Here is a 133,228-nt window from a genome sequence, read left to right on the forward strand (position 1 = left end):
CACACCCCTGATGTCACCATTGTTTTGCACAAGGCTTTTTTGTAGAAAAGGCCCAGCAGGAACTCGTTTCCCAATTAGGCCACACTTCCTGAGACCAAGCCAACCAGAACTGCATTCCTGTGTGTTCCTGTTCAAAAAAAGCCCCGGCTGTGCCACCAGCTTTCACCATCTGCTGCTCCTAATTTCTGTGGCTGCTAAAGATTTACCAAGAAAATCAAACCAAAGTACTAAATTCACATTGTAAAGAAAAGAAACAGAACATACATACTTCTGAAAAAAGAAATCATGTGCTAAACTAAAAGAGAAGTGCAGGGCGTCTCATAATTTTCCGTTTCCGTGCATGGTTGCAAACGACCCCCTGTGGATCTGAAACATCTCCGTACTATATTTATAGCTTATGCTGAAGTAACAATCTCTTGGGCCTAAATTCAGCACATGCCATAAATTAAAATGACTGAGTTTCACTGCAGGAATTGTTCATTATTACATGCATGTTCCAATACCAGTTTTGTCATTATGCGCTTGGGTGCAACCATCTACAGAGTGTAGACTTTTACAAGTTTGTACACAAATTCAGGATGGTAGCCAATTTTAAAACAGAATGGTTGAGGGGTTTGTCTATAAAACAATTACCATTGGTAAAACAAAGAGTGAGGAGAATCTCAGGCTTGTACCAAACGGGATTTCTCTTTTTAAAAAATATTATTAAAACTATTTCAACAAAAATATTTTTGTTCGTAACCACTGAGGAGCCCTGACTTGAATAGTCCAGGCTAGCCCAATCTCAGATCTCAAAAGCTAAGCAGGATAGGTCCTGGCTAGTATTTGGGTGGGAGGGAGACAAGCAAGGAAGTCCGGGGTCCTGACACAAAGGCAGGCAATGGCAAACCACCTCTGTTTGCTGCTTGCCTTGAAAACCCTATAGAAACAGATGAAGATATATAGGATTTGCTTTTAAAACCCTATATAGAAAACAGTGATTCAGACAAAAAATAACAACCCGACATCAAATCACAAGGGCATCTATTCCAGTCTCTAACGGCTACTTTGATTCAGCTTTAGCTGTCAAAGGCACTGCTATAGCCAGAAAAGAAAGAGAGAGAAGAGAAGAGAAGAGAATTGCTGCTTTACATATGAGATTAAAGTAGGAGTCGAGTGGCACCTTTAAGACCGACAGAGTTTTATTCAGAATGTAAGCTGTCGTATGCATGCATACTTCTTCAGACAAGGGGATAGGATACTGAAGAAGTATGCATGCATATGAAAGCTTACATTCTGAATAAAACTTTGTTGGTCTTAAAGGTGCCACTTGACTCCCACTTTGTTCTACTGCTTCAGACCAACACAGCTGCCCACTTGGATCTATCTACATATGAGATTGTTAGAGGTGAAGTGTGTAAACCTGGAATACGCAGATTCTCTCATTTGAACACACAAAACTTCCTGACACTGATGGATTCCTTATCCCTGACCTTGATAGCAAAGACGAGCCCGATCTCATCAGCTCTTGGAACCTAAGCAGAGTCGGTCTTGGCTAGTATTTAGATGGAGACCTCCAAGGAAAACCAGGGTTGTGGCACAGAGGCAGACAATGGCAAACGACTCTGAAACATCTCTTGCCTTGAAAACCCCACAGGGTCGCCATAAGTCAGCTGCGGGAGATCTCCAGTTGCTACCTGGAGCTTGGCCATCCTACCTTACCTGTATTCCAGTTATTACAGTTCCCCTCCAGGTGATTATATTGGTGAAGGTAGTTTGACCACCTGGCATGGTATGCTACAGAGGCAATGTCAGGATAGAACGGAAGAAGTGTGCTTTTAGCACACGAAAGCTTACGTTCTGAATAAAACTTTGTTGGTCTTAAAGGTGCCACTTGACTCCTGCTTTGTTCAACTGCTCCAGACCAACACAGCTGCCCACTTGGATCTATCAGGATAGAACAGAGTGCAATGACGATGTTAGCCTTCTTTTAGGTGCTATTGGACTCCTTATTTCATTAACAATGTAATCATTTCCTGGGTGTTTTTGGTATCTGCTACTGCAGCAGGTGAGACTTACTTGATCTTCTGATCTGCAAAAACAGGAAGCTGTATAAGACAACCCCCCACCCCACCCCGAGTCCCTGTGTGGAAAGTCGCTAATTAAAAGGTGGCCCCCGCCATTCCCTTCTTCTTGTCACGACACTTTGTATTGTTTATGTAACTTCGGTGGCAAGAAGGAGGAGGGAAACACTCCTCCAAACCATTTGAATAATGAGGAAGAAAATGTAAGGTTTTTATCTCTGTCAAGTGAGGCCTATGCTTTATCTCCTGCAGTCTGTGACTGGAATCACCGTCTCCTTCTGGCTGGTTTTACAGTCTGATTAGTCTATAACTTCCTGTAGTAAACTACAATCAAGAGCCAGACCATTAAAGGGAGGGGGGGAACATAGAGTCAAGGACAGACTTTAAACTACACCCCTCCAGATTGTTTCAGACTGTATGCATGTTTGGATGTGTAAATTGTGACTTTTTAAACCATAATGGTGTTACATTAGCTTTAGATGGAAGTATCTTTTGGCGAGAAATGTGCCAGATCCACAAGAGACATTGTGCAAGATCCTCCATGTGCAAGATCCATAAGAGGCTTTTGGCTAGGGTCGCCAGGTTTCCCCTGGCAACTGGCATGAGATGGGAAGCCTGGCAAAACTTCAGACCTGCTTGAATGCATGTCCTTCCACGAACTCTTGAGTCAGCCTCTTTTTTGTTCTTCCAAAATTATTGTTCCCAATTATATGTATGATCACAACATCACGCTAATTCCAAAACTGATAATGAATCTGTACAATTTATTTTCAGCTCCTATTTTAACCTGTAAGTAAAAAAAATAATGAAAGTGTTGTATTAGGTATTAAAAGGGATTGATGACAGAACATGGATCAGATGTATCTCTCCACCTCAAAACAAAATGCAAATGGAAGAGAAATGACCCAAGTCTGAGGACAATATATAACTTGCTGTAACTTGTATCATTACCAAATAAAAATGTTTGCAAAGTTTTTAAGCAACAGTCAGAAATTATAGTTGATAGAAATAAAAACTTCCAAGGCAGTGGTACTCACTCTGCGTGGTTCCACACACTAAATAATGCCGTTTCAATCCACTTCAGAAAGTGTTTGAAAGTGGATTTTGCCATTTCACACAGCAAAATCCAATTGAAAAGTGCCTTGAAAGCTGATTGAAAGTGCCTTATTTAGTATGTATGACTTCCCCCTTTGTGTCTTCAGAGCTCTTTCACATGCTACCCCCAGCTCTTCTTCTAACTTTTATTTCTAGGGGTTGGCATAATGCAACAGATTAGTGGAATCAAGCTTTGTTGCACTGAAAAACTTATGTATTTATTTAGTCTGTTAGAATTATATATTTATTATTAATAGTTATGTTTAATGCTATCGGATACATGTGTCTGGTGGGGTGGTGCACGGGGCATACAGTAGCCCTGTGGCTCTTCTGGTTGATGGCGCTTGCAAATGTGGCTTTCTGCAAGTCATGGAGTGAGTATCGCTGTGAAGAGATGCTGGAGAATTAACAATGTCATACACCCTCTGCTGGAATTTCTTGCTACATCCTGCAAGAACTGGGCAAACTTTGGAGATTTTGGTGAGCTCTGAAAGATGACAAAAGCTGCAAGATTTATTCTTTCTACTTGATGCATGAGAAAAGTTTCTGTGTAAGTAAAGTTTCATAGCAGACACTTTCTAGGAAAGTGAAACTGAAGGCTGGCGTACAGAATCTGATTCAGATCCACTAATCATCCTACAGTTCAATTAAAGTTAAGCAAGACAGCATCCTATTGATTTCAAGGGGAAAATGAAACATGTGTTTCAACAGCACCACCAAAATCACGTAAGCGCTTGATGGTGGCTGCAGCCTGTCTCATGTGTATGGTTACATTATGTAGAACAAGCTACCTCTAATTGATTACCTTGTATGACCCACCCCTCAGCAGCTGTGTAGGAATTCTGTAATTGCAAACTGAGCATCTGCTCAAGCTGAGGCATTTGGCCCTTAGTTAGCAAGGTGCTGTGCCATGCTCCAGAACTAAATATGGATACTACTTGAGCCAGCTGTTATGAGTGTTATTTCCTAAATGTCTTCCTTCTCATGACAAAGCCGAGTTTCCCAAAATGGACCAGCACATTTTCCCCATTGTAATGTTTTGCATCATTATTCAAAGAAAAGCAAAACAAGAATGAATACATTTGCCACCTTAACCTGATAGTAAATTAATGAAAATCTAAAATATTAATTTAATGAAAATTAGGCGTCAGCTTCTGTTGGGAGGGGGGAAACACTTCAATCGTTGGTATGAAATACCATTCTCGTGAGACTGATCTTGTTCAGGTGTTTGTTCTAACATGTTTTTTTAAAAACATTGATATAAGTTCTTAGCCACCTGCTGGCAGGGCTCTTTAGAATGCTGTTTGTAGAGATAAAGGTAGTTGTGTATGTAACACACAATTGGCAATATCTCTCAGGAATCCAGAGGAATTACCTGTGTTAGTCTGTTGTTGCAAAATAGTAAAGGGCTCAGAAGCACCTTTAAGACTAACTAATTTTATTGTAGCATAAGTTTTCAAGGAACACAGTTCTCTTCATCAGATGCATGGAGGGTAGGTATGTAGAAACTGGCCAGAGGTATATAGGCGGTAAGGAAAGGGGGGAGTGGATACAGGAAGTGAGTGCCATGTAAATGCAAAGGAGTTGCAAAAGTCATGGGAAGAGGTAGAATGCGCAGTCCAGGCTTCCTTCTGTTGATGAATCTGAATACCATTCCATTCAAATTTATCAAAAGAAGGAAGCCTGGATTGTGCATTCTTAAAGGTGCTACTGGACTCTTTACTGTCTCTCAGGAATGTAACTGGGGAGTTAATGTTTTTTAGAGATATTTCTTGCAAGACATGGAGAGAGAAGGACCACCAAATAGCTGCAGTTAAAGGCCATTTAAAGGGCTCTCAGGGTGCGGTCACACGTACCATTAAAAGCGTGTGTGTAGCGCTCAAATCTGAACTGCTGAATATTGATTCGATGCAGGGCAGTTCAGACGAGCATCCAAGAATGCGATTCATTCTGTTGTGCACGATCAGACATCCAATACTATCATGCTCATTTCTTGGAGCATGCGTAATCAAATGGTGATTTCTGGGAGGGGAGGGGGTCTATTGAACATGCGCCCAACTGTTTGGAGCTGGGAAATCAAAACTTTCTTCAGAGGCAGGGGGGAAGGGCGAAAGTTTCCAGAATTAACGTTGCCGATCCAAACCACGGAACTGCCAGGAATTATTTTCCTAGAAATTGGCAGTGACAATGATATCTTGAAATCCTCCACATTGAAAAAAAAGAATTTTTTTCTGTTCTGAATAGTGGGATAACATTCCCCCCCCCCCTCCGATCCTGTGTTGATTGGAGAAGCAGAAGCATCACCTCAGATTCCCGGATGATCTGGCAATGCGCATGTCTGCTGGGGCTTTTTAAAAAAAAAAAAAAAAGGTGAGAGGCAGTATCGCACGTGAGCTGTCCAAACAACAAAAAGCCAATCTTGTGCCGCTGTTTTGAAAAAGGGCTGGACTTTATGTGCTGTCAAATTAACGCGGCACTGATCCGCAGCAAGTCAGAATGACCCCGAATGACGCTCGATTGCCAGATGTGCATGTCTGAACGAACACATTTAATCCATCAGCCAGACGGAGCTGTGTCGTCACTAATGGTACGTGTGACCGTACCCTCAGTCCCTTTAAATGCCTTCAGAGTGAACCCACAGCTTGGAGGAGGCATTTAAAGGGACTGCGAGCCCTTTAAATGCCTTAGGAGTTCATTCACTGTGGAGTCTCATGACTTGGAGAAGGCATTTAAAGGGACCATGGTCTCTTTAAGTGCCTTTCCCCTCTCCATTGGAAACAATGGGGCCCCCGGTCCAATCTTTTTAAACTGGGGGGGGTGTGTGAGGAGAGGCACTATGCTGAAAATTTGGTGCCTGTACCTCAAAAAACAACACCCCTCCTAAGAGCCCCAGATACCCCTGGATTGATTCTCCATTATAGCCTATGAGGACCATTGACTATAATGGTCCCTATAGGGTATAATGGAGCCAGAAAACCTGACAATCCTTAATATTTCCTGAATCCAAATACTATACCAGTATTGGGATTTGAGAATATTGGAAAATATCAATTTTTCTTTGGTTCAGTATACCTGAACCTGAAAGATACCAATTTTTTTGCACATCTCTACACATCTCTACACACATCTCTATACACGTTTCCTATACACAGTTCTTCAGTGACAATAGAAGCCTACAAGTTGCAGAATTCTCTTGTCAATGCAGATGTTAGACTTAATAAGTCTGTGCTCTGTCTTTTGCCTGCCCCTTCCTTATGTTGTCTCGCTTCCTTTATTTGCTTCCTGACCAACCTTCCCATCATACCTTTCCTCTCACAGCATTCAGGGCTCCTTGTCTTAGCTACTGCAAAGTTTCTTCACAATCACCTTTCTTCTTGACTCAGCTCCCTGCCACTTTTGTCCTTTCTTTTTATTCCTATTTCATTTTGTTTCTACTCAAGCCTTTTTTTAATAGAAGAAGCCCAGCATGAACTCATTTGCATATTAGACCACACCCCCTGATGCTAGGCCAGCCAGAACAGGGTTCCTGTGTGTTCCTGCTCAAAAAAAGCCCTGTTTCTACTGATGTAATTCTGTATTCTGCATTTTCTAACATGTCACAATGTTTTGATCAGATGACAACTCCATTACAAATTTCTGCAATTCATCGTTCTATTACTCTGCTTATTAGATGTATCAGCCTATTGACTGCATTGGTTCACATTAGATACTGCCCTTCACTCAGCTGGGAAGGGTTATCTTCCCTAAGTTCTTATGGGTACTTGAATGCAAACTGGGGGAAACTCTTCCTCCTTCATTAAGGAAACATTCACAATCTTTAGAGAATATTAACACTCTTATGACATAGGCTCTGGCTTGAGCCCATTCACACAGGTCAGAGAGCAGTTTCATGACAGGATGGTACCAGAACAACTATAGAAACTATACTACTTGTGTATATCAAGTGCTTAAAGTTAACTACTTGAGACTCAGGAAGATTTCCAACTTTTTTTTTGCTACACAACAGCGGAAGAGTGGGTTTTTATACCTGCTTTTCTCTACCTTAAGGAATCTCAAAGAGGTTTACAATCACCTTCTCTTCCTTTCCTCACAACAGTCACCTTGTGAGGGATGGAGGGAGGGAGTTCTGAGAGAAATGTGACTGGCCCAGGGTACCAGTAGGTTTTATGTGGAGGAGTGGGGAATCAAACTTGGTTCTCCAGATCAGAATCCACCGCCCTTGACCACTACACCATGCTGGCAGCCATTTGGAATTCAGATTGGGGTTACAGGGCGGGAGGTTAACACTCCCCCCCACCCATGCTGGTTTGGCAGTCTCATATGAGTCTTGAGCCTCTACTTGCCCAGTCAAAGGAAGACCAATTTCCCACTCACCTTATGTTGTTCTCACGTTCCTCTTCTCATCAGGGCTTCCTTCCGATTTCACACTATCTGCCCCGGGGCTGCAGCTAGTATCAGCTTTTTTGTGCGGCAAACAGAAACTGGCTTTTAGAAGTTTCTGTTTGCCGCACAAAAAAGCCGACACTAGCTGCAGCCCCGGGGCAGATAGTGTGAAATCAGAAGGAAGCCCCGCTGAGAAGGGGAACGTGAGAGCAGCATAAGGTGTGTGGGAAATCGGCTGAAATGTATGGGCTGCCTTAGGCTGACTCCATGTTTTCCCCAATGGAGCAAACAACAGCTTAAATAGATTGTTTGAAACCATGAAAAGAGTTCCAATTCAAACTGGGAAACCCACAGCTTCTGTTTATCAATTTTAAAATGCATTGCATTTCCATCTGTGGATCTTCCACTGTCTTACTAGTTTGACCCATATTGACCCCTGCAGAAGTAACACCTACAACAAAGCTACAGTGGACAATATTAAAATCTCTCTCTTTTTCCGGTAAAAGATTTGGGGGAAAGCCCTATTGCTTGCATTGCTTTAGTGAAAATTAAGATGGAATCATTAAATCTGTGAACTTCAATGGAAAAGTAAAACCTTCATGACTGACATCCTAGAAGAGGAGTATCACTCTGAATGTTTGTTCATATGGAATGGGTTAGTCACACAAATACAGAGTGAAGATAGTGTTTCAGATAATGTCCCCAAGTCTCTACAATGAAAGTGACTTGATTTTTCTTCTTTTTTGCCTCGCTCCTAAATTCTTAACCGCATTTAGACTTTTACGTGAATGTAGGATGGACCCTCAGTTTCTTTCCCCATCATGAACATCATGCATTTCCTGCATCTCCTGCTTTTTAAGGCACTTTGTATGTAGCCAATAATTCTCTTGCCTTGTTTTGCTGGCCATCTTCAAGCGAAGCCCTCTTTGACCCTGAAACCAAAGCCACTTGAGGGACCAATGAGTGACATGAGACTTGGTGATCAAGTCAACACCCTACTTTCAAAAAGAAAACATACCTTTTAAAAGCTGTTGCTTACAACTGACCCTTGACCTCTTGTTGTCTTTTATGTGTCCCTTATGGACACAAAGAACAGTCCAGTCTATCTAAGTCTAGCAATCTGCGTAAAAAGAGAGAATTTAATATTGTGATTGAGTTGTCATGTTTATTCCACATCCCAGAGGACTAGAAGTTTATTTTCAGTGAATACTTTGATTCTAGCCACAGTCATGTAAAGGGGGGGGGGCGAATATGTCCTTTTTGTGTCTATCAAAAGTCTGTAAGTCAGTTAAGGACCAACAAAATTATGCTGTTTTGGAAGGCCTGTTGTACATTGGCTAAAATAAAATAATTTGATGTTTTTTTGTGTACCTCTTTTCTATTCTGGAAGGAACATGTCTGATAAACTGTGAATTTTGTAAATGAATATATCTCTTTGTGCAGGGCCAGCTCTGCCACTCAGCAACCTAGGCAACTGCATACGGCACCAGCCTTCTGAGGATGCCAAACTGGGTGCCCCCCATATGACTCATTATCAGTACAGGGGAGGGTGCCAGAAATTAACCTTGCCTAGTGTGTCAGACAGCCTAGGGCCAGCCCCAGAGCCAGCACGTCCATTAGGCAACATTTGGCAGCTGCCTCAGGTGCTGGCATTTCGGGGGCACGTTGTTTCTGCTTCCTGAGGGGTTAGAGAAATCTTCTGGCCCCTCAGCAAGCAAAAACAACATGGGACTTAACTTTCAGTTGCCCGGGACTGAAAGTGCCGCCTTGTTTCTGCTTGCTGAGGGATTGGAGAGATATTCTAGCCCCTTAGCAAGCAGAAACAACGCGCCGGGCGCCTGAGACTGAAAGTGCCATCTCGTTTCTGCTTGCTGAGGGGTTGGAAAAATCTTCCAGCCCCTTAGCAAGCAGAAACAACACATGGGGCACTAGAGAGCACGGTATTTTAAAGGTGGGCGGCCACCTCTGGGTTGAAAGGCGCCAAGCGATGCCTTTCCATGAAGGCACTGCTCGACCGCTTTCAACCCGAAAGTGGCCAGTCGCCTTTTAAAAGCTACACTCTTTGGAGGCTTCCAAGGAAGCCTCCCAAGAGTGCAGTGCAGGGGGAAAGCGGCGGCGCAGCAGCACTCTCATGCACCACCCGCCACTCTCTAGTCCCCCTTACGATGATGTCATTGTGGCACACGCTATGTGCAAGCAAAAAAAAACCAAAAGGGAGCTGGAGGGGGGGTGCGGCGTGGGGTCTGCCTCTAACGGCAGATCCCTTAGCGCCAGCCCTGTCTTTGTGGGAACTCAAGTGACAAAGACCTGCAGTTCATTCAATCCTATAACTTTCTCATTGTACAAAATAATTTTCAGTGCTGTCCAAGTCTACCTAAAATAAGGAAGAGGTATGGGGAGGAGGAATCCTCACAGGACACAGTGAAATCAGTGGATTAAGGGCCAAGCTACACAACCTGCTCAACACATACTTGGTCACGGGTCAGGTGTACATTGGGGAACTCGCCTTAACCAGGGCTTGTTTGCTCAGCACTATGAGAGGGAAAGCTGCAAGGAAGGGGGAAGGAACTTCCAGTTTCCTAGGGCACATGCCAGTCAGATGTAGTGATGGCCACAGGAATAGACAGCTTTAAAAGAGGATTAGATAGATCTACAAAGGATAAGTTTATCAGCAGCTCTAGCCACGATGACTAAAGGGAACCTCCATGTTCAGCGGAAGTCAGCCTTTGAATCTCAGTGCCAGGAGGCAACATCAGGGAAAAGGCTAAGCCTCTATGCCTTGTTGTTGGCCCTGCAGCAGTACAACTTGTTGACCACTGTGTGAAACAGGATGTTGGACAAGATGGACCACTGCTCTGATCCAGCAGGGCCCTTCTTATGTCTTTATGTGAAGCCAGAGAAAAGGGGTAAAAAGCTCTGTCCGTTCTACCAGAAGGTCCTTTTCCAGTCTTGCAGCACTCCAGCACAGTGCCAAACAAATGAAGAGTTTTTCAGGTGAGTTCCCCTGATATACATCTGACCGCAAGATCTGTAATGTGCTTACGACCAGGCACATTTCGGGTGTATTGAATAGTTAACTTATGTTCATAGATAGACTGGAGTAAACCTGCATAGGATTGACCTGTGAAGTTATTCCTAGCAGGAATCTGAAAGCTTGTACTAAAATAATCATATGAACACAGATTTTTAAAAATGAATGGAAAACTAGAAATCAAGCCAGTCATTGCAGCACAATATCTGACACTCCTCCTGTACCGTTTTCGGACCTTGTTTTCCTCATAGCCCAGGGGTGGCCAAACTTGCTTAATGTAAGACCTATATAAAATAAACATCAGATGTTTGAGAGCCACAAGACAGGAAGGAAGGAACATATATGGGTGGGAGGAGGGAGATAGAGGTAGAAAGAAAGCAACTTTAAATGCATTCTCCAAGCCTCTGGTAGGCTTGGCTCAGGGAAATGATTTAAAGAAGCAAATGCCTTTTCCAAGCTGACTGACAGGGCAGTGGGGGCTTTGAGAGCCACACAATATGTGTGAAAGAGCCACAGTTCGGCCACCGCTGCACTAGCCCCATAACCATTGGATATTGTGATTCTGCCTGCAAGATCTGGAAGGGAAAAGGTAAAGAGAATTTTCTCACTTGGGTACAGTTGGCAGTTGAGCCTACCCTCTCATCCATTAGATGTTGAGCCTCTTAAGAACATAAGAACATAAGAGAAGCCATGTTGGATCAGACCAATGGCCCATCCAGTCCAACACTCTGTGTCACACAGTGGCCAACAAAAAAAAATTATATATACACACACATACATATACACACTGTGGCTAATAGCCACTGATGGACCTCTGCTCCATATTTTTATCCAATCGTCTCTTGAAGCTGGCTATGCTTGTAGCCACCGCCACCTCCTGTGGCAGTGAATTCCACATGTTAATCACCCTTTGGGTGAAGAAGTACCTCCTTTTATCCATTCTAACCCTACTGCTCAGCAATTTCATTGAATGCCCACGAGTTCTTGTATTGTGAGAAAGGGAGAAAAGTACTTCTTTCTCTACTTTCTCCATCCCATGCATTATCTTGAAAACCTCTATCATGTCACCCTGCAGTCGACGTTTCTCCAAGCTAAAGAGCCCCAAGCGTTTTAACCTTTCTTCATAGGGAAAGTGTTCCAACCCTTTAATCATTCTAGTTGCCCTTTTCTGCACTTTTCCCAATGCTATAATATCCTTCTTGAGGTGCGGTGACCAGAATTGTACACAGTATTCCAAATGAGACCGCACCATCGATTTATACAGGGGCATTATGGTACTGGCTGATTTGTTTTCAATTCCCTTCCTAATAATTCCAAGCATGGCGTTGGCCTTTTTTATTGCAATCGCACACTGTCTTGACATTTTCAGTAAGTTATCTACCACAACCCCAAGATCTCTCTTGGTCAGTCTCTGCCAGTTCACACCCCATCAACTTGTATTTGTAGCTGGGATTCTTGGCCCCAATGTGCATTACTTTGCACTTGGCCACATTGAACCTCATCTGCCATTGACGCCCACTCACCCAGCCTCAACAGATCCTTTTGGAGTGCCTCACAATCCTCTCTGGTTCTCACCACCCTGAACAATTTAGTGTCATCTGCAAACTTGGCCCCTTCACTGCTCACTCCCAACTCCAAATCATTTATCTAGGACCTCTCTTCTCTCTCTTACATGGGCTTGGAGCTGCAGTGAGTTAGCCTTTCTGAAGTTAATCTGTTCTCAATAAATTACATGTGCCTACATGAATATGCCATGTAAGTAAAATTTATTTCTCTTGTTACCATTGAAGTCAGATTATCTTTGTAACCAGTTTGAACAGCATTTCCCCTTAACTGGGAAATATGGGGATATTGTGAAAAAGCTTCTGTGCTTCCAAGACACATTTTTTTGGAAGCACTGCAATGAAAAAAAAAAGGTTTCAATTACACTTTTTGCTAGGGAATTTTACTTGATTTCATGATAGCATAGAATTTGTTTTAAAGTACAAGATCACATTATTGAATATATAGGTTAGATTCCCACCCTTTGTCAGATATGAATCGCAGGGTCTCCTTAATCCTGCCATGTAGGAACCTGGTGCGTAAAGAGAATGGGCTTCAGCCCTCCTCCTGTACCATTTTCGGACCTGAATGCTTCTCAAGGGGCATTACTTAACCCACTGGATGTTCATTATAGAAGTAACAAAGCACACCCACCTTGTCCACCCAAGTTGTCACAGCGAGATCAATGGGAAGTCTTCAGGTGAGGGAGATGAGCAGGAACTGGCTGTCTCTGAGCCCTGCAGATAGCATTGTCCTGTCAGTTTTCACTCCCACCAGCAACAAAGCCAGATAAATGGCTTCCTGCCATATGGTGCAAACTCCATTCCAACGACTCCACATGTTTAAGCTGGCCTTCCATTATGCAAAAACTCACTATTCTGACTACAGATATAATTTTTAAAAACTATAAGTATATAGACAGCTTTCTACATTAAAAAAAGTTCTCTACCTTGCAAGATGCAAGCCTATAAAACAGATACAGTCTGTAGACAGATTTTATTTACGTCAAAAACCAACATCTTAAACAAAAGGGATAATCCGCGGTGGAAATGGAATACCTCCTGCCTCTAAAATACCCAACTATGTATTTTTCAAGTTTTCTAACCATTTTTATCAGTCTTGTTTCCTGAGATTTCTCCAATGAGATAATTTTATTCTCACAATAATCCCATGAGATGGGCTAGATTAAGATAGTTCATGCAGCAAGCTAAACCTGAATAGAGGTTAGGCTAAGTCCAGTATTTTAACCCAACAATTGCATTGACTCTGCAAGATAACTCAACAGAACCCTCTAACATGGACACAAGAATGTCTTGGAGGAATCAAGAGACTGGAAAATGGTTTCACTGATTACTATCTAACATGTCATATTTAAAATATTAGACCTAAACTATGTTCTCCATACCATAGCCAAAGTAGGACCAGTTGGTGCAACTCTCTACTAAGAGCAATGATTCACATTTTTAAAAAAATTATTCACATTTTTTCAAAAAAATAAACTTTAAAAATTTGGGGTGACAGCTTCCATTTGACCATCGTTTTCAGAACCTGTATATGTTAGTGTGTGTTTCAAATCAGTGGTGATGGTACCCACTCAAATGGCCCTGTTCCAAGCATTACCCATTGGCATTACCCAGGGCTTTTTTGATAGAAAAAGCCCAGCAGGAACTTATTTGCATATTAGTCCACACTCTCTGACACCAAGCCAGCTGGACCCGTGTTCCTGCTCAAAAAGAAAGCCCTGGCATTACCCATTTGTCTGACCTGATCTGTCCACACAAGACTTTCTGTGGCTTCAAGATCACTATCAGTTTTGTCATTAAGTGATCTGGGGGGAGGGGGGATCCCTTTTGAGAGATTATGACTGAGCACAGCAGGAATTTTACAGGGATAAAGGGATATATTAAGGGACAACTTGTTTGATTAAGGGATGTTATTGTATTTTATTTATTGATTTAATTTGTATCCCGCCCTCCCCGCCAAAGCAGGCTCAGGGCAGCTCACAACATAAAACCTCACAGAATTAAAACAATACATATTATAAAATAGTACATTCTACAAAAATATATATTTAGAAATTGTAGACCTATAAAAGTTTCTAGACTTAAAAAAAATGTTCTTATTCAGCTGCTTATATATTTCTGACACTAACAATCAAAACATACATTAAAAGCCTGGATTTTGTGATAGGGATCTAAACCATTCTGTGAGCTGGTTGCCTATTCATTTCTTTGAAACTCCTGCTGCTCTATTCTTGCTAAAGCAACCCATGACTTTGTAGCTGGATCAAACATCCCTTTTATAAGAGCTGCATGAAAGGGCCTAAGTGGTTGGCTAGAGATTGAGGAGGTTTGGGGTTAACATAGCATAACATAAGGATGTAACATATGACAAACCTTGCTGGATCAGACCAATGGTCCATGTAGTCCAGCATCCTGTCTCACAGTGGCCAACCAGTTTTTCTGGACAGACAACAACAGGGCATAGAGCAGGGTTGGCCAAACTGTGGCTCAGGAGCCACATGTGGCTCTTCCACACATATTGTGTGGCTCTTAGAGCCTCCATCAGCTGGCTTGGAGAAAGCATTTCTTTTAAACCACTTCGCCAAGCCAGCTGGCGGCTTGAAGAATGCATTTAAAATTGCTTTCTTTCCACCTCTCTCTCCATCTATTTTCCTTCCTTCCTTCTTTCCATCTTGCAGCTCTCGCACATCTGACATTCGTGTCTTGTGGCTCTCAAACATCTGACATTTATTCTATGTGGCTCTTACATTAAGCAAGTTTGGCCACCCTTGGCATAGAGGCTAAAAACTTCCCCTGGTGTTGCTCCCTGGCTCTGGGGTTCAGAGCTTTAGTGCCTCTGAGTGTGGAGATTCCCCTCCATCATCATGGCTAGTAGCAATTGATACTTATCCTCCATGGATCTGTCTAATCCCCTTTTAAAACTGTTTGTTCCTGTGGCCATCACTACATCCCTTGGTAGAGAATTTGACATTTTGATCATTTTCTGTGTAAAGCATATTTCTTTTTGTTCATCCTCAATCTACTGCCCATCAACTTCATTAGACGCCCTCAAGTTATAGTATTTGGGGAGAGGAGGAACATTTTCTCTTTGTCAACTCTCTCCATACTATGCATAATTTTATAAACCTCTATCATGCCTCACTTAGTCATCTCTTTCTTACACTGAAAAGTCCCAGCCTCTTCAGCCTTTCCTCCTAGGGAAAGGTGTTCCAACTTCCTAAACTTCTTGGTCACCCTCCTCTGTACTTTTTCCAGCTCTGTGATGTCTTTTTTGAGATATGGTGACCACAACTGTACACTGTATTCCAAATGAGGCCGCACCATACACCTATAAAAGGGCATTACACTATGGGACATTATTTTCAGCCCCTTTTCTAATCATCTGTAACATAGTGTTGGGAACTTTCATCCCAATGTGTATCACTTTACACGTACTAACTTTGAAATTCATTGGCCACATTGTCGTCCATTCACCTAGTTTGTCGAGATCCTCTTGGAGCTCTTCACAATCAGCCTTGGTTTTCACCATCTTGAATAATTTTGTGTCATCTGTGAACTTGGCCATTTCACTACTCAACACTAGTTCAGGGACATTTATGAATAAATTAAATAGTACCAGCCCCAATATGAATCCTTGTGGGACCCCTGGGTGTATCAGGCCACTGTTGTCTACATGCTTGTTCACTTCTCAAAGAACTCCAAAAGGCTGGTGAAGCAGGACTTCCCTTTTCAGAAGCCATGCTGACTTTCCCTCAGCAGGTTTTGTTCCTCTATGTGCCTAATAATTCTATTTTTGATTGCAGTTTCTGCTCATTTGTCTGGAACAAACGTTAGGCTGACTGTCCTGTAATTTCCTGGCTCTCCTCTGGGTTTTATGGAGCCACCTTATAATTAGAAGATAAGAAGAGCTCTGCTGGAACAGATAAACCAGTTGCCCTGGAGGGCCAGTTGAAAGGGTATTGAGTTTGATGTTGCCTCCTAGCCAGGGGTATTCAGAAGACTCCTGCCTCTGAATATAGGGGTTCCCTTAAGTCACCCTGATTAGTAGCCATTGATGTTCCTGAATCTGACTAATCCCCTAATGAATGAGACCATTTGATCCTTCCAGAATAATCTGCTCTGAGTGACAGAAACTCTCTGGGGTCTCAAACAAAAGTCACTTCAACCACAGGGGTAGTGAAACAATTTTAGTGAGCTGAAAGTGGAGAAATATCCTGGCTGACAGTGAGGGAACAAGTTTGCTTTCCCACATAGCACTAAAGAACAAATGAGGCAAACACATTAAGAACCTTGTGCTGTGAGGGGATATTTGGGGTTCTCAGCTGTTTTAGAGTTTACCATTCAGAACTGTAGAATGGTCTGCTCTCAGACTGGAGACATATTTTATTGTTGCTTTTGGGGAGCAGGTAAAAAAAGATTCCATTTGAAATATTAGAACCTGATCTGACAACTGAACCCAAATCCTAATAACTTCTTTAGTATTTCCCCTTCCTACACAGCCATTAATCTTCTTCTTAGCCTGGCATGAATGGGTGGGAAAGGCCTTTTTACTTGGCCAGGTCCCTTGGTCTGTTTCATTCACCCTCTCAAGCATTGTACACACACCATGGGAAGAGGTTCCCAGATAAGAACATACATAAGAACATAAGAGAAGCCATGTTGGATCAGGACAATGGCCCATCCAGTCCAACACTCTGGGCGTTTTCCCACAGAGCTTACCTCGGAGCGACATCCCTCTTCACCGCGCAGCGTCTGCGCGGATTTCCCACCAACTGCTCCGCATAACCAGGAAGAGCCGCGGCTTTTGCGTCACTAACATAAACTGGTTTTTAGCGGTTTACATCTGCGATGCAAAAGGTCCGGCACTTCCTGGTTATGTGGAGCAGTTGGTGGGAAATCCACGCAGATGCTGCGCGTTGAAGAGGGCAGTCGCTCCGAGGTAAGCTCTGTGGGAAAACGCCCTCTGTGTCACACAATGGCCAAAAAAACCAGGTGCCATCAGGAGGTCCATCAGTGAGGTCAGGACACCAGAAGCCCTCCCACTGTTGCCCCCACCCCCAAGCACCAAGAATACAGAGCAACACTGCCCCAGAGAGTTCCAACAATAAGCTGTAGCTAATAGCCACTGATGGACCTCTCATTGCAAGTATATGTGAAGAAGTCATAAGACCAGGGCCAGCCCGACACCCTGGGATGCCCTAGGCAGACTTGCTGCCTGGCGCCCACCCTTCAAAGTGTCCCCCATGGCTCTCCCCTGCAGCTCCATGTCCCCTCCCCTCCCGCCCCCCTGCGCGGTGTCCTGCCCCCCCACCCCCACGCTCCACTCGCCTGCCTACCACACCGCCGCTATAAGTGGCAGCGCTCCACTCGCTCCCTTCCCCCTGCTCGCTGGCTAAAAGTAAGCTTTGCAGGTTTCCCAGCCCGCACCTGCGTGTTTTGTTAAGAGACAAAGAAGCTAAGCACTTGCCTAAGGCATGGGGGGGGGAAGCGAGAGCCCAATTTGCCGCCCGCACCTCTCAGCGCCCTAGAGAATTGCCTAGTTTGCCTAGTTGGCGAGCTGGCCCTGCATAAGACAGCTGAGGATTGGAACCTACTGCTGATTCTGATTACAGCCCTTCTCCTTATCATGTTTGAGTTACAATAATCAGAATCAGAGGTAATCAGAATCAGCAAAACACCTCTTCACTGAAAACCCCACAGGGTCATCATAACAGGGTCAACAAGTTGGCTGTGACTTGGTGGTACTTTCTATATCACCTGAAGGAGCCAGAGAACTCATCTGGTGGATCAGGTCAGAAGAAGAGAAAGAATAATTCACTTTGATTTGCCCAGCACTTTCCCCCAGAAAAATCCCAACAGGAACTCATTTGCATATTAGACCACACACCCTGAAATCACCATTGTTCCACACAGGGCTTTTTTGTAGAAGCCCAGCAGGAATCATTTGCATACTAGGCCACACCCTCTGATACCAGCCAGCTGGAACTGCATTCCTGTGTGTTCCTGTTAAAAAAAAAAAGCCCTGGATTTGCCTTGGCTATCGTACTCGCCCCAGTGCAGCAGAACCTTCACAGGTACGACAGAAAAACCAACACATGGAAACTGGAATCTCACAACTATGAAATCTCATGCTAGCAACAAGACCAACACTGTGGTGCATTGGTACATGTGTGTGGTCACAAGGCTACAAGTGAAATTCCTGCTACTGGCTTTTTCACGCATAAAATGCCAGTTTTACCCCATAAATATGGTCACCAAGCCCTCATTTCTGTGTATTCACACAGCCTAAAAAAACTGGCAATATGCTCAAAGGGCGGAAAAGCAGCTTTGGAACTGTTTCCTACGGTCAGTTGGCAGTCTTGATAAAGGCTGAGTTGAACTTCAGAGATTAATAATTTTTGGTGTTGCCACAGAAATGCCAAGCAGATCCACAAATTCTTGACAATTGCTCAATCTAATACATATCTATAGTTTTTCCCCCCTCTCCAGCTCTCTCTATAAATTTATTTATCAGTCTCCTAAATTGATAACTCCCTCTTCCTTTCCAGCAGTTCTGTATGTGGAGGTATTCCATTCTGAGGCCATCCAATGTCATAATAAGAACTATCGGTGGGGGAGGGGGTGAGCTTCTCGTGTGTATATCCCATTTCCAGAGAGGCCAATAGGTTCCTTATTTCTCTGTTCCATAGAAACTCAGGATATTTTCTCATCCTGAAAGAAATTATCTCTCCTTTGGGGAAATTTTACAGACCAACATTCTCACAAATTCATGAGTTGTGGGGACCCTAAATCCGGTGGATCAGCTACAACCCCTGATCAGATACAAGGAGATCATGGGAAACGCACCTTTAGCCCCTATGTGTCCACAATTGAGTTTTGATTCATGTCCCTCCTGACAGGTTTTTGCAAAATTAATTACTGATGAAGCTATACGGTCAAGTTCAATCTGTAGGCATTATCTGAATGTATAGGGCAATAGAAGCAGATATGTTTATCTTTCCAGAGCACAGCCTTTGCTATGAGTCGTGTGCCAGATGTAGTCACAGCTGCAGGAAGTTGTTTATTTGGCCTTCTGACCTTTGAGAAGTGTTGGGAGATGATAAAATCATGTTTTTATTGCCGATTTCTCCTGTTTAATGAGAACCTTCTGGCAAACAGTTATGAACATATCACAGTGCACCAGTAGACTAAGCAGCTACAGTTAATAAGATCTGTAATCCAGTAATGGTCTTAATATATACTTACTGCATTGATTTATGGGTACATAGCTATTCCCAGGCATTTGTGCACCTGTACACATTATGGTAAACATGGGGAGAGCCATGTATGTCACCCTGGACTCTTTAGAAGAAAGATGGGATAAAAATATATAGACACTCTCCCCACCCCACCCCCAGGGATAACCCTGCTTAGGATTGCACTGTGTCACATTTATTTATGTATTTATTTCTACTTTTATTCTGCCCTCTTCGCAAGTGGGTTTAGGGTAGATCACAACCAGGGGTGGAATTCTAGCAGGAGCTCCTTTGCATATTAGACCACACACCCCTGATGTAGCCATAGGGTTGCCAAGTCCAATTCAAGAAATATCTGGGGACTTTGGGGGTGGAGCCAGGAGACATTGGGGCAGAGCCAAGATCAAGGCTGTGACAAGCATAATTGAACTCCAAAGGGAGTTCTGGCCATCACATTTAAAGGGACGGCACACCTTTTCAATTCCTTCCTTCCATAGGAAATAATGAAGGATAGGGGCACCTTCTTTTGAGGCTCATAGAATTGGACCCCCTGGTCCAATCTTTTTGAAACTTGGGGGGTATTTTGGGGGTATTTTGCCTCAACCCCAAAAGACAGCCCCCCCCAGAACCCCAGATACCCGCAGATCAATTCTCCATTACTTTCTATGGGAATAAATATAGGGAATAATAGAGTTCCCAGCAGACATTTCCCTCCCCTCCCCCTGCTTTCTGACGACCCTGAAGTGGGGGGAAGGCCTCCAAACCGGGGGATCCCCTGCCCCCACCTGGGGATTGGCAACCCTATGTAGCCAGTCCTCCGAGAGCTTACAAGGCTCTTTTTGGCAACTTCAGTGGGGTGTGGCCAAAAATGCAAAGGAGCTCCTGCTAGAATTCCATCTCTGATCACAACAACAATATAAACACAAAAATTCAGTAATTGAAACAGTTTTAAAACAGTATAAATTAAAACAGGTAATACTAGCAGTTAAAGTGCAGTAGTCTTAGAAGTTGGAGCCACTGGGCCACTAAAAATCTTTTCAGTCTAGGCGGTATAGAGATGGAAATGGAGAGCATCAGCAAGGAAGGCCGACTTAATTGTATGCTTGCCACCCAGGCTTGCCAGTCAAGGTCTGGACAGGAAATCCCCCAGTTTTTCAGGCTCCTCCCTGCCGCCAGCCAGCTGGCCAATGGAGGGAAGCCTCACTCCAACAGCCACCATGTGCCTTCAAACCTCAGCAGGTTTAGAAGAGGCTTGCAATTGTTTGTGTTTCTAAATGTGTGTGTGCCTTTAAATCTTGTCAAGAGCAACGCTGTAGGGGGCGGAGCAAGTAGACAAAGCCACAATCTCAGTCCCACCCCTAGGCTGTTCTTTCATTTTTCTATCAGTCTGAAGAAGCTGGTTGAAATACAGCTGATGGTTATATTCAGCAGTGTAAGTAAACTGCCCCAGTGAGCTCACAAAACAGTGTGTTTGCTAACTGTGTTTACTTTCATTTAGTGGAAATTTAGCTGCTTGGGGATAACAAGGAAATGAAGACTATATTCAGGGGAACTGCACTGTTGTATTTTTATTTATTTATTTTAGGGAATGGGAAAGTCTCCCAGCTCCACCCCCAAAGTCCCCAGAGTTGGACCTAGCAACCCTACTGTCGGCTCATTCAACGGCCTGGCAGAAGGGCTCCATTTTACAGGCCTGGCAGAATGGTCGAAGGTCCTGCAGGGCTCTGATCTCAAGCAGGAGTGTGTTCCACCAGGTTGGGGCCAGGGCAGAAAGGGAGAAAAGTACTTCTTTCTCTACTTTCTCCATCCCATGCATAATCTTGTAAACTTCTATCATGTCACCCCACAGTCGACGTTTCTTCAAGCTAAAGAGCCCCAAGAGTTTTAACCTTTCTTCATAGGGAAAGTGTTCCAAACCTTTAATCATCCTTAGGGTTTGTAGAATCTTTCGGGCTCAAGTGCCGTGTTCTACTGGAGAAAGTTTCTCTTCCAGACGTTTCGTTCTCAGCTGCGGAGAACGTCCTCAGTGGCGTTGCAGCCGGAGCAGGCGCTCTGGCTGCAACGCCACTGAGGACGTTCTCCGCAGCTGAGAACGAAACGTCTGGAAGAGAAACTTTCTCCAGTAGAACACGGCACTTGAGCCCGAAAGATTCTACAAACCCTAATGATGTTACCAGCCGTGAAAACCTGAAATCTTTGATTTAATCATTCTAGTTGCACTTGTCAGGGATTCTCTAGGCTGATCAAGCAGGGGGTTGGACTAGATGATTTCTATGGCTGCTTCCAGTTCTGTTTCTATGATTCCAAGAATGTTCCTATTTCTTCTCCTCAAAACATAAAACAAAACATGTTCTTATTTATTATTTCCCCCCCATTTTTTGTATCTTCCCAGAGAAGAAAAAGATCATCAGACCAGTACTAACCATAAGAGGCAAATGGTCATTTAAATACTGAAAATATCAAAATAAGAATAACAGAACAAAGACAATCTTAAGAAACCAACAAAAACCAGCAATGGAGATATGTACAGTACTCACAAAAGCATATCCCACAGTTGAACAGACACCAATCAAGCCTTTCAAATGTAATGATCTCTAAGCATGATTTAACCAACTGTTTCATATTCTCTACATTTTTATGGGCAAAAGAAAGGGGTTTTCTTTTTAGGAGGAATGCACAAGAATGCGGTTCCACCTGGCTTGCCCAGGGCTGTGGCTCAAAAAAAGGTCTCTGGAAGGGGGAAAGCACTAGGCAGCCACATGCTCCCAGATCACACACTCCATTCTCTCTGCCACCTCCAGCCATCAATGGGCTTGCAAAGAGAGCAAGAGACATGGAGCTGCCTACAAGCGTCCCCTCCCAGGAGAAGCTGGGTCTGCTACTGCCCTCTCTGCCACATGTGGGTCTCTCTCTCTGGCCAGGTTTGGGGTGGGGATGGGGAGACAAAGTCTCTCAATGGGCTGTGTGAAAACACGCATCCATGAAATGTAGCGGATGGCACTGTACTGTTCCGTGTCAATATGTGAAAAGTAACCTACTGAATGGATGATGCCACTTCCAGTGACATCAGGGGGTATGGCCTAATATGCAAATGAGTCCCTGCTGGGCTTTTTCTACAAAAAAAAACAACAACCCTGAGCAAAGGCAATTCACTAATATTACTCACCCAGCAACTCTTCTAGTTTAACCTGTATATGTTCTCACAATGTCATTATGAAGTCAGAAAAATACAAAAAACTTCTATGTCATTCACATAACATTTCCAGATTTAGGTGCATGAGTACAACTCAGACCTAAAAGGGGTTCCAAAGGTTAGACTGGAACCAACCTAAATTCAGCAGCGCTTACTGTATAAATTAGGCTAAGAAAATGTTCCCTAGTTAGCATCTTTTAATGTTTGTTTTAACTTTTGCCAATAATTTTAGTTTGCTGCTAATTTTGTAGATTTCTTTGAACTGTGTATGTATGTTGTACAGTTTATAAAAATGGTTATAAACAGTTTATATATGGTATATATGGTGTTTATATATGCATTAAGCATCATGTATATGGTGTTTATATATGCATTATGCATTATTTACAGTACAACCCTATGCAGAAGTACTCTAGTCTAACCCCATTGAAATCAACTGACTGGAGTATGCATTGGATTGCAATGTTAGATATATCATATGTTTTTAATGCTCATTTAAAGATGCACATTAAAATGTATACTAGTCACAGGAAAACATTGGTGTGGAGAAGCAGAAAGGAGCATGGAATCCTGGGCTCAATCTGTACAAGAGGGAACCAAAATTGGCGGTCAAAACAGCAGGGATGAGAGAGAAGTGTAAAAGAAGAAAAGAACCAGAGCAAATGGAATGGATCTATCAACCTTATCATTCAAGAGAGACAGTGATCATGTCATTAGCTTAATGTTTCCAAAAATAACCACTTCCTGCCTGAAAATCAATCCTTCAGAAACTTGTTAAGCCTTAGCTTTTGTTATGACATTTTGCCCAAATCTCAAAGGTTTCCTTGCTCTTTTTTCTGTCAACATCAGCATGTTAATGGGAAGTGGGAGTCATTAAATGAAACACACCTCTTGCTTGCTTCACTATAGCCTCATCTCCCTCCCAAGCCACACTGATAAAACAGTTTTTGGAGAGGCATTATTCTCATGTTTCTGCTCAAGTTCTTCCAAAGAGGTTGGTAAGAATAGCTTGGTTTCATATCATCTGGAGCGCAAAGCAGTAAAAACATTCTCTCTGTCCTGCGTATGATAACTAAAAGGCCATTTCTGTTAAGTCCTCTGCATTTGTGATGCTTTTTGCTGTGTGCCTTCTTGTGTCCTGAGTCTCGGCCATACACAATACCAGAGTTGAGACATCTTAATTAGATGTGCAGGATAATATGACTGCATTAGAGCTCTAAAAATGAAAATGTTCTAGAAGGATGTGAGGTTTTCATGAAATTATATAATTCTTCATAATCAATTCATTATAGAATTTCTACAAACCAATTGGTATTTTCAATGCATGGTTGCCAGAAACAATGTTTTGCTTGTATAAGCTGGCAGTCAGATCTGCAGATACAAGACTTCAGGTCTATAGGGGAAGAAGAGTGAACAAAAACTTTCTGTTAGTCTACCAGCAAATTGTCACCTCGTCAATCCCTTTTCAAACTACGGCGAAAGAAGTAACTCATATTCAGGACACTGCATTGCTTCCTTATCGTAGGGCCTGTAAAATGGAGCTAATCCACCAGGCCTTCGGTTGAGGCAGCGGGCATCCTATCCCATCGATTGGCCTCCTTGCTATGTTAACATCTCTGCTGTGTTACCATCGTCTATTTTTAATTATAGTTACAGACTTCAGTATGTTGTAAAATGTATCCAACCATCCAAAATTTGCTTATAACTTGAGTACAGCTTATTATAGTGTTTTATATTATTCTGCTTTTAATTGTATATTTTAAATTGTCATCTTATTATGATGCTCTCCGCCCTGAGCCCATTCCTGGGAAAGGGCAGAATAAAAATTGACTAAATAAATCAATCATATGAGGGTTTCAAATACAGTTGCCAGGTCTCACTCAAGAAATATCTGGGGACTTTGGGGGTGGAGCCAGGAAACTTTGGGGGTAATGGCCTGAAAAATCTGCCCTCTAGTTATATACTTGTTGCAGTTTTCCCCAGGAAGGGTTGCCAACCTCCAGGTGGTCAGAAAATGGCCATGAAAAATAACTAACAAAATTCACAAAATATCAATAATTATTAATATAAATAACAATCATAAATGACAATCATATACCACAAATGTCCAAAGAAGCTTCTGGTTCCAGGTCCAGATGTGAGAAATTGATGTGAGAAATTGATGTGAGAAATTGCAGACATGCACCTATTTGGGTTTTTAAAGTATCTTTATTTAATCATTGGGACTAAAGATAAAGGTAGTCCCCTGTGCAAGCACCAGTCGTTTCCGACTCTGGGGTGACGTCGCATCACAACGTTTTCACTGCAGACTTTTTATGGGGTGGACTGCACAAGCACTTTTCAAGGAGAACAAAGAAGAAGAAGAAGAAGAAGATATTGGATTTATATCCCGCCCTCCACTCCGAAGAGTCTCAGAGCGGCTCACAATCTCCTTTACCTTCCTCCCCCACAACAAACACCCTGTGAGGTGGGTGGGGCTGGAGAGGGCTCTCACAGCAGCTGCCCTTTCAAGGACAACCTCTGCCAGAGCTATGGCTGACCCAAGGCCATGCTAGCAGGTGCAAGTGGAGGAGTGGGGAATCAAACTCGGTTCTCCAAGATAAGAGTCCGCACACTTAACCACTACACCAAACTGGCTCATCCCAGAAGTGGATGGGAAGACCTGGTTGGAAGAGAAGGATTCATGCACTTCTATCATCTATGCAATTTATGCACTTTATGAACTTTTTGAAAATATTCTTTGGACAGTTGTGGTATATTATGTATTGATGATTGTCATTTATATTAATAATTATTAATATTTTTGTGAATTTTGTTAGTTATTTTTCACAGCCATTTCCTGATTTGTAGAAAGGTCTCTTCAGGTCACCTTGACCAGTACCCAGTCAACAGCAGCAATGAAAATGGGCATAGGCTTATCCAGTGCCTCCTCCCATACACCTACTTCCTCCTACCTTTATTCTAAAGGAAGGCTTCAACCTTTGCTCAGTGGAATGGTAGGATATAGATAGGACCCACGTTAGTCTTTCTTATACCACTGGATTTTTTAAGGAATGCTACTTTTCAAGGATTTGGGAAAGATTTTCTCTTAAACGTTAATAAACCCAGCACACACACACACAAACAACTTTAAAATGCTTTATCTATGCACACTTCTCTTCCCAAACACTGGTAGCTAGTCATGTGCCCTTGGCTGGTTGATTTCCTGTTAACCTAATATTAATGTAATCATGGATCAGCAAGTATGAGTAAATATGAGCAAATATTTATTCCAAACATGTCTGGAATAAATGTTTACAAAGAGATTTCATGAGAAGGAAATACATGGAAGTTTAAAAAAAAAATTAAAACCACCCTGCCACTACAAAAATAAACTCCTAAAGCAAGAACTTGGCAAATGGAAGTTGAAAACATAAAGCACATGCCAGGAAGGGAAACACTACTTGGAATCTGCTCATCAGTCACAGAAAAGGTGGTAGAAGAACAAAAGTTCACTGGACTGCAAGGCTGAAGGTGACACTTATCCTACCCCAGTGTACCAAGAACATTAAGAGGGGACATAGCATGTCAGATTATTGGACCACTCTACAGAACAATCTGTGCATCAGTGATAGCCAAGAGAACAAGAATGCTCAAAAGCAGAGTATAGGCTTCCCAATCCCCAGGTCCCAGAGGGGGATCCCCCGGTTTTACAGACTTCCCCCCTCCCCCAGTCAGCTGGCTGGCGGGGGAAGCCCCTCCTCCACAGCCATCATGCACCTCCATGAACGATTCCCATAGGGAATGATGGGGAATTGATCCATGGGTATCAGGGGCTCTAGGGGGGCTGTTTTTTGAGGTAGCATCAGTATAGCATCTAGTGCCTCCCCCCAAAATACCTTCCAAGTTTCAAAAGGATTGGACCAGGGGGTCCAATTCTATGAGCCCCAAAAGAAGGTGCCCCTATCCTTCATTATTTCCTATGGAAGGAAGGCATTTAAAAAGGTGTGCTGTCCCTTTAAATGTGATGGCCAGAACTCCCTTGGAGTTCAATTATGCTTGTCACACCCTTGTTCCTGGCTCCATCCCCAAAGTCCCCAGCTATTTCTTGATTTGGACTTGGCAACCCTAGCAGAGTATGATGGTGTTATACACAGGGCCAGGGCCAGACTTTTTGGCACCCTAGGCGAGGGGGGTGGGCAGGGCAAGCACACACCCTTGATTCTGTGGCCTGAGGGAGGGGGGGGCATTGGAAGAGACACTAGGCCAGCGGGGAGGGCCAGGGGATATAGAACCAGAAAGGAAAGTTTTCCCAGCTGCCACCTTCAACTCCAGAGGGGTTTATGTATAAATGAAGCTAACCAGAAAGGTAGTCAGTTACTCATTGGGATTGGGTCATTGCGGGGGGCTGAATCCTTCAATCGGAGGTTTCATGATGATCATCCACCCTTACAACGCACCCAGCTGTGAGTGCCAGAGCTGGAGAAGCCACATCCCAGGCAGGCCATGGAGGGAGACCGGCGGCAGGAGCAGGAGGGCTGGCCATGGTGCAGAAGGCAGCCAGGCACAGGGCCAGGCAGTGGTGGTAGCAGCAGCAAAGGCAGGTGCTGTGCTGAGTGCTGGGATGACTGAGGTGGCACACAGGGGGAGGGGGAGGAGGCACCCACTGCCCCTGTGGCCAGATGCTGCCCTAGGCAATGGCCTACCTGGCCGACTCCTTAGTGCCAGCCCTGGTTATACATTGTCTGCTCTGAACAGTATCGGCATCTCTTTTATACAGGCAATGCTACAAAACAGACATTCTCCCTGTTTGAAATTCATTAGGTTGGATCCAAGTAACTTTCTCACTAATTCTCATCCAGTAGTTCTCCTTACTACAGTTGCCTGTCCAAAGCAGGTACCATGATCTCCTGCATAGCTTTTCTGGTGGTCAAAGGGGTTCCAGAGCTCTTTCCTTGGCAGTGACTTGCCCAACTCGCTTTTTTGATTCCTGCATGGACCACATATTATGCTATTGTTGATTGATTTGTGCAATAGGTTATCAACAGATAAGCTTCCAGCAAGAAAACATTCAGTTGGAGTGCTGAGAAAAACAGGTTGCTTACCTGTAACTGATGATCTTCGAGTGGTCATCTGTGCATTCACACTCATGGGGATAGAGCGCCTGCGCTGATCCCCGGATCAGTACCTAAAAAGCCCGGGATTTTTCACACTCTGCCCCAGTGAGTATGCACAGAAGCCCCAGTACGCGTGCTCACAAGGACCAGCTTGAGGATCCCGCCAGTTCCTTCCTGACCGCTGGAAGCCCCTAAAGTAGGGAGACGGTCAGCAGTGGGGAATGTGGGTTGGTAGTGTGAATACACAGATGACCACTCGAAGATCATCAGTTACAGGTAAGCAACCTGTTTATCTTCTTCGTGGTCTCTGTGCCTCACACTTATGGGAGATTAGCAAGCTAGACATACCTGGAGGCAGGAGCAGATGGTCAACCAGAAGAGAAAGCTTGCAGCACTACAACTTCCAATCGAGTCCTCTGCTGTGTACGCACATCCAGAGCATAATGCTTCATGAAGGCGTGAGGAGAGAACCACATGGCTGCCTTGCAAACATCCGTCAAGGATACACCCTTCAGGAACACCACTGAAGTTGCCATAGCCCTGGTAGAGTGTCCTCGGATGGGCCCAGGCAATGGCTTTTTCGCTAGAAGGTAACAAAGTGATAGTCTCAGTAAGCCACTCCGAGAGTCTCTGAGAAGAGATTTTGGAGCCCAACCGAGGAGCAGCATAGGACACAGTAGATTCCAATGGGGTGTCGGCTGCCCGCTTCGTGGCCCGGTCGCAGTTGGAAAGTGTAGCCGCCGATGACTTGACCGAAGGTCCCATCGACGCTGCGACCACAGGCTGTGTCAAGAAGCCCGTCAATGCCAGCAGGCCTGATGCCATTTTCGGCGGTAGGAGAGCCAATTCAACTTAGGCTGCCGACAATCTAGCCACTCGATTTTTCCTCGTTTGTTTGGAAAATTTCGAGCAATGTGGGCACAAGTCAATGCAGTATCCCTCACCCAAGCACAGAAGGCAAAGGGAATAACCATTTGGGGAAGCAATCTTACTTCCATACTTCAGGCACCGCTTGAAGAACCCCCAACGTTTTTCCATAGGAAGCAGGAATGGAGCGGTGAGGGGGGCAGTGCCCCTAGGGGCGAAAGTCCAACTAAAAGTCACTACAATTTATTTTTATTTATTTATTTATTTTTAGAATAACCAAAGTCTGGAAGAACTAAAGAAGGCCAACGGGCCGAGAAAACCCGAGAGGAAGAAAACTGGGAAGAAAAAACAGGTAAGTACCGACCAGAGCACTGAAGAAGATCCTTTCAGCATGGCGGTCAAGAAGGAACTGGCGGGATCCTTGTGCTGGTCCTTGTGAGCATCTGTACTGGGGCTTCTGCGCATGCTCACTGGGGCCAAGCGCGAAAAATCCCGGGCTTTTTAGGTACAGATCCAGGGATCGGCGCAGGCGCTCTATCCCCATGAGTGTGAGGCACAGAGACCACGAAGAAGATCATGTCATAATCATGCAACAAAGATTTACTTTGAGGCAACTTGCCTGGACCTTACCCAACAAAGTTGAGCACTTTTCTTGCACAAAATTAACCTAGAATGTATTTTATTTATTTCCGTAGTTTTATAGGCCGCCCTTTCCCATAGTGGGCTTAGGGTGGCTTCCAACATAGTAAAACAATCAAAACAGTTTAAAAATTAAAACAGTTAAAACAGTTTAAAATTAAAACAATTAAGCCACAGCTTACATTAATTAAGGCAGCATGGATAGTGTGGACAGATCAATTAGGCATACTTGTCCCTAGATGTTCAAAAATTAGGCATACTTGTCCCTAGATGTTCAAAAATCTCAGCTACATTGGTTTTAAGCAATCAGTGCAAGGGGGGCCAGTTTAGATTATAAGGATGTCCGTCTGCCTTAGCCATAGGCCCCGTGGAACAGCTCCATTTTACAGGCTTTCCAGAATGGCAACAAATCCAGGAGGGCCCAAACCTCCACAGAGAGCTGGTTCCACCAGGTCGGGGCCAGGGCCAGGGCCAAAAAAGCCCTGGTCCTGGTCAAGGCAAGCTATACATCCTTTGGGCTAGGGATGGCCAGAGATGTTGATTGGCCGATTGTAATGACCTCCGGGGCTCATATGGGGAGGGAGAAACGGTCCCGGGCCGCGCAAGGCTTTAAATGTCAGTACGAAAACCTTGAAGAATGATCCATAATCCAGTATTCTGTTGCTGGAACTGGGTAGAGTGGCATGCAAAATGGGTTTAAGTAGGATAGAAGACATCCCTGGACCCTAATGACCTGAACAACTACCGCCCAGTGGCAGTTCCATCCTTGGGCAAAGTACTCAAATGGGTGGTGGCTACTCAGTTTCAGGTGGTCTTGGAGGATACGGATTATTCAGAGCATTTCAATTTGTCTTCAGGCCTGGCTTCAGGACAGAAACAACCTTGGTCACCCTGATGACCTTCACAAGGAGGGTGACAGGGGAGTGCATTCCTGATCATCCTCCTGGACCTCTCAGTGGCTTTCAAGGGCATGGTACTTTAGTGGTTCTGCTCTTACTTGACTAGAAGCCACCTTCTGGTCACCTTCTGCTGAGGGGCTGCTGCTTAGCTCCATGGTGTTTATGCAGTGGGGTTCTCTCCTCACCCATGTTAATTTTAACATCTACATAAAACTGCTTGGAACAGTCATCTTGGGATTTGAAGTAAGGTACCACCAATATGTGATGACACCGAGGTCTATTTCTCCTTTAACAGCCAAGTCAGATCTGAAGAAATGTGTTTGCACACAAAAGCCTGAATAAAATTTTGTTCTGGTGTTTCAGACCCACACAGTTTACCCATCTGAATTTTTCTGTGTTATTGTCATATGTGCACAGGGAAGCCAACATGCTGTGGCTGTTTCTTGCTCTTTTGTGTGTATATGTGTGTCTCTGTGTATATGAGAGATTCTATATCTGTATGATGATCTGTCTGAGGCTTGACTGACATTTCTTTCTTTGGTTCTCTGCTTGGTTTCTTCCTGTGTTTTGAACTGTAGTCTGGATTGTGTTAGACAATGTATTTGCTATGGAGTCTACTCCATCCTTTTGTTCCCACCTCAGTTAAGACTGCCCGTGTCTCTACAATCTGCCAAACCCTGGGTGTCACTGAATGCTCTCCATATTGCCCAGATACCAGTCTCAAGGTGGAGCCTAGAGTTTCTCCCACAATTACAATTAATTTCAAGGTTACAGAGATCTGTTTCACCGGAGAAAATGGTGACTGTGACATCATATCCTTACTGAGCACTCACCTCCCCAAACTCCACCTTCCCCAGGCTAGGCACTGTCTCAAATCTCCAGGAATTTTCCAAGACGGGAACCCTATGCAAAGTATAGGATTTTGAGGTCAAAATAGCAGTCAAAAGGATTCTCTTTTCATTTCCAGAACAAAAAGGATATGTTCTTAGGATGGTAACCAAAGAGTTCAATGTTCAAAGTAGTCCATCAATACAAACTTTAGTCATTTTAAATAATATATGGGCAGGCAGAAGCTGATATCCTGTGGTAAATCTCCCAGTGAAAGGTATCTCTATTCCCTCCTGCTACAGCCCAAAATAACTCTGAAAATGCTGCTCCTGAGGACAGTTGCCCTCCCCTGAAACAACAAGGATGGAGTTGGAAGTTTACAGCGACAGTGTAAATCCATTGAAATAATTCCTCCTTCCATTAGTGAAAATTTTCCACAGGATTCTAGCCAGATGAGGAATGCTGTGGAAAATGAGGGAATAAACTGCCTAGCTTTAACCATACAGGCCTCCATAGGCGCGAGAAGGCTTTGCACTTGTGTTTCTTTAATTACAGCCCTTTTCACCCAAGATTCCCTCGGAAAGTACTTTAGACACTGAAGGGAGTTTCAAAACCAGTTTCTTATAGAGCATGATAGGGTTGCCAGCTCCAGGTTGCCAAATTCCTGAAGATTTGGGGGTAGAGCCCAGGGAGGGTAGAGTTTGGGGAGGAACCTAACCTATATAATGCCAGAGTCCACCCTTCCAATCAGCCATTTTCTCCAGGGGAACATATCTTTATCGACTGGAGATCGATTGTAATTCCAGCAGACCTCCAGGTCCCACCTAAGCATGAGAGACAAGGTAAGCTTTCTTTTTAAAGAAGGAACAGTCAGAAGTTCCCCTGGCCATGGCCGTGTTCCATTTCAAGGACTGTTTTGCCTGGAAATTTCTAGCAATGATTCTGAACATTTTGCTAACTGTACAAAATTACTTTAACTGTAAAAAGGCAGTTCGCATGAGGCATTTGATCAAAGGAACATCCAGCAGAGCTCACTTGGCACTGTGGAAAAGGCAGAGATTTGGTACCACCTAGTGGCGATATATTATTGCCTGTATTTTGGAATTGTAAGATGCATGTAAGTATGCAGCCTCAGCTTAGGTTGCTCTGCAGGGGAAGGCGGTGGCAAACTACCTCTGCACAGTCTTGCCTTGAACCCCCTGCAGATGGCTTTGCTGTGAGTTGGTTGCAGCTCAACAGCACAAGCTAACCTGATCTGGTCATTCCGAAAAGCTAAGGACCTGGATAGTTAGTACTTGGATGGAAGACCACCAAGGAAGTCCAGGGTTCCCTCCCACACAGAGTTAGGCAGTGGCCATCCACCATTGACTGTTTCATGGCTTGAAAACCCTAAGGGGTTATCATAAGTTAGCTGTGACTTGATGGTAATAAATAAATATATTTTTTTAAATTTTTAAAAATGAAGAATTAACATGCATTCATCTGATAGCATCTGCTCTCCACCAATGCTCCCTCTAAAGTCTAAGCTGTAGAGCAGGGGTGTCAAACATGCAGTTAGGGGGCCGAATCAGGCCCCTGGAGGGCTCCTACCAGGCCGTCGAGCAACTGGCTATCATCTGCTTCCTTCTCCTCCTCTCTTGCTTCCTTCTGCATCACAGCTTGCTTTGCAAGGCTTGTTCAATTGCACAGGAGCTACAGAGCAAAACCTCTAGTTTCACCATTGGCTGAGGCTCCCCCCACCCCCCCGCCAGTCCCATGAGGGAGGAAGGAAAGAGCCAGAGCTTCCTTTGGATCCCATGGGAGAGATGCAGAGAAAGCATCCTTAAGACCAATGACTGCTAATGTTTTAAACATGTTTTAAGTTTTTTTAAAAATATATTTGTTTGTGTTCTTTATAAAATTTATATCTCTGCTACCTAATCTTAAATTGGTACACACATGGCCCAGCCCAACATGGCTCAGCCTAACCCGACATGGCCCGGCCCCTTAAGGTCTCGTTTATGTCAAATCCGGCCTTCATAACAAATGAGTTTTACACCCCTGCTGTAGAGTCTTGTGAGCAAAAATTCTATTTTGTGAGCAACTGGCATTAAAGTTGTGAGCTACTGGCATTAAAGTTGTGAGCTACTGGCATTAAAGTTGTGAGCTACTGGCATTAAAGTTGTGAGCTACTGCATAAATTAGTTTGCTCTCGGGGCATCCTTCCCGAGCTAAAACAAAAATGTGTGAGCCAGAGGCGAAAAAATTGTGAGTTAGCTCTAGGGTTGCCAGGTCTGTTGGAAAATATATGGAGACTTTGGGGATGGGGATGGGAGAGGGTAGGGTTTGGGGAGGTAAGGGGCCTCAGCTTGGTGCAGAATGGTAAGCTGCAGTACTGCAGTCCAAGCTCTCTGCTCATGACCTGAGTTCTATCCTGGCGGAAGCTGGGTTCAGGTAGCTGGCTCAAGGTTAACTCAGCCTTCCATCTTTCCGAGGTCGGTAAAATGAGTACCCAGTTTGCTGGGGGTAAAGTGTAGATGACTGGGGAAGACAATGGCAAACTACCCTGTAAAAAAAGTCTGCCAAGAAAACATCGTGATGTGACGTCAACCCATGGATCAGTAACGACTCGGTGCTCGCACAGGGGACTACCTTTACTTTTTTAGTCCACATAATTACGCTAGAATACAATTTTGTTACGATGGGTAGCCATGTTAGTCTGTCTGCAGCAGTAGAAAAGAATAGTAGCATCTTTAAGACTAAAAAAAACCCCACGTTTTGTTAATATTTAAGTTGCTACTGGACTCCTGCTCTTTTCTACAACTTTATTAGTCTTTAATGTGCCTTAAGGGAATTATTGGATGTGTTATGTTGTTAACTGCTGTCAAGTCACTTCAGAGTTATGGTGACCCCATGAATCAATGTCCTCCAAAACATCCTATCATTAACTGTCTTGCTCAGGTCTTGCAAATTGAGGGACCTGGCATCAATCCATGAGTCAATCCATCTCATGTGGGGTCTTCCTCTTTTCCTGATGCCTTTAGCTTTTCCTAGCATTACTTTCTTTTCCAGTGACTCAACTTTTCATTATGATGGATGAAAATTACTGAATTGATCTGTATTGGCTTTGGTAGAGAAATTCCTATAATTCCAGAATTACTTTTGCAGGTATGTGTCGGAAATAGCTTCAGCCTATTCCTTAAATTTAATCATGGCAGCAAGAGTTGTTTACAGGGGACCAGGCCTTTTTTAAAAAGAAAAAGCCCAGCAGGAACTCATTTGCATATTAAGCCACATCCCCTGATGCCACCATTGTTTCACACAGAGCTTTTTGTAGAAAAAGCAGAGCAAGAACTCATTTGCATATTAGGCCACGCACCCCGGATGCCAAGCCAGCTAGAACTGCATTCCTGCTCAAAAAAAGCCCAGCACGAGACACTGGAAATCAAATTCCCCCATGTAGGTTTGGCAAAATCAAGGATATTTATACCACAGTGGAAGTTGTTCTTTTATTGAAGGGGCAACATTCACAATAATTTGAAAACATTTTGGCCAGTGTGATAGCTCCTATTTGAACACCTGCTTAACTCTGATTTTATTTAGAAGTAGGGGTGCCAGCTTCCAGGTGGGACCTGAGAAGCCCTTAGAATTACAGCTCATTTCCAGACTTCAGAGATATGAACATATGAAACTGCCTTATACTGAATTAGACCATTGGTCCATCGAAGTCAGTATTGTCTACTCAGACTGGCAGCGGCTCTCCAGGGTCTCAAGCTGAGGTTTTTTCACGCCTATTTGCCTCGACCATTTTTAGTTGGAGATGCCCGGGATTGAACCTGGGACCTTCTGCTTATTATTTATGCACAAAATGATTTTCAAATATTTTTATTTATGCACAAAATGATTTTCAAATATTTTTCATTGTTAACAGAATACCACCACTTAAGTTGCATACAATTGACGTCCTGGATATAAACTGATTGAAAGTCAGCCTGTATGAATAATTATACATTATATTAATTATGTAATTTTTACTTTACATGTGAGTAATGTGGAATTATGTATCATATTTTAGAGCCCTAACCCCTGTGGGGGGGGGAAATTGAAACAGAGTAAAAAAAATACTTAGGACCTTCGTTTGGAACTGGGCTATAAGACCACTGCATTGGATTCAATTATTTCATAACATAATTAATATTAGAATTTTTTTTGCCCAAGTGTTGGGTTTCTCACAAACCTTTTGCTTACCAAGCAGATGCTCTGTCACTGAGTCACCGTCCCTCCCCTAAGATCAGGACCCCTGGAGAAAATGGATGCTTTGGAGGCAGGATTCTAGCATTCTATCCCAATGAAATTCCTGCCCTCCCCATCCTCAAATATCTAGGAATTCCTAACTTGGATCTGTCAACCCTTATCCCTCCATCTCCCACCAGCGGCCAGGGAGGGACCTTGCAACCCTCTAGAAGACTGTATTTAAGGGACAGTAGGTTTAATTTAGGAAGTCCTTGTTTTAATTCATCCTTTTGAGTGAATGATGTTCTGTTCCTTTTTTAAAGTGTGTACAACAGAAACATTACACGCCTTAATAGTCCTTCTTTTCCCTCTGTCTGAGCCCGCCTCGATTCAACCATCTCAACAGCCAACGAACCAAAGAACTCTTATTGGAGCAGGAGAACGCCGAGTTCTCCGCTTAACCCAATCAGAGGCAAACAGCTCGGGTAGAAGGCGGGAGAGCAAGGGAAAGAGGACAAACCTGAATCTTGTGCATTGTTTGATTGACAAACGGAGCGGCAAATCAGAAGCAGACCAAATGCGAAAGTGGCCAGAGGAAGCCAATGGGAGCTTAAGACGATTGGGGAACTATTCAGATAAGGGACGGTCTCCGAATGCCTATCGCGGGTCTCCATAGGCTGTCAGAAGGGGGTGTGGTTAATTGATGCTCTGCGACCCCGCCTTTCTTTTCGCTGGGAGGAGACCAGTGGCGAATGTCCTTTGCAGCGCTGGCTTGAAGGGGATGCTGAATGGGCTGTGGCTGTCGCTGGCTGCCGGTTTCCTGGCCGCGCTACTGCTTCTGCAGTTGCTGCAGCCTCCGTCCGCGTCTCCCTCGCTCAGCCTTGCGGGGCTCTTCCACGATCTGGTCCGCTATGGGAAGACCAAGGGCGGCTGCGGGCAGCGCCCAGACTGGCTGCGGTACTTCGACGTGCCTAAGAGGTGAAGGACGCGGGATCCGAGGTCAAGCCTGGGAGGCTGCGCACGTTTCTTTGGGGGACTAAGCAGCTAGTCACAGCTGTTCCCCCCCTTCATAGGCTTCATTAGGAATCAGTCGCTAAAGTGCCTCTGGGCATGTGCGGAGTACTTTCCCATTTGCTCGGTCGCTTTGAAACGTCTGTGCTTAAGGCTAGGGACTGAAAACCGGCTTGTCACCAATGTTCCCTCTAAGCTGCAGAGCCTTGTGAGCAAAATTTCTACTTTGTGAGTTACTGCTGGTATTAAAGTTTTGAGATATTGGCATTAAAGTTGTGAGCTACTGCATAAATTATTGTGCTCTGGGGTCATCCTTTCTGAGCTAAGACACAAATGTGTGACCTGGAGGCTAACAGTTTGTGATCTAGATCACGCTTAGAGGGAACACTGCTTGTCGCCCGTTTTTAGTGGGACGGGTGGTTCTGATGCCCCGTGTGATTTGGCAGGCTGATCCATAGAATCAGACTATCCCCAGGGTGGAAGAACTCAGTAATAATTGCTTCTTTGTTTAAGCACGAAGCCCAGGCGCTGTTAGCCAGGGGGGATTTAAAGGTAGTTCAGGTGTGTGCGTGGGAAATCAATGTTGAGCGGCAAAAATTTGAATGACGTCTGACGTTTCTTGCTGTATCCAAGCACAGAATTTTAAATCTTTATACAGTGCAGGAGTGCCTGGGGCTTGACAGTTACTGCTTGTGCACTTATTGGAAGGCAAAAACAGGTGGACTTCCTAGTAAATATACAACTTCGACGCTCTTAGAACTCTGCTAGTCAGAAGATCTAGAACAGGGGCAGTCAAACTGTGGCTCGGGAGCCACATGTGGCTTTTTCACACATACTGTGTGGCTCTTGAATTCCTCACCACCCATTGGCTGGCTTGGAGAATGCATTTCTCTCTTCTCCAAGCCAGCCAGCAGCTTGAGAATGAATTTAAAGTTGCTTTCCTTCCACCTCTCTTTTTGTCCCCCATTTGTTTTCCTTCCTTCCTTCCTTGCAGCTCTCAAACACCTGACATTCACGTCTTGTGGCTCTCAAACGTGTGTTTATTCTGTGTGGCTCTTATGTTAAGCAAGTTTGGCCACCCCTGATCTAAAAATTGACCCACTCCCCCCATGAAAGTTAGAATATTCAGGAAAGTGGCTTGCACTATCCTAGGCAGGGGAGAAGGCATTCCATCCAGTCCTTTGTTTTGCTTACAGCCCTGCCCAAGAGCCCAGCCTGAGAAATATATTTTGTATTGCCTTTGGACTGACTTTGTTTCATGCACCTGCCCTCTGGCTGTGCCAAGATAGGATGGTTTTGGCTATTACAGTCCAGACAGGAAAATCCAGGTGAATATTTGCAATAGTACCATCTCCAGCACCCAAATGGACCCACAAAAGTCAGAATATTGTTTTACTATTTTTATTTTTTCAAAAGAAAAAGTAGGGGTACAGAAGGAAAAAAGGGGAAGGGGAAAGTATAAATTCATCAATAATTTTCAAACTTTATGAATAGTTACATACAAGTAAAATCAACTGATTTAGTAAAAATACATAATTTGCATGTGAGCAGATAGTAAACCATCCTATTTTCTCTTTGGAGGCTGAGCTGCTACCGTCCATTTTCCCATCTCATTTTACTGGCCTTCTTGGCTAGGCTTCTAGAAGTCTCTGATTTCTTTTGGTTTACTGTGAGGTAACCTGGTCTGTTTGAAATGAAGAGATTAATTCAGTTCCTTGGGTGGCCTTCCTGTTATCAGCTCCCCTGATAAGGGGCAAAATCACTACAAACCAAACCTTAAAAGCTCTCCAATTTGATAGTTGCAGTTCTGGATAACAAAACAGATGACTCTTCTAGCATTAATCTATCAGTGCCACTGGATGGTGCTAAAGGTCATGTTGGTGCTCTTTTTCAGGCAAGGAAACCATTTGGTCTTTAGGCTGTGGGGAACTTGGGAGCCCTTTGCAAGAACCGTCAGTTGATTTTTGCTTCCTTGCTTAGGTGGTTCTGTCACTTCTATGTCGTGGCTGTGATCTGGAATGGCATCCTATTCCTGTGGCTTATCCAAAGCTTGTTCTTCTCATGGCCCTTCCCAGTTTGGCTTCAGGATTTGCTCAGCATTCTTGGAGAAGCATCCCAGGACCAAAACAGAGGCATGTATGGTTCTGAAAATGTGTATGCTTATGAAGAGGAAGGTATAGCCCTTTTTCTTTCTTTTTTTAGTGGAAGACAACCTATAGTGACCTGGTATGTTTAAGTGTTTCCACCAATAAGCTATGCTTAAATGATTTTTCAGAATATGAAATCAGTGTGCAAGTGAGCTTTAACTATCTTGCAAAAGATATTTACACCTAGCTCTTAGCAGTAGTACTTCTGTTGTACTTTCCCTGACTCTTTAGTGGTGATGGAAAGAGCCGTCAGGTTGCAGCTGACTTACGCAGACCCTGTAAAGTTTTCAAAGCAAGAGACGAACAGAGGTGGTTTGCCATTGCCTGCCAATGCACAGTAACCCTGGACTTCCTGGTTGGCCTCCCATCCAAATACTAACCAGGCCGCCCCTGCTTAGCTTCCAAGATCTGATGAGATTGGTTAGCCTGGGCTATCCAGATCAGGGTAACTATTTAGTGTTATTATGAAAATGGGGAACATGGTATAATCCTCTGGGACTGAACCATTCGAAAAGTTAGGGATGGGATTTCACATGTGCCAGCTGCCTATTGCAAAAAAAGAATCCCATCTTGCATAGCAGGCTAGCACATCAGAAAGAGGCACAGGTTGACCAACTACTTTACAGGATTCAGAGATCCCTCAACATGATAACTTACCTGGTCTAGCTACTGGAAAGCATTCAGAAATGCAGTCCTGCTCTTACATTCTCAAGTGGTCCAGTCTCAAGAGGACTATCTTGAGTCCTCTTTTCTGAATATGTAAGTCCCAGGATCATCTCATAGAATACCTTACCATTGGATTAATTAGGTATTATTTTAGTATTATGTCCCGCGCTAATGAGGTAAAAAGGCAAAGGTAGTCTCCTGTGCAAGCACCAGTCGTTTCCAACTTTGGAGTGACGTTGTATCACGGCAGACTTTTTATGGGGTGGTTTGCCATTGCCTTCCCCAGTCATCTACACTTTCCCCCCAGCAAGCTGGGTACTCATTTCACCGACCTCAGAAGGATGGAAGGCTGAGTCAACCTTGAGCCCAGCTTCTGCTGGTCGTGAGCAGAGAGCTTCGACTGCAGAACTGCAGCTTTACCACTCTGCACCATGAGGCTCTTCTACTAATGAGGTAGCCAAGATCTTTTGCACTAAGTGGATGGTTTCCAAAGCACAGCATCACCTGTTCCAAGAATTGTTGCCTTAAAAACATCAAGTACTTGGGTGTTCTGTATGTATAAAGTTCTTGCAGTGCCACTGAGTGTTTTCATGCAAGTCGCAGCATGAACTTTCCTCTCCTATAGTTTGCTGAATGAACTTGCCATTCTCAGCAATTGTTTTTACACAGCAACCTGTGTTGGTTTCTAGGTGGCGAGACCCTCTCCGCTTTCCTGGTTTGCCTTTTTGTCTGGCTGAACAGCTGCCGGCGACTCTGGGAGTGTCTTCACATCAGTGTGTTCTCCTCAGGAGTCATTCACGCTGTACAGTATTGCTTTGGACTCTCTTACTATGTGCTGTTGGGCATAACAGTGTTAAGTCAAGTGCCTTCTAGTGTCCGGGCAGGTAAGTGGCATCTTTAGTGTTTTAGTATTAAAACAATGTGACATGCACACATTTCCATTTCTTATTAGAGTAAAGGCCTGGTCTGTGCATGGCAGATGAATGAGTTCAGAGGATTCTGAGGTGGGGAGTGAGTTTTGCCACTGGTGAGGAAAGAGGGCTACCAGAAGAATGGTGGATTTTGACGGATGGAACATATATTTACTTATCTACTTTATTTATATTGCATCTTTCTCCCTAATGGGGACCCAAAGTGGCTTACATCATTCTCTTCTCCATTTTATCTTCACAACCACCCTGTGAGGTAGACCAGGCTGATATTTATAAACACATTTTCTGTTTTTTGCATGGTCCAGGGAGAGGGGGCAGTCTGATGGTCTGTTGGTACCACGGCCTTGGACTCCTGATGTTCGTTTGGGCCTCAGTTCATCAACAGAGGTGTCTTGTGATTCTAGCAAACCTGAGGAAAAATAAAGCAGGTAAGGTGTCTACAGTGTGTATGCTCCATGTTTGTTTGTTTTTCCCCCACTTTAAGAGGAAAATGTTAGTACAACTCCTGCTTGTTTCCACAGTATCCCTTTGTGGAACAAGTCTGAAATGGAGGCTCCAGCTGAGCTGTATATGAGCAGCATTGTTGAGGGGCAAACCTGCATTTGTGGTTTATATGCTGAAGTGGAGGGGCATCTCATTCTTAAAGAGCTGTTAAGGCTTGTAGGTGAGGTGTGCTGAACCTTCTTTCCGGCCTAATTGTTTTTCCACCCTTTTTGCTTCACAGGAGAGGTGGTGAGTTTGGACCACAGCATTCCTTTTGGCGACTGGTTTGAAATGGTGTCATGTCCACACTACTTTGCTGAAGTTCTAATATATGTATCGATGGGCATTACATTTGGATTCAGCAACTTAACCTGGTGGCTCGTGGTGATGTACGTGCTTTTTAACCAGGCCGTGAGTGCTGTGCTGTGCCATGAATTCTACTTGAGCAGTTTCAAGCACTATCCAAAGCATCGGAAAGCTTACATACCTTTTCTTTTTTAAACTATTTGCTTTAAGCAACTTAATGCCAACTTTGGCTTCTCACCTGAAAAGAATGCCCGGGTATCTGAGTAGTTATTACAAACCAAGGATTTGGCTGAAATTGAATTGACACGGATGACTTTGAAATGTGTGTCTGGTTCTGAAATGGCCTAGGATGGCCAAATGGCCTCCTTAGTGTTCGCAGCTAAGAAATATGAAAATACTATTTATGATGTTGACTTGACTTGGATAGTGCAGGCTAGTCAGATCTTGGAAGCTAAGTAGGGCTAGTTTTTGGATGAGAGACTACTTAGAAATATGAAGGCCATGACACAGAGGCAGGCAAACATCTCTTGACCTGAAAGCTCTATGCCGAGTCACCATAAGTCAGCTATGACATGACTGCACTTTCCTCCCACCACCACCATTTGACATGTTAAGATCAAGATCAATAACCTTTATTGGCGTAATTTTTGAGACGTTAAGGAAACTTAGCAGTTGCGGTTTTGGAGAACTGGCATTATGCACATTGTGCTTGAATCCTGAAGGGCATTTTCTGCTGTGGAGCCTAGTGGAATGTAAACAACTTGCTTAACTTGGCAGAGCAAGAACAATTTATGGCTGGGACCAGTTATGTTCAGAAGGAATTGCATGAAGCAGAATGAAGATACAGCAAGCGTGTGTATCCCTTTGGTAATGAAATGAGAAGAAATCAACACTTTTGATTTTTATATGTGAACAAACTGCACTAAAAATGATTGTGACTGAGACAAGGTTAAAGTTTGGTCTCTGAGTCACTTTCTCTCTGTGACACTCACACAAATGCGAGTAATAATCTGTCGTGAGATTTGGATGTAAATATTATAAGACCGTCTTAAGTAGTTTGTGAATATTTTGTATGACAGACAGTTGAATTTAAATTGTTTAAAACTTTCAGAACAGAAGGGGGTGAGTTAAAAACCAGATTCTTTGTGCTGCACTTTCTTACATTGGATGCTGCAGCTACTTCTCCATGCCTTAAAGTGCAATGCTAGTATACTTCTTGCTGGCATGTTTCCTGTAACCATATATATGGCCAGAATAGTGCGACAAGTTCTAATCACTGATCACTGCTCAAAATCATGCAAATACAGAAGTGTATAGCTTTTAATCTTGACTAAGAGCTGTTGATAAGATCTCTGTTATGTCCTGGCCTGGATAGCCCAGCAAGCCTGATCTTGTCAGATCTCAGAAGTGCTAAGCAGGGTCAACTCAGGCAAGTACTTGGACGGGAGACCTCCTTGGAATGTCAGGAGGCAGGGGCAGGCTTTATTCATCCTCCTCTCTGAATATCCTCCAGGCCCCCCAGCAAGGGTCAGTCACCAGAGGTCAGCATAACTTCCAGTGGCACACACGCACATACAAATACGCAAATACAAAAAAACCCTCAAATCTCAGCTGTGTCACAGCCACACCCTAAGGCTTGAAGCAACTCTTAAGAAGTTATTTGCTGGAATCTCCTGCCAGTGCAAGTTATAACAGTTTATCTCAAGAGCGTTCCTCTTGGGCAATGCAGCCAGATGTTTACGGAGGTTTGTTTCCTGGTTCAGAGAGGGAAGAAGCAAAGCTGTAAGAAGAAACCTCGTCTCCATCATCCTGGAATGTTAATGCAGTTTGACATATTGTATTGACTTTACTTACCTCCTCTTGTCCTCATTGAGGACACAAACTAGCTTATATTGTTCAGCTCTCTTCCAATTTTATCCTCAAAACAATCCTCTGACTTAGGTTAGGCTGAGAGTATGACTGGCTAAAGGTCACACACCAAGTTTTCAGGGCAGAGTGGAGATTCGAACCTGGGTCTCCAGGATCCTAGTCTTGACACTCAAACCATTCCACCACACTGGCTGTCAGCATTTAACATACGTTACAATACTGAAGCCTGTTGCAATAGGCTCTACATATGGTCAGCTTCTAATACTGGCACAATTGATCACCAAGACAGGGTGCCCAAGGGTGATTCCTGGGTTGGATCACCAAGACAGGGTGCCCGAGGGTGATTCCTGGGTTACACAGGCTTGGGTAGTCCTGTGCAAAGTGAAAGCAGGGCCCCTATGCCAATGGGGGAAACTATAAACCTAAAAAAGAACAGCTCTGAATTCAGAGACATTGCTTCTAACCAAAAAGACTGCTCTGGGGTTCTCTCCATTCATCACCTCAGACCAGCTATGCCAGCAGCCTGGTGTAGTTAAATGCGTGGACTCTTCTCTGGGAAAATGGGTATATGTGACCCTTTAGCCATATAGTCACAGATTTGGGAACAAAGTCCTGATGGCTGTGGGCAAGGGCCTAAAGACTTTGGTTTGGATCTAACCAGTTTTTCTGCTGATTTGAGGAGGGGGGGGGTCCCATCTGACCACCCAAAAAGGTTGTGCTGGGAATCATGAGATCTGCATGTAAAAAGCCACGTGGAATGGTGGTTTTAGTAAAGAGAGGAATTGGGTAAGATGGAGTGAAAATGCTGGCTGTATCCAGCCCGTTGTACAAGATGCAACGAAGAAAAGCGAACGCTAGGTTGTGTGGCAATGTGTTTCCTAATTTCCTTGTACATTTGCTTTTCTCCAGAGAATGTTTTCTATGAATTGATTTTATTTAGTACAGTGGTTACACTATTTCCATAAAAGTTTTATTTTTCACTTTACAGTGTCCTGTTCTGTTCTTTGATCTATAGAATTTCGCTGCCTCTGGAGAGTTTATATGTAACAAAGCAATTTATTTACTTCATTTTGAGCTTTATATAAAGCTTCAATATGGAGTTTGAGCTCTAATAAGAAGTTTGACAAATGTCCTCATTTTCTATGTTGATGGAATGGAAGAAGTATTCCTGAAGAAATTAAATGCTTGTACAAGGCTAATTTTCCTGCTGCAGTGAATCTAAATTAACCCTGTGTGTTGGAACCTATGAGCTTCTCTGCTGGCAGAAGGGAAGGTGGTCTAATTCCCCACTTCACTGCAGCCCCTTTCCCATGTGGCTTTTAGTCCAGGCCAATCCCATGATTCCCAGCATAGTTTTTCAGGGTTCAAAAGGGTTCTCTCATAAGGAAGGAAAATTGACGCTATCTGAAAACACTGTACCTTTGTACAATTTACACATGCATGTGCGTATATTGGTACATTTTGCATAGACCAGGGTAGGAGCACAGTTACATAGTACAGTGAAAACAGGACCAGATTGACTATTTAAGGCCACTGGGAAAAGTTCAGAGAGGGCAGCCCTGAGCAAATCTTTCCTTGCCTTACATGAGGGGCAACCCCATGTGAAATGAATTTTGCCTCATACATGGTAGTTTGGGATTGCACTAATTATTCCTTGCAGCAAAAGCAAGTTACCGTGGGCAATATCAGTAGAACTCGCGCATTTTTTGAGCAGCAAGGCAGTTCTTGCTGGCTTGGTGTCAGTGGGTGTGGCCTAATATGCAAATTAGTTCCTGCTGGACTTTTACAAAAAAGCCCTGTGTGGAACAATGATATGTCGGGGGTGTGGCCTGATATGCAAATTAGTTCCTGCTGGGCTTTTTCTACCCAAAAAGCCCTGAGTAGAACTTTTCTAAAGTACTTTTAAGGTCTCCAACTTGATCCAATAAATGCTGAATCCTAAAATCATAACCAGAGCACTCTTACAGCCCTATCATAAGCATGTCTACTTGGAAGCATGGTTCACTGGCCCCAATCTAGTTGTACAGTTAATATGTAGATAGTTGAGTGAGAGCATGCATGGGGATATATGTCTGAATTAGTGTCATCAGGGCTTTTTTTGTAGCAGGAACTGCTTTGCATATTAGGCCACACACACACCCCAATGCAGCCAATCCTCCAAGAGCTTACAGTAGGCCCTGTAATGATTGGCTACATCAGGCCTAATATGCAATATGGCCTCATATGCAAAGCAGTTCCTGCTACAAAAAAAACCCCTGAGTGTCATTCAAAACAACCCAGTACAGATAGATGTGCGGGATCAACCTTCTAAACCCATTGGTTTCAATGGACTTTAAAAAAAGAATTGGAGTTTGATACACATCTGAACGCAAACACAGTTTATGCCTGCAGTTTACAGTACAGTAAGAGATATACCTATTCAAGATTATTTGTGTGCTTGAACCTCTACTGCAGGATTTGATGAGATTTACTTCTAAGGCATACAGTCTTTACAGCTGATCTAAGAAAAGATTTTATCTCCATTATATTAATGTTAAGAGAGGCTTTCTATTAGACTGATTCATACACAGGCAATTAATACTTGATGTCTCCTAAAGTGAGTAATTAGGTGATAATGAAGTGGGCAGACGTATTAATGAAATTATCCTTGTAAAATAATTGTACTTGAGTTAACATCAATTGATATGGACAGATCCACCTATAATGATTGATCTCTGGTGGCTAAATTTACACATGCATGTAATCACAATGTGAAGTCAACAAAATGATTACAATATTTGTGAACTAACGCAAGACTTTTATTCTATCTATTACTTTGTTCATAAATGCTGGTATTTATAATCCCACAGCACAATCTTAAATGAAGTTACACCCTTTTAAAAACCATTAAAGTCAATGAGTTTAGAAAAGTGCAACTGTTTAGGATTAGACTGTCAGTGCTTTTGCACCATCACAAAGATCAAGAACATTGTTTTTGTGTACCATAACCCAAAATAAATTTCCTACTTTTGTACTAAAATTTAATCTCACATTCAAAACGTCCAGTTGAACATCATCTGAATCACTTCTAGAGTAGGTAGCTCTAGACCAAGAATTTTATCCCCCAGCCCACAAGATTTCTCTGTGTGTTTGCAGTAAGATACTGGGGATGGGCACGAACTACATTTTTACAGTTTGCGGCTCATGGCTGAACCACAACCCATATGAACAAGGAGACTGGTTCATGAGCCTACCTAGTTTGTATCAGTTTGTGAGCCATTTAAAGCTTTTCACGGGGAGCAGAAAGCAGGGTTTAAATGGTTCCAAAGTCAGCATCAAAATTTGTAGAAATTCATGGTTCTTAAATTCACGAACATCACTTTGTGAACCATGAAATGACCAAAATTTGTGATGAACTTAGTTTGTCAGCCCATTCTTGCCCATTACTAACTGTTTGTCCAATCCTGGGTGAAAAAAAATAGGCAATTTTACATAATCTGTTTTGAGTTTTCATTGTTTATTAGCCTTTAATTTGCAGTAATCACTTCAGATCTTTTTCTTGGAACAAGGAGTTATTTTCTCTGAAATCAGTCACTATAAAAGTCTTATGAGGATACGAAAATAAAAGGCAAAAGGATAATGTGATAGGAACTAGCTTGGCTGCCTGTGTACCTAGGCTGAATAAAATGATTAGCATATCTTAATTCATACAAGAAGTTACTTAAATCATTCAAGTCTTCACAATTTTTTAAAAAGTCAATATTGTTATTGCATTTTATGGTAAGTCTGCAAGACCCATCACTTGTTTAAAGCATTACAGTAATTTTCTTTTTTAATTATTTGAATGTTAATCTTGTAAATTGCAAGCGCTAACAGGCCTGTTTTAGCTTGTTGCTAATTTCCTAATTGTTTGTTAAGGCAACAAGCAAGAAGAAAACCCCCTCTGCAATGAAATAGCAAGCTACCAGTGATTTGCTGCTAAAATAACAGTTGTGCAGGATGTCAGAAATTTCTGGGAATGGGGAAGTGGGTGGATGAAGAAATAGATTTGCATGTACTTATCTGAACTTCTGGTAAAATGGTATAGAGTGTTTAGCAACATGAGTGGTTAAGTAGATAATGCAAGAAGAGACCAGAGAGATGAAGTATAGGCATGTCAGCAGCTAGTAGCCATGATACCTAAATGGAAACTTGTGAAGAGATGAATAAGAAAAAAACCTGCTGTGAGTTTTCTGGAAACACCTACTCATCACCCTTCAATACACAATGCTGCACTAGAAGGACCCTATCCAGGAAGGAACTTACAGTGCATTCCTAAGAACACTTTGCCTTGGAAGTGAACTCACTTGAATAGGATTCTGAGCAGATCTTAGATCACTGTGATGCAGAAGAGTTCGTGTGAGCTTATTGACTTTGATGGACTCAAAAGGTCTCTGCCTAGGATGGCACTGTATATGCGGCAGCCTGAGTTATCAGACATGGTTCCAGTGATGAACTTGGTGATTGATTTTTAGAGCCAATATGGTGTAAGAAAGTGTTGGAGTAGGATCTACAAGTCCCAGATTCAAATCCCTGGTCTCTCATGAAGCTTGCTGGATATCCCTAGGCCAATCATTCTTTCTTAGCATAACCTCCTTCACAGGGTGGTGGTTTTGGGTTTTTTTTTAATTAATATAATTTATTTACAACAGGATTCTTGTGAAGGTAAAACAGAGAATAATGCACACTAACCTGAGCTGATTGGAGAAAGGATTAGATAAAGATGCACTAAATATGTATTTTATACTCAAATCAATATATGATTAATAAAGTCACCAGATCATGGGGTGACTTTATTATTTATCCAAGAAGTTCAGGGTGGTATACGTGATTCTTTCCTCCTTCATTTACCCTTGCAACAATCCTGTTAAGCTAAGAGGAGGCAAGTCCAAAGTTGTTCAGCAAGTTTCATGACAGAAAAAAATCAGAACTTAGATTCAAAGCCCTAACATACTAAATCAGGGGTGGGGAACCTTTTTTCTGCCAAGGGCCATATGGATATTTATAACATCATTCGCGGGCCATAAACAATTATCAACTTCAAAAAGTGCTCCTCCAAGGGAGAATGATTAATTGCAAAATTAATGCAAATAATTGTTTTTCTATTTGAAGTCATGTGGGGAGAGCCTAATCTGGCACACACATACACACCTCCCCCCCCCCCCCCCGCCCTAGGCAAATGCATAGGTCCAGGGCTTTTTTGTAGGAAAAGCCCAGCAGGAACTCAGTAGCATATTAGACCACATCCCCTAATACTAGCATATTAGGTCATACACTCATTAGCATATTAGGCCACACCATCTGGGATAATCAAGTGCAAACTGAACCCAGGGAGACTGCTGCACAGTACATCTGGGCCCTGTGATCCCTGCCTGGCCCTGGGGAGGCCGCTGCACAGTGCGGCTGCCTGCCCCCCTCCTCGCTGGCCAGCCAGGCCCCAGGGAGGCTGCCACATGGCTTGGTTCGATCCAGCAATCCCCGAGGTCCACACCAAGTGACCTCAAGGGCCCCATACGGCCCTCGGGACAGAGGTTCCCCACCCCTGTACTAAATACTCCACCAGCAAGCTTGCTGCTCTTTGCTTTTAAAAAATTATATGTGTTTCACAAGATGAAATACGCTAAAGTAGCACAAAATTATTAGAATAATGAACCATCCATAAAGGCTTTACATCAAAGCCCTCCGCGTTTCCACGGCTATTTCCCTCGACCGATTCCCCCGCGGAAACGTCAATGAACCCGGCGGTGTTAGAAGCTATCACGTGATCCAGAAGCCCCGCCTTCCCGGAAGAGCCGGCCAACTTTGAGAAGGGGCGGTCCCGGCCTGTCACTTTCAACGCTCTCGCGCCGAAGCGCCAATCAGAAGAGCCGCCCGAGCGGAGAGGCGGGCGTCTCTAAGGCTTTTTGTGGCGTGGCGAAAAGAGGAGCGCGCGAGGCGGGGTGGGGCTTGGCGGAGGAGTCATGGCCGAGAGCTGCCGCCTGTGGTAGCGACGGGAGCTGCGAGGCCGGCTCGGCGCCGGGAATGGGGGGCCCACGGCGGCCGCGGCCGCTCCTCTGGCTGCTCCTGGTCCTCGTGGCCGCGCCCTTCGCGTCCCTGGAGCCGGAGACCGGGCAGGAGCGAGAGCCTCCCCCGCCGCCTCAGCAGGACCAGCAGAAGCCGCCGCCGCCTCCCCAGCAGCCTGCCGTTCAGGGGCCGAAGGAGCTCGACAGGGCCGAGGTGAGGCCGCCCTCCCCGGGGCCGGAGGAGGCCAGGCGTGGCCGGGAGTCTTGCGGCTTTCTTCGTCTAACTTCCCCCACAACCCTGAGCCAGGCGCACTTCCGGGAGCGGAATCTCTCCGCTTCACTTAGAAAAGAGGCTTTTTGGTTGGGAGGTGGGTGGGTTTGAAGCGGCAGGAGGGGGCCCTCCTCGCAGGGCGTCAGCGATAAAACGCGCGCTTTTCTTGCCTGTTCAAAAGAGGCTGCGATCACACAGACTAAACAATGCACTTTCCAACTGGATTTGACTGTGTGGGCTGGCAAGATCCAATTGGAAAGTGCATTGTTTTGTGTGTGTGATTGCAGCCGAGTTTTCTTGCCTGTTCAAAAGAGGCTGCGATCACACAAACTAAATAATGCACTTTCCCACTGGATTTGACTGTGTGGACTGGCAATATCCAGTTGGAAACTGCATTGTTTTGTGTGTGTGATTGCAGCCGAGTCTCCTAGTTTGGAGTGAGGCGACCCCCCCCCCCCCCGGGTCTTAGGATATTTTCATCTTTCCCTTCCTCCCCAGAGGAACTCAGAGCGGTGTGTGTTTTTCTTCCCTCTTCTGTCTCAGTCTCATAACAACTCTGCCGCGAGGTAGGCTGGACACACAAGCTGTGATCACACACACCACATAATGCACTTTCAGGGTACTTTCCAAATGGATTTTGCCAGTTTACATAGTCAGGTCCAGTTGGAAAGTGCGTTGAAAGTACATTATTTAAACTGTATGATCACAACCAGAGACTAACCCAGGAGGGGCCAAACTTGCTTATAAGAGCCACATAGAATAAACATCGGATGTTTGAGAACTGCAAGGCAGGCAGGAAGGAAAATAGATAGGGGAAAGTGGAAAGAAAGCAACTTTAAATGCATTCTCCAAACTGACCGACAGGGCTTTGAGAGCCATGCAGTATGTGTAAAAGAGCCACACATGCCTCTCGAGCCGCAGTTTGGCCACCCCAGACTCACCTAAGGTCACCCAGTGAGCGTCTGTAGCAGAGTACCAGTTTGAACCAGGGTCTCTGAAGTCCTTGTCCAGTGCTCTTAATCACATGCTGACCCTTCTAGTATGTTTGAAGTCATGGGGAGGTCATTGAGGTGCAGCTGTCTTGAAACTGGGTATTTTTTGGACGGGGAACCTGCCCTCTCTGTAAAGGATATTCTTTGTTACCTTGTAATATTTCTTGACTCAAACAATAGGACACAGAGGAAAAACACTTAACTTGGCTATCAAACAGCATATGAATTAAACAAAACCTGCATATTAAAACATGGACAATTGAAATTAACAAATAGCTAACTGAGCTAGGCTGACTTTAATGGTGTGCTTGAAGGCTGGTAGACAGCTTGAGCTGGTGTGTTTGTTAGGGTGTAAGCTTTTTAAAGAAAAATTCTGGCTGCAGAAGTTGTATTTGAGCTTAAATGTAACATTGTTCCCTGTGCTGGATATTAATATGTATGAGTTGTATGTCTTATGCCTTTTGTACTGCTTTTTCCAAAATATATTTTGCTACAGAGTTTGTTTAAACTTAACTCTGGGCATGTCAGTGTTCAGTAAAGCTCTTTGTTCTAGATTGAATAGTCCATCAATTCCCCTGTAACCACTACACCACCACAGCAGTTCCCTGTCAATGTTGTCAGGCCATTACAGGAGCCGCTTAGCTGTGAATCTTATTGTTTTTACCCTTCCCAGGGATTTTGTGAACATATAACAAGAGAGAGGTTTCCCAGTAACACCACCATAAATACAAATATCCTTAAAAACTACTTAATCTTTGAAGGCATTAATTGAATTGATAGGTCTAATTGTTCTAATAATTTTATGTAATGCCATCAATATGACTGTTCCATCATTGACTGTGACTTGATTCTTAAGATGGTTTTTTTTAAATGGTTTCTGTGTTTTAATAAGCTTTGTCTCCAGTAAAGGATCTTTTCCCCTGAAGCCTATTTTCAGTTCCTATGGGTAATTTCCCTTCATTAGCAAGTACTTATTGTGAGAATTTTTAACTATCCTTGAATTTCCAGCAAAAGGCATGTTCATAAACTGCCATGCATGTCCTGAATCTCAGTACTTTTATACATTGTTGAATCTTGTATCTGAACAAGTTTTAACTCATCATGATACCGCAGAAAATAGTATAGAGTTTTGCTCTGGTGATGCCCTTTGAGAAATGGCAGTGGAGCCAAGCAATAGTCATCAGGGTCTTATGTTTCCACTTCTGTGCATCTGAGGAGATTGAGGTAGAACAAGCTCATGAGCATCATTTATTTGGAGAAGAAACTATGCCAGCTATCTTTTGCCACATGAACATTGAGTTCCTGGGAAATTATCCAGTGGCGGAACTGGAGCATGATCTCGTTTAACATGTTTGCTTTGACTTGTATTGCGAGAACGTACTGGTATTTTAAGTTCCATTAAAACAAATATTTGAAGTGAATTTGATTATGTTAAAACATTTAAACCACACTTAATATTTATGTTCAAACAAATTTAAAACTTTTTGTGGAAATTATGAGTATTGGAATAATTGCTGTTGTAGAATACCCAAAGAACCGTGCATGATATGCTGTGGATGTGGTAGCCATTTATGCATTTCTAAGGAAGCTAGCTTTCTTCCCCAGAAGTTACTGGAGCAATTCATTTTCACTCTCCATATGCATTGCTGTGGTATATCAGATTGATAATTATGCTGTCCTTCCACCATGTGACAGGAGGAATAGAATTATTTTAGCTTCTTGTTGTGCTTTGACCTGTACCATTTATTAGGTGAATATATACTTTGAATTTTAAAATTAGGATTATTAAATGTATTTGTGGTTCCATATCGTGGTTGACAGTCCACAGAACCTCTGTATACTGTATGCAGTTTGTTCAGAGGTTGCTCATCTTGGCCTTTCACATATGGCAGAGGACGATGCCTGAGGCAGCAAGAACAATAGATTTCCTTTTTTGAGGCCTGCAGGAAGAACCAGCACAGCTATTGGATATATGACGTTTTTCAGGCCACCTGCCTTGAGGAGAAGGCTCATACATACATCCTTTCAAGCCCTGCAGAATCTGGCCATTCTCAGTTGAAATCAGCTGATGTGCAATGCATACAAAAGATTCTGCCATCCATAAGATGACTTTTTAAGTCCATTTCCATACTTTAAAGTGGAACAAACACCAATACATTGTACAGTAAATGTCAGCATAAACGTGCCTTTAAATGCCTTTGTTCATGTGCTGGTAAGGTGATTAAGCATGCCTGTAAATGCTTTTCACTGGATTGTTGCAGGAAACTCTAATGAATCCACTGCAAGCTTAGTTGCTGCCTGCAAACATAGTCAATAGAAGTATAAGTGCAGGATTTAATTAGATGCCTGGTGGTGTTTAGCACTATGTGGCACTAAAAGGTCAGTTTTAACACAGTGGTGTCAAGTTATCCAGTTAAAAGGACAAGCCGACCCAGAGGTGTGGGTCATGGTGACCCCTCAGCAGTTTTGAGGGTTGAGCAAGGCTTCAGTGATCTTTAGTTCTGTCTTGTAGCAATGGATGGAAGCAGGTCAAATTCCGCTTCCTTTGTATTAATAACAGACTTTTGCTTCTCCTTCTCAAAGTTCTCTCAAACATGCTTGGGGGGGGGTACTTACAGTTAAGGAAAGGTTCCCTGTGCAAGCACCAGTTGTTTATGACTCTGGGGTGACGTTGCTTTCACAGTGTTTTCACAGCAGACTTTGTTATGAGGTGGTTTGCCATTGCCTTCCCCAGCCATCTACACTTTCCCCCCAGCAGGCTGGGTACTCATTTTACCGACCTCGAAAGGATGGAAGGCTGAGTCAACTTCGAACTGGCTACCTTCCACCGGGGATCGAACTCAGGTCGTGAGCAGAGCTTAAGACAGCAGTACTGCAGCTTTAACACTCTAAACCACGGGGAGGAGTGATAATAACATTGTCCATCATGAGAGAACTCATTAGTAAACTGATGAGTTAAATGGTGTAAGAGTCTTTGAAACATAGCTACTGCAAAGGTGTATTTGTATGTTGAGATTTCTTGTCTTATTTCACCTGTAGTGTTTGATCAGAGCTCCTGTTTTGTATTCTATTTAGCTTAGCCCTTATGGCGCAACTCAAAGTCTTTTTGTTGTAAAAAGCCAAATGCCATGGATTGTATTAACACGTTCCTGTAATCAAAGGCTTTTGAAAATATTTCCAGAACACAGGAGTGATTGAAATGCTTAGATTGAAATGAGACCCTTTTCATTTGTTAGATGAGGACAGTGAGTCTCAGAAAAAATGTAAAAGTTTAGTGGGCCAGAAGGCTCTTAATTTATGACAAAGTTTTCACGAGCCAAATCTTGTCAGGTACAGAAAATGGGCTCCAGATAATGCAAGCTGTTTCTACAATAGACATTAAGGTGCCACAGGACTTTGGCCACAGTTTTTTAAATTATCATTTTTATTGAAAAAACTTGCATCCTGACCCTATTGTTGCTTACTCCAGAGTAAGCAACAGATTTAAATGAAGTGTACTCTCTATTTTGTTTGAATTGTGATTAAGTCCTAATACTAGATATCTTGTTCTCTATTTAAAAAAAAAAAGGCCATGCAGTATCTCTAGCCTGTTTCCTCCTCCAAAAGAAACGACAAAAGGTTTTCATTCTGTTCTTAAACTGTTCAAATGGTAGCTTTAAAAAAAGATGGGCACCTGGTCATAGCAAACCTGGAGGTGCTGTTTTTATCAGAACTTGTATCTAAAAAACCAGTTTTTCATGTTGCTCTTGATCTCCACCTTCACCACTGATGACTGACTCACTGTTGGCAAAGGGTTAACAAGGTGAAACATATTCAGCATGCTAGCTGAATACAGGGAAAATATCCCCTGAAGCTTTGAAATGGAAACCTATATGGGCTGAGGAATATGAAAAAAATGTTTTTGAAGTCTTAAATCTAAAGATCTGTGAAGGGGTGTGTGTGTGAGAGAGACAGACAGACATCTAAGGATGATGTAATGATCCTTGACCTGGCTATCCCAGTCACATCAGATCTTGTAAGCTAAGCAGGGTTGGCTGTGGCTAGAATTTGGATGGAAGACCTTCAAGGAATACCAGGGTTGTGATGTGGAGGCAGGCAATGGCAAACCACCTCTTGCCTTGAAAACCCTACATGGTTGCCATAAGTCAGCTGTGACTTGATGGCACTTTCCACCACATGTGAATGACATCATGGAACACCATAGCATGTTGGATTCAGGGAGCTGGGCAGGATTGAGTTTCTAGCCATATTCTGAGGTGATGGTGATTCCAATTCTTTTCCTCCTCCCCACTGTAGACTTATTATTCTCTGCTGGTATTCCCAAGGGTTTCTTAATCCCCAGAAAAAAAATTTCTAGGAGCTCAGTAGGCTACCTTAGATGGCATCAATCAGTGGAATTTACTGTTCCCTCTTAAACCTTAAATGATCTTATTTTTTTTTCCTTAACTGTAATATCTTATAAGGGCTAGAGAAGAATACATCCAGACCTATCCTAGTGGTCAGAAAATTACCTGTAATCTAAAGAAAACAAAAAAATATATTTTGGGAGGCTGCAACCTATTTTTTTAAATAATATGGGACATGATGGCAACTGTGTTTGACTGAAATGGCATAAAAATATAATAAGCCCTGAGATGATTATTGATGTACAGATGACTTCAGGTCTAAAGTACACAATATACCGTATGTTTCCTTTCAATCTTTGAGTTGTCTGCAATCAGAAATCATGGTTAGATAATTAAAATGGTTAAATATTAATAAGAATGCTAGGTCTGGGGAAAATGCTGAAGTGATTTTAGAAGTACTAAATGAGCTTTGAAGTGTGTGTGCTGCTCAGGTGGTAGCTGAGTGAGAGATGCAGTGTAGGACCAAAAATGCTGTCTTATCAGATCTCAGCTTACCTGTCATCTGGGATTCCTTTGCTAGCTTCTTTCCCATTCCCACTTAAATATGATTGTCACCTTCACCTGGGCCACTACGCTTATGCCAACTAGCCAAGTGCAACAGTTTAATGTTAACTGGCTCTTTGATGTAGCAAAAAAAGTGAATTATTGTATCCCACAACTATAGATGGCAGTACTGTGAGAAGGCTCTAACATGGTTTGAGGTTGAAGTGGGATATTTAAACATGGTATCAGATTTTGATGGGGGAGTCCTGGTCAGATATCCATTTAACTCTGAAGATCTCTGAATTAGGTTGTGATTGATTTGCTAGTCAACCTCTCAACAACCCTGTTAGATATCAAACAGCAGGATAACCTGAAGTTTGCCACCCTGAACTTCTCAAACTACTAGTAGTAAATACTTACAAGTGCAGTAAGCAGAACTATGGAACATGGAGTGGTGTGTTTAGCAGAAGGATGGTATGTGGTCATATCTGTAAAAGCCATTTAGCAAAGGCTGTTTTTATGACCTCCTTTTAAGTTGCAAACTGTTTTAAAGAACTACTGTGCTGAATGTATTTTCTGAGCAGTCTGTTTTCCAGCAAACTGTTCCTATACCTTAATTTGATTTGGTTCATAGTTTAACAGCTGCTCTGAGGCACTGTAAGATGAACACAGTTATGGTGCAACTACTATCAACCGCTGCTGTAGAAAGCCTTTTATTTCTTTCTTTTTTTTGAAAAAGGCTGGTTCAGCTGCTTTTCTGATACATGCTTGTTTACTGCCACCCATTGCTCAGCCAGCATAACCGAGACAGACTTTTAAGAGAAAGTTGTTTCTTTCTCACAATGCAGTTTCTTTTTCTGGCTGTTCTCAGTGATTTTACCCTGTGGAAGAGATTGAACAGTTGGGTTTTTATTTTTTGTAAGGAAGATAGCACTCAGTGGGCACCTTGAAATACACTGTCCAGAGAACGCTAGTCCCTCTGCTAGTCCCTACAGGGTTGCCATAAGATGGCTGCGTCTTGACAACACTTTACACATGCACACGCATGTACGCTCACACATTCACTGAACTTAAGTAGGTAAATTAGAAATCTTATTTGTCTGCAGGAACACTGGAAATGCGGAGAGGTGAAGATTTAAATGGTTATGGCTTGGATACTGACTTATCATTTGCGTGGGTGCTGGGATTTCTATCTGCAGAGAGCAAGTTTTTCTTGCTTCCTCCAAATGTCCCCCAAAATTCCTGTTCGGGGCATGAGGACCAGAGATGCCTGCCAGAACTAGATTCGGGGGCACATTTCAGTCTGCTGCAGGTCAGGGGAAGCAGAAAGATTGTGCTCTATAGGTGGAAAGCCATAAAAAAGGGACATTTGTCTGGATTCAAGCCTGTGTCGTTTCTGACTTAACAACTTTTTCCCTCTGTATCAATTTATGATTCTCAGATCCTTCCATAATTGAATAATGTGTACAGAGTAAGAGTACTTCCATTGTTATAAAAAGGTAAAGGTAGTCCCCTGTGCAAGCACCAGTCGTTTTCAACTCTGGGGCGACATTGCTTTCACAACGTTTTCACGGCAGACTTTTTACGGGGTGGTTTGCCATTGCCTTTCCCAGTCATCTACACTTTCCCCCCAGTAAGTTGGGTACTCATTTTACCGACCTCGGAAGGATGGAAGGTTGCGTCAACCTTGAGCCGGCTGCCTGAACCAGCTTTCGCTGGGATCTAACTCAGGTTGTGAGCAGAGGGCTCCGACTGCAGTACTGCAGCTTTACCGCTCTGCGCCACGTGGCTCCATTGTTATAAACTACTAGATATCATAAGTTAATGTTAATTGATTATAGCAGGTGCAGATGGATGGCAGACTATGCCAGGATGTGAACATAACCTCCATGAAAATGTGCTGTACACTATAAAGGGTAGGCTGGGTTGGGCAAAAGTTAAATATTTTTTTTTCTTTTCTTTTCAGAAAGGATCTACTCAAGTTGCCCCAGACCATTCTGTTAGTGGAGAGTCTCTCGATAAGACTAACCTGGGCTTTATCCATGCATTTGTGGCTGCCATATCAGTCATCATTGTCTCTGAACTTGGGGATAAGACTTTTTTTATTGCAGCCATCATGGCAATGCGTTACAACCGCTTGACGGTGCTGGCAGGTGCTATGCTTGCTTTAGGATTGATGACATGTTTATCAGGTTAGTGCTTTGAATTCTCCGTCCTGAATGTTATGTATTTTGCTGCAGGCCAAAAGGGTTTGGGTTTTTTGTTAGCTCTTCTCCTCAAAGCAGCTTACAGAGATTTCTTAAGTGCAATGCAGGTTGAATGAAGAAACAAAACTTACCCTGGGGAGCTCCTGTTTCACCGCCCTGTCTAACATTAGGCTATGGACTATGGTTTGTGATTCTGGTCATGCCCAGACTTAAGACCCTGCAAGCAGAGGAAACAACAAACTCAGCCCATATGATATTTAACAAACTGCTAGCAGGATCTTCCCCTGCAGTGGGCTACCATCCCAACAGAAAGCTCTGCATGGGATGCTCTGTTGGGATGGTAGCCCACTGCAGTGATTATTGCAGGTATCAATTGCTTTTACTGCATTGTTTTTTCCTTGTAACTCCACTTTTTGTATTGTCTATAGCCATGGCTTTTTTGGTAGCAGGAACTCCTTTGCATATTAGGCCACACACTCCTGAGGTAGCCAGTCCTCCAAGAGCTTACAGTAGGTCCTGTAAGCTCTTGGAGGATTGGCTACATCAGGGTGTGTGGCCTAATATGCAAAGGGAAAAGCCCTGTTAGCATAGTCTTCAATAGTTTGTTCTGATTCTGTAATTTTAGTCTAATTCCATTGCTGATTTTATCCTGTCTGGCTGTACTGTTTTATATCTTGTAATCCACCATGAGTCTCTGTGAGAAAAGTGGACCACAGAGTTCACTAAATGTCTGCCTTAATCTGCTGTTGCATCTGAATCAGTTTAGCTGAAACTTGAATTGATATTAAGTGAAGCATATTGGGCAAAGTTTTCCCAAGGCTTCTAGTTTGAGTAGCAGTGTCTAATTAGTAATTTAGTAATTAATAATTGAAAGCCTGTCAGAACTGGTCAGTGTGAGGCTTATGTGGAGGTGGGTTGTAGAACTGTTGAACTTGCAGGTGGCCTCAGCTGCTGCAGGTGAATTCTGTGAATGTTGCACAGCCTCTGCTGCAGAAAGCTTCCTCTAGCACTTCCATTTGCTCAGGATCAGTAGTTTTCAGCGAACTTTTGTGCAAAGGGGAGGCCCAGCAGAAGAGAAAAGTGCTCTGGGATGGAGAGCTTGAAGCACACATGGAATTTGTCCATACAAGTAATTAAAATTGAGTCAAGTAAATGCTATTGAGTTAATCTTATGCAGTGTAAAATACGTGAATTGCCACAGTCACAATTTGCATGTGTTACTAAAAATTAGCTATGTGTGTGATCGAAAGTCATAACCTTATAGCCTCATGTTATAACCCTACACTGTAATGACAAGTTTTAATACTTTAAATTGATACAAGAGCTGGCGTAGGCTTGTTTAAGACTATGAATTAGGAAGTTCCAAGTTTAATCTTAGCAATGAAATTGCTAGATGACTTTAGTTAAGCTTTTACTATTGTATTTTGCGTAGAGCCATAAATGCTGAGGGCTAGAAATTATCTCAGTACTCAAAGTGTTAGGTTGAATGAACAAGCAAGGTCTTTAACAAGTAACTTAAAAGTTTTTGCTTCCCCCCCCCCCCCTTAGTTTTATTTGGCTATGCTACCACCGTTATCCCCAGAGTATATACATACTATGTGTCAACTGCACTCTTTGCAATTTTTGGCATCCGAATGCTTCGGGAAGGCTTAAAGATGAGCCCAGATGAAGGTCAGGAAGAACTGGAGGAAGTTCAAGCAGAACTCAAGAAGAAAGATGAAGAAGTAAGTTAAAGTATGTAGAAAGAGTGAATACAGTGTTAAGTACTGTGGTGAATTCAGGAAGTCGGGTGGAACTCAGGAAGTTGGCCTAAGTCTCTGGGTGCATAGTCTGTTTGGTGTAATAGGTTGAACAGTGAGTTTTCAGAAAACATTTCCACTACTCCCCCCTTAGTACAGGATATCCCCCAATGTCCTAAGCAGAATTTCTTAATACCTGAGAAAAACTGAGTTGTGCTGTAAGAACAGGAGAACAGAAGCTCTGAGCCCTTCAGCTCTAAAAATGCATATCTTTCCATTTGGATCTGAAAGTGCACAGGAAGCCTAAGTGTGGTGACTGAGGTTGTAGCTGTGAAGATGAAATATTTATGCAATCTGAAGAGAAACCAGAGTAGCAGTGAATTTAAGATAGTTGAGGCTGCTCTTAATATTGATTGGGAGAACTTCATTGGAGGAATTGACTGTACTACTCTTAAGATGGATGTTTACATTTAACTGAATTTCAATATGATTTTTGTATCTTTTGAGACAAATGTCTCCCAATATCTGGGTTTAGCAATATATTCAGTTTTTGTTGAGCTCTTTAGAGAATTTCTGTGTCAAGGTATCTTCACTAGTACTTGTAATGGGATATGGAAATAGTAGCTATTTTCAAAATTACTCTTGTAGTTTATTAATTTTGTTTCTAGCATAGATTTAGAATCTATTCTCCACTTCAGTGACATTCTGTTTCCATGTCAGAGTAATAAAAAGGAAATTTAAATCTGTAAGGTATAGGGTTTAACCCAAAATGTGTTTCTACAGTGTTAATACAGGTTAATTACTGCTCCTTCTTTTAAATTCAGTTTGAGAAGAATGAAACACTGAGTTGGATTTTCTTTCTTGATAAATGTTGGCTCTAAATAGGTAGCATTCTAAAACCTAACCTGGTTCTAATAATAGATATAAGTGGGAGACCCACAAGAACTTGCAAGGTGTATCTAATTTATCCCTCTTCCACTATTTCCCTTCCCTGAAAGCCCCTGTAGCCTCTCCCCTTTTCCTACTATTTTCTCAGTCAACCTACCTTTATATATTGCTCTGTCTTTAGCTTTCCCTTCCCTGGCAGCCTCTACCTGGGAAAATTGTGGCGCAGTAACATGGTGCCAACTGCTTGGTCAGGGCCAGTTGCATGGTGAGAAATCCTCAAGGACTCGCAGGGGGCACCTCATTTTCACCTGTATCCCCCTCCCCACATTACTGGGGTGATGTCGCATCACATTTCCACAGCAGACTTCTTACAGGGTGGTTTGCCATTGCCTTCCCCAGTCATTTGTACTTATTCCTGGGTACTCATTTTACCAACCTTTGAAGGATGGAAGGCTGAGTCAACCTTGAGCCAGCTCCCTGAACCCAGCTTCTGCCGGGATCAAACTCAGGTTGTGAGCACAGTTTGGGCTGCAATACTGCAGCTTTACCACTGTGTGCCGCAGGGCTCTGTATCTTCAGCTATATGGATCGTTAATTTATATCCCACATTTCTCCAAAATGGAGACTTAAAGCAGTTTACATTGTTCTCCATTTTATCCTCACAACAACCCTGAAAGGTAGGTTAGGCTGAAAATGTGTGAGTGAGCCAGTGAGCTTCCATTGCAGCATGGGGATCTGAACTTGGATCTTCAGAACATAGTCTGAAATTCTAACCTCTACATCAAAACAGCCTTCCTGAGGTGGTAGCTGTTGAACTACATTGAGTTATAGCAAGCAACCAGTCCTGGATGAGTTGTGTAGGCAGCAAGTTGCCTGATGGTTGCTGCTGGGCCTGGCCCTGGTGAATTCTCACTCAAAGGCCAGTGCAGTCCAGAATAGGGTCCTGCACTCTCCCCATGCCTTTTACCGTCAGAAACCAAGATTTGAAGGTTGGCAGTATTGTTGCAACCTAATAGTGGCCACTAAGGGCATTTGTTTCTTAAAGCTAAAGGTCCTGCTTCTGTTATTGGAGGGGTTTTAACGGCCCAGTGTGTGTGTGTGTGTATATATATATATTTAAAAGATTTTCAGGTTTGTCTGCTTTTCTCAGGCTTGTGGAACTGTCTTGGCTGTCCATGGCTCCAGTGTCTTGATAAAGTATCCACAGATCTGACTGTGTGGCAAATGAGTTATATTGATGTGTGGTGTCTTCTAGAAGGAAAGGATGTTAGTTTTAATTCTCTGGCATTTGCCTCCTCTTTCTAGCTCCAGAGAACAAAGTTGTTAAATGGGCCTGGGGATGTGGAAACAGGAGCAGGCCCCACCTTGCCTCAGAAGAAATGGCTGCATTTTATTTCTCCAATTTTTGTGCAGGCTTTTACTTTAACATTCTTAGCAGAATGGGGAGACCGCTCTCAATTAACTACAATAGTTCTGGCAGCGAGAGAGGTAAGTGAAATGCATAAGAAATGTATATATTCAAAGAACAAGAGTCTTAAGGTTCAATTCACAGTAAAATTAACTAAATATAGGCAGTGCCTTCTGCAGGTGCAACCTTGCGAATGGGAAAAGTTTACAACTACCTGTACACACGCATTCTCTGTTTCCCCACCTTATGGAATGGCCTACCTGAGGGTTTCAGGAAGGCTCCCACACTACAGGCATTCTGCAGACTATTCAAAATTGAATTATTTGAGGGCTTTTTTGCATAGGTAACAGAGCTGTACTTAATGAAATGTTTCAGAAAGATGTTTTGCTAAAGAGTACCCGATTTGTGATTTTCATTCCTCTGATTTTAAAAAAGTCAAATTCAGAGTCGGATGAAAAGGTAGTCTCAGATGGCTTATTTAGCTTTATTAGTCGACGGACTACAAAAAGGTAAAGGTAGTCAAGTCAAGTTAGCCTTTATTGGCATAAAATATACAGATATATATATCAGAACGAATTGGTTAAAAAAAAGATAAAATGGAACAATTGCATACGTATACATCAGGAAAAGCATAAACATAAACTATTTCTATGAGATCTTCTGGCGTTCCTTTAAAACAGAATAAAGAAACTTAGCCACTTTCTCAGTGACACTAGATGAAGTAGCATTCAAAAGACTATAGACCTTAAGTGCATCAGAACAATCAGCCATGCTAACTAAAAGAGGATGTAAATACTTGTGACGAAGATCTGTATACAAATTACAATGAAGAAGAATATGAGTAACTGACTCCACACATTTTTACTTACAGAGACAGTATCTGACTGAGTAGGCGGTCTTATTAAATCTGCCATAAAGAATGGCAAAGGGCATGGCATTGCATCTGGCAAGGGAAAAAGCTCTATGCTGTTGTGGCACCTGTAAGATGGATAGATATGAGGCCATTTTCCCAGCACTAAGAGATCTCAAAACTCAGTGGGGATCAAGTTTTCTTAGCCAGACTGTATAGGTCTTGGCACTCAATATCTAGCAACCTGTTTTTAATTTGTTGGACTGCAATGGTGAAGGACAGCATGGACAAGAGTTCTAGGGATAAACCCATTGCTTTTATTTTTCTCTCAATAAGTGCTGACCAATTTGACAAATTAAATTCAGAGAGCATTTGAAAGATATAGCTCCCCGGTTCAGAGTTGTAGTGCAAGCGTAGCCAGAATTTGAAGATCATTTGAAGGTAGTCCCCTGTGCAAGCACCAGTCATTTTTGACTCTGGGGTGACGTCACATCATGACGTTTTCATGGCAGACTTTTTTATGGGTGGTTTTCCATTGCTTTTCCCAGTCATCTACACTCCCCCCCAAGCAAGCTGGTTACTCAGTTTACCGACCTTGGAAGGATGGAAGGCTGAGTCAACCTTAAGCTGGCTATCTGAACCCAGCTTCCACCAGGATCAAACTCAGGTCATGATCAGAGAGTTTCAACTGCAGTACTGCAGCTTTACCACTCTATGCCACAGGGCACCATGGACTATACTGCTGTCTATAATTCTTACAGTCCTGTTGCTGTAAATTGGATCCTGCTATATTTACATTATTCAGCTTGCCACAGTAATACTTACACTTTGTTTTAGCTCTGTTTAGATTTTCTGGTTGGTACCAGATTTCTGCTGTCCAAATCCTATTGCATTTTTTATTGGATGTCCCATCTTGTTTATTGTATTGACATACTCTGTGTAATTTGCCTTAAGTTCCAGTGAGACGGATTGACAATAAACAACGTAAATAAAACAAAAAAAAATGACTCTGAACTGGCCTGTTGGCTCTCTTTGTGCCTGGGTTGCTATTTAGTCCATTTTTAAATTACTCTGCTGCAGCACGTTTTGTAGGATATTAAAGTCTACCTCCAAGCTTCACGTAAATAAGATAGTTGGAAGAGCATGGCTGTATTTGGTAATAATCGAAACTGGGGTGGGCAGACTCTTCAAAAGGGTTTCAGGCAGTGTTCCCTCTAAGCTGAGTTAGTGTGAGCTAGCTCACAGATTTTTAGCCTCCAGCTCACACATTTTTGTCTTGGCTCAGGAAGGATGACCCCAGAGCACACTGATTTATGCAGTAGCTCACAACTTTAATGCCAGTAGCTCACAAAGTAGAATTTTTGCTCACAAGACTGCAGCTTAGAGGGAGCATTGGTCTATGGTATGGTTAGGATAACATTTGAAATAACAACCTTGATGCTAATAAGCATTTCTGGGTCTGGTGAGTGCCTGCATTAGAGATGTCTGTGTATACAAAGGAAGAAATGTGGGAAGAACAATAAATACATTGTAAAAGGTGCTTCTGCTTTGTGTATTAAATGTATATTCTCAAAGAGAAGCCTGAGGCAGATGAGTATATTTATGTAGGAGTCATAGTGGGAAAAGCCTTGCTCTAGATTTCAGCAGTTCATTAAATACCTGCTGTATATTCAGAGGCCTGTAGGTGATTGTAGCAGCATTTGTTGGCTGCAGGAGAGCCCTCTTCCAGTCTCCTTGCGCTGCCATCCACTGACACTCACTTGCTTATTCTGCAGAATAAGGGCATTTGTGATTTTCATTCCTCTGATTTTAGAAGAAGCCAAATTCAGAGTAGGATGAAAAGGTAGTCTCAGATGGCTTAATTGTTGATTTGCCTAGTGTCACTTGGAGGCTTCTGAACGTGGTGGCTAGTTCAGATTGCTTTTCAAAGACCCTAGAAATTAGTGGAGCCCTCACAGTGCTTCCATTCTGTGTTGAACCATGTGTATTTAAATTGTAATGCTTGTGTCCAGTTACTTCCCTGCTACACTCACCCTTCCCTAAAACGATTGCACTCTTTTGCCTTCCTATGAAGAGGTGGCTGCCTAGTGAGATCACTTTCTACTTAGCTCTAAGTTTTGATGTGTATTCTTCACATGTTAGTTTTGCCTGTTCTTGTATTTTGAAAATATTAATACTCCTCTCCCCAAGAAACTGCTTTTGAGGTCTGTAGCTTTTAGACAGAACTGAATATTGATGTGTATTTGCACAGGATCCCTATGGTGTGGCAGTTGGTGGGACATTTGGACATAGTTTATGCACCGGTCTAGCAGTGATTGGAGGAAGAATGATAGCACAAAAAATCTCTGTTCGGACTGGTAAGTGTAGGAGCTTGACTTATTGTTGGAACCATTGTGAACAGCGCAAGTCAATAAACCGGGGTGTCAAACATGCCACCCGGGGGCCAAATCAGGCCCCTGGAGGGCTCCTATCAGTCCCTGGGCAACTGGCTGTTGTCTGTTTCCTTCTCCCTCTCTCTTGCTTCCTTCTGCATCGCTGCTTGCTTTGCCAGGCTTTCTCGATTGCACAGGAGCTACAGAGCAAAAGCTATTTTCTCCATTGATTGAGGCTCTTCCCCCTCCTGGTCCCCTGGGGAAGGAGGGAAAGAGCCAGAGTTTCCTTTGCCCAGTTCCCATGGGAGAAATACAAAGAAAGCACCTTTAAGACCGACAAGTGTTAATGTTTTAGGGATGTTTAATTTTTAAAAAATCTTTAATTGTGTTTGTGTTCATTATAAAGTTTATATCTCTTCTAAAGTATTTTTTGTGTGAAATGTCTCTTTGATAAATGGGAACAGGTAATATATGGGTCAGGAACTGGCTAACAAAGGAGGATAAAGGCTACTGGGGGTGGGGGAACTTTGCATGTATACTCAGTGTACACATCTCTGTGCATACTTGGCTTTACACATGCACAAGCTGGGACCAATATGCAGCCTGCCTGCTGCTAGTATCATCATACTTACTTGGTTCTCTGTCCTCCCAGAATTCTTGTGATCTAGTGGCATTTGCATAGATATGTGCATGTCTTATCTGAGGCTCCTTGATAATCACGTGAGAATGGAACCACATGAGCAGTGTCATGCTGCATTGTTAATGTAGCATCGCAGCTAAGCTCTAAACTGAATTTAGTGGCCAGCCAGGTTTCCCAGTGGCAGACACCTTAGGGCTGTATCCAGTTCTTTACCCACTGAAATGCCAATTCCACCTCTTGTCTGAATACCAGTTCATCAAAATTTCTGTTGTCCGTTGCAAGTGTTCTCCCAAGTAGAGGAGAAAGGGAATAGTGATAGTAGTGTAACTTCATGTAACTGTTTTAACAATTGATCTACTTATGAATAAGCACAGCCTGTCATTTGGAGCGTCTTGCCTCTGAATGTGGCTGGAATGCAAGAGGAAGTGCCATTGGCTGCCTGTCTTACGGCAGTTAGAGAGTGGAGGAATAAAAAGAGAAGAATTTGGCAAGTTGCTGCAAAAACTCAAACTGTTTAAAGTTGCTTGTAGAAGGCAAACAGGCACAAGTAAAAGTTGTTGAAGGGATTTTAAGGAAGCTCCATGATGGGGCTAGAATCTGGACACTCTTCCTGTAAGCTGGATCTAACAACCTTCTTTTCCTCTCTTGCAGTGACAATCATAGGAGGAATTGTTTTCTTAGCATTTGCATTCTCTGCACTATTTATAAGCCCAGATGCTGGTTTTTAAAGAGATGTTTTCCCATTTCCTTGGAAGGAAGAGGACTAGGAGCGGACACACCTGTCCTTTGTATTTTATATATAATGTACAGCTGTAGTGAAATGAGCACTGAAGATGAGATGCTGCAACTCCTATAGTAACCATTTGGGACACTCTGAATATACCCTGTGATGGAGAATCCCCATATATCTATATATGTATATTTTTACATGGGATGCCCAATGCAGTGTGTTCTGCCTCAAGCAAACTGAGATCCACCTTCTTGAAATACTACCAGGATTGCTACTCCCATCTCTTCAACACCACTGGTCGTCATTCTGGATGGATGAATTGTTGCTGCTGTGAGACTAGCACTTATGCCTTACAAATTATCCAGTGTGAAGTATTAGAGAGAACTCTTTGCCAAGCACATGATTCCGCCGACATCAGAACTGAGGGAACTGTGAGCTAGTCATGTGACTCAAGAATTGGTGGCTTGAAAAAGGCTTGGTGTTGAGAGAGAGAATCAGGATATTTTAGTATGGACTACACTGAATATAATGCTTTCAATATTTAATCCATCTAGCTGTTTACTAGATCAAACCTGTTTTGTATTATGATCCCCCAAAATGATCTGCATTTCAAAATTAAAGTATCTTACTATGTTCATCTTTTTAGTAACTGAAAAATGCAACCTGGGGAAAAAATGAATACATTAGATGTAACTGACTGAATTTAGATGAAAATATGATTAGAAGTAAATTATTGCCATTCAGTTTTTTGTTTCTTATCTATGTCAATTCCTGACCACTTGGGGAAATGATTTTTATGTGTTAGATTAAATGTAGAGTCTCCCTGTACGTTTTGCACAGCCAGTACTGTAATTGACTCTTGCGTTTGAGTAGTTTAAATAATCTGACCTTGTGTTCCTTACTCTTTCATTTCAAACTCTGCTGTTAAGACTTTGTAGATAGCTGCAGTAACTTGATACTTGACTAGTTTACAGTATGAGCATCAGCTGCAGAACTTAAGAGATGGACCCGTGGTTTGAAATGAAATTTTTTTCCCAGAGCAGTTCAGCAGCTCTTAAATTTGGTAATGGCTTAAGCACACCATCATAACAACTGCCAAGTAAAAGAGATAAGATTAAGTAGCCAAAGAGCACACATCATGTTACTGTGATAGTCCAAGATGAAAAAACAATTACTTGAAAAAATAAACTCATTTATGACTTCTTTGTTTCCATAGTGGCTCAAAACCAGCAGCCATCATTGCAGTTGATAGCTTCTTTATTCAATCAATATTGCAACTACCTGACACTCAGTTGGGGGGAGGATACTTAGAGATGGGGTCTGAGCTGAGAACACCCTATGCACTGTGACCTCTCCTTGTCTGGAAGTGTAGTTAACTACTGGAGCAAGAATTCTTGTGGAATTCTTTTATCTTTATGCTCTGGCTTTCAGCCATGTCTGTTTCCCTACCAGTTTACCCCTGGAATAATGGAAACTTGTTATTGAAGTAATTTGTGGGCATCTGAGGGTACAGTAGTTTCTCTTGTGGAAAAAAGGATTGTTTAGCCATGCTGGATCAGTGGAGTTCCTCACTGATGGGAAATGGCTGTACCTGGTACCTCCAGCGATGAACTGAGTGGCAGAACAGTCTTACCCACTTGGACTGGCACATTAAACAATAGTGTGGGTTAATGGCAAGCCTTAAGTGTATGAAAGTAGTCACTGTGGAACTGTTTGAACATTCTGCAGTGCACTGGAGAAATGCCAAAGTAAATTAGGTGAAGTTCTGGATATTATAAGATGTCATTCCAAGAACTGTAGAGGAAGCAATTAGGAAAAAATAAACCACTTAACCTCTCCTTACCTGTGATACTGTATCCAAGTGCCACGCTAATCTGTAGGTAAAAATAATAAAACTGGATAATAGGGAAGACACTATTCAACTCTCTCCTAGCAATCAAGAATCCTTCCATTGTGCCTGGAATTATCAGCATTTCCAGAAGTCATGCTGCAGGAAGAAGAGATACAGTACCTAACAAAAAAAATCCAGTATTTGTACTTCAGATTGCAGTAAACCACTTGAAGAGTCACTTTTTTTGTTGAGAAGCAAGATAAGAATGTTTCTGACAGTTTGCTGACTCTCTTAAACACTGTTAAACTTTAAGGAAACAGGTGTAGCAATAGCTGCCAGTAATGTAATAGAATTCACCTGTCAGTTTAAAACAGAAAATAACCACAGCCTTTCGTTTTTACATACTAGTGCAATTTCACAGATGCTTAGTACTACTGTGCAGAAAAAATAAAATGCCTGCCTTTTAATAGGTAGTATTGGATTTAAGGTGTATGTAATATTCTGATACACATATAGGTTGGTCATATGTAATGTCTTGCTGTCCATTTCCTAAGAAAGTTTTAATGGATGACTTGAATTTCAATTCACTATCGCCTAGCTGCCAGAAGTTTAGTTAGTAACTAGCAGCATTTATACTTTCTCAGGGGGTTCCTCAAGGTAAAAAGGGTTTGCTGGGGGGGAGGGGAAGTCCTGTAGCATCATAATGACAAAGCATTTGTTTCCATGTGAGGCTGTGCACATATCTGAGGAAGTGAGCAGTGACTTAAGCTGATACTGAAATGTTAAGTCTTTGGAGTCTCACTGGACTCTTATTTTCCTCACTCATCACTTACTATATGGACCAGCTTCCTTGAAAAAACTTGACAAGCATCAAACCAGCTTTCCCAGAAAAAGCTTGACTATTATTGTTCTGACCAATATACTGAATGTGTACCTTTTATGTGCTCGGGAATCATCATGGTGCAATAGAATTCTGAGAAAAAAAGTAAAACCAATGGTTTTTGTTACAGTCAAACTTACTCGGTTGACTCATTTGAATCCTCATCTGCATACCTGCATATTGCAAAACTCCCTATTGAATTAACAATCCTGTTACAATTAATGTAGTTTCTAAATTGTGAAAGTACTGGAGATGCAACTGCCACCTTTGGTTTCAGGAATTCAGATGTATACAAAGAAAAAGTGCTGTATGAAAAGCCAGCTACTGCTGGAAACAGCTTACAAGCACTGAGGGCACTCCTAAACAGGTTTTTGGGAGCCACGACAGTTCTAATATTCAGTAGTTGGCAGAGTATTAACACTAATGTGGGGCGGGATACAATAGCATCAAACTATCCCATGCACTTCATTGCATATAGGTCAATAATCAAACCAGAAACATAAACCTTAAAAGCTACACACACAAATTTCAAATGTTATATTTATTCAATTAAAAACTGACACTTGATAATGGTCACATGAGCACTAGGGAACCATATCTACATTTTCCTGAAGTCAGATTTTTTTTTCTACATATACAAATCTAATGCCAAATTTTAAAAATGCAAAACCAAGACAATGTGAATTCAACACAGAAAAGTATCCAATTAGACAATTTAAAAAATAAATACTCCTTTTACTTTAATAAAAAACACTTTCAAAGCAGCTGTATCTTTAAGAACATCTTCCCCTAAAAGTCTTCCATAAATTTTGATTGTCTACTAGTGCAGCACCTGTCAGTCAGAGCTGGGATCTGTATATCAGGCAACACAGTTATTTTGTTCATACACAGTGTTTTGTTTCCTTTGTGTGTGTGTGTGTCCGTGTGTTACTAGTAGGTACAACATCTTTGCACAATATAAGCCCATCATGCTTCTAAACACCTATGCAGATGAGAAAGCATGAAGCATAGGAAACAGACTTGAAGTACTTGTTTATTAAAAGACAGGAATGTAGTGTTAAAATATATATTGACCAACTACCCAGCTTTGTGAACAACCAGTTTTTTAACATCTCTCAAATCTTCTCTCACACAGTGAATTTTTACCATTCAACCTCAGTTCTTCTAAAAAGTCTCCCTGCTTCTTGGGGGGAGGACTTTTCCTCCCTTTGACATCCAATCTGCTCCCTTCTCTTCTCTCTTCCCATCATATTTCAATGATAAATTTCCAATGGAGACAATTTATGAGGTTAATACGCACATGCTGAAATTACATGACACCATGACATTAAACACACAACACACACACACAAATTGGTGTTACCTCTAGAATTACTAACTATACTGATGACTGAAACAGTCTACTAAAAGGCCACATCTGTAAACCCTCTACACATTAATCCTAAGGACCACTTAGAATCATTTAAAAGGCTCAAACAAGCCTCCTGTTGATATCTCTCTGACAATTGTGCAATTTTTTTAAAAAAAATCAGCTCTTAAAAAACCCTTAGATGTAGACTTATCCATTCCCTACAAAGCTGACTATTTTCAATGTCCACACAAGCTTGGATTCGGAGCCTCAAAGAATTGCCAGATTGAGAAACATTTTCCAGCAATGCTTCTTTTTGACAATATTCTACATTCCGATACCTTTGGGATCCCCCTAAGCCTAAAATAATAAACTGCATTTCAAATAAGATTATCCCCTCAATAAAGTGCTTGAAGTTTGCACACATCTTTTCTCTTATGCTCATTCAATAAGATACTCAAATATGATGGGAGGATGACCACCTTAGAAGGGTAAGAGCATGGCACTTCAGAGCAACAAACAGCCTTGACTCGTCAGTTTTCATGGCTACTCTTGGCTAAACCAGTGGATTGGTGGAATAAGCAGATCCCTCTTACCAGAGTGTTTTAAAAAGCAGTATTCCCCAATAGTCTCAAAAGTGACATTGCTCTGCCTAACAGTAACCCATTAGCACTGAAGTTAATGGGGTTACTGCTCAGGCATGTCTCAGCGTCTTGCTGAATTAGGATCTACAGCTTTGTGCTCACTGTCTAGATGGTATGGATAGTTGGCAGTAGGCAGGTGGCCTACAGAAGGTGGTGAAGTACTGGAGCCATGGCCGCAGGAAGTAAACATCTAAGATAAAAATAATGGAAGGCATATGGAGAGCGCTGACTATACTCTTTTAATATGTGTACAAATATAGTATATATACATATTAAATATAATATAAAAATATCTATACAATTTCCTCTAACATTCCCAAAGGCTCATCATTGAGTCTTCTCCCCACCCACCCCCACTCTCACCCCAACTTAGGCAAACCTAACTCTTATTTCTTTTGCTTCAGTAGCACTTCATCAAACTTTTTGTTTTTGCTTTAGCACTAGTGCATTACCATGACATTCACTCACAGATCACCAGTCTCCACATTCTTCCCCACATAGAGACATTTGGCCATATTAAGTTCCAGACGGTGGAGCATTCCCTCCTTATAACCACTGGGACAAACGCCAGCCTTGCAAAAGCAGCAGCTTTCATCAGAAGACCTAGAGCCCAGGTCTTCCTCCTGGTTTAGAAGAAACTGACATTCAACAGAACTAAATAGTCCTCTTAAGAGCGCTATGTCTACTTAGTAGTCAACAACAGCAGAGGCAGGGCATAAGTGCCAACACAAATTCTGGGCTTCCTCAGTTAAGTTTGCTCAAGGTGTAGAATTTTCCCCCCCACACATTTTAGGCAATATTTTCCAGTTAATCGCTGCTCTTCCACCATTATCTTCTAAAGACTATGGAAAGCATTTGGTAACTTTCATCTTCTAAGGCTAGGAAAGATTTTGTCATTAACAAATGCCCTGGAGCCTCCTATATAACCCTCACATCTACTAGGGGCTGCATTTATGCCAAACAAGTAATCACCTGTCCAGTGATGTTGCTTTACCTTTTAACTAACAACTTCTGTAAGTACTATTAAAGCTTTTCCAGCATTTTCATTTAATGCTTTTTTATTATTGCGAACAGCTTAAAGCCCAAAAGACAACCTCCACTAAATAATGTACTTAAAGCATGGACCTTCATTTGACACAGCCTAATTTGGGAGTACAAACAGAAGAAGCAACCTGCCATTTTTTTACTACAATATATGCTTCTTGTGCATTGAATGCCACAAAGTCCCTTTAATGAACACAGTCAGGTGGTTTCCAATATAGGTTCTCTGTCCTGGCTAAAAGGGAATGAACTAGTCCCAATTCTTTGGTTGATTCCTTATAATTTTGTCTTTTTTCACTGTAGTTCTACTGTTAGTTGTAATGGGGAGGGGGAGGGAACATAGAACGGAAATCATTGCTGCTATCATTTGCTACATGGTGTTGCTTTTTATGCAGGCTTTGTTTACCCAGAATTACAATCTTAGCATCCCACCGCACTTTGGTTATATTAATAAAGCTCCTCTATAATACTCCTTAATTCAGACATTCCCTGCTCTAACCATTCCCCCCCCATTTTGCCACCCAATCTATTTTGCTCTGCAGATGTGGTTTTTAAAACTAGTACCATAAAATCTACTTGCTGTATTTTTTTTTAAGTGTACAGAATTTCTGTTGGAACTTTTTATTATCTTTAAAGTGAATTTACCATCCGAAGTCTTCGTTTAACACTATCCCTTTTAAAAGCTGAAGTGCTGACAATCTCTTTTTAATATTTTCCATTAAATTTCAGTAACAAAGGAATTATACTAACTGCTATTCATCTCTATACTGATATCGTTTAGGAGAACTGCACTTCTTATCAGGCAGCTACTTCAAAAATAAAATATTTAAATGGCATGCACCAGGGTTAGTGGTTAAAACAGTGCCAATGTTTTCAAAACACTTCAGATCTCAATTAGTATAATTTTCAAAATACTTGAATATACAAATATAGTAGAGAAATATGAAGCATGCTTTGTTAACAATGTTCTAAGACTTCAAAAATGGCCACGGATTCAACGGACTGTAATTTGATATATTTAACATTATCACCTGAATCAAAACCAAGGCACTATGGGTATTTTTGTTCTGTTTTGTTTCAAACAACCCTGAATCATTTCTGACTAATTGATGGACAAAATTTCCAAAGGAGAATAAAAAGATTCCAACATATTCCGAGAAGTCACATTTCTCACCACAGAGAAAGTTAAAAAGTGCCTACAATTATTAAATTCAAATATATTTTGTGCAAATTACTCCTATATTTGAGACATTCTTGAAAATCTCTTTCATATTTTTAAACCTTATTTGTTACATAAATATTTCCAACTATGAATTATATCAAAAGATAACTTTGGGGAGTAAAATTCCAAACCATCCACAATATAGCAGTGCAAATTCCTATTTTTCCCTCAACGGAAAAAAAATTGAAATATCTATGAAATTACAAATGATATTTAAGAAACTGAATGCCTTGAACTCTGATGCATAACCACTCACAGTTCAAAGTGTTTCATCAATAATATAACTCCAAAATTTCCACAAACCAGAACACTATATCACCTCATTGAACAAACTCTTACATCACAGATAAAGCACAGACAGGAGACTTGTGCCCACATTACAGGTGAGAATGATGGAGCGTGTCATAGAAGACGAATAGGTAAAAACAGATGAAAATTGTAGTTTGAGCAATTGTGTGAAAATTCAGGGAAAAACTTATTCAAACCAACAGTTCCATGCATCATATAAAATATTCTGCTCTTGCCTTTTATCCAGACATATACACAGTATTTTACATCATCTGTACAATGAAAATTTTGATTCCACACAATATTTTGAAAATATCTACTGTCCCATAATATGAAAAAAATTGTCTTTTGGAGCATAATTGCAGGCATTGTAAAAAACAAACTGCTGTAGCAACAGCATGTCCATTGTAACACTTAATCTGAGAGAACTGCTAAAAACATTTATTTAAGTGCCCTACTCAGTTTTGAGACTTGATCCAGACAAGTTAACACGTGGCAGTACACGCCTTTGAAGGAAAAACAAAACACAAAAGCTGGAGCAACCAGATCTCTGGGGCAAAGGGAGCCATGGCCTCGTCCCCATCACCTTTTTGCTGATCTGTACCAATGGTACCTTTCAGAAGCATCTCACATTCTTTCCTCAGCAGACACATTCCAAGCATTTAGATGAATATTCAATACTGCACTTGGCGAAGTCTGCAGTCTCCTCTCTCTCATCGCCAGTGCAACTATGTGTGAGCAGCCTCTTCTCTTTGCTTGCCTTTGGAAGCAGCAGAGCCTCCACGCTATTGCGGCTGAACTTTGGAAGGCTCAGTCATGCTGTCAGTTCTGTGCCGTGAAATCTGCTGCGGTTGCTGCTGTTGCTGCTGGGACTGATGCTGCTGGTGGTGTGATGGGGTGAAAGTGCTTTGTTGCAGTGGGAAAGCAGCAGAGAGAATAAGCTGAGTTGACTGGTTTCCGTGGAGCAACCGAGATGTCTGAAAGCACACAAAGCACAGATGGTGAGGCATCTGAGAGAATAGCGGCATCGTCTGCTGCTGACAAGTTTTGTGGTTTCAGGGGAGGTACAAATATCTAAACAAATATCATTTTGCTGGCCTCAAAAAGGAGTATTGTACTGCTAGGCAGCTTGATTGAATTTACTGGCTTCCAATTCTGCCTTTAACTGATAGGGTAAAGATGGAAAACGCAAGGGTAGACCATAAAAGAAAATTCTCAAAAGTTCACGTACCAGTAGACGTCAGTCTATTGAAACATAACTGATAGGAACCAGGCTTTATTTCTTATGCACGCTCATCATGACTTATAACAGTAGTTCTCAAACTAGGTTCTGTGAGGATACGCCAGGAGCGTTTGGGGAAGAGGCAGTCAGGAGAAGGAGAAGACTGCAGATTTATACCTCACCCTTCTCTCTGAATCAGAGACTCAGAGCGGCTTACAATCTCCTATATCTTCTCCCCCCACAACAGACACCCTGTGAGGTGGGTGGGGCTCAAAGGGCTCTCACAGCAAGGACAACTACTAGGAGAGCTATGGCTGACCCAAGGCCATTTCAGCAGCTGTAAGTGGAGGAATGGGGAATCAAACCCGGTTCTCCCAGATAAGAGTCCACACACTTAACCACTACACCAAACTGGCTCTCCCTTGATCATTATATGTACTCTGCTGCAGTACAAAATTTTACCAGACAGGACATGTTGTTTCAATGAAGGACAGAATTTGCAGTGTGGTAAGACAAACAGAGGGACAGGGTACCATAAGGAGTCAAAACTACTCAAGCTTTGCCTTGAACTCTCACATACACAGAGGATGGTTGCTTTGGCATGAGCAAGAGTCTGGAGATATAGCATAACCAATCTCCTAAATAAATGAAGGGGGGTGGGCCCACAGAAATATTTTCAAAAAGCGAATCTCAGAAGTGCCAGAGCAAGCAGCTGCTTCAGAAAAGTTGATCACGACTTGACCTTAAATGTGCCAGGTATCTAGAAAAGATACAGCCAATTAAGATCAGGCGGATGCTGTCCTTGGCACGCCTGAACATTCTGGACGCAGCAGTACTGAGGGGCCGTTTCCACAAGATCCCGTTAGAAGACAGGATCTGTCCGTGCGGCCTGGAGGAGGTCGATACGGTTTCCCACCTTATTCTGAACTGTCTTTTCCATACAGAGGCAAGGTACAGACTTTTGCGGAACCATCTAATGCTAGCTGAATCTTTAAATCAGGCCCAAACCATTTACTTCCTCTTAGGGGATGGGAGTGATCAACTTTCTTTGGATCTTGCTAAGTTTCTATATGTTACCGACCTTGACAGAAAGAAATTTAATGCTGTCTGTATTTGAAAGAAGATGCTTTTAGTTAAGTGTTGCCTACGTCAGCTAATTTTATTACCACTTTGATGGATGTACAAGTTTTATATTGTTATGTTATATTTCAACTTGGTGTTGTGTTGTACTGTTATTGATGAGTTGTGTTGTTGCTGTCGATTGGCTTAGAGCCGCAATAAACTGACTGACTGAGTGTGGTAAGACAAACAGAGGGACAGGGTACCATAAGGAGTCAAAACTACTCAAGCTTTGCCTTGAACTCTCACATACACAGAGGATGGTTGCTTTGGCATGAGCAAGAGTCTGGAGATATAGCATAACCAATCTCCTAAATAAATGAAGGGGGGTGGGCCCACAGAAATATTTTCAAAAAGCGAATCTCAGAAGTGCCAGAGCAAGCAGCTGCTTCAGAAAAGTTGATCACGACTATGAACCTACCTTGGTAACAAGGAGAAGCGGCTGCTGCTAAGATTCTGCCACAGTCAGGGTCAATTAGAGAGGGTCACAGGAAGGCCACCTGGCCTAAGCCTCAAACTCAAATGGGACTTCAAATTTAGATCTCTGTTAATTTTTTTGCAATTGACAGGTTTCACAACTGGTTTTTATGACACATTATTTTTACTATGGCTAGGAGCTTCAAAAACTGCAAATATACCAGGCCCCTGGACCTCTGAAAGGGCCTGTTCACAGTTCATGTTGTTTCTGTACAGAGCTCTTCCTATTCTCTGCTCTAACTCGTATCGAGAGCCAGTTTGGTGTAGTGGTTAAGTGGTTAAGTGTGCGGACTCTTATCTGGGAGAACCGGGTTTGATTCCCCACTCCTCCACTTGCACCTGCTGGCATGGCCTTGGGTCAGCCATAGCTCTGGCAGAGGTTGTCCTTGAAAGGGCAGCGGCTGTGAGAGCCCTCTCCAGCCCCACCCACCTCACAGGGTGTCTGTTGTGGGGGAGGAAGGTAAAGGAGATTGTGAGCCGCTCTGAGACTCTTCGGAGTGGAGGGCGGGATATAAATCCAATATCTTCATCTTCTTCATCTTCTTATCTACACTGCAAGTTCTACTTTTGAGTTGGGGCTTACATAGATGCCAGCACAACTAATAATCTAAATGGTGATGAAAATTCTCTTGAATATATGCAGAACGTCACCCTCTCTCTCTCATCTCAAGCCGTATCCTGAGTCCTTATGGAAACTCTTTTGAATTCCATAATAAAAGAAAAGCTGGATGTAAACATAAAACAATTTCATTCAATCATGGAACAGGATTTTTTATTTAGTGGATTTGTATTCTGCCTTTCACACTCATCAGGGAACCCAAGGCAGCTCACAACAGTTTCCTCAGAGAAATGCATGGAAAATTTTAGGCCTGGTATACATGTACCATGACCACTGGCTCTTCCCCAGCACTGTCTACCAGCCTATCTAGGCCATGTGTAATGTCCACTACCTTCACACAAGGCAGGCAAGTCACCATGTGGTCAGTATATGGATTCGCAACTCATCTGTCTATCATCAGCTACTAAAAGCCCCCGTCCCTCCTTGCCCAGGAATGGTTCTTGGTGCAAAAGGATGCCTGTAGAAGGGGTCCATTCTGAAGAAACTGTAGAAGGGGTCCCTTCTGAAGGAACATTCCTCCTTTATTCAGTAGTGTCCTGTTTCCCTCTGACCCTGACAGCAGCAGGGCTTCCATTCTCAGAGTGAGACAAACCTAACAAGTCCCTAAGAGTCTTATCCATGCGCCTAACTGACCGCCTCTGCTTCATCAGGTCAGTCACCTTGGCATCAAATGTGTGAATTTGCTCCTAGCACAGAGCACCCACCCATAACTTTAGTCCAACTGGTAGACAGTCACACAAGTTGCACTCAGTGCAATACACTGGATAGCCCACAACCCTCTGCTAGTATTCTGCCTTCACAATTGTTTTCCTATTTATGTAGAACTGTTTGTGGAAAGTGTGCATACCCTTTTAGGGATGTGGAGAGACTAGTGCCCTGGATTCCTCATTCTGCTGCTGAACTCGCTCATCTGCTAAACTTGCCTGTTTATTCCCTTGTTCCAGACACTTTGTCATTGGAGCTGGGACACTTTGGCACTGGAGCAAGGCCTGCTACCTCTTACTTTCTACCACTGACTGAGCTGTGAATATTTCTGTTCCAAGACTAAGGCCAGAATTCAAAGAACTACTTAGGCTTATACAAGGCATTTACATTCAACAAGTGAAATCAATAGCCTCTTTCTCTGAACAGCTGACTTCAAAGCCATATCACAAACTGCTTTTAAACTCCTCTCCCTTTCTAATGAAGCCTTGCCATTTGGCATAGGAGAAGCAGGCAGGTGTTGTTTTTAAAAGGAAACCTTGAGCCCCTCTGGGCATACTGAGCTAGTTTCACAACTTTGTTTTCTTGGTTCCTGGCCATTATTCATTCTGAACAATAAGATATTCATTCTCTTAGCATTATGCCTTTACAGCTCCTACCCACTCTAACATACCTAGAAACATTTCGTTTCTGGCTGCTCCTTGCCTCTTAACATTAGAAGGCTACCAGCTACTCAGAAGAATCTCACACCACATAAGCAATGCACAGAAGTTTGATGACCATGTATGAAGCTTTCAATGTGTGTTTCCATTTCATATTAGAAGCACAAATGAAACAAGCCACAGGAAAGTACATTTTGAACTCAGCACTCTTTACCTTTCTCTACCTCTCTCAACTGAACTCACTGGGATGCAGTCCTAGGCCTGACTTAAAACAGCTAGGTACTTGGGGACTTAATTTTTCATTTTCTGCAACAGACATTAGCTGCCTTGCACTTCTGGAAAAGGTGTGTTGTATGCATTAAAACAAACAAACCAACCTGCGAGCCTTGTATCCACAAAAGAAATCTTTTAACTAAGATGCCTCAACAGTATACATAGTTTAAGTAAACTGCAGACTTGTTCAACAAGTAATGGATGGAGGATATGGCTCTACCTGTAAAAACTGCTGCGGATGCTGAGTCAGCTGAGTCTGAGGTGGCTGCTGAATGGTAGCAAGCTGCTGCTGTTGCTGCTGCTCCTGCTGGCTCTGCTGCTGCTGTGTTATTGATAATGTTTGTGGCTGCTGCTGCTGTGCAGCAAAAGTAGGATAGGCCGTAACCACCTGCCCCATAAACATAGTACTTGGTACCATGACTGCTCCACAAGCTACAGGAGCAGTGACTAGTTTTGTTACGAGCTGCTGGCCTTGAGAGAATCTGTAAAGAGGACAGAAACAATCAGTTGTTACCAGTTCATTTGATAAATGCTGAATCTCAAGTACTCCAAAAGCAAGGCACATGCAAACTGGTCTTATCCAAGTCTCCTCTACTTTACATCTCTACATCTCATTCAAAAACATAAGAGGCCAATCTAGTCCCCCCCCCCCCCCCCCGCAACCTCCCTTGTTTCACAGTGGCCAGCAGGATGGTTTCAGAAAGCCCACAAGCAAGGCATGAAGGTGGCAGTTCCTCCTGCCCTGTAATCACAGCTTTTGTGGCTAACAAGCATTGAAAGACCTACCAATTAATCTGTCTAATCCTTTTTTCAGTCCATACTTTACAGCTGCAAATTCCACAAGGTATTCCATTTGCTAAGAAGTACATTGCTTTTTCTGTCCAAAACCTACTCTCAATCAATTTCATTGAGTGTCCCTAAAAGTATTTTGAGAGGTAACTAAAAAGGCATGTTATTGCTTTGTTCTTTTTTCTTGAGAAAGAATAAAGTAGGTCTGTATCAAAATAAACCATTGACAGCCACTCTCTATTCCTCTCCCAGTTTCTTATATCAAATGCCTGACTACCTGAAATGTACTAGTAACAATGACCTTCCTTTGCCACTTAAATCCTGTTTAAAAACAACTGATGCCACAGGAAAAAAAGAGAAATTCTGAATCTTTAAAAGGAATTTTCTCTCTCCTCATACCTGATTTGTCTGTCCTGGGTAAATGTGGTAATGGCAGCATTCTGGTTGTTACTTTGTGGTAAAGTAGAAGGAATTTGAACAACATTTCCTGTGGCTGGCTGAGAAATCACCATAGTGTTATACAGGGGGGCTGAAAGCGTGTTCTGAGACTGAGAAGCAAGAGAAGTCTGTTGACTGTGCCCACTCAGAACATTTTGTTGACTGTGCTGCAGAAAGAAAATATTTTGTCATTGAGATGATTCTGCACAGCAGTACAGATTTAAACATTTTCCCCCAACTTTAAAGAAAACACAGACAGCTGAATAAGTGAGTTAAAGAAAAATGCTATCATTTCATTATTATGTTAATTTTATAGTATCTATTTTTGCATTTAAATATAGGCAGAAATGTTATGATCTTTGGTGGAAACATTATACTCACAAATGACTCCAGCATATGAAATGCTGTGGGCAACATATAGATGAAATTATCTAGAGTTAAAGGGGTCATTTACTGAGATAGAGTTCTGACAAGGAGGTATAAAGTTTATCCCAAAGATGCAAATAATAGATTAATTATCTGTATCATGGCAGATTTAAGAAACTATTTTTAAATGTTTAAGTTAAATAACTTTCCATTTTAAAAAGATGAGATTTGTATGTATCAGTAACAACAGATGGGATGGATGAATGGATGGATGGATCTGAGGAGGATTCAAACGGGTTTTTTTTCCCTTGACTTTGTGACAAGAAAATCCAAGACTTACTAATAGAAGATATTTACAGTAACTGAACAAATATACACAGAAATGGAACAGTTAATATACTAATTATAAGTTTTTAATTTAAAAGTAAATTGCTTAATCCTTTCACTCAAGCAGTTACTGCTTTCAGCCTTCATTCTGTTTGGTCCTGATGAGTATCACTGTCATCGCAGAATCTTCCAAAATTGCTTTGTGCAACAGAAACAATCATAAACAGGAAGTTTTTATTTTTAAAGTTACTTATCAAGCCTTAGAGCCGTATACTAGATGGCATAATAAAGCACAAAAAGCTTTAATAAGTGGCCAGTGAACTTCTAGCCCTTGCATTAAAGCAACAGCTGCTGCTCCACTGCAAATCTGGTTTATCCCTGCAAGTTCTTTCATTCCTTTTTCTTTCCCTTAATGCCAAGCCTCTCATTTCTAAATAGAGGAGACTGGTATTATATCTGCCCTTCACTTGGAGTCTCAGAGCAGCTTAAAATCTCCTTTCTCTTTCTCTCCCCACAACAGACATCCTGTTAGGTAGGTGGGGCTGAAAGAGCACTCAAAGAACTGCTCTTGAGAGAACAGCTCTGCTGAGAACTTGTGGCTGACCCAAGGTTACACCAGCAACCGCATGTGGACAGGAACTCACTTGCATATTTGGCCACACCCCCTAACACAAGCCAGTTGGAACTGCATTCCTGCTCAAAAAAAAGTCCTCCATGTGGAGGAGTGGGGAATCAAACCCCATTCTCCCAGATTAGAGTCTGCCCGCTTAACCACTACACCAAACTGGCTCCCTGTAAGCACACAGTTCAATTTCATAGCCTAAACATCTCATATACTTTCATAATCATTTCTTGCACCTACACCTAAAGCCTCCTCCCACATACCTGCAAGACATTTATTTTAGATCATCCTTGGACATGGGTCCCACTCCCCTGCACTGCCAAGGCCATCCTTGTCTTTATAAGGTTAGGTTGGCAACAGAAAGCACATGAAAAGTATCTCTTTGCAAAACAACTGCATAGGACAAAAACAGCAACATTTGCAAGATTTTATTTTGTGGCATTATTTACCTGAGCTGTGGTACTTTGCAGGGGCTGCTGCTGTATCATGTGTTGAGTACCAATATGACCCGTGTTCATATCACCTTGGATCTGATTTGTTTGAACAACCTGACCTTGCATGTTAAGTGGTGTAATCTGTTGAATGTTCGATGGGTTTCCAGAAGTCAGCTGCACAGAACCAAAGTTTAATCCAGGAGCTGACTGCTGCAAAAACATCTATCAGAGAATAACAACAAAAATCCACTTACTAGAGTGTCCAGAACATATCAGTTGTTTTTTTAAAATACATACTGAATGCAAAACGAAAGGTATAAACACTTATTATTTTATTTATAACACTGCTTATCAAGAATTAGCCACACAAGTCAATAGAAATGTGAGACTTAATCAGCTAAAGGAAAAATTAAGATCCTAAATTCTCAATTCTAGAGTACTGTGTACACAATTGTGGAATGAGCAATAATATAATTTTAAGACAGGTCAAATTTATTAGTAACTGAATGAATCGCTCCACTGAAATAAACAGATTTATTAACAGAATTGATGGGATTCAGTCCTATATACGTGAACACGTCCTGCAGAACCAATGCATGAAGATGATGTTTCCTATTAATAGGGTCATTTTATCTAGATAGATCCATGGGGCTGGATCCCATTGATCTATTCTGCTAGTCATGAAACTATCCTCTGGTGCAAGGAGTCAAAAGAAAGTAACACCACTATAGGAAGAGCTCCAGGGGAGCCAATCTATTGCTTTTGTATAGAATCACTGGCCAGAAGCTAATATTGGATCAACTACTAACCTGGAGGCCTTGACCATGGACCATTTGGAGCTGTTCCTGAATTTTACGCAACTCTTCTTGCTGTCGATGAATGTTTGCCTCTATCATTCGCGTTCTTTGTTCCAGTTGGTCCTTTAAGTGCTGCATGGCTCCTAGTTGAGCAGAAAACTGAAGCATAGGCTGCAAAGCAAATATTTAGGGATAACACAAGGAAGATGTGAATCAGAAGCCAACATGTTATAGGAAAAGTAATAAAAAAATCAAATCCTGCTATCAAGCCTCTGCACAACATAATAACTACCTGTATTTAAACTACAGCTATAAAGCTGATTGATTTTTGACATGGTTTCTGACACAGATGAATGGAGGCTTACAATTTAAAAATGGACTACAGTAATACAGCCTACGTTGGGCTGCCCTTGAAGACAAATCTGGAAATGGCAACTGGTTCAGAATGTGGCAGCCTGACAATAGCCTAGTTCCCACACATCCCTTATGTTCCCATGTGCCAACTACTCAGGTTGTCATGTATAGGCTGTTTTCCCTGGTAAGGTAGACTGTGTGGCATCAACCAGAACCACAACTTTTTCTGTTGCGCTTCCCACCCTACAGAATGGGGTTCCCTGAGGAAGTGAGGTGGACACTCTCTTTATATCTTTTTAGGGGGCACTTCAAGGCCATTATATTTGCTAGGATTTTTAATGAGATGTAGGCTGCAGGAACTACTGGAAGGCAAACAGCCACTGCCAATCTGCTTTCTGAGGAGATACTTTGGGTACACATTAATCTCCCAGACATGCCCCCCCTCCTAAATCATATGTTCTGTAACTGTGAAATGTTTACTGCTAGATTATATCCAACCCTAACAGGTTGGATTGTTCTGTTCCCTAGTTTATAACCTTGAAAGTAGAATGCTCCAGAGCAGGGGTGGCCAAATTTGCTTAACATAATAAATGTTTCAGATGTGTCAGAGCTGTGAGACATGAACATCAGAGCTGCGAGGGAGGGAGGGAGGGAGGCAATGGGGGAGGGAGAAGTGGAAAGAAAGCAATTTTAACTTTAAATGCATTCTCCAAGTCGCCAGCTGCCTTGTCTTGAAGAAGTGCTTTATATAGACAAATGCCTTCTTCCAAGCCAGCTGATGGAGCAGTGGGGACTTTGAGAGCCACACAGTATGTACGAAACTCAATTCTAACTAGGCAATAAACTTACAAGCACACTATTAAGCAAAACAGCAATATTAATCATAATTCCTATTTTAATAAAGCTTAATTTTGCCCAGATTCATGGATTACATTTTGTATCAAATAATGACCCAGTTAAACTATTTGTGTGGCTCTCTACATTAAAATACGATTAACTGCTTTTAACGTAGTCAATAAACATTCAGATGTAAAATTGGTACCTGAGACATGCCTTGCTGAATCTGCAGAGTTGTAGGTTGGGGCATTATTGGTTGTGCTAATGGTTGTCCAACAGATTGTGAACTTAAAGACTAGAATTAAAAATACATATACACACACCACAATTATTCAATTAAATTTCTGTCACAGGTAATCACTTCATTCTTTATAAGACCTTAGTTCCAATATGTATTTTGGAGGATGTGAAAATAGGAATAGGCCTATAAAACATGTTCATAACAGATGTTCTTCACTGTTCCAGAAAGTATTTCCTTGCTCTTACATGGTAAGTGAGGCATACTCTAAAAACCCACACCCAGTTCCAAGAGTTTAGATAATCTAGAAGAAGACAAAAAAGACTGCAGATTTATACGCTGCCCTTCTCTCTGAATCAGAGACTCAGAGCAACTTACAATCTCCTATATCTTCTCCCCGCACAACAGACACCCTGTGAGATGGGTGCGGCTGAGAGGGCTCTCACAGCAGCCACCCTGTCAAGGACAACCTCTGCCAGAGCTATGGCTAACCCATGGCCATTCCAGCAGGTGCAAGTGGAGGCATGGGGAATCAAATCCGGATCTCCCAGATAAGAGTCCGCACACTTAACCACTACACCAGACTGGCTCTACAAAAGACCCTGAACCCAGCAGTGCATTGGAAGGATGAGTGCTATATGGACTACAGTTAAAATGACAATGACACTTTCCCTCTGTCACTTTTCTTCTCTGAACCTAATTAAGTTTATCTGCAACCTAAACACTAGATATTTCTAACTTAACTCCACTGAATAATTTTTCAATTATTTTAAAATGGCTAGTAGGGGCAGCCCTGGCTAGTACTTGGATGGGAAACTTCCACAGAATACCAGGATCATGTCGTAGAGGCAGGAAATGGCAAAGCACCTTTGAACGTCTGCTGCCTTGAAAACTCCTGGAGGGGTTACCATAAGGGAGCTGTGACTTGATGGCACTTTCCACCACCACCAGGATATAATATTAGGATGCTTTTGGTGGGGGGTGGGAATGAGTACATTGAGGAAATATTCAGGATGGGAAAATCCCAAGCAAACAACAGAGAGCCCCAAAAAGGATTTGTCTAAACGGGATAACGGAAAGCATGCATTCTGCATGGTTTTAACTAATTTTGTGAGGAATTAACCTTTATTACCATATAAAATGATTTTTTTTCCCTGAAAAAATTACCTGATTACCAAGCGACGCCCTTCTTTGTGCAGACTTTTCATGAGTGGACAAACTCTGCCTTGGAGGAGTGCTAGTATCCATGGTCAGTTTTGTTGGTGTAGCTGATGTCGCAGCCAATGTAAAATTAAAGAGGAACACTTTTATTCTTTATTCTCATAAACCCAACACTATAGATAGGGGCACAGTTATTTGTTTGTCCAAATAAAATTATAGAGCTATATTTTCAAAATGGCTTCTCAAGCAATTAGTTAAGTAAGAAACAGAATTTTCTATGAGCACCAGATTTAACAAACTCTTTGTAGATACAAAATTGACATGCATTAGGCTGATAATTATTCATTATATCTTGCATTTATATATACTAACAGACCAGATCAATCACTAACGGAGCAGATTATAGCCATGTTCCATTATAAACACTTACATGAAGGGTCCGAAACTGCAGTATGAGAGGATTTCCTTGAACTCCTAGAAGAAGCAGAAGGTGTGGGGCTGTGATCAAATCTCTCCAATGCTTCTTTGAGGCTTACTGTATTTATATGATTGTCAGAACCTGAATCTTGACTCTGAAACCATACAAATAAAAACATATTGTGCTTCACTTGTCTTAGAAAATAAACATCCAATCAGTAAACAGCATTTGTAAATACAGGGCTACAACAGAAAAGAAAGCATCCAGTGAAACAAATATCCAAGTGTTCCCACCCACTCCTCTAACCTATCCCCAGCCTGTTCACAGTCTTCAGGCTTTTCCTGTCCTATTATACCCAACAGGCACAATTTGTTCTCTTCTGTCTTCTTAGCATTGTTCCAGTTTCTCTATTCAGTCATACCAACACAAGATGAACTATCATTACCCTCACGCAACTGCAAATGAACCAAAAGTTACAAGAGCAGTTTGAGCTCAACTCTGAATACTCTCTACATTATTAGGCATCTTGAGAAAGTTTATTAAAATAATGTAACCAAAGACAGAAAATCAATGTGAGAGAATAAAAGACTGGGGGGAGGTCTAACACTTGCCTAGGCGCTGTCACTGCAAATTGTCCCTCCATGCTAATGGACAATACGTTTAAATCCTGATTTCCAGTTACTTTTTGTTGACTAAGTAATCTTTATTAATATTTAAATGAACATTTATAAAACTTAATACCAATAATATGCTAATAAATACATTTTAGTTGTAAGATCATAAGCACAAGTTTACAAGCAGCACTAAGTGCTATTTTTGTGCAATGCATAGCACTTGGGATCCAACCTAATGCTATTTTATGGGTTTATGGCATGCAAAATGAGACCCTGAATAAAAATACTTTTGTACACTTTGCTAGTTAAAAAATGTAAAAAAAGAAAGAAAAACTTGAACCACAATTTACATTTACACATTTCTTTAACCTGAAGTTCTTTTTTCTCCTCCATTTTTTTTTAGCATCTAGTCTAATGAACAGTTCTGGAGAACATGAAAACTTGCATGATATGTTGTGCTATTTTAGTTAAACTTGAGAAAAGCTACTATATGGCTTTTGTTTCTACCTTTAATTGCATTAGACAATAATGTTGCACATTTTTGAGAGCTAGTTTCATTTAAAGAATGCAAGCTTATTTCAAGTATTAAGATAAGTCTGTTGAAAAGAAACAATTTTGGATGATGGTAGGAAAAAACTTACTTTATCAGCTGCTATTTCTGGAAGAGATTCTTCAATACCAAGTTCACGCCGCCTTTCTGCTCGAACTTCTGCATAGCTATAGAAAAAAAACCAAATCAAATTCAGAATCCTAACATGTTGTACCTTCCTTACTGGAACATATTTTATATACCACCTTTAAAAATAATAAAAAACAGCCTTGCAGTTGTAGTCAGATCAGAAAGCCAATGTCATACTATTTCATAAGGTTTATGATTGTAAAATGTGTTACAGAGACTTGAAATTAAAAAGGGGAAAAGAAAAAGCACTATTTGGTTACCTTACTACTGTGTGAGTGCATACGATGAACTCTGGTCTAGAATTCCACTGGTGATAAGTGATATAGTAATGAGTCTGCAACCAAATCCATTGTTGCCCCTTTGTAAGAAATCTGTAGTAACAGGACTTCCCTTTTCCATATTGCATTACTAAAAAGACAAAATGAAACACAAAAAGATTTTTCTTTAAAACATGCCTGCTCTGGGACATGCAATGAAAAGGTTTACATTGATTTTTTAAATATGTACACCAAATTTTACCATACTGCTCTAGTAACCTACATACCCAAGTCACAAAAATGGAGTCCATCAAAATCTTAAAAAGATTATGCCAACAAATATGAAAAGCAAAGCAATGGGTCATAGGCTGGAAACCCTCAACTTGTGTCCCAATTCCAAAAAAAGAGGAGACATCAAAGACTGCAGCAACTATTGAACCATTACATTAATTTCTCATGCAAGTAAAGTGATGCTCAAAATCTTACAACAAAGACTGTTACCATATATGAAATGAGAAATGCCAGATGTTCAAGGTGGATTCAGAAAAGGAAGAGGCACTAGAGATTATATTGCAAATTTGTGTTGATTACTGGAGCATACAAGAGAATTTCAGAAGAAAATCAACTTGTGTTTCATAGATTACAGCAAAGCTTTTGACTGCATGGACCATGAAAAGTTATGGTTGGCTTTAAATGAAGTGGGTGCCTCACAAGCATCTGATTGTTTTGATGAGCAATCTATACTCTGGATAAGAGGCCACTTTAGGACAGAATATGGAAAAACAGAATGGTTTCCAATTGGCAAAGGTATCAGACAAGGATGCATTTTATCTCCCTATCTCTTCAATCTGTATGCAGAATATATCAAATTGAAAACTGTGTTAGATTTAGATGAAGGTGGAGTGCATACTGGTGGAAGGAACATTGAGATATTCAGATGACACCATATTATTGGCAGAAAACGATGAAGACTTGAAGTGACTACTGATGAAGGTTAAAGCAGAAAATGCCAAAACAGGATTACAGTTGAACATCAAGAAGACAAAAGTAAGACTACTGGGAAATTACACAACTTTAAGATTGGTGATGAAGAAATAGAAATTGTTCAAGATTTTCTATTTTTTAATTTCATCATCAACCAAGAGTGAGACTGCACAAAAGAAATCAGAATGAGGTTGAAACCAGGTAGAGTAGCCATGAAGGAGCTAGAAAAGATCCTTAAGTGTAAGGATGGGTTGCTGGTGACCATGATCAAATTAATTTATGCCGTTGTATTCCCCATTACAATGGGGTCTGAAAGTTAGACAATGAAAAAAAACTGACAGGAAGAAAGATTCCTTTGAAATGCAGTGTTGGAGAGAGCTTACAGTTACTGTAGACAACCAAAGAGACAAATAAGTTGGTTCTAGCCTGAACTCTCCCTAGAAGCTAAAATGGCTAAACTAAGGCTATCATACTTTGGTCACATAATGAGAAGACAAAACAATAATATTAGGAAAAGTTGAAGGCAGCACAAAAAAAAAAGGAAGCTCCAACATGAAATGGATTGACTCAATAAAGCAAGCCACAGCCCTCAGTTTGCAAGACTGGAGAATGTCTACTAACAATAGGACATTTTGAAGAATGGTAATTCATAGGGTCACCGTAAATTGGAAGTGACTTGAAACACTTACCACACACACACACACAATCCAAGCACAGAAATAAAGATCATTGGGGCCACCCCAAAAATGCACTAGCATACCCAAGGTCTTGGGCATGCTGAGTGAGAGCTTTTCTTCCTTTGAACAGTGGAGCCCCCAGTGTTATTTTACAAACTGCATTTGAAATTCCCGTGTCAAAAGCAGAATCCTATGTGGAACTAGAAGTTGCAGAAGCAGGACTATAGTACAGATCTTTAAATAAGAGGCAGTAAGTTTAAGAATTTCACATTTCCATACGCAAGGAAACATTGAACATTATCGTAAACCATGTTTCCTGTCTGTGAAGAAGGCAACAAGAGTGGAAGGGTTTTATTTCCAACACATACAGGGTAGTGGCTGGCTGCAACAGCCATACAATCAGAAAATATAACACAAAAGGATTTTCAAAATGTTAACATAGGTGAAAAGAATCCAATTTTCATAAATTATATGACAAAATGTTTTTAGCAACATGGCTGTCATAAATGACACACTGGAATGCATCATATCCCAACAAATCCATGGTCTGTTGCTATGGGACTGAACTTGTGGGATTCTTGAGTTTCTATACTTCATCCTCTTCCTCAGCACGCATATCAATGAAGAGAGGTTTCCACTTTTCTTGGAAACCATAGAATAAATGCTTAGAATCTTGGTTTATAGAAAACTTTGGTCAGCTGTCTTTTCCACCAACCACAGGTTCAGAATTTAATCCTAGTTTCGAGAAAAGAGAACAAGCCACAGTTCATAGTTCAGACTTAATCCCAAACTATGCTTTGCTGCAAAAGCAAAAATAGTGATCTATAATCAAAGGAGAGAATGCAGATGATTAGATATTTCCCAGGCTGCTTCCTGTGGCAGCAAACCATGGATTCTTCTGATGTATGAAACATGCCAGTAGCAGCAATTATTCTGCCTGGTGAAAAATTACTAGTGGCAAAATTTCCCCACCTGTTCAATACAGAAATAATTGATGAATTATTGATGAAACTTCCTAAGATTTATTTATCTACTGTAAAAGGTAAAATGGTAAAGGTAGTCCCCTGTGCAAAGACAAGTCGTTTTCGACTCTGGGGTGACGTTGCTTTCACAACATTTTTATGGCAGACTTTTTACAGGGTGGTTTGCCATTGCCTTCCCTAGTCATCTACACTTTCCCCCCAGCAAGCTGGGTACTCATTTTACCGACCTCGGAAGGATGGAAGGCTGAGTCAACCTCAAGCCGGCTACCTGAACCCAGCTTCCACTGGAATCAAACACAGGTCGTGAGCAGAGGGTTCCGACTGCAGTACTGCAGCTTTACCACTCTACGCCACGGGGCTCTTTTCTTATCTACTGTACAGAGGCCTAAACTAGCACTGCTGACATAAAATATTTACTTACAGTGTTCATGACATTTTGCCAGATTTTCTAAGTCATCCACATGATAATAATCATAGCCAGATGTTCCCAACACTTCAAATGGTAAATAACCTATTATTGGAGGTGCCCTGGATAAAGACAGGAATTGTTGCTTTATTTCTCAGAAAAGAAGAAATCTACCACACCATTATTGATTATTTGCATTTATAATCAAGCAAAAATGCAAAAAAGTGATATTTATTGTTTTCTATAAACAGCCAATGCAGATTACTGGCCACTAAAGGTAACAGAATGCTACCGTTCAGTACTACATTGTAAGAAATGGCACCTGTGATCCAAGAAAAGGAACTTCCATTCTAAGCTATGTCTAGAGGTGAACTCTTCATTGGGTTCTTCAACAGTGCTCATTTCCTAAAAAAATAAAAAGTGTAAGTTTCCCAGAACTGATCTACTCTAATTGTAAAATTCTACTGAAATCTAAACCTTCCAAACAGTTAAATGTTTTCAAAGTAATGAATTGTGATTTATTTTATTTTAATTTTGCTGTTTCGATGCTTCTTGGAAGTGGAATTCAAGCAACTTGCTTGGCCAACCAACGTATTTTCTGCCCACATTATTAGGATGAGAAAAGCAACCTTGATCACCATAAATAACATGTAACAGAACCAGCAAAGAACCAGAACCACCACCCAGCGGTCCATTCCTCTTTCACACTTTGACTTGGAACTCAGTTGTAGGTTTTCATAAAATTCACATACTACAATCTTCCTGAAAGAGGAGATTCCTTGCAATTAATTCAATGCCACATCAAGAAGGGCACCACATGGGGGTTTTTTTAAACTGTGTGGAAGGTACAGAGCAAGATGGTTGCCACTGTCAACTTTGACTGGAGCAGTTGAGTCCCCCTACTGCAAAAAGAGGGTGTTGTCAAAATCAACAGCATCATCTATTGGCTGGGAATGCATTCTTCAACTGGATACACCATGCACGCAGTGATAAAGGTTAGATTTGGATATTTCTAACCTGCAAAACACCTAATCTAGGGTTATCCCACATGCAGTCCCCACTAGTGGATCACTTCCCTGGATCAGTATGAGTATAGCTAACTAAAAACAGGAAATACTTAGATTACATACCCAAGCAACAGAATTATAACAGATTTTAAAAATATGTTTTATATTTGGAAAAGATGAACATTTTAACATACCTTGATAAACTGAGGTGTAGCTAACCTAACTGTAGCTACAAAACAAACTCTATCTTCATAAGAAGGCCTATGAGGCCGCTGTATGGTTCCTTCATAACCATTATGTGCAGAGTTAGGCACTAAAGAAAAGAGAAAGAAGTAAACAACAGTTTCAAACACAGCAAAGAAGATCTTAACATATAACACCAATTAAGAAATGTACAATTTATGATGGACTATAATCTGAAAGGAAACAAAACACAGATCTACACATTAAAATCCTGAATTTAATAATACTAATTAATACACTAATTAGTTGTGTAATGATAAAACTTCCAAAGCATTTGGGTTGGATCCGGTTTCCATTGCGGTAAATAGTGCTCTCTGACACAAGGAGTCTTCTGCCAGTAGAATATGAAACACCACCTTTTGCATTGCAGGAAGGCTCCACCATTATTAAAATGGAAATGTTGAAGCCAGCCCTTTGTTTAGGAATGACACAGTTTGCTAAACAAAATACAATTCCTGCATAATTCCATCTGATTGCAAAATATTAAAAACATGGGATATTTTCCACCTGCTCTTCAAGTTAAAACTGGTGTGTTTTAATTATAGGAGTAACTCAAAAAGCTAAACTGTTGAACAATGAAAACTACCTGTTGAACAACAGGAGCCAACTTTATTTTTTTATAACTTCAGAGGTGTTCAGGGTCCAATTAATCTTTACTTAAAAAAATTACTGAATCACTGCTGCTTATAGTTTATTAATAAGGTTTTAATGTACATTTATACTGTTTTTATGCACATATTACTGCAGCTTAAGAGACAGTAGTCTTTACCAGCAGCTAAGTGCTCTAATTTCCAGTTCAAAGAAATGTAATGGAACTTGGTCGTTTACTTCAGTCTCTCCATATATATATACTGTGTGTCAATGAACATCATTCTAAATATAGTTTTAATGGCACAGATCTTTATACTCTCAAAAGCAAAAACACCTTAGGTTTTTGTAAAGTGAAAGCATCAATGATAACACCAGCGCATATATTTCTTGAACTACTTTACATTTACTACTTCATTTCAGCAGAATTATAGTTATGAATGTTGTTATCCAGTCCTATTGCTCATAACCTGGTGGGAGGAAGAAATTACTGTTGATATTCCTGGTGAAGTTTTATTTGTGTTTTCTTATTCAAAGCTATGGGACAGAAAGAGACATTTATAATATACACTAAAATTGTACATTATAAAGAGTACTACAGTAAACTTACTGTTACTCAAAGACTTGAAGTTTCCTATAAATTTTACATATTCATATGTAGGAGGCTCTTTGGGGTCTATTGTCCCACGGAGCATATGGCAACAGAATTCTAGCTGATTTTTTGCTGTAAGATGAAATGCCAGCACTGAACAACAAAGCATTACAAGTTGTACAATTTTCAAACAAAAAATAAGCAATTACACAACCTATAATAGAAGGAGCTCCCATAACACAGTCAAACCAATAGTCCAAGTAGTCCACTACTGGTCTCCTTGCCTGATGGCAGCTCTCAAGGTTCGCATTATAGCAATGCTAAGAAAGGCCCCTAACCCCGAGATTCTCCAGCTGGAAATGCCAAGGATTGAATCTATACTCTTATACATGTAAAAAGGTATGTTCTAAAACCAAGAAATACACCCTTCCTGCAACAGAATTGTGAACACAGTGAAAAATGTGGGTAATGGCCAATTCTTCGTGGATTACTGAACTGTGAATGATAAACTTTTATGAAGTTCAGTGGGTCCCTATCAAAATTCCAATTTCAAAATGTTCAATAAGAATACAAAATGCCAACATCTTGTATATAACATAAGACCTAGGATGGGGGTTTCAAACATGCAGCCCAGAGGCCAAATCAGGGCCCTGGAAGGTTCCTATCAGGCCCCTGAGCAACTGGATGTCATCTGTTTCCCTTTCCCTCTCTCTTGCTTCCTTCTGCATCACAGCTTGATTTGCAAGGCTTTCTCAATTGCACAGGAGCTACAGAGCAAAACCTCTATTTTTTCCATTGGCTGAGGTTTCTGCCTTGGGGAGGAAGGAGGGGAGGCAGAGCTTGTTTTTCCAGGCTCTCTCAATCACACAGCACAGTTGCTGAGCCAAGCCTCTCTTCCTTCTATTGACTGAGGCTCTTCCCCCACCAGTTCCCTGGGGAAGGAATGAAAGAACCAGAGCTTCCTTTGCCCAGTTCCCTGGATCCCATGGGAGAAATACAGAGAAAGCACCTTTAAAACCAATGAGTGCAAACGTATTAAGTTTTTTTAATTATGTTTGCCTGTGACCTTTATAAAGTTTATATCTCTTCTACCTAATCTTAAATAGGTACACATGGCCTTGGCTGGCCCAATAAGGTCTCATTTATGTCAGATCCAGCCCTCATAACAAATGAGTTCAACACCCCTGCCCTAGGAGATGTAATACTCCAAACAAACATTCCAGTTATTCTTTTCACTTATTTGGCACGTGAAAATAACTTCAGGAACCTCTCAGCCCAATAGAGTAAGTCAAAGATTATCCTTTAGCTTTGTATTTTAAAACTTACACACTTTAGGACCTCTCACCATTTCGAACAGATAATTCAACTTACTTTTTAAATATTCCGGAGTCAATGAATCACTTTCTAACAAATGAGTGGACAATATTTTATAAACCTCTGAATGTTCTCCCTCTGGGACAAAATTAAATATACTCTGATCCACAAGGTCAGACTGAAAAACAAAAAAAGAAATGAAAAGAAAAGAAAAATTAAACATCTCATGAAATATTATTTTAAAATTCACAGCAGCCAACAAAGCAACAACTTTCTGATTCCTAAATCACTCTAGAATATTTGTAAAACAAACCAATTTCTGATATAATGAGCAACTGTTGCAAAAGACATATACAAACGAAAGAAAAAGTTCAACTGTGTTTCTTTGGTTGAGGTAACAGCCAGAAATGAGAGGGGGCAGGAATAAGCCTGCTGAAGACTTATGGAGAGTTTTGCTTCGTCGTAATAAAAGGCATTCTATGATTTTGCTTCTGGAAATGAAATATCTGATTGAAAGATAATGCTTTAAATCAAAAGTAGCAGTGTATATCTCTGCCAGGTGACGCCATGTATTCAAAAATTATATCTTAAAAAATATACTGGCAGTTATTGCCTATCTAATGCAAATAGTTATCATGACTAGGCTACTACTTTAGGTTCTTACTCGGGGGGGGGGGGTTATGCATGTCTCTTCTATAATAGATCCCCTTGCAACCTGCCACCACTTCTGTTCAAAAATAAACCATCAGTAGTTCGAAGAGCTACTGTCTGGGATCCAGAAAACCATTCAACTAGTTCCATGGGGGGAGGGGAGGAATTCCTTTTAACATTGAATGGACTTTCAAAAGCAGTGCAATATGATGGGATTAGGGGCATGGGATTCGAAGTAATTTTTTAAAATCACACTGGACATACCAAGGCCATGACATAGTTTAAAACAAATGGAAAAAAAGTAATGGTCAAAATAATTAATTCTGGAATCTCTGTGTTATAGCTGGTAAAGTGTCAGATTAGGCCCAAGGAAACTAGAATCCAGTCCCACTTTTCCATGTAGCATACTGGATTACTTTGGGCTGTCACTATCTTAGCCTTAGCTACATCACTGTTGTGAGCATAAAGGAGAAGGAGATCAAAATCTAATAAACAGATTTAAGTTCTTTCTTTCAAGTTCTCAACTACTGAGTAGAAATATTACTAGTCTCTATTTAGAATCACTATGCGTACAATGGGCTTGGATCAAGACTAAATTGGCAATTCCCACAGATTTACCCCTTCCTGCTGCAGGCCACCCCTCATATAATTCCTCAGGGTAAACAAATCACATTTTTATTACTTCCCAGAAATAGCACTTCGTAGAAGCTGATGGGCTACAGTGGGAAGAGGAAATGATTCCCCTGAGGTCCTCACCCCCTGGGAACCCCTATTTTCATCATGGCATGTTCCCCCTTTTTCAGTACATGTATACAGTGTCGGCCTAGGATTGATAGAGCCTGAATTAAACCAATATCAAAAAGCAGTGACTCATGCTAAGGTGGAAAGGAATGAAGAGCAATTCCTCTATCAATCATGCAAATACCTACTCTGAGAGAAATTAAACTGAGTGCCATTTCCCCCAAAGACCTCAGAACCTCTTCTCAGATAATTTAATCCTAACCAATGACCCAGATCTCCTAAACAATAAGAACTTTCCTCCATTTCTCAATCACCGGACAGGAAGATTCGCGCCCTTTCCCAATCATGTCAAGTACCCAAGGGAATACTTTAGACAGCCTCCATACAAAAAGAAAAAAACCCTGCTTTACCCAAAATACAAAGGACTTCTTTTCAGGGTGGTTCATTTGTGAAAGATCACTTTTTTATTATCACCACAATATAATGCCAACACCTCATCCCCTCTTTAACCTCAGAAAAAAAGGTTTAAAAAGTTACCCCTCAGTCCCACTTTTTGTTGCCAGTCTAGTACACATCCTGTTACCCCCACCCTCTTGCTTCTCTGTTTCATGGATTCTCTGTCTCCTTCCCCCGTCTGGTCAGTTTCATCATCTGCCCAATGCTGCTTCATTGCCACTGAGAATAACCCCCCTTTTCTTCAGGGGCAGGCTCATATTGTATTGTTCCCCCCCCCCTCCGTTTTTGTTATGCTTTAGTTTCATCTCCCAGCAGGAAGGCAATTTTTCTAGGGAAAGGTTTTTGAGCGTTATTTACATTTCTTTTTCCCTTCTGTAATTTTAACTGCCATTTTTCTACTTGCATAGATAACTCTTTTTCTGTCTATAAACCTTTTCTGTTTAAGTGTCTTTCCCCCCTTATTTTTCCAAGTATTGATCTGAATCTGGACCTTGGTATACATGGGCTTAAGAACCCAGGTATATTAAAGCAGGGGTTCCCAACCCCCGGGCCATGGACCAGTACCAGTCCATGGCCTGTTAGCAACCAGGCTATGAGTTGTATAATTATTTCATTATATATTTCAATGCAGTAATAATAATAATAATAAGACATTGGATTTATATACTGCCTTCCACTCCGAATTTCAGAGTCTCAGAGTAATTCATAATCTCCTTTACCTTTCTCCCCAACAACAAACACCCTGTGAGGTGGGTGGGGCTGAGAGGGCTCTCACAGAAGCTGCCCTTTCAAGGACAACTCTGCGAGAGCTATAGCTAACCCAAGGCCATTCCAGAAGCTGCAAGTGGAGGAGTGGAAAATCAAACCCAGTTCTCCCAGATAAGAGTCCACGCACTTAACCACCACACCAACTAATAGAAATAAAGTGCACAATTGTATCATCCCAAAAAAATCCCACCCACCCCGGTCCCTGGAAAAATTGTTTTCCACAAAACTGGTCCCTGGTGCCAAAAAGACTGGGGACTGCTGTATTAAAGTACCCGAAACACAGCTTTACTCTGTGTTAGTAAGGGGGTGCCTTTGCATGTTACAGCCCTGACATACACAGACTGATTTGGGTAACATGAAGACAGAAAAGTTCTTCTGCCACTAGAAAAATTAATCTGGATCAAAAAATATACATAGATCTCCGCTAACCACTTGATCACTATTAACACATGGCCAATATGGTCAGCAGCTTGAAATCTGGATATTGTAGATGCCTCTATTAGAATGCAGATTGTCCTTCACAAACTGATGAATACTCTATTGGTTACTTTGACAAGCACCTGACTTTTTGCTGCATAGAGGCCATTTTAAGAATACAAAGAACAAGCTGAATGACACTTTTTGGGTTTGCATGCGCATCCCTGCATGCTATCAAGAATACTATTGGAAGAGAGTGTATGTGCTGCAAGTGGGGGGATAAAAATCCTCACTACATACAAATTACTGAACTCCATTTCCCAGTTTGATGGGTCCAAGTCTGCAGTACTGAACAGTTTCATAGTGCTGCAGAGCTCAGAGGCAGAAGTGGACAGAGCAAGACAAGCAGCAACATCTGGGTTGATATAGTTTTGGACATCATTTGCTAGACCATTCATAAGACTGCCTGCTGCACTTTTGCCACATCCCAAAATTATTTATACCCTTTGACAACTGAAGAGCATTATATTTGCAGAAACTGATACCTGCATGGAGTGAGAATAACACACTGACGTCTGGGTTACGTTGATATGTCATTACTATCGCAACTATGGATATGTATTGTTGTTCTCTGTGGTGGCTGTGTGTGCATATAGAAAAGAGTTGGATGGTTCAAGCTCACCAAAACAACATCAGCCTCATTTGTAAGAGATACGTAAGACAACAGGAGTTGCATTCAGAAGAAAGGAAGGAAGAAAAACCTTGGAGAAAGATACGCACACCGTTTAAGCTCCAGAATCTTAATAGCAGATGGTAAATTGTTTGCACATCCCATGACCAACTAAGTCTGATAACCTACTGAAAGCAGCTTGTACTTACTGGCAAATGTTCAAGTAAAGGGGTTACACTTTCTGATACGTATATTATACTTCCATCTGTCATGATTGCGAGAAAAAAACCATCAAGAGCCTGAAATTAAACATAAAGAATAGTTAGAAATAAGTACCTTACTGTACAACTTGGTTATTTTAAAAAAACACACACACATTATCTTTTTATTTGATCTAGAAATCATAAAAAGTGCATCTTTGACTGAAAAACGTGTAATATTGTATTTGATCAGATTTACTTCACAGGACTAGAAATGGCTAAACCCATTCTTGGACACTGCACCACTCAGGCAGTATCGCTCCCCAATAATCCATAAGAGGTCCCCTTTTCCAACCTCAAGTACAACTGGCAGACATAAAATGCATAATGAAGGGAAAGAAAATTAGCTCTAAGTAACTGAATGTTGAGAAAGTCTTGTCATTTGAACAATGTTCTACACAAAAGTGGGCCAAATATATAATAGAGTCTGGAGCAAATATATCAATAGTTGTCAAAAGTTTAATCACACTGCAATGCCTGTACGAACTCAAAAAGTGGTCAGACATTTCAAAGGACCAAAATATCATTCCTATTTATATTGATTAGTTACCTGGTTTTAAAGAATTTGTGCTTAAGCACCCCATTATACATGAACCTGATAGCGATCACATGATACCTGTCATAAAAATATTCCCCTTCCCACTGTAGCCCACCAATCTCCACTGCTTACTGGATCAGGTTGGCAGCATTTTAATTGCAGTATATCTAGCAAAAAGTACATTGCAATGAAATCTTATAACTTACAAAGAAACAAGTATAATAAAAGCAACACCTGTACATTTTAGAATAAAAAACCAGAACTACCTCTAACATTAACTGAGTAAATTCTTCATTACTAAGGAATGTGGGTTTCCAGTCTTGTCGGATTTCACTGGCATCTGACTGTGCCGTAATTTCTGTAGAAGGAAAACACAATTATCTGCACATTCGTTTATTCTAAACCATATACCTAACTTTGTATGCTAACATGTATTAGGAAAAAAACCAAAAACCTCTTCTAGTGTCACAGGTTGTTTTCTACAATCCCACTGAAAGTTACTACACTTAGTGCATCAGATAATTAAAAAAAAATTTTGAAAAGGAGAAAAACAAACTGTATATACTGCAACATTCTGTTTTCAGTGGCTGGAACAAAAAGGCACATGGGGAAGGGACAATAAGAGACACATTTACTCCTTGGGGCTGACAGATGGATCAATCTGGAAGTTGTTTCACCATTTAAGAACCAATAAACTGAGAGATGAATTCTACAGGTTTTATCCTAATTTTTCTTCAGACTGCAGTAAACCACGTGACATGAAGAGAGCTTCAAAAGTAATTTGTGGCCAGACAGAACTGTCAGTTTTTCCAAGAAAGATTCAAAATTCCCAAAGGCTAGCACAAGACATTTGGTCAGCTCCTACTGTTCTTTGGATCCTAACCACTGTGACTCACAGCTCAATGGTTAATGTATGTGATAATGTCCAAGTTCTGGCTGCTGCCAACTGCTTTTATTTTTGATGGAATTATGTTGTCAGGGCATGCACACAGGAATAAAAGCAAAAATAACTAAAAACTAGATAAATGTATTATTAGATATAGATTAAACTGAATGGAAGTCCCTACAACATACAGATCCTACAAAAAACCCCTACAGGAAAGGAAGAGAACGATTTTTGCTCCCAATCATACTAGAACAGAACCAAAATGGAGTCTGGCACAAAAAGTGATGGCCAGCAGTTAAACTCTGGCTCTTTCCTTCCTTCCCCAGGAGACCAGGAGAGGGAGAAGCCTCAGCCAAAAGAAGGAGGAGAGGCTTGGCTCAGTAGCTCTGCTATGCAACTGAGAGAGCCTGGCAAAGCAAGTTCTGCCTCCGCCCCCTTGCTCCCCAAGGGAGGAGCCTCAGCCAATGGAGAAAACAGGGCTTTGCTCTGTAGCTCCTGTGCAACTGAGCAAGCCTGGCAAAGCAAGCTGTTATGCAGAAAGAAGCAAGAGAGAGGGAGAAGGAAGCAGATGACAGCCAGTTGCTCGGGGGCCTGATAGGAGCCCTCCAAGTTCTGAACAAAAACATTACTAAATTCTAAGTAATCAGATCAACTTATATGAGAAAGTTACAAGCTGAAAGCTGAAAACTGCTTGGTGGGCATTATTTTTAAGAAATTAGCACTATGCTAATAAATTTGGATGCATACATACACAGAACCACATAAATGCTCCTGCATGCAATGTTAGCAAAATGATCGTCTACTTTCAACTAGTTAACACAATTTGCAAAGATACTGTATATACCAGTACAAAGGAAGCAAAGCTATCTTTGGGGTAATGGTTAAGTGCACAGACTCTAACCTAGGAGAACCAGTCCTCCACCTGCATCTGCTGGTATGACCTTGGATCAGTCTTAACTCTCTCAGAGCTGTTCTGCTCAAGAGAGTTTCTGCCAGAGCTCTCTCAGCCCCACCTACCTCACAGGATGTCTATTGTGGGGAAGGGAAAGGAGATTGTATGCCACTCTGAGACTCCAAATGGATGCAGTTATAAATCATCATCATCTTCATCGTCTTCTTCAGAAATGACTCTTTCTGAAGTTCCCAATAATACAAATACTTTCTTTTGTTCATAGACAACCAGCTTTCCTTATGGGCATGCTGAGTTTGGTGTGTGAGTTTCTGAGCTTTGAAACATTGCTCTTTAAATTAATTATTATCTCATATAAGGCCTTGTAAGCCTATATTCTCAAGAACACATTAGCAAAGTTAACTAAAATATTTTATGAATTATAGACATATTCCAGCATAAATACATATTTTCTTCAGTACCATTAGACAATTTGTTCCCATAAATATGAGCCAGAGACCTAAATTACAACAGATATTAGTATTTTAAAAGCACAAACAAGAGAAATACTCGTATTAATTTCAACTTTCTTGCAACGTCCCAGAATTACCTTTGTGCTTCCGTAAAAAGTCAATGCTCTTCTGCAACACAGTGGATTTGTCCATCTTCCGAGCATTGCCTGGAAGCATGGATCCCAGCTCTTTGATGAGAACATTAAACTGATCTCTGCGTTTCTTTTCAGACTTGTTTCTTGATACTCTAAAGAGAAGAAACATTGTGACAAAATTTACAAGTTTTATGCAGTTCTACAGTTATTGTGTTTTAAGTGTCAACCTTTACACATATATATATTAGTAAAGGCTTAGTACATATTAGTAAAGGTTTTATATATATATTAGTAAAAGTTGCTTTGCATTGGACAGTGCCCACTGGACAGTATGTAGGGTGTGTGTGTGTGTGTATAATACAAACACACTACATACTACTTTGAATAACACATTTGTAAAAATAACAGGAAAACTTTCGCAACAGCAAAAGCTTGACAAAATCAGGATGAATAATAATAACAATACTAAGCAAAATTGCTCCAGTCCAAGGGTGGTCAAACTCACTTAACGTTAGAGCCACACAAAATAAAATAAGGGAGGGGGGGAGGTCGAAATAAAGAAACTTTAACTTTATATGCATGCGCTAAACCGCCAGCTGGCTTGGCTTGGTAAAGTGATTTAAAGAGAGAAATGCCTTCTCCAAGTTGGCCAACAGGGGCTTTGAGAACCACACAATATGTGTGAAAGAGCCATATGTGTCTCCCAAGTCACAATCTGGCCACAATAAGGATCTCTTCCTTAAAGAATCTATCAATATATCATCATTCTTTCAAAAGTATCCTAGAAAAAGAACAGGAGACAAGAAAAACTAATCTCAATGCTTGGTAGATTTAGAATATCACAAGACATATTTTAAATGAAACCAATTTCCATTTATGTTAATATTTTATTTGCAATATTTCATAGTACTAGACTACCAGAAAAACAAAGGACCTGATCCAAGGACCCTTGAATACAGAAAAAATACAACAGGTAAGTTTTATCTTTGCTGAACAGTGTAGGTTATCAGCTTGGTCACTACTCTGCAGAGACCAATGCAAAGAGATGCCTCAAAATCAGTGTTCCCCTCCTTCTCAACAAGAGATCAGCACTGTCAGAGTGGACAGCCTGTTTGGCAATGTGTACAGGGTGCAGAAACACTGCCATACGCTTCAAAGTGCTGGATATGGAGATAGTCCCAGCCCTTGCTTTGCATTGGACAGTGTCCAAAGGCACTCACTTCAAAGCACAGACCAAACTTCATGACCTTTTTTAGTTTGTCACAAAATACCTCTTTGCTTTATCCTTGTCATCTTCTTCCACGAGACCATCAAAAATGCTACCATCATCTCTAAAAGAAAATAAACAAGATTCAAAGTACAGCCTCGTGCTATAGCATTACCTTAATGCAGGGCTTTTTTTCTGGGGGAACACAGCAGAACAGAGTTCCGGAAGCTCTTTGTGGGAACGAAATTATCAAAAAAATGTTTAAAAGTACAAGAGGGACACCAGGGGAAGCATGACATCACAAAAATATTAAAATAAAATTTTAAGATTTAAATTAGGGGATTCCTGCTAGCAGCTGTGGGCAAGTGGGGAAGCAGCCAGACAGTGCAGAGGACGTGTCTCTCTCACCAAGGGTGAGGAGCAGCAGTGTGCCCTGGCTACCGCTCCGCACACTGACTCCCAGGTGAACGCAGCCTGGATCACATGATGTTGTAAAAGAAGTTTCTGGCATCAATAGATTTAAGAGTTTTTGGGGCAAGTTGTATGTTATGTATCATTCATCTCAAAAAATGCAAGGTAGCTCATGTCATGTGCAGTTCTATTGGAGACAAGGATTTAAAAATTGGAAGGATTCTATCTACAAGATGGGTTGCATCTACTTACAGAACTGTTCTGACTGTTTGGCAGGATTATGAAGCCCTAGTGCTTCGTTTTGAAAAAGGTAAATCAGCAAATGGTCAAGACAAGAAAGGAGAAATACACATACAAAGGTCTTCATAGAAAGATTACATCAGGTGAATTTATTTTAGATCTAGGATTAATTTGCGATGCTTTGCAAGAACAGTCAGACTGAGAAGAGAAGCACTGTTCCAGGTCCTTATCATAAGAAAGCACTTGAGGCAACAGAAAATCTGTACTTTAAGGGTTTCCCATTGCATAGAACAAAATAGAACTAATGACCCACCAATCTTCCCAGTTGCATTCTATGATCAACTTAAAATTTATCTTCAGAAAAGACTGCTTTCAAAAGAAGACACAGAACTGTCAAGGTGTGGAAGAATTCTGGATTCTAAGAATTGGTCAGCAAATTCAAAAGGATAACATTCTCTATGAGGAAGAAGAAATACACATATTGACAAAAAGATTTAAGCTCAATGAAAGAGAAGCCATTCAAGCCTTCAGAGAACATCTAACATTTAGAGAAGAAATGCCCAATGAAGTATCTCAGATTTGGCACATGCTCAATACAATAGCTTATTCCTCCAGTGCGTGTGAAAGGTGATTTTCCCAGATGAACCTGAATGTCACTCTAGAAAGGTCCTCCTTGTCAGTCAAAACCATTAAATCTTTACTGTTTATAAAAACTGTTGGACCTCCCTTAACAGTATTTGATCCAACAAAATATGTTAAAATATGACTGCTCCAAGGTCATCATTCAGCATTAGGCACCAAAAGCAAGACCCGAAAAAGAACAGAGGAAGTTGGTGACATGTCTAAAGTTTAGAAACTGCTTTAAAGTAGAGGCATGAAAATAATATAGTTTCAAAAATTCCCCTATGTTTCTCCTTCATTTCTTTTGAAAGTTCCAGCACTTCTTTTTCCAGAAAAAAAAGAAAAGGAAAGGTCCCCTGTGCAAGCACCAGTCGTTTCCGACTCTGGGGTGATATCGCATCACGACATTTTCACGGCAGACTTTTTACGGGGTGGTTCGCCATTGCCTTCCCCAGTCATCTACACTTTCCCCCCAGCAAGCTGGGTACTCATTTTACTGACCTCGGAAGGATGGAAGGCTGAGTCAACCTAGAGCCAGCTACCTAATCCAGCTTCTGCTGGGATCGAACGCAGGTCGTGAGCAGAGGGCTCCGACTGCAGTACTGCAGCTTTATCACTCTGCGCCACGGGGCTCTTTATCAGAAAAAAAAAGCCCTGCCTTAATGCAAAATTAATAAACAAAAATTATGAGAGTTTGTTAAGAAGACTCTCAGTTTTTTAAAAAAGACAAACACACTTGTATTTATATACTTGGAGACCTGTCACTCCCATCATGAGCCTGTATGCCACTTCAGATCCTCCCAGACATCTGCCCTGGTTAATCCCTCCCCTCAAGACATCAGATCAACCACAACACAAGACCACTCTTTTTCAGAGGTAGTTCCAGTATTATAAAAATGTCTGCCATGAGGATGTATGGAGGGTCCTTGGGCAGTTAATTGTATAAAGACAGTGTTACATTGTACGAAAATTGTATAGCTTGCTGGGAAGGGAGGGCTCCTTTGTTTTTTGTTTTAATTGTTCATTGTCTGTGGGTTATGTTTTCTGTAAACCAGTATGGTCAGAAAGAAAAGCAGCATATAATTTAAAAAAAAAATAACTGACAAAGAAACCTTCACCTTTACCTGCAGATTAGGTCTTTAATTCAATTAGGAATTTAAAAATTGGGATTTGTAAAATTTGTCTCAATACAATAATGAATTCTTTACCAGGTAACAATTTTTAAAACTACATATAAACATTACATTTTCCATTGTACCTAAAACAGTTTCTTTGAGAAAATGTTGAGACATAATTTAGTTATTCTGTGCAACCCCACACAGCTGTTTTTCAGGGCAAGCAACTGACAGCGTTTAATGTTACAATGATATACTTAAGTTTTCCATTACCCCATTTTGCAAATTTGCTTTAAATCATAATTAATAGACATGAAAGCATACAAATAACAAAACTAGAAGGTAACTTACCTGTCTGCAATGGAGCTCATTTTATGGTTGCTTATGGTAAAGAACATAACATGTCACACTTTAGTCTTGTGGTAGACATTTGTACGCCTTGTCTATGAAAGAATAAAAACAGAAGGAAATGTAATGTCCTTAACATAACATTTTATTTCCTCAGAATAAAATTTCCTACTCCCATTAAAGAAATAGCATACCATGCAGCTAGTTCCACATGTTCAATAAAGCCTTAAGCCTTTGTTTTTAACAGCCTGCTTCCACACCACCAATCAAAAATGCTATTCAAAAAGGATTTTGGAAAGTGTTTTTTTATATACTATGGTGACAAAAAAGGCAAAAATTCCATATACTTAAAACTTTTGACTATGCATGAAGACCACAGTTTCCAATAACTTTTCTCCTTTTTGGCACTATATCGTAGATACCCAAACATAATACATAATCCTATTTTTTACCTTTATACTTTTCTTGATGATAAATACAGATGCTCTAAAATTACTGATTGCAGAAGTGTCTCATGAGAAAAAAAGTGCCTTAAAAATATTCCCAGCAGAAGAGCATGAATTTCTACGTCAGTACTGTAAGGGAAAAAAAAAAGAAATGAAAAGAATTGTAGCTAATGGAATTCTGTATGTGATTATTATTTTACAAAATAATGAGAGCCCCTTCATTTTAATTGCACATTACAAAAATGCAGAAATATATTTAACAACAAGGCTACCAAAACATAGGCACTTCTTTGGCAAAAAAAAAAAAAAAGTTCTTGAATATCACTTCAGTCTTCCTGAATAAAACTTCATGTCTAAACGTCTTGTTAAAATGAGTTTCATTACAATCAAAGTAATTTAATTCCAAATACACTAAAACTTAGTGTGTCAATGTCTCTTGTCTCTTTCCCACAACTCTAAATACACTTTTTTTCATACCACATATCCATATAGCAAGCAGGATACCACAGAATTGTCCCACTTCTGCTCTCTTCAGCTCCCTTACTGTTGCCAGTGGTGACTGAAAAATGAGAGCACATTTTTCAGGACTACCTCAAAACTCCATCTAAATATTAAACAGGTATTTTGAACTCCCTTCAGGAAAGTGAGACATAAAAAGAGAATATTTAACTTGCACTTATAAAATGAATGTGTCTTCCTGCCGCTAGAGCTGCTCAGCTAAGTTTTTAAAAGTGATTTTCCTACAGAAATTAAAAAGAAAGGAAAACAACCTGCCAGCAGAAGGGGAAAGGCAATATAATCAAGAGCATGACTCAAGTGAACCTGGGTTTTTTTGTTTTTTTTTTTGGCCTAATAGCCTACTGTCATATTGACCTACTTTCCCTGTTAAGGTAGTTAAACCTTTATCTCCCATTTGAACAGTGTTCTTTCTTTTTTCAAACAAAAGTATCCACTAATATGCACACAGAGATCTCATAAAATCTAGAGTAGGGCAGAAACCGTAAAATGAAGCCTGCATTTAAAAACTTTGAGTAAAAGTTAACTTGCCAATTATTACACAAGTTTTAAAAAGAAGGAAATTTTACATCTGACCCAGACAGCTTTAAAGATCTATCTCAGTTTCATTAGCATTTATACACACTTTCATTGTCCTAAGAACTTCATGTTACCTTACTGTAATAGTTACAAAATATTTGTATCATACTATCTCCATACAGCAGATGGGGGAGTTTGAGACTGAGACAGACAGACAGACACTGATTTTTGAAAAGTCAAAGCTCAATAGTAGAGCATCTGCTTGGCATGCAGAAAGTCCCAGGTTCAATCCCTGACCTCCCCAGTTAAAAGGATCAGGTAGTAAATGATGTGAAAGACTTCCAACAGAGACCCTGGAGAGCTGCTGCCAGTCTGAGTAGACATGACCTTGATTGACCAATGCTCTGATTCATATGTTCATGTATGTTTGTACATATCTGACAGTACAATTTCTGACAGTAGAGATCTGAAAGTTCCCACTTGTCTTAGCCACTATACTGAACCAGCTCCAATGCCCACTACATTGCATACTTTGAATATGCCTAGAACTTTCATTTGTTATGACTAGGATCCAAATACTTTAGGCTGATCCTTGAGATTGTACTAACCCAATAGAACTTTTGACTCCCCCACCCTGAACATGAGACACCAATGCCACAATATTAAGTATTTTTAAAACTCCCCATAGTTTTAATAGTGGTTTTCTTTGGTCTCTTGGAAAGGGCATACACATATCAATAAAGAACAACACTTAATGACTTGGAAGCTTTGCAAAGCCAAAAGCAGGTAATCAAATATTAGTATATTGAAAGGATATCCAGAGGAGTTTGGAGACTGATACAGATGTCTACATAAACAATTCTGTTACTTGTACAAAGGAGAGATGGACAGACACATAACGTTTTATTACTTTTTCTTTATGCTTCCTAGCATATGTCCTTAAAGCAGCTCTCAAAGAATTTAAACTATAAAACAACAAATGACATAACAAAGAAATCCTGTCCACCTTGAAAAAGCAGTAGCTTCAGTTTCAAAAACCACATTATCCACTAAAATGTTTAAGAAAGAGGGGAATTACATCAAGATTGTTTTTTAACGAACTACATTAACTCATGCCATTGCAGCATTCCAGGCAACCCATAGCTTTGTACCAGCACTGAAAACCTGATCGAACATTTAACACTCAACTATAATGCAAAATTTCCAGAAATGTTGAAGCCATAAGGGAAAAACAGACTTTTTTTAAAAAAGAGAAGAAAATGTTCAGGAAGTATATCGTAATACCTACTTTCCACTCAAACCTAAACTTATTTTCCCACTTCAACAACATAAAATATATTTATAACTTAGCACATAAAATTATGCTGTGTCTAGAGTCACCAGGTCCTACCTCGCTGCTGGTAGGAGAAACCTGGACCAATCCAGGAGTCTTCTGCTACACGCATGATATCCCTGATGCAATGATGTCGCTCAGAAGTGCCGTCACTGCATCACTGACATCACATGCAATGCTCTAGGTTTTGGGCAAAAATTCTACAGAGGGGTTTTTTTGCTACAAAACCATAGAGTTTGCCCAAAACCCAAAGAGTCGTCACACAACAACATCCCTGTTTCAGGATGCAGTCTCCTCTGACAGCCAGCTAGGGGTGGGCAGACTGGAGCCCCAAAGACCAAGGGATCCCCTGACCAGACTGGAGGTCTGGCAACCCTAGGACTTATGGAATTAAACAATATAAATGTCTAACAATTCAATCCTATGCAGAGTTACTCCAGCCCAGCCCCTTCAAATTAATAAGGGTAGACAGGAATATTGTTGCACTATATGTTGCTATATTTTTAAAAAACAAAATTACAAATATATCCAATGCTAAAGAAAGTGCTACAAACTGTCACAAACTGTGTTATCCTAGCACACATATCTTAATTATTGTCACCTGAGAAGCAGGAAAAACACAAGCTGAAATCAGAACATAAATTCTGTTGCAAGTAAAAGAAAGCAAGTTGTTTGGACCAAAACAGTCTCATGCAGACACAATACAACCAACAACATATTTGGACAGTGAGTTAATTTAACAACAGGGAAAACGGTGAACTCCTTACAAATACACTATTGAACACTTTATAGTATAAGAACTGTTGCCAAAATTATTCATATTTAAAATGCCGATCATTATCTAATAAAATGCCTGATCATTAGCCAATAATGCTTGCCTTACATAAAATTGTCTATGCTACATATACCATGTCCTAGGAAAACCTAGTACATGTGCGTGTGTGTGTGTGTGTGCGCACGCGCACGTGTGTTAAGTGGCTTCAAGTTACTTCTGACTTATGGAGACTCTTGAATTAATGACCCCCAAAGATAATATCGTCAACAGCTCTGCTCAGCAACCTGAAGGCCATGGCTTCCTTAACTGGTTCAATCCATCTCAAGGTAGGTCTTTCTGTTTTCCAGTGGCTTTCAGAAACTGACTCCTCTTCTAAACTCTGTAAATTCTTGACAATTTACTACAGTATATGCTCTATGTGGAGCTGACATTGAAGAAAATGTGGAAGCTTCAATTAGGGCAAAATGCAGCAGCTCACTTTCTTACTGAGGCATAACACCAATTTTGAAACAGCTGCACTACTTTCCTATTTGCTTCCAATTTCAAATAACTGTTTCTTACATTTAAAGCTCTTCATGACCTGATACCCACACATCTAAATGAACACTTTACCCATTCTCAACCTATGCACCAACTTTCACACTACGGTAGTAGCAGTTTCATAGCTGTTCTCTTTCCCTCACCTTCATATGGTATACTCTGCCTTTGTCTTTTCCCAGGTTTTTTCAACTGTATTCAACTGTGACTAGAGATATTCAGGGCTGGACTTTTTGTAGTTCTTCTAATCAAAAACTGGGGGAGCACTGCAAAAATGATATGAAGTATTTTTCTTCAAAATGAATGAGCTGCTTTTAAAGACAGCTTTAGTCAAAATGTATAGCATAAATTTTGAGGAGGCCTTTCTAAGGAGTTTTGTTTCAATTTTTCCAATGGAAATTTTGGGAAGCACTTAAAAATCCTTTGGGATTGAGTGAAATGTTTAAGACAAGGTTTTACTCAGTCAAAATGTACAATGTGCAGTCTTCTCAGGTGGAAAAATTAGAGTATTTGAGGGATGACTGGAAAAAAACAGGGATTTTTAAATTTTAAAATGTGAAATGCTTTTAGGTGAAGGTTCTTGTTACTCAAGACGTATAGCATGCAATGAGAGAAATGTACATAGGGAGAAGCAGTTTGTGACTCTCTTTTTGCTTTGATATATTTTGCTTATAGAAAACTAAAGCAGTTATACTTTGACATTCCATAGATATGCCAATATATACAATTTTATATGCTAAGTAATATAATGATGTTTATGTTGTTAAAGCAGCAAAACAGATTTACATATGACAGAAAAGTAATGCATATATTTCAACTGTTCCCAAAATGGCCACTGTTTAAAAACAACAGTAAAACACTTTTCCATAGCTTTAAATCTACTTGTGAATGGCCTTTCAGAGGTAGTTTGCAAAGCCCTATCAGTTGGCCTGCTCTAGTGTTTGTGAGATAGCTCTATCAGCGTACAGTCTTCCAAATCCAGAACCAAACCAGGAATTTTCAGCAGACTGTGAGCATAACTAATCCTGAGGGGGAAAGATTGAGGTAAGAACCATATAGCTATAAAGGATGACCAATCCTTGGTTTATAGCTATACATAAGATTTTTATATATAAAGATATTTTAAATTATATAGGAAAACATATCTTTCATTTTTAGAGAAGACAGTCTGAACTTTCTGAAGATAATTGCCAAGTATGCTCTGTACAGTGAAATTGCTCAAATGAATATAAACTGCTGAAGAAGGCTGAAATGTTTTCTGCGAGTACAGTGACTGCACAGTCACACAGAGTTTTTAAATAGGCAGACTATGCTATAAATTGTCAGACAATGCTGGATATGTTGCTGTTTTAATAGCTCTTACACTACATGTCTTCATATGATTTTGATGTATTCTAGCTCTGAGTTTTTCTGAACATCATGCTGCTTAGACAACAGCTGCGATAGAAAATTATCTGTAATGATGCTGCGTGGATAATACAGTGAAATCATAATAATTTAAATCACTAGCCAAAAGCTGTACATAAAACCACTGATTAACATACCATTCCTCCTTCCCAGGTAGTAAAGTAAATACCGTTGCTTATTTAATTAATATTCCGTTTTCAACACATGATCTGCATTATGCCTGAAGAGGTTGATAATTGTAGTTAAATGAGCAAGCACTTCAGTGAAGTTTATTTTTAACAATGTCTCTTTAAATATTCAAGGTGGAAGATGTTTTTCACATACAATGTAGGTGGGGTTTTATTATTTATTTTAAAGGTTTATATATCCACCTTTCTCCTGGACATCTCTGGACCCAAGGCAGGTAACAAACATACCAAAACAACTAGGTAATGCAGTTTCAAAAAACAGCCTAAAAACATGTTAATACAGTGACCCATTTAGGGCCAACCCAATGCTTTTGGCTCCCTGGGGAAATTGTGACCTTGCCACTTATCCAGTCCGGCATTCTATTTTGTACAGTGGCCAACCATGTGTTTTGGAGAAACCAGTAAATATCATACAACGGGTGCAGCTGCACCCAAGCATCTGGCATACCAAAGTACACAGCCTCCATATATGGAGGTTATATTCCAATCTTTGATTACTCTCTTCTTCTCCTCCATTATTCCCTCTAATCCCTCCTAAGATTCTTAGAAACTTGTTATGGTAAGAAACGACTTGTTTAACTCAATTCTTTATCAATCAACATACATATGCACAAATACTAATTAATGACTTGGGTCACAGCTTAGTTTTCAAAATACAAATGCCTTGCCTCAAATTAAGTACTGAAATTAGTTCTTCTAAGATTCACACTTCATGGTTTTTCTGCAAAGTTAGCCTACATAGGAAAGTGTGTCTACCTAGCATTTCTAGTCAAATATCATGTTTGTTTGCAGGGGTCGTTTTGTAGAAAAATAGGTGGTGAAGCTCATCCAGGGATTGTTATGCAGCTGCACCTACTATTCAATGGACAAGGAGGTGAAATTCTCAGGTTCAGGAGCTGTGCTCCTGGGGGCTCTCACTGAATCCAAGGCCTGTCTGTTTGTTTTGTTTACTGAGGTAACACAATTGCTTACATTCATGAGGCATACATGCTTCTCTCTACACAGTATAAATATTAATGCAGTCAAACCAAATAAAAATGACCTGATTTTCAAGTACATGGCAAGGGGCTTTGGGTGGTACAAGCTGGAAAAGCACTCCTAGTTTTCATCTAAACTTGAAAGGCCAATTTTTGGGGGGGGAGGGGGGGTTTACCACTATGTAAGAACCACTATGAATAAGTAGGTCGATATTACTCAACAGCTGCTTGCTCAAATCTGCATAATGCTCAGCATTATACCACTTTAAACCACCTTCACAGTAGCTGAAATTTAGGCTTTCATCTGTGTCTGAGGTGTGATTAGAGCAGATTTTACCCATATGTTACTGATTGTCTAAGGACCAAACTACACGATACTACATCCCCAAGTTGGCTGTGGGGAGGCAGAGCCATTTTGGAGTACTTTTAATATTGCCTAATCCTGCTGGGGACTGCAGCACAGAAGGATCAGGGGCTCCTATTTCCCTTTATATCATTTTCTAGAGCCAAGTATCTCTCCACCCCTTGTTATAATAGCAAGATGGGGCAAATGGAGCAAGGTAAAAATATGAGAAGTCAGCAAGGAGGAAGAAGAAAGAGAAAGAGCAAATTAAAGGGCAGGGGCAGCCATTCAGGACAGATGGCCCATGTCAGAGGCTTCACAACTGACTTTTGGACCCTAATCCACAGGTTGGGAAACATTGCCCTGGACAAAGGGGAAAGTGACAACACATCCTGTGGGATTAAACAGGAAGCCAATGGCTTCAGGAAAGCCTGTGAAATATTTTAATATACTTCAGAAAAACTTGCCTATCTGCCTATTGCATGAACTGCCGAAACAGCTATACCAGAGTAGCTACATGTAATTACAATGCATAGCCTAGGAAATTAACTGGAGAAATTCATAACCGACTCTTGTAAAACTGACTTTTCAAGGTTGTATATTCATGCAAAGTTAAGGTACTTTCTGGGTTGTAAAGGTTTTATGCTATTATGGTGTCAGCCATTAAACACCTGCCCTTCTCCAAAAGCAGCAGCTGATGACATTTGGTTATCTTCTGCAAGGATCAATGTGGTGCGCTAGGACATCAGAATTACTATGGAAGTTTAGAGGGAAAACTCCCTTTTTGTTTTTCTTTTATGGGTTAACTTTTGGAAAACAGATGAGAAACTTACTTTCTGTTAGTATAGCTAGTAGGAACACGCAGGAATACAGTTCTGGCTGGCTTAGCATCAGGGGGTGTAGCCTAATATGCAAATGTGTTCCTGCTGGGCTTTTTCTACAAAAAAGCCCTGACTGATGCTAATTACTGTAGTTTCCAGTACTACTTTTAATGATTTGATTATATATATGCTGCCTAGTGCACCAACTGTGACAGCTGGACCATAAGGAAGGCCGAGCGCAGAATAGATGCTTTTGAGATGTGGTGCTGGAGAAGAATCTTGAGAGTCCCTTGGACTGCAAGAAGATCAAATCAGTCAGTCCTAAAGGAAATCAACCTAGACTACTCCCTGGAAGGTCAGATGCTGAAGCTGAAGCTCAAATACTTTGGCCACCAAATGGGAAGGGAGCATTCACTGGAGAAGATCCTGATGCTAAAAAAGACAGAAAGCAAAAGAAGAAGGGGACGGCAAAAGATGAGATGGCTGGACAGCGTTACTGATGTAACAAACACGAATTTGAGCAGACTTCAGAGAATGGTGGAAGACAGGAGGGCCTGGCGTGACTTTGTCCATGGGGTCGCAAACAGTTGGACTCAACTGTGCGACTGAACAACAAAAAATGCTGCCTAAAGAACCACTGCTTGGAATGTGATTTAGAAATACAGAATGAGATGCAGAGATCTGCAAGAATTCCATTCAAAAGAAAATAACTTTTCCACTTGTCTCCTGTGTCCCCAAAGGTGACCATCAAGTATCCACAGAAATCACAGGTACACTTTTTTATATAAGCAAAAATACATTCTCTCTATATATACAATGGTTGTGCATGGATGCTACTTATAAATTTAAAAAAAAATGTTGGGTCAAAATCTGCCACAACCACACTCCCCCCCCCCCCCAAAAAAAAGATTTTTTTCAAAGGCAGATGTAACATAATCTGGCTTCAGGTTACTGAAACAAGCCTGTCAGAATTGAGAGATTGCCCAATTCATTCAAGTTTAGCAAGTTCCAACTGGAGGTAGTTTTTAAGGTGCCACTGGGCTTAATTTAATGGAACAAACTAATGCAGCTGTCCCTCATGCAGCATGCTACACTGCTTTTATGATACACTGCTAAATGTTTGATACCACAATATGATAATGGGACATATACAAGCCTGGCAGCTAAGCAAAAGAAGTTAGAAGCAGGAAAGTCTGAATAGACAATAGGCTTCCATATTGAAAAAAAGGAATCAATCTTGCAAATTATGTATTTGTAACAACTTGTCTGTTCTTTCAAACTGCGCAAAGACTTGTAAGACAACCAAAGATATTTGTTATAAGCTTGTCTTATTATTATTCTTTATGTTATTTAATATAATAATTTTATGTTATATAATAGTGACATCAATGTTATCTTAAAACCTAGGCTACTTTACAAATTCTTTCACAAGCCTCTCTCTAGAGGGCAAGATTAAAACTTTAGCCATGGCAGACACCATCTACTGCTCAGTAGTTCCACTTTTGGCATAGATTCTAACTTGGTACTATTTTGCATGCTTAATCACTGCCCACCAGCTATATGTAACTCTGCTCACTATACCCCATTTCATTATCTTATGAAGTGTGCATGCACACAAGAGCTTACATTCTGAATAAAGGTGCTACTGAACTCCAACTTTGTTCTATTGCTTCAGACCAACACAGCTGCCTACCTGGATCGATCCACTTTCCCGTAACATTTCTTGTGACTTTCAACTTGTTCAAGATATAGACGCAAAGATACCTATGTCCTAGTTCAGCATTGAACATTCCACAACTGGAATAGAGTTTTCTTCATCTGAAACAGCATTAAGAAACATCTAGGGGGGGGGGACCAGAAAAAAGTCTGGGAGTGGGGGGGGAACCAGGAAAACGTGTCTTTCACTGCTATTCAACAGAGATACAAGTGATCACTTATGGATACATAAATATGGGTGTTCTATTGCAGACCGTGTGCCCTCCCTGAAGACTAAAATGTTGCATCAAGCACAGCTGAACAGCATCTACAGAAAGTGACGCTGAGCAAAGATAAAACATTCTTCCCAAACCAAACTATGACCTGGAAAGAAAAAAGAGAAAGTCCTGCACACCTGCCATATTCAAACCTTATCAAGTTAGTAACTCTTGGCTGGAAGAAAAAGCCATGCATGCTGCTCTCATATACCCCATTCTGCTTGCAGCATAAACACTATAGCATGTCAATACAGGGCTCCAAGTGCAACTCCATTCACACTCTGCATAAAGTCACTCAAAAGTAATGTACAACAGACTACAAGGTCTATTTGCAATTTTAAAAACAAATCTGTTTTCACAAGAGGCAGGGGAGTGAGAAAGAATTAACATACTTCAGTTAATAATGACTAATGAAAAAGCATTTACAGTGGGGCATAACTTGGCATACTGCCCCTGCACATAATCGGAAAGCAGTATATTACTCTTGCACATCTAGGGTGTTGCACAACAGTACAACAAGGGAATGTGCCAGCACAAGTGAACTACCACTGTAACCTCGTTTTTTTAAATGCAAATCACTTTTGTCTGTTTTATTTATTAGATTTTCAATATGAAGTAGAATGGAAACTATTATTCAACTTTAATAATAGCAGCTGCTAATAAAGGAAAATACAGATCAGAATTTAGTCACATTAACAGCGAAGGAGGAGATTGGGTTGGACTGGATGGGCCATTGGCCTGATCCAACATGGTTTCTCTTATGTTCTTATGGATTTATACCTCACCCTTCGCTAGCCAAAGGAGTCTCAGAGCAGTTTACAATCTCTTTTCCTTTTCCCTCCCCACAACAGACATCCTCTGAGGTAGATGGATCTGAGAGCTCTCCCAGAACTGCTCTTGAACACAACAGCCTTGAGAGAACTTGTGGCTGAACCAAGGTCACATCAGCAGGTGTATGTGGAGGCGTGGGGAATCAAACCTGGCTCTCCCAGATAAGAGTCTGCACACTTAACCACTACACCAATCTGGCTCTCAAAAATTGAAGATAAATTAATAATATTAATGTTTCATAATAGATTCCTCATTATCAATATATTTACTTTATAGTCAGTCAAGTTGTTTAAACCACAAGTGCCATTACAAAATGTATACAATAAGAAGCATTGAAATAAAATGGTAGTGTGTCTACAGCACAATCATATCTAGGATACTGCATGTGAATTCCACCTGTCCCATCTCAAAATTATAGGGAAAATAGGAGAAACCTACAAACCTCAGAACACTTTCCTGGAAGTAAGCCACACTGAATAAAATTGGACTTAATTCTGCTTAAACTTGCTCCCTAAAATCACTTGGGGGTTGTTCATCTTCTTTATGAAGAAGAGCTTCAAGCTGGTAGGCTAAAAAAACAACCGGGGGGGGGGGGAATATGATAGAACTTTCAAAATTATGACTAGTTAGAAATGACTAGAAAAAAATTAAACACACAAGCTGAAAATACTAATATTTGGAATCATCCAAGAAAATTAACTGCTAATAAGTTTTAAGATACCCTCCACCCCCACAACAGCAAGGTATATTTCAGAGAAGCTTGCTTGGTGACCTTGGGCCAGTCATATGGTCCCAGCATAACCCAGGCTTGTAGGAAGGATAAAATGGAGACAGAGAGTCCACATTGGAAAGAAAAATAGGATATAAATGCAGTAAGTGAGCAAATAAATAAATGTACCGTTGTCATGCAGCATGGAATTAAGCTGTGAAATTTCAGTGTGTTAAAAGGTCTGTAAAGAATACTTCAAAAGACTGGTGGATTGCTGCAATTACCTTCAAAAGTCAGAAATATAATATCTATGTAGCAGATGCTGGGGACTAATAAAAAAGAACTGCACACTGCGATCATGTCTGAATTGTGTATTTTCTTCTGATATGTGGCCAACTATTGAAAGTAGAGATGATATAATCCTGAGCTAGATGAACCATCATTCTCATCTATCATAGCCGTTATGTTCTTATGAGACAATAATCACATTCCAATATTCATTTACATTGTCAAAACAAACCAAGGGACCAAGCACTTAAGGCTGCAGTCCATATATATGTGCATTTTTTCCTCTTTTATCTAAGAAGATAAATTTGATGAAGTTTGGTAGGGCAAGTGGACAAAAAGAAGACTATAGCTAATGTTTTTCACAGATTTACATTAAGCCAAAAGCTTTACATATTTGAAAACCATTTAATTTTTTTAAAAAACAATAAAAACATGAATAATCTTCAGAATTTCCAGATTTAAAAAACTGAGATTGAAAGATATATATGGCGGCAGCGTTTTAAGCCAACTTCAAAGTAGTTCAGTCAAGCCTGTCCAAGAACAACTCTCAGTGTGACACAACAGATCCACTTTCTTTTCTAAGCTCCCAAGCTTACAAGCTTTTATGTTCCATTCATTCTTCATGTAAATTAAGCTAGTCATACCAAGTGAAGGCTCCAACAACTTACACTACAATTTTTATTACTTCATTTAGTTATGTATATTTTGCTTTTTATTCAATCTAAAACCAGTTTGGTGTAGTGGTTAAGTGCGTGGTCTCTTATCTGGGAGAATTGGGTTTGATTCCCCACTTGCACCTGCTGGAATGGCCTTGGGTTAGCCATAACTCTGGCAAAGGTTGTCCTTGACAGGGCAGTTGCTGTGAGAGCCTTCTAAGTCCCATCCACATCACAGGGTGTCTGTTGTGGGGAGAGAAGATATGGGAGATTGCACGGGTGGGGTATAAATCTGCAATTCTTCTTCTTCTACTACTACTACTGACTGCCACAGGATTGCCTTGTACATAGCACTGCATAACTAAATGGGGGGAATGATGACACCAGATCTGTAGAGAGGTTGTTCAAGCTGAAAGGAGCAGCTTTGCTTCTAGTCTGATTTGCATGCCTTACTTAAAATCATGTGACACTGTGTTCTACATAACCAGCAAAACAAATTGTTCAATGTCTTTTAAACAACATTGCAAGCTCTTTAAAAAACAAAATATATGAATAAATACTGCAAAATACTGCAGAATAAATACTGCAAAACAGTACTTGATTAAGAAGCGCCTAAATATTGAGGAAACTAAGCTGGTGTGTTGATAGCGTTCCATGTAAACTGAGCTGAGCTTACATAGCAGAAAAAAGTGGGACATAATTACTACATGTGTCAACGATATTATAATACAGGACAGTCATACAGATAAGTTTAAAAAAAAAAAAAAAAAGCCAATAAGAAGTGTTACTAAGACATGCTGTTTATCAAACAAAGGCAGTTTTAGCAGTCTGTCTGGCAAACTATAAATTGTTACCATCCTTAAGTAGATAACTGGAAGGTGTACTTACATTCCAAACTATTCTCCCCAAACAAATACCTACAATCCTACAAAGAAGTATTTCTTCCTATATACCATTCACGATCCAAGGCTAATAATATACACACTTAAGACAAGGATCACTTTAAAATGCTGCACAGTAAGTTTGTTACATTTTAGATTAGTGATGTTCCTGTGACTCTTCTCAGTTACTGAGTCCTTCATTCAAAAAGGTACTACAAGTTTTTTCTAAGCTTAACCAGACCAAATGCTAGCCCTGGGGTAACTAAATGTGCTTAACATAAGAGCCACATAGAATACAACGATGTTTGAGAACTGCATTACGGGAGGGAGGGAGATGAGAGAGGGGGGAGAAAGAGAGAGAAAAGAAAGCAACTTTAACTTTGAATGCATTCTCCAAACCATTGGGTGCCTTGGCTTGGAAAAGTGCTTTAAAGAGACAAACGCCTTCTCCAAGCTGGTTGACAGGGTGGTGGGGGCTTCGAGAGCCACGCAATATGTGGTTCCTGTGTCACAGTTTGGCCACCCCTGCATTAGCATGTATTTCTGTTTTGCTTGATCTCCTCTTCACTCAGAATCAAGTGAATGCTACGTTCAACATTATTACTTCTTAATAAGTGTACTGTTGTTCACCCACACTTCTCTGAGTGGTAAGAAGATCCAAGATAGCATTTACGTGGTGTGGCTCCCTTTGGAGGACAGGGCACAGGAGACTGTATTTTGTAGGAGTTACTTTACTTACAAATTGTTTATTTGTAAGTAAAGTAAGTAAGTGAAGCAGAGAAACTTCTACAGGGCAACACAACTGCTACCTTGTATCAGATCCCCAGAGAAAGAGAGCTTTGGCATCCTCAAGCTGCTTCATTTTATTTACCTACAAAAACATTTTTTACAGCTAACATGTTTCCACATATGTACAGAATCTAAAGCACTATTTGTTGATACACAAGATTTCACCTTGGGAAGCCCTGACCTGGATAGCCCAGGCAAGCTTGATCTTGTCAGATCTTGGAAGCTAAGCAAGAACGACCCTGGCAAGTACTTGGATGGGAGATCTCCAAGGAATACCAGGGCTGGGACACAGAGGCAAGCAAGAGAACCTGCCTGAATGTCCAAGCCCCAATGGGGGTAACCAGAAGTATATATATGTGTATGTGTGTATATATATATATATATTTGGCCACTGTGTGATACAGAGTGTTGGACTGGATGGGCCATTGGCCTGATCCAACATGGCTTCTCTTATGTTCTTAAGTCAACCATGACACACACAGAGTGAAACACAAATGCTCCCCCCCCTTCAAGTAAAGATCACCCTCTCCAAGCACCTAATCCTACAGTACTTGGACAAAGCCATGTCATAAAACTTAAACCTCACTGAAAAAATACTTACAACTGTTAAGAAACACTACTCTTTTTCTGTCATAGGTTCTGGCTCATCCTGAGCATGCCACTTTACGTCAAAGCCATAGAAACAGATCCATTCCCAGTAACGAAACACCAAAGCTTGCAACAGTACTTAGGGATTGCAGCTTTTATTGAACATTATTTACATAAAGCAGAAGACGCACAGTAGAAGAAGATATTGAATTTATCTCCCACCCTATACTCTAAATCTCAGAGCAGTCACAATCTCCTTTACCTTCCCCCCACCACAACAGATACCCTGGGAGGTGGGTGGGGCTGAGAGAACTCCGACAGAAACTGCCCTTTCAAGGACAACTCCTCCAAGAGCTATGGTTGACCCAAGGCCATTCCAGCAAGTAGAGGAGCGGGGAATCAAACCCGGTTCTCTTTACCGCCTTTGGTGCCTGCAAGCCCTGACAGCCAGCTGGGCACCTGAGCACTCCCTCTCCGGGGTTCCAGAGCCAGTTTGGTGTAGTGGTTAAGTGTGTGGACTCTTATCGGGGAGAACCAGGTTTGATTCTCCACTCCTCCACTTGCACCTGCTGGAATGGCCTTGGGTCAGCCATAGCTCTGAAAGGGCAGCTGCTGCGAGAGCCCTCTCAGCCCCACTCACCTCACAGGGTGTCTATTGTGGGGGGAGAAGATATAGGCGATTGTAAGCCGCTGTGATATTCAGAGAAGGGCGGGGTATAAATCTGCAGTCGTCTTCTTCTTCCTCCAGAGGGTCTTGCGCCGGGCCAAGAAGCGCAGGTATGCGCGCGCCGCCAAGTTGCTCCAATGCCCTAGATTCGCACACGCACAAACAAGGCGAGGAAACCCCTCCCCGCCGCTGCATCGCTCTGCCGAAACACGCACCCGGAGGGAAAGCTCTGTTCACACGGTCTTTTCCGGAGGGTGGGAAAGGGCCGCCCTCCCCACCACCGCACACACCGCCCTCCTGTGAAACGGCCGCCTGACCGAGTTCACGGGGGGAAGCAGCGGCAGAGGGGCACCGCGAACGGGAAGGCCGGTCCTCGTTATGAAACGCCCGGGCTGCCTGTCCCGTCTCCACCCCCGCAGGGTGCCCGAGAGGCGAAGGCGGGAGTGGCCGGGCGCGAAGGGGAAGAGAAAGAAGCCAGGGCTTCTCCCCCGCGAGGGCCTGGCTAGCGGGTCCCGCGAGGCCTTCCTTCCCTCCCCTCCCCTCCCCTCCCCTCCGAGAGGGGGACCCTTCGAGATCATGTATCTGCGCCAGCACGCCTGTCAAAGTTTACCTCAGCGCTCCAGCCGGGAAAATCCCCCAGAGCTCCCCTCAGAGCGGCGTCCTTCCCACCCCCCGCCGTCCCCCCCAGCCCTTACTGTGCCTCTGCCGCTGCCTCCTCCTGCGCTCTTCTTCAGCCTCTAGCCCGCCGCCACACAGAGGACTTCTCCCCCGCTTTCCCTCAAGGCAGGCCTAGGGACCCTTCGGCACTGCGCATGCACCGCCCTCCCGCGCTGTACCGGCAAAAACAGCAGTAGCGGCAAGCGGCGGTCTCCAAGCCGCTCCGGAGGAGTCTCAAAGGCTGCAGTGCGCGTGCGCGGACGGAGGGGAGTTTAAGCGACGAGTTTGCTGCGAGAGTGTCGGCTGGAAGTCTCAGACGGGGTCCGGACGGCTGTGTTTCCCTGGTCGGGACCGCGCATGCGCCGCGGGGCCTCGTACTACAAAACAGCCGCAGACGGAGCCGATGGTGATTCCCCTCCTTCGTCAGGAGCCCGAGTGTAGAGAGCAGCGGAGCGTTGTGCGCGTGCGCGGTTGGAACAGCTTTCCGAGGAGGGTAGCGGCGCGCGCGCCCAGAAGGCGGGGGAGGGAGTTCTCGCTCTGCGGTTTGTTCCATGACCTCAGATTACCCTGCCTGGGAGAAGAGACTGGAGAGAGAGAGAAGGAGGGGAGGGCCCAGGCGGCTCTCCCATTCGTCCGCTGCTTGGCGGAGGTTCTCTGAGACAGAGCCAGTTCGGTGTAGCGGTGAACTGCGCGGACTCTTTTCTGGGAGAAATGAGTTCGATTCCCCATTCCTCCACTTGCACCTGCTGGAATGGCCTTGGGTCAGCCATAGCTCTGGCAGAGGTTGTCCTTGAAAGGGCAGCTGCTGTGAGAGCCCTCTCAGTCCCACCCACCTGTTGTGGGGGGGAAAAGATATAGGAGATTGTAAGCAGGTCTGAGTCTCCGATTCAGAGAGAAGGGCGTGGTATAAATCTGCAGTCTTCTTCTCCTGCTGCTGCTCGCTTCCGTGGCCGGCGTCGCCGTTGCTGCAGAATCTCAGCGTAGCGATATAGCTACTCCAGTTTGATTTCGTCTTGTGCTGCGGCTGCTCAGGTAGAGAGAGGAGTCTCGTAGCAATCCGAAAATATTCAGCATCTGGACAGGCATAGTTCAAATTCGGGTGTTTCAGGGCAATCTTAAATGGAGGTTTTATTGATCCAGGTGGGCAGCCGTCTGAAGCAGTAGAACAAAGCAAGAGTCAACTGGCACCTTTAAGATCAACAAAGTTTTATTCAGAAATAATGTAAGCTTTCGTGTGCTACAAGCACACTTCATCAGACAATAGGATGGAATGGCAAGCAGTCCTAAATATAGAGAAAGTGGGCAGTGAGTTAGTATACAGAGTCATGGAAATGTTTTTTAGCAGATTAAAAGAGTCACAGGTTGGTATCTGGTGTTTGTTAGTTTATGTTAACGGGGCTGAAAAAACAACAAAGGGTAATTAAGTTGGAATAGCAGATTGATGCCCATGTATTTTATGGAGTTTTATGAAGATTTTATGGGGCGTTGGAGGGCGTATATCTCTTTAGGATTGCACTGTTGGCCTTTTCAGGTGCTGCTTCGCTGCAAGGGCTTATTTTAACTTTCATTAGATAAACAGGGTAACCAGCTCAGAGTTTGGAAATACCTAGAGATTTGGGGGGTGGAGTCTGGGAGGGCAAAGTTTGGGGGAGGGGAAGACTATCTAATGGGATATTGGATTCCAAAAACCGCAGTTTCTCCAAATGAACTGACCTCTGTCATCTGGAGATCAGTTGTGATAACAGGAGATCTCCAACCTTCCCCTGGAGGTTCCACAATACAGAAATATCTTGCCAGGATGCTATCAGTTCACTTAAGGACTAAATTTATTTGTACCCAACTCATATTACATAAATTTTATATCAATAGCCAGAGCTAGTTTAGGTCCTGAAAGGTGCACACACGCTTTTCATTTCATTTGAAAACAATATACAGAACCAGCAGGCGGCAGCGGCCAAACCACTGAGATGGACACACAGGTGCACAAATAGATAAACTGCTACTTGAATGCAATGTATCTGAAGAAATGTGCATGCACACAAAAGCATGAGAAGAAAACTTTGTTGGTCTTAAAGGTGCCACTGGACTCAAACTGTGTTCTGATGTTTTTTAGAGTCATTTTGGTGCTTTATCTATACGTTTCGGTTGTATAAAAGATTAAAGGGATCCTTCCTTTAACCTGACATCTTCTCTGCTTTATTCTCCATCCCTCCATTACAGCTCCAGACAGGCTTCTCCAGTCTTAGTTGACTGGAAAAGGAAGTTGTTGTGTTCTGAGCTTGAGGTGCAACACAATAGACTGAGAGGATCCAAAAGATCTGCATCCCGATTGGCTGCCTAATTCACACTGGCCAATTGGGAGGCAGTATCTGGTGCTTGCACAGGGGACTACCTTTACCTTTTTATCAGGGGAATCCTAGAATCTACCAATGGGCATGCATATTCTAATGAAGAATCCAAAAAGGGTGCAATCGCAGGGTGTTTTTTGCTGCATAGGGGCTGGGTTTTCCCTACCCCAACTGTATATATATTGCTGCATGTTCTGAATGCTTGTATGTAGGACAGGGATGTCAAACATGCAGTTTGGGGGCCAAATCAGGCCCCCGGAGGGCTCCTATCAGGCCCCCGAGCAACTGGCTGTCATCTGATTCCTTCTCCTTATATCTTGCTTCCTTCTGCATAACAGCTTTCTTTGCCAGGCTTGCTCGATTTCATAGGAGCTACAGAGCAAAACCTCTATTTTCTCCATTGGCTCTTCCCTTGGGGAGGAAGGGGGAAGGAATAGCTTGCTTTGTGAGGCTCTCTCAATTGCAGAACAGAGCTACTGAGCCAAGCCCCTCTCCCTTCTATTGGCTGATGCTCCTCCCCCTCCCAGTCCCCTGGAGAAGGAAGGAAAGAGTCTGAGCTTCCTTTGCCAAGTTCCCTGAATCCCATGGGAGAAATATAAAGAAAGCATCTTTTAAGACCAATGAGTGCTAATGTTTTAAGCATGTTTTAAGTTTTTTTAAAAAAAATAGATTTGTGTTTGTCTGTGTTCTTTTCAAAATTTATATCTCTGCTGCCTGATCTTATATAGGAACACACATGGCCCATCTTGATATGGCTTGGCCCGTCCCAACATGACCTGGCCCAGCAAGGTCTCATTTATGTCAGATCCAGCTCTCATAACAAATGAATTCGACACCCCTGATGTAGGATGTAGTCAATAAAGATGCTGAATCACTATGCTGGCTCAACTCACTATTTAACAGATGTAATCAACAGTAAACTTGCCTAACTTACATCTTACACATGCTTTGCAGAGGAAAGTTCAAAGGAGGAACAATCGGCAGAGTTGTCTGAAAAAAATTAATGTTCTGCCAGTTTCTTTGCATGCCTCTGAAACTTATATAGATACAGTGATTCATACAAAAAACAACAACCTGACATCAAATCACAGGGGCATTTATTCCAGTCTCTACTGGCTACTCTGATTCAGCTTTAGCTGTCAAAGGCACTGGTATAACCAGAAAACAGAAGAGAACTGTTGCTTCACATATGAGCTTGTTAGAGGTGAAGCACATAAAATTGGAATATGCAGATTCTCTAATTTAAATACGTAAAACTTCTTATACTAAGTTACACCATCGGGGTGCTACTATCTACTAGCAGTAACTCTTCAGAGTCTTGGTTACAGGTATTTCACATCACTTAACTAATCCTTTTAAACAAAAGATGCAGGGGTTGAACTTGAGACCTTCTTATGGAAAGCAAACGCTCTACCACTTAACAAAGGTCCCACTCTAAATCTGACCCTGTATTATTTGGATCTGCATGCATAAGTAACCAACACAAGGGCCATTGGGTGCTCTAAGGAACAGTGCTAAGCGCAAGTATGATTTTCCCCTGCCCTGGTGCAGAATGCTTACATTTGTGCAGGGCTTTTTTTTTGTAGCAGGAATTCCTTTGCATAATAGGCCACGCACCCTTGATGTAGCCAGTGCTCTAAGAGCTTACAGTAGACCCTGTACTAAGAGCCCTGTAAGCTCTTAGAGAATTAGCTATATCATGGGAGTGTGGCCTAATATGCAAAGGAGTTTCTGCTACAAAAAAAGTCCTGCATTTGCGTAAGATCTATTGATGAGCTTCAGGTTTATTTCACATTCAAGTCGTAACGAGTTTAAACTCAGTATTGCAGCAGAAGTGGTGTATCGATTAAACGCCCTAATTCCATATGGGACTCTCTTTAAAAACACACACACACACACACACACACACTTGAACCTGCTAAGCATACCTTTTTTAGAAGTTGCCATTCCTGTGGCTCTGCAAAACAAAGACTGCTGCTGTAGACTATAGTATTTTAATCTCTGATTGCCATCTCTGTAGCAAGGCGCAGGTATATTGCCTTGTTCAAACAATAGGTTTTATTTCTGGTTTGGAAATGCTTGGCCAGTGGCCATTTTCTCCTTGTATAACCTGCAAGGGTTGTTTCACACATGGTTTCAGGTAATTAGAATTCAGTATGTGGCTTTTCCCTCGTTTGTATATAACTGGGCTTGTCTCCAAAGTTGCCAAGCAACTTTGACTGAGCTGTCTTCAAACTGATTTCGCTATACACAGAATTTTATGCAAGCTGTAGAAAATGTGCTGCTGCTCTCCTGAGGAATGGCCCTGCTGTTGGGTAGGGAAGCTTTGTTCGGAATAACTGCTAAAACCAGCACAAAAACTGATGCACTTTAAATGCTGTAACTTTTTTTTTTTTTTTTTAAAACAGCAATTAAAATCTTTTTAAAAAATGGAGGGGGGTGCGGGTTAGTTACTTTGAACAGAATTAGGAAGTCATCTATAGATATTTATCCCATTCTTGCTCTAAGCAGCTCAGGACATTATATGTGGTTGTGTCAGCCAGCATCACCCTTTAAAAAAAAATTAACTTCTTTGTGAGTTTAACTATGTGCAGTTTTTAATTGGTGCATTTTAAAAAATTCTCTGCATCTTTAATCTTGTTAATTGAACTGTTGTGCTTTGTGTCCTTGCGTCTTATAGAATCATAGTGTTGGAAGGGATCTCCAGAGTCGTCTAGTCCAACCCGCTGCACAATGCACAACTTGGTGTTGTGTTATTAGCTGCCTTGAGTCTCTGGAGAACTTGGTTCAGAATTGTTTCAAACAAATAATTATTGTTTCCACAACAATCGTGTGAGGTTAGCAGGCAGAGAGAGAAAGAATTACCGTCCCTGCAGGAGCCTTATTGCTGGATGTGGATTTTAACCTGAGCTTTCCAGGTCTTAGACCAGGACTGTTAACTCCTACACCATATTCTAGGCCAGCGGTGTCAAACGTGCAGCCTGGTGGCCAAATCAGACCCCCGGAGAGTTCCTATCAGGTCCGTGAGCAAGTCTGCTTCCTTCTCCCTCTCTCTTGCTTCCTTCGGTTATCAGAGACTGTTAAATAAAATATTGCAAGAATACTAATCTTTAAGCATGTTTGATTTAAAGTTTTTAAAAATAAAATCTTTAATTGTGTTTGTCTGTGTCCTTTATAAAGTTTATGCCTCCGCTACCTGGCATTACATTTTATGACACACGTGCCCTGGCTTGACAAGGTCTCATTTATGTCAGATCCATCCCTCATAACAAATGAGTTTGACACCCCTGTTCTAGGTATTGGCATTATTTGCCGGATATAAGGTGGTGATTTCCAAGCAGTATGCTGAGTCACATTAGTAAACTCTGTGAAGAGCACAGCTGTTCTTTGTATTTAGGCAGTGTGTCAGGTGCATCCACCCACGTTATTCCCACCTCTCTCTACCAATTTATGGGCAGAGCAACTATCCCAAGAAAAGGCATAAAAAAGATAATCCCCTGTGCAAGCACCAGTCATTTCCAACTCTGGGGTGACATTGCTTTCACAACGTTTTCACAACAGACTTTTTACGGGGTGGTATGCCATTTCCTTCCCCAGTCATCTACACTTTCCCCCCAGCAAGCTGGGTACTCATTTTACCAACCTCGGAAGGATGGAAGGCTGAGTCAACCTGGAGCTGGCTACCTGAACCCAGCTTCCACCGAAATCGAACTCAGGTCGTGAGCAGGGAGCTCAGACTGCAGTATTGCAGCTTTACCACTCTGCACCATGGAGCTCTTAAGAGAAGGCATAAGCATGCCCAAAGAGTCTGTAAGATAGCCTGTGTCACAGTTGACAAGCAAGGGAGAATCTCAGAAATAGTACCACTGTCCCATTCAGGGGTAGTTTTGTAGAAAAATAGGTGGTGGAGCTGATTAGCATAACTCCTTAACTTATGCAGCCCCCCTCCCAACCAAAAGCAACCCGATGCAAGGAAGGAGAGCCCCAAGCGAGCAAGACCTGTTTGGGCTGCCTAGAGATCCAGCCAGCCCAAGCAGCCCTCGCTCACCTAGGGCTCTCCTTGCCTGCCCACCCTCACAGTCAAAAGGCCAGCAACCCACCTGCTGCCCAAAATCACATAAGTGGAGAAAGGATGGCCTGGGCTTCTCCAGGGGTTAATGAAGGCTGCTGGGGATTTGGCAAAGTTCATGCTGGCTGGCTGGTTGCCCACTCTCCTAATCCAGGGATTGTTGTGCAGCTGCACCTACTATTCAATGGACAAGGGAGGTAGGGAGAAGGAGGGGGGCTCATCAGAAAGGTTTAGGAACTGCACTCCTGTGAGCTCCTGCTGAATTCAAGGCCTGGTCCCATTTGTGCATCCAGAATTAATGGTAGGAGGGTGGTATGTTAGGAAGCAATATTACCTGGGCAGCTCTACAGCTGATTGAGATATGGAATAACCACCTGAGCTACAGAAGCTATCGCCTTGAGTGCACAGATGAAGACATGATAAGAAGTTTACTATTCACATTAGGAACCCTTTGACTTTAGCTGTTAATTCTAAGAATAAAACTTCAATACTGAGGACTGGTTTTAAAGAAATTATTTCTTCTTCTTTTTAGGAACACACAGTGACCATTATCTCTTGAAAGGACCTGAAAGGAAAGCCTTTTTTAATAAATAACATTTTTATTACAGAATAGGAAAGTCATTTTAGCTCTTGCTGGGAACTGCAGCACTTTTCCAAGACGAGATTATTTTGTTAAGGAAGGAGCATGGAAAAATTGCCTAGGGCAAGTGCCAGAGGATGGGTCAACTGCTGGAGGTGGCCACAGAAACATCTACGGGAGAAAGAGGTGAGGAACATGCACAGTTTACATAAACAGATGCATAGCGTACTATAAGTAGGATGCTATTATGCAATTTCTGCACCGCTTTATGTATCATGTTAATTATGCTATGCTTCAGTTCCTTCTGGTTGGTTCCACACTTCTACCATCATAATTCATTGTTTGTTGAATGCCCCGTCTTGTTGATTGTACTGACGCACTATGCATAATCCGCCATGAATCCCTATGAGAAAGGCAGACTATAAATAACATAAAATAAATGAATGATAAAACAGAACTTACATGATGGGTGAGATTTCTGTATTTAATCAGTGACCCACCCAAGAATCCAATTTTTTTTTCTTTATGTATAATTCTTGATCTGGATTGGTTTCCACTGTAGCTTGCCATGGCATGCAAGATTTTGTTGCCAGAAGAACTTGCTGAGCTGCACTGTGGAAAGGCACCCAATGGCCGTTTTCCCACTCACGTTTTACTGGCGCCACGACCATCCTGACGCCGGCGAATCTGCCTGGATTTCGCAACAGAAGCTCCGGCGCTCCCAGAAGCGCCGGCGCTTTCCGTCGCTAAGCCAGCGCAAACGTTTTCCTGCATCTTTGCGATTTCCGTTTGCGCTGGCTTAGCGACGGAAGTAGCCGGCGCTTCTGGGAGCGCTGGAGCTTCTGATGCGAAATCCAGGCAGATTCGCCGGCGTCAGGATGGTCGTGGCGCCAGTAAAACGTGAGTGGGAAAACGGCCAATGAAATTGATAGGCAGTAGGTCAGGACCAACTTCTTTACACAGAGTGATTAAAATGTGGAATTTGCTGCCAGAAGATGTAGTGATGGCTACAGGAATAAACCCTTTTAAACTGGGATTAGATAGATGCATGGAGGATAGATCTATCAACGGCTACTAGCTATGGTGATGGAGGGGAGCCTCCACAATTAAAGGCACTACCTCTGAATCCCAGGAGATAAAATCAGGGGAAAGCCTTGGCCTCTATGCCCCATTGTTGGCTGTCCAGAAGAACTGGTTGGCCACTGTGAAAGGCAGGATGTTGGACTAGATTGACCATTGGTCTGATCCAGCAGGGCTCTTCTTATGTTCTTATGGAAATTATGAGCTCTCATTTCCTCCTTTAAAGGGGGGGGTGTATGCTTTTACTTGGGTCTACCATACAAGGGATTGATGAAGATCACACTGGATTCAGCAATACTGTAGTAGTTGATCACTAAGAAATGAATCAGGTCCTGTATTATGCCCTCTTTGAGAAAGGAGGTTTAAGTTTCACTTTTTTGTGATTTTTGTTTTTTTACAGCAGTCCTATATTGGCATTTTATTGTGAAACACCAAACCACACCAAGTCCATGACCCTGCAGATAAAGAGATCTTTCAGATAAAGAGACCTCATTTTCTGAGTCAGACCATAGGTCTACCAAGGTCATAACTGTCTAACTCCCACTAGTAGTGAACATCCACCGTCTCAGCTGGGTGTCTTTCACATCACTCATTACCAGATCCTTTTTATAACTGGAGATAGTGGGAATTGAACTTGGGACCTTCTGCTTGCAAAGCAGATGCTCTGCTACTGAGCCTTTATGATAAGAGACTAAGAGACCTCATAAAAGCTAGCATGGAGGACCCTCAGGGGCACTTAGCGATCCACACACTTTAAAAAAGTAACATAGAATCCAAACATGCATAGTTTTGAATGCCTGCATGAATCTCCTGATCGCCATGATCTTCATACACATGAGCACAGCAGCAGGAGAGATTGGGCAAATAATACACTAGGTTGCTATTTGTTAATCAGTACTTTTAAATGTTATTTCCTATAATGTCTTGCACATGCTCCTGAGGACTGGCATTGAACTGTCCTACACCTTCCAGACTGAGTACTAGTCCTTGAAAATGTCCACTGTGGATTCCCACAGACTGTAGTTCCAATCATTCTGTCAGAAGAAATCTTAGTAGCATGGAAATTGATGAAATGAAGTATATATACATTGGCTTTTTGGAATATTTGTGAAGGCTTAGCTGCTGTTTTGGGCAGGGTTTAGGGCATGCATGAAAATAACAGGATGGTCACAAGAGGCTCTGACAGCAGGAATTCAGATGGGACTGCCCTGAATCCTTCAAACACCATGGGAAGTTTTGGGGCTGGAAGATTTGTGTAAAAGATGCCAGCTGCTGGGAGAATCTTCTGAGCCACTTTAGAGGTGCCAGATGTAAGTACATCAGAATCCAAGGAGCAAGATATACTCTGCCATCCTAAGCCAAGTTACACTCTTCTAAGATTTGCTGGACAGGAGCTATGAAAGCTGTTCTGCGAGTCACACAATGTTAGAGAGCAAGACCCAGAGCCCCCATTCATTAGAACCATCTCTGCCAAGAACACATCTTGCTGGATGCTGGAAAGGAACCCCCTGTGTAAGAGGAAGATGATAATACTCTCTTTGCTTCAGAACTGTATTTGCTCTAAATATATTTATTTAGCGAAAAGAAAATAACTTTCCATGCAGTCCTAGACAGAGTCTCATCCTTCTAAGTCCGCTGACGTCAATGAAGGGTGTAACTCTGCTTAGGATGACACTGTTTATTACTGCAGAACATTTACTTCTGAGTTTGTAATGATGAAGAAGGGTTGGAGATGGCTTTTGATATTCTGTGCAAAAAGTGCTCCAAACTCAACCTTGGAGCAACCCGGAAACTGGACAATCTGAACCTTATGGTAGGGGAAAAATCGACTCTTAAAAATAATCTGAGAATAATTTCATTTTAAAAGTATAGTCATTAGAAACCCATGCTTGATTTTGATGTTTAAACTAGTCACATTGTACTTCTGTATCTTTTCATTGCACTTGCAATGTACAAGTACAGGATAAGAGAAGCAAAAACATCTCTCTCCAGAGAATCTGACAATTCAAATCTAGAGAGCAGAAGGGATGACAAAGGGAATTTCTGCATCCATTTCAAAACATACATATTTAAAAGAATCTTTAGTACCATCTTACTTACATAATATTCTTTTTTTCCTGTCAAACCACAGTTGACTTATGGTAAGCCCATGGAGTTCTCAAGGCAAGAGATGATCAAAGGTGGTTTGCCATTGTCTTCCTCTGTATTGTGACCCTGGGCTTCTTTAGTGGTTTCCCCATCCAAATTCTAGCCAGCGCCGATCCTGCTTCGCTTCCATGATCTAATGAGATCGGGCTAGCCTGAGCTATATATGCAATGGATGAGGTAGGCTTGATTTCTGCTGAGGGTTTTCTCAGAGTAGTTTGGCAGGAGAGGAGGGCGGAAAGGGTAATAAAGAGTGAATATGTGCAAATGAAGGTAATGCGCTTAGATGTTCTTTCGGTATGAATTAAAGTGCATCTTGATGGCTGTGGCTAACAGTGATCAGTATCTCAGCCTCTCCTGCGGTCTTTGTGTGCCTCATTTACTGTTTTCAGTTGTAAAAGCTTCATGTGTAAAATGAGGTCACTGCAAGTAAAAGTTTCATGCTGTGCTGAAAGATGTGCTGCTTTTGTGAGCCTGCAGCTACAAGAGATCCTTCATACTGATTTCATTCCTCACCCACACTATGATTCCAGTCTATTTAAGGATGAATAGCATGCCGTACTTTAGCAAGCAGTCTGACTTGAGCTAATGCAAGAAAGTGATCAGATCTATGAATGTACCTTTGAGATATTTGGTCTAATGCACTGTTGCAAGTATCCTTAAAAAAGGAAAGACAATGATGTATGTGAATTTAATACGCATTTCAAATACAACTGTTCATCAGGTAGGTATTTTGTCTTCCATAACTCATGAAAAGAAGCTAGAGCACGTGTCTCTGTTTTCCTGCCCTAGAAGATTAGAACGCTGTGGTCAGAATAAGTAAGGGTCTGCTGGCAACGTTCCCTCTAAGCTGAGTTAGCATGAGCTAGCTCACATATTTTTGTCTTAGCTCAGGAAGTATGACCACAGAGCACAATAATTTATGTAGTAGTTCACAACTTTAATACTAGTAGCTCATAAAGTGGAATTTTTGCTCACAAGACTCTGCAGTTTAGAGGGAACTTTGTCTGCTGGTTCTGTCCTGGATACACAGAAATGCCAAGAAATCTCTCCTTGCCAAATTCTTATAGAAACCATCAACCACCTTGGCTCATGCATTTGCACTTGGATTGCCAGACAGAAGAAAAATTCTGAAGGGAATTGAGTATACCATTCACCTCAAAAACCTAAGAGGCCACTGCATGTATACTAAAGGTTTTCAGAATGTTTAGTGATAAATTGGTTTCATCTATGCTGCTTTTCTCTTGAGGGACCCAAAGTGGCCTTTAGAAATTAAGTCATCAAAGAAAACAAACAAATACATCCTGGGCAGGTCTTGCTTCACTAAGCTGGCCATCCTAAATCCCCAGGGCTGAGGGCCCTCTGAGTCTTGCCCTCAGACTTGTTCCCAACGGCTCATGCCTTTGGCCATGCCTTACCCTAGCCCTTACATTTTCAGGCAGGAAAGAAACAGAAACACAGCCAAGGTGTTGTGCAGCTGGATCTCTTGATGATCCAGTTTTTATTGTCCAGTTTTCAGGCTAATACCTGTTAGAACACCTCTATCAAGACTTGCTTCTCTCTCCTTTAAGTAACTGAAGTAGCACCACCTTGAGATAATTTCTGCAGATGACATGCTCTGTTAGGGTGAAGCTCCAGTAAAGTCTTAAACCTGTTGCTTCTCTGCATGATCCGTGTGGGATAAGACACATCTTAGGAGAGCCAGCTTGGTGCAGTGGTTAAGTGCATGGACTCTTATCTGGGAAAACCAAGTTTGATTCCTGCTCTTCCACATGCACCTGCTGGAATGACCTTGGGTCAGTCAAAACTCTGTCAGAAGCTGTTCTTCTCAAGAGAAGTGTCTGTCAGAGCTCTCTCAGCCCCACCTACCTCACAGGGTGTCTGTTCTGGGAAGGGAAAGAAGATTTTAAGATGCTCTGAGACGCCTTTGGGTAGTGAAGGGCAAGTATAAATCCAGTCTCTGCTTCTTCACATCATGCTTGGTTGAAGCAAGATGTGGCCTGGCATCTGCTATTAAGAGATGACATGACTAAGGTCCAGGCAGGGCTTTACCAAGTTGTTTGGGGCGCTCCATAAAGCACAGCCCTAGCTCTGAGGAATCTTTCAAGATGATCTGGGCTATTGCTAGTCTCCACTCCTGATTACCCAGTAGATAAACAGAAAAATCAGCAGCACAACATATCCATTACAGTTTAAGCTGCCTTAGAATTGTTCACACAATGGATTAACTGGGCTACCTTTCTGAACTTTGAAATAAATTGGTGGATTAGTTAGGCATAGAGGTCACCCGATTTCACCACACATTTGTTGACAGAACTGACTTTGATCGTCTTGGAATAAATGAACGTGAAGCTGTTGCCATCATGACCACAGACAGTGCTCACTCCAATGCAGAACTGCTTCCGTCTAGATTCACTTATTTTAGGGGCATTAGACTGGAGTAACTCTGCAATAGGGCACATTGACAGCCATGGGACTCATTGGCCTTGGGCTACACATAACCTACTTTGCAGGTTTGTTTGTGAGGATTAAATGGAGAAAGGGAGGCCGATACCGGATTGTACTTTGTTCAATGAGGATTAACCCTGTCAGGATGGTCCAATATGGAATGGAAATGAATGGGGTATTCTAATGCAAACCCCAGGTCTCCAAGATCCCAGATGCTCCGAGTGGCACTCTTGAACCCTCATAAGGATTTAGGGCTTCTATTACCTGCTCTTGGAGTGAAAAACTGATTGGAAGTCAAGGGGTTATACAGGTTTCTTGTGAGTGGTACTGGAAATCTCTAGAACTGGTTCCTGGAGCTAGAATTTAAAAAATGAACAAGGAAATAAAATACTGCTACACGCAAAAGTGATACATTTTAGAGGTTGTTTCCTCGTAGAAGAATGTGGTAATATCTATTTATTTCTGTGACACCTTTCTTCTCATTGGGGGCCCAAAGCAGGTTGCACTGTGCTCCTGTCCTCCTTTTTATCCTCACCATGACCCTGTGAGGCAGGTTAGGCTGAGAGTGTGTGACTGGCCCAAGGTCACCCAACAAGTTTCCATTGCACGAGTTGGAATTCGAACCAGGTTCTCTCTAGCCACTGCACCAGTAACCATGACATCACACTTGTTCTCAAGTCATCCGCTGTGTTGATATATACATTCAGTACATTAGTACTATGTACCCTGCTAAGTTATTTTCTGCCTGATCTTTCATTATATAACAGCTCCTCTGCACAAGCTATTTATGTAAACAGTAAAGCTACAAAATATACTGCCAGCACAAAGTTATGTTTATAGTAAATGTGGGTCA

The 133,228-nt window shown here is 41.6% G+C and overlaps 3 protein-coding genes across 3 annotated transcripts; 2 read left to right on the forward strand and 1 right to left on the reverse strand.

Annotated features, from left to right (window-relative positions):
* Positions 1-35,830: 35,830 nt before the first annotated feature.
* Positions 35,831-43,500, forward strand: SRD5A3 (steroid 5 alpha-reductase 3). The gene is made up of 5 exons (XM_060246378.1): positions 35,831-36,084; positions 38,098-38,291; positions 39,620-39,814; positions 40,168-40,290; positions 40,587-43,500. The coding sequence occupies exons 1-5, from the start codon at positions 35,888-35,890 to the stop codon at positions 40,844-40,846; spliced, it is 969 nt and encodes a 322-aa protein (XP_060102361.1). The 5' UTR covers positions 35,831-35,887; the 3' UTR covers positions 40,847-43,500.
* A 4,976-nt stretch (positions 43,501-48,476) lies between these two features.
* TMEM165 (transmembrane protein 165) lies at positions 48,477-66,739 on the forward strand. The gene is made up of 6 exons (XM_060246379.1): positions 48,477-48,754; positions 56,659-56,884; positions 58,448-58,623; positions 60,832-61,014; positions 64,036-64,141; positions 65,448-66,739. Exons 1-6 carry the CDS (start codon positions 48,560-48,562, stop codon positions 65,522-65,524), a joined length of 963 nt encoding a protein of 320 aa, XP_060102362.1. The 5' UTR covers positions 48,477-48,559; the 3' UTR covers positions 65,525-66,739.
* A 4,707-nt stretch (positions 66,740-71,446) lies between these two features.
* CLOCK (clock circadian regulator) lies at positions 71,447-119,893 on the reverse strand. The gene is made up of 22 exons (XM_060246380.1): positions 119,744-119,893; positions 104,257-104,379; positions 103,808-103,899; positions 101,134-101,193; positions 99,866-100,014; positions 97,747-97,838; positions 96,892-96,981; positions 93,037-93,157; positions 91,684-91,797; positions 90,437-90,555; positions 89,558-89,640; positions 89,251-89,357; positions 86,189-86,336; positions 85,891-85,966; positions 84,648-84,789; positions 84,224-84,324; positions 83,024-83,113; positions 81,640-81,798; positions 80,846-81,052; positions 79,043-79,248; positions 78,075-78,336; positions 71,447-73,757 (listed from the first exon to the last, which is right to left on the reverse strand). Exons 3-22 carry the CDS (start codon positions 103,852-103,854, stop codon positions 73,566-73,568), a joined length of 2,565 nt encoding a protein of 854 aa, XP_060102363.1. The 5' UTR covers positions 103,855-103,899; positions 104,257-104,379; positions 119,744-119,893; the 3' UTR covers positions 71,447-73,565.
* Positions 119,894-133,228: the final 13,335 nt, after the last annotated feature.

The sequence above is a fragment of the Heteronotia binoei genome, chromosome 9, assembly GCF_032191835.1.
Source record: "Heteronotia binoei isolate CCM8104 ecotype False Entrance Well chromosome 9, APGP_CSIRO_Hbin_v1, whole genome shotgun sequence".
NCBI lineage: Eukaryota > Metazoa > Chordata > Lepidosauria > Squamata > Gekkonidae > Heteronotia > Heteronotia binoei.

What these genes read in the sequence shown, in the direction of transcription:
- CLOCK (XM_060246380.1), bottom strand. Translation starts at nt 103,854, where the DNA reads ATGTTCTTTACCATAAGCAACCATAAAATGAGCTCCATTGCAGACAG. An exon ending in CTTTTTACGGAAGCACAAAG is followed by an intron (nt 97,839 to 99,865) that starts GTAATTCTGGGA and finishes TTCCTTCTACAG; the next exon opens with AAATTACGGCACAGTCAGAT. An exon ending in TGCAGTTTCGGACCCTTCAT is followed by an intron (nt 84,325 to 84,647) that starts GTAAGTGTTTAT and finishes CTGCGACATCAG; the next exon opens with CTACACCAACAAAACTGACC.
- SRD5A3 (XM_060246378.1), top strand. Translation starts at nt 35,888, where the DNA reads ATGCTGAATGGGCTGTGGCTGTCGCTGGCTGCCGGTTTCCTGGCCGCG. An exon ending in TACTTCGACGTGCCTAAGAG is followed by an intron (nt 36,085 to 38,097) that starts GTGAAGGACGCG and finishes TTCCTTGCTTAG; the next exon opens with GTGGTTCTGTCACTTCTATG. An exon ending in GTATGCTTATGAAGAGGAAG is followed by an intron (nt 38,292 to 39,619) that starts GTATAGCCCTTT and finishes GTTGGTTTCTAG; the next exon opens with GTGGCGAGACCCTCTCCGCT.
- TMEM165 (XM_060246379.1), top strand. Translation starts at nt 48,560, where the DNA reads ATGGGGGGCCCACGGCGGCCGCGGCCGCTCCTCTGGCTGCTCCTGGTC. An exon ending in TCAAGAAGAAAGATGAAGAA is followed by an intron (nt 58,624 to 60,831) that starts GTAAGTTAAAGT and finishes TCCTCTTTCTAG; the next exon opens with CTCCAGAGAACAAAGTTGTT. An exon ending in AAAAATCTCTGTTCGGACTG is followed by an intron (nt 64,142 to 65,447) that starts GTAAGTGTAGGA and finishes CCTCTCTTGCAG; the next exon opens with TGACAATCATAGGAGGAATT.